Here is a 144,179-nt window from a genome sequence, read left to right as displayed (position 1 = left end):
ACTAGTTTAGAAAAATCGCGTGAAAACTCCTTATATTTTACAGTGTTATTTATTGCTGCTCAGTAACCAATTAATACAGCACAAAACAATATTAAAAACAAACAATACTCCATTTCTCTCTTTGTGCTAAGTAAATTTTTTGACATTTAAACATACATAATTATTACACTGTAAACAAATGACAGAACAATTTTTTAAAAAAGCGGGTTTGAAATAAAATTTTTTACTTTGTAGCACTGTTGCTCCCAACTTCATAACTTTTAGGAGCACCATAAAAAATGTAGGAGCACCCACCAAAAATCAATGAGCACCACTACAAATTGTATATTAAAGGATTTATTGTATTTGAAAACCACATCAATCAGAACTAACAAAAATAACAGAAACAACTAACTAACTTTGTGATGACTTACTGATATTTGTGCAATAATTCCAAAATGAATCTCTAATATTTATAAAATATTATGATGATGATAATAATACTAACAATGAATAGCATTATCATGCTGCCTTTAATGTGAGTTATCTGCTATAAACAGTCCTACAGTTACATTATGACAAATGAAACTATGGTTTGCATCAAACAAAAATGAAGCATTGCAGTAAGAAATATACATTTTGCACTTTTGTTTTTATACGTTTTTTTGTTCATATACCACCTCTTTAAAAGTTTTGGTTTCGATTTGTGTCATTTAAAATGCTCAGTCTCGTTATGCTCTGATTTATATTTTTCTGTGTTTGTGCATGGAAAAAAGCAGGCGAGACAGCAGACACAATAAATGAGCAACGCAGAGCAGCATTCTCGCGATGAATACCAGTGCAATACCGTTCTTTGTCATGAGCCGAAGTTTCAATTTAAACTTAGTGAAGTCGAGCTTCTTTGGCAAAGATCAGAATTGTATTATACATGTTATTTTCCCATTTGTTTTGTTTTTGGGTAAACTATCCTTTTACACAAACTGTGCTGATTCACCGGTTAGTGGGTTCAGGGCTGCAGGAATAATGCAAGAGAGGACACTGAATGGCAGGTTGTTCCTTTGTGAGTGAGCTCTGGTTTTCCTGACTGGGCACATTGTGCTCGGTCCTAACGGAGACCAGGCTCGATGCAACACCCTGGGGAGCAATGACCAGAAAGCCAGAAGTACACAAGCCTCTAAGACCTCCTACAATGACCCGTGTGTATTGTGCTACTTGTTAAGATAGAGGAGTGGCTATTTTCACAGACTAATGGTGAGACGACTGACTTCATAGCCTTGTTCACTGATATCCGCATGGATTCGTATGAAATAGACACACAGGATGCTCCCTCACACTGACGCTCTGTTCTCGTGGTGCTATAATGGATGCCTTGTCTGCCTTTCCCTCCTCTCTGCCTCGGGATGCAACAGCCAAATGAGGAGTGAAACACAAGATGATGTTTTAGACTCTCTTGGGGCAAAACGAAGATGAAAACGATAAAAGGAGTAGGGTGTGAGACGGATAAACTGAGGCAGAGAGAGTTCACTTCTGCAATGCAATCATACCAAATAACGGAAGTGAACCGCCAACTGTACAACAAACTATCATTTTCATAACGTTCATTGGTGTGTGTGTGTGTGTGTGTGTGTGTGTGTGTGTGTCTATGTATCACGTACTGTACCTTGCTGACAAGCAGGACTGAGCCAGGGCAATTACAGCGATAATTTCTGCTAGTCTCCTTCAAAAACAGCTTCTGCAGACATTGCGTTATGTTCTGAATGTTTATCTTTCTGTATGTCCAAAACCAAAAGATTTAGTAAATGCGTGTAGATGTGTGGAGATCTTTCCATTTTAGAGCTTTGCATTCATGTCCAACACCTAGCAGTACATAGCCAACCACTAAACAGCAGCTCGATGGCGCAAGCGTACCGGGGTTCGAACTTGGGTATGGTCCAGGCAAATAAACCAAGTGTGAAAGCACCCTAAGGTAGAGTGAGACAGGTGGGCCAATGCATTGAAAGACTCTGAGCCTAATGCTAGACTTGCACTGTGCAATTTTTAATAATACTTTACGATCATAACTTGCCAGAATGTACGAACATGATCATACTCATGTCACATTCATGTCACACTGTAAGATTTTAATCAGTTTTTAATAGCTATGTTTCCATCCAAATATGCAAATTAATTGTATGTGCAAAACTGGATTATCGCATAAAAGATGTGCTAATAAAGCAGCATTTCTATCCAACGAGTCAAAGCAAACAAAATCTTCACTTCCTGATCAACTGCCGCTAAATATCAACAGTAAAAATGGAATTTACTGTGGTAGGAGAAGCTGCATGAATCTTTTCTTCATTTAATAAATGACTTGCTCCTCAAAAGGCAATCCTGACATGCAGTGAACGCCCAGTGGCATTTGAAGCGAAGCACAGAAAAATGCAAAAATGCATACCTCCACAGCTACATTACAGCTTCCCATTCAAAACATTCAGTTATTGTTGTTGTTGTTTTTAATAGTGCATTATAATTGCACAAAAACATATTAAAAGGTAAGTGAATTGTAACAGCGCAAACTTTTCTGTAACCATAATAGTGCTGGGCGTTATTTGTTTAACCCTGTGAGGTTAAACAAATATAGTAAATTGTAAATACTAGCGCTTGTCTCCCTCGCTATAGTAAGCTACAGCGACATAGCGAATATGAGATAAAAGACCTTAGTACATAAGTTATGATTTATTACTGAACCGTGTCTGCATTGCGGTACACAGAAGAAACAATTAATTTTGACACCCCTATTCAAGGCTATTGTCAACTGTCTTATTTCTATAATTTTTAATCCTGCATGCTAGTATGAATCTTAGATTCTTCCTTAGTTGACTGAAAACTTTCATATGGTTGTTTTAAAAAATTATTAAGACACTTAAGAATGTAACAACAATTTCTCCTTGTGCTCATCGCCATTGACACCAGCTAGATTGGACGCTGCTTTACACTATAACCTGCCACTTCCTCTTTTTAAACTCAGGGGCCAATTGAATTGAACTGAATTTAAAAAAAAATGTCATACATAGATGGCGGACTGAGGCAGAGAGACAGAAAAACTAAAGCAGAGATGAGCAGACTAAGACAGAGAAAGACAAGAGAGACTAAAACAGTTAGAAAGACAGGAAGACTGAGGCAGAGAGAAAGAGACAGGCAGAATGAAGCAGAGACAGCTTATTAATCGCGATTAATCGCATTTAAAAGACTGAAACTTGTAATTTTAGCTATTCGAGTGTAAAATTACTGTAAATGCAAGACAAATACTATTTAAATTCAAAATATAATTAATTATTAGAATTTTTGTTTACTTGTGACACAGATTTCTTCATGTGAACAACATACCCACAATAAACCATCAAGATCCTGGCTTGACAGACATATTTATTACAGAAATAAAAACACAGGCATGTTAATGCCATTTGAATTTCAAAACAAACAATGCCAATAAAGAAAACATTGATCTCCATGTTGGATTCTATGTGGACTGCAAAAAAAAGCCAAAATACAAGTATTGCAGATATGGAAAATTATAATAATAATAATAAAGTATTGAAAATCTGTGCATGCCCTTGGATAGGTTTACCAACTCCCATTCTATAAAACACAGGTGTCAAACTCAGTTCCAAAAGGGCCGCAGCTCTGCACAGTTTAGTTCCAACCCTAATTAAACACACCTGATCAAACTAATTGAGTCCTTCAGGCTTGTTTGAAACCTACAGGTAAGTGTGTTGGAGCAGGGTTGGAACTAAACTGTGCAGGGCTTCGGCCCTCCAGGAATTGAGTTTGACACCCCTGCTATAAAAGCACAAAAGCCATATATAGAAAATATCGAGAGTTGAAAAATAAAAAATAAAAAATTATTTATTATTAAAATAAAATTATAATCCACACTGGAAATGTCTCATGTGCTTTATCATTTGTAAAATAAAGACTTGCAGGTTAAGGAAACAGAATTATAGGAGGAAGTTGCCGCGGCCGTGGTGCAGATTAAAAGTTTTAAAAAGTATATGTATATGGACAGATCGGTAACTAGATAGAATAGACAGGAATATATTGATCTGTGCCCCGCTGCACAGCGCAGACGCAAAAGCCTGCTCTCCAAGGCGTGACTCTCGGCTTTTTTGACGAATACACACCTACCTTACACAAAGCCCAACATGGAAGATTGTGATTGGGTCAGCCCAATGTCAATAAAGAAAAGAACCAATGGGCTGCAGATTATGTCACACAGCCGCTCTGTCTGGAAAAGAAACATCTTACTTTCAGAGCGTGACAGCTCACAGCACTGTCAATCATTGAGGCAGAAAAACATGACAGTCTGCTGAGTGTTTTATGGGCCGATCAGATCATAAGAAGATGATCAGCCCGGCCCAAAAAGTATGTCGAAACAGCGGGAAACTGCCCGGCGTCTGCCCTGGCCAAAACAGGGGGGAAAAATAATTTAAAAAACTGCGTTAATTGCGTTCATTTTTTTACCCGTTAATTATTTCAAATTAATCGCATGCATTAACGCGTTAATTTTGACAGCACTACTAACGACACAAACTCATGCTTACACAGCTCTTAAGTTTGCGGAGTCAACCAAACGAGTTGTATTTTCCGCATGGATAACAACAATGCCTATTGCAACAAGTTGTTTTCTTGTATAAGCAGAAATGTAAGCAGTCTGACTGAGTGAAAGTATCTTTCAAAAGTGCAATGCAATGCAAAGTTTTGACTGCCTAGCTACTAAAAGGTAACTTTACATCATCCACATTGTTATGTCAAAAGTCAATCACCTAAATTTGTATAATATTAATAGTGAAATAAACACACACATTCGGTTACAATGAAAACAGTATTTTTTTTTTTTCTGCAGTAGCCTAAATAAATCTTAAACATTAAAAATGCTTTTACATCAGCTTTATTTGTAAATACTTGTTTCTACATTGCAAGACACCCCAAAACTGTATTAAAAACACAGTTAACTCCAAAAATGGGATTAACTAATTTATGTGAATGCGTTAATGAAAAATCATAAACACTATCTTAGAGGTGTGAACCTATACTGGTCTCACAGTTCGGTCACGATTATCATGCCTTCAATTCGGTTCAATTCGATATCTCGGTGCATCACGGTGCATTGACGATGCTTTCTATATACAGTGTTATATTTTACAGGGGAGGCTAGAACAAGCTGTCTGTATAAACACACAGACACACAGCACCACACTGTCTCTCATTCAAACACATACACAAACATAGACAGCACCAAACAAACAAACAAACACACACACACACACACACACACACACACACACACACACACTCACACTCACACTCACACTCACACTCACACTCACACACACTCACACACACTCACAAACTTAAGCCCTTGCAACAGGGAGAGCTCGCGCTGAGCGGAGCAGAAAAACGGAAAAAAAACGAAAAACGAAAAAAAGAAGCACTTTTCCAAAGGACCTTTACTGAGAGCTTCTCTCAGCGCGAGCTCTCCCAGCTAAACACATATTGCGAGGGCTTAAACGGAGCAGTGCTCGTAATGTCGAGCAAAAAAAAGAAAGACAGCTGTGAAACATAACCAGCTTTGTCTTTCTGTAGGAAACACGCTTTAGATCTTTTTAGGGTAGGAGGTTTTTGAGTTAATGTCGTCTATAACTGAATTTGTGGCAGGAATATCGAAAACAAAACCAACTGAACCGCTCTCATTTCTGGCGCCCCCCTGGATATACAGCACCCTTAGCATTTGCCTATGGTGCCTATGCCACGGCCCGGCCCTGAGTTGACTGAGTGTTGTAAACACTCGCGCTCACCTCCCTCGCAACAGAGCGCATAGGAGATAAATGACGTCAGTACATAATAACCAGTTATGATTATTACTGAACCGATACCGAATTGTCCGTGTCTGCATCACGGTGCACGGAAGAAACAATTCATTTTGACACCCCAACATTACCTCATTTAACTGAATTTTGCAACTTAATAAAGCAAGAAAGATCCCGACTTCTGTCAGAAAAGGCAAACATGTTGATTTTTCTCCAGAAGAATGTTAAAAACAGTAATTTTCCTTCAAACAATTGTACATTCTTTTACAGGAAAAAATATATTTAATTGTTTTACAATTATTGGTTTTGTTTTATTTTACATTAAAAACGTAATGATCAAATAAAGTCTTGCTAATTCTGTTCAATTCGTTTTTTTTTTTCATTTAAAAAAAACAAAAGCACTACAAAAAGTACCGATAAGAGAACCAATAAAGTACCGAACCGATAAGCGGTATCGATAAAAGTAGTAATACTGTTAAAACCTTAATGAGACCCATCACTATGTAGGACAGAAGCAGGAGACAGGGTTTTTTTTTTTCTCAGAAGTCGTCTTCATTTCCCAGAAAGCTTTTGGATGCCTGTAACCATAGCAACCACACACCTGGCCATTCAAAAGCATGGCAGCAGTTTGAATTTTCAACCCAACAGGAAACATCTTATCAAGTCTGAGTGACGAAAAAGGGAATTATTTCACAGCAATGTGGCACAAAGTCCTAAAACAAATCAATTCCTTTGTAATCAATGAAGCTGTCTACAGTACCAGCCTAGTAGCTTATAGATTTCCGCTTGGTGTCGCATTGCATTCAATTGGAATTTTTTTTCCTTGCTCAATGTTACTTCCTGTTCTGTCTTTAAATGTGCTGCACTGGGAACAAAAATTAAAAAAGTGAATTAAAATACAAAAAAAAAACATGGAACTTCACTCCGTCAGTGATCTTTCTGTAAGACCATTGTCTATGTGCTGCTGAACACCAACTCACTTCCCATACGAAGTGTGAAAAAAACAGAAGATGATACTGTAAATTAGGTGTGAGAAAAGAAGGAAGATTTAACTAATTGCCAAGTCTGCGATATGCATGCACAGTCATTCTATAACAGTCGCACCATTAGCTCTATTGACATAGCAAAATAGGGACAAAGCAAAATAGGTAGAGGCAGCACAAGAAAGAAAGAGGTTATAAGCACAAGGAACAGCTGATACATATTTACTGTGCAGAATGGCTGGGTGATTTAATCAGGTAGTTTGGGTGTAATACCAAGATTACATTTTTTGAATAACTATTTTAAAATATTTGTTTAACTTTTTATAACACTAACAGACATACAGTTCCAATGATAACAAAAATATCTATGTTCATATTGCCTGAACTAACATTTTGTTAGTCCTAAAGAGCAATTCACAATTGTTCACAACAGGCAGGCAGTGGAATGTATGGGGGAAAACACTAGAATGGTGGAATTTCTTTTACTTTAGCCTGTCTGACATTGTGCTTATGGCATCTCCCGTTATGACAGACATGCCCAAACAGCTCTATATTTTGAGAATGGGGCAAGAAGAACCAGATCATTTGCATTTAAAGGCACATGCACAAACTTAAGTCATTTTTACTTTGACCTAAAAATTGTAATTTTGTAACAGAAAATAATAATGAATATGTTTAGGGATGCACCGAATATTCGGCAACCGAAATTAATAAAAATGTTAAATTATAGTAATTAATAAGTAAAAAGGCCGAATAAATTTTGCAGAACAATGACGTTTTTAATGACGCGATCAAATAGTAACCCGCGTAGAGTGAGAGCGCGCGCTTTATGCAGCACTAAAGCGTCTTTTAAACAAAGAGGCTGAAACTGAAACGCGGAGTGAAAACAGCTAAAAGTACGCTCTTAGAAGCTGTCAGCGCACGATTAAGTCAGGCGGCCTCAGAACCCCTGTACTGCATCGCAACTGTGATTAATCCACGATATAAAGATCATTACTTGGATATGGGAAAAAAGCTGCGCACACGAGAAATGATCCAGGCCGAGTTGGACTTGGGAAAGCCGCTAGGTGTTGGAGACGGACAGGAGATGACCAGCGCAGGAGATGAAAACAGCACCGAGAGTAAACGGGCTCGTACTACAGATGAGCTGCACAACGACAGCGAGAGACTGTTTAGTGCTGCATCTCATGTCATCGATGAGAAGAGGAACCGACTTTCATGCGAGACAGCAGAGAAGCTACTTTTTATAAAGAAGAACCTGCCACTTTTTCTGAAGAAGTAGGCCAAGTAGGCTTATGTCTAGGACAGTTATTCATTTGTTGTCATCCACATTTTTTGCACTATTCAATGCACGTTTGTTGTTGTAGACATACAGTTACATTCTTTCAGCAGCTATTCAAGAAGGGGGCTTCAAAGATGGCCAAATAAATTTTTTTTATTTTATTTTACTAATTTATTTATTTTAAGTTATATTGTGCTTTGTTTGTATATTACCTGCTGGAATGTTGTATTTTTGTTATTAAATTGTATTTTTGTTATTTGATTTATTTCTCTGAAAAGCAACAGAAAATAGTAAAAAGCTAGTTTTTACTATTTAATAATTGTAATGGTGAAAAAATTGGCAAACTAAAAGGAAAAAAAAATGCATAACACAGAGTTCGGTATTCGGCCTTCGGCTTTCAGCCAAGCAATTTATTATTATTTGGCTTCGGCCAAGAATTTCATTTCGGTGCATCCATAGATATGTTCAATATTTTGACTTCAAACTTCCGGTCTGAGGATATCGAAGATTTAAATTGCATCTTGTAAAAAAGGGCATAATAGGTTGTTTTAACATTACGTCACTGATGACGTGCAATATTGAGATGGAGGGCAGGAAGTGATTCTTCTACATAGGAATCGCTATCAGAACATCAAAATATTTGTTTTATATTGTTTGTAATTGTTTAAATCAGCCAAAATACGAACTGAGCTTTTATAAACTTCCAAAAGCATTTTGCAGCCTAACCTTCCGGATGCCGCACGCCATACAAGTTTACAGCCATATAGTGTTAGGTGTACTTAAAGGAGAAAAAATAAGGTGTACTTAAGAAAAAAATAAGGTAAAAAAGGTCAGAGTCACAGGCATTGCTGACAAGAAACGTCACTAGACCTTAGTCTTGAGCTATAGCTTTTTGCTATCCGACACAAAACAGAGCAATGAGCACTGCAAACTGCGCAGACGACTTGTGTCATCAAAAGCAAGCAACACAAGCCTCTTCCATCATTTAAAACGACACCACTTTTATGAAGATGCTAAGAAATTACAGACCTAAACAAGTGTTGGTAAACCAGCGCAGCTACCCAGCAGTCTCATGTCATCATTTTCGAAAGCCGTGCCTTACAAGAAAAAAAACCCAAAAAGACAGATGAAAGATATGACAGACAACACAATCTCAAACACATCTCAATGAACACTTGAAGCTTGATCTACAGGCTGCATTATTTAAGGATATTTGTTACGACATTAATAGGATCTTTTGTTGTCAAGCTTGTTTTCTTTTTAATATTAAGATATTTGTTTTGAAATCTGTAATATCACAATTGTCCCCCACCGACAGAAAAACAACCAGCCTTTATATATTTAAAGGACATAATCACTAAGGAGAAATCAGATGCTCGAGACATAATCTTTAAAATAATGACATTAAAAATGCAGCAAATAAGACAGACATTTACAACAGCAGTGGCAAATTATTTAGATCCTTATCCTTATTACACAATCCATTAAACTATTTTCACGGTTTCATTTTAATTTATTAACTAAGTCTGAGCCTAAGTCTAAATAAGTCTTTATTAACGGTCTGAGCAGCATGAGCTGAATAGTCTTTTCGCAGCACTGATAGATTTCTTAGGTTACTTCGGAAGAATAAACTCGGATGAGAGCTCATGAGCTCGCTAAGTAAATGGAGAGGCTCCCTGCATGTTTTCGTTTTGATACGCGATTTGTCCCCATTTGTGCATGTCTGTCAGACAAATTTGGTTAAAACTTCCGCGGATATAACGGAGATCTGCACATAACTGACTTTATGCATACCGCAATATGCGATGACAACAGGGTGACTGCATAAGGTAAACTGCACACACTTGATTATGTAATGCGTGAACGCGTCTCACAGCGCAAAGCATAACTACACCTTTACATGTCCATGCTTAATCAGTCATCGATAAGGTCTATTGATTAAAGTGTTATTGACAATTAATAGATCATCAAGTAATCGTTAGCATCCCTAAATAAAATACATTAAAGTATATTTCACCCAAAATTTACCATAATCACCAATAAAAGGTGAGTTCATCCAAAACTGAAAATTCTGTGACTATTAAGTCACCTTTTACTTGTTCCAAACCAGATTTATTATTTTTTTTCTGATGTTGAACAATAATATCCAATAACTTGTAATGTCTTTGGTGGTTGAAAACTTGAACAGTAAATGCTAAATTAAGATTGTTCTTTTGTTTATTATTTTATTATTTATATTGTCAGACAGCTAAAACATTTAACAAAATCTGTTAAATCAGCTGCACAAAGCGATTGGCATAATAAAAATCTTATAAAATTGATTTTGCCATATTGCCCAGCTCTAGTCTGTCCTATAATGTAATGATGTATTTGCAGCCGCGAAATTACGCATGGGCTGATGCAGTGTTTGTTTACTACTGAGAAGACGTGCACGTGCACGCCAATGAGGTCTACTTTAGTGAACAGTACGTGCATAGGCTGTGAATAACAGGTCATAAAGTATAAGTATAAATATATACTTATATATATATAATATATAAGTATAAACAATGTTCAATATGTTGCACAGAGCGATTTTTTGAGAGCCAAGTGGGCAGTATGATTTGTATGCATGTTTTTGTATGTTAAGGGGATTAACAAGCAAGTTAAATATATTTCAAATAAGATGAAAATTAAAGAGCTAAGGACTAAAATGCAACATAAATTCATCCTATTTGGCGTTTTAGATTCTTTTGAACACATGTAGCATCATCAACGCTTCTGTGTTCGTTCTTGCTGTCAATCGCATAGGAAATGACCTACAAAAACTTTATGATGAACCGCTGTGAGGGCGCAGATTTGCCCTCGGATTTTGATACAAACCTGATCATTGAGCTCAGATGACTTTATGACAAACATAGAGCAGAATATAAAGACAGAACGTGTGGCCAGTATGCTGGATTCAGTGACCGGTGCACCTAGGCTCTACCCTGTTGATCTGTGAAGGCTCAAGATCTATGTGTGTGTGAAGGCTGTCAGATCTATGTGTGGGTGAAAGCTCTCGCGCGCTCGTTATAATCAATATGAATATTCCGATCAAACTGAATACAATCTTACATCAATAACACATGGGAAGCAACGCGTTGATAATAACAAATAATTATATTAGATTAAAAACCTGCCGTAAAGTTTTTGTTTAGCGCGTCACGTGTGCAGGTCAGTTTGGTGTGTGTGTGTGTGAGTGTGTGTGTGTGTGAAGCGAAGAGGGAGAGACAGAAAAGAGGAGCGATTTTTTTCGGGTCCTCGTTTATTCATCGGCTGCAACTAAAAGAATTAACCCCGAAACTAATATTATTCGGCCCTCGAGTAATAAGTTAATCTCCCTGCTATCTCTAACACAACAAAGCGACACAGCAGGAAAGGCTTTCATATGTAATATTTTTTCCTGAGGCGATTTGAAGCAAAATACACAATGGCACTCAATCAAACATATTTACAATGATAAGGATAATGGTTACTTACTGAGTTATTAACACACAGCAATACCACGTGAAGAAAGGACAGACTTTGAAGAAATAATCAGTGTGAGGAGAGATCCATGAACAAGTCTGAACATGTTCCGCCCATGCGTGCGCGGCAACAATTACGTAATTTATCGGCTTAAAGATATCGGCCTAATTTAGACATTGGATCGATAACGATAATCTTAAAAATAGCATTTATCGGCCGATAACGATATGGCCTCCGATATATCGTGCATCCCTAACACAAAGTGTTATGCATGAAAATAAATTGGTCAGTATAACTATAACGATGAATATAATGCAAGAGTTAATCTGATAATGACAAACGTTTCATTTTACCAGTGAAAAAAATGGTTTAATAATGTTGTCAATGACAACTGACAAGCATAGATTTAAACATAAGTCAATTTTAAAATTATTAAAAATTGTATTCTGATGCCATCACTTTACTGTACATTAACAGGACAAACTTAAAGTCTAATCAAGTCCACCATTCCAAGTACATACAAAATGTAGCATTTTAACCAACAGTAGACCTACACATACAACTGATATTGTTATTTTACCATATATGTGAGAAATAACAATAATAATAGTCTACTCATATTAACCTTTATTTTACATCTACAGAATTGTGAGAAAATTATGATCTTGATTAAGCAAAAAAAAAAAAAAAAACTGATTCTCATTTTAGCCCTAATGAAGACGTAGAAGATCTCAATGAAGATGTTTATTCAGCATAGCTTAAACTGAAACCTTTTATACAATTTTCATATACTGAATTAAGATGTAAATGAAGTTGCTCCTCGGCTGTTTCCACAGCTGTGCTCTGTGTGTTATGCAGTTTTGACACCCCAATGTATGAGATGGTTCTCTATGCACCACACCCATCCTTATTCTACAACTGGTACCATTTGCTAAAGACGTGATCATCTCAAATAGTGCAGATACAACAAACTGTTGACATACAGTTGAAATCAGAATTATTAGCCCCCCTTTGAATGTTTTTCTTTTTTAAATATTTCCCAAATGATGTTTAACAGGGCAAGGAAATTTTCATATTATGTCTGGTAAATATTTTTTTCTCCAGAAGAAGAATTTTTTATTTTTTATTTTGGCTAGAATGAAAGCAGTTTTACATTTTTTTTAAAAACATTTTAAGGTCAATATTATTAGCCCCTTTAAGCTAACTTGCCTAATTACCCTAACCTGCCTAGTTAACCTAATTAACCTAGTTAAGTCTTTAAATGTCACTTTAAGGTGACTTGAAAGTGTCTTGAAAAATATCTAGTTAAATATTATTTACTGCCATCATGGCAAAGATAAAATAAATCAGTTACTAAAAATTTGTTTTTAAAACTATTATGTTAATAAATGTGTTTAAAAACAAACTTCTCTCTATTGAACAGAAATTGGGAGAAAAAATAAACAGGGAGGTTAAAAATTCTGACTTCATATTTTCTATTATAATTCAGCTTTTTGGGGAAATCAGCATCAACACACCATTTAGAGTGGAAGTTGAGTCGAGGCAGACTAATTTCTGACAAAGCTAAAAGAGCTTCTGCCAGACCCGGAGATTGGCTGAATGGATTCAAAAATGGTTAAACTCAACAGTTTGATACAAGGGGACTTGTAAAATGAGCCTATGTTTAAAAAAAAAAAAAAAAAAAAAAACGTGGCGTGTTCCTGTAATGAACAATAGCATAAAGCACTTGCTTGCATAACAAAGCTGCAGTGAACAATCACTGAATAAACAAAATAAGCATTTGTAATGTGTAGCTGAAATGTTGAAACGAGGCATGTGCCCTATGTCGCTGATCTAGAATCAGGGTGCGGTTGCACATGAGCCAGCTGTCTCACATACCCAAGAGATGAGAAGCATCTGTCATTGTACCGTTAAACACATGGTCAGCCACTGGGCTTCTTTTCCCCCCGTTCTCCACTCACACACATCCCTCAAGTCATGCTATCTCTCTTAATATGAGAATGGCTTCTATATAATGTTGAATACACACTCAGTGAAGCAGCATTAGTGCAAGACTATTCTTTTATCCAGATAAAGACACAGACCCTTGAGCATTTCTCCAGTGATGCCTTGACAACATAACATCCACTGAGGGGCATGTTTATTGTCGAGAACACAAGTGCACTGGGACATAGAGTGTATTTATAAGGCTGACAGCTTACTAATAGGCTTTTCTGACCAATGCAAGATTAGCAATATGTTTATATTATAGCCTTTTGAAATTAATGATTGCTATATATTTTTGAAAATACATTTCCTGCATTTTTAATCAATAAAAGCATTTTGTAATTATAAATTACATTTTATTATTGTAAATTCAGTATTGAAATCAGTTATAGAAGCCACCATATATTCTCTTAGGGTTCATTAACTGATTTTAAACAGAAATACTTTGTTTTGATCAGTTTTATGCAGCTTTCAAACATGTGGTCAGAATATAAGGCAGCACAAAAGTTTTTAACATTTATAATAATCAGAAATGCTTCTTGAGCATCAAAATCAACATATTAGAATGATTTTTGATCATGTGACCTAAAAGCAATGATAACAAAAATCCAGACTTTGTAATGTAAGCAATACAAAATATTGTTTTTGGTGATGAATTGGACTTTTCTTTTACAACAATTTACCTGGGAAATATTGCAGCCAACTTAATGGCAAAAGACAAGTATTTATTAAAAATACTTCTAGCAACCAGTAAGAAAAATGTAACTCGAAAATGGCAACAACTCAAACCCCCTACAAAATCTGAATGGATGGATATTTTATTGAATGTTCAATATGGAGAGGATGACTTTCTCTTTAATACTACAAATGAACAAATACATGCAATATTGGGAGTAATGGATTGTGCTTATGCTTTTACACAGTTTAAATTATTATTGTTTTTTTTAATTAATTAGTATTTGCACTTTTTTCTTAACATTTTTCTTCCTTTAAAAAAAGAAATAAAAATAAAAGTCAAATTTTAAAAAATCAGATTTATTACAATGTAAAGTTATTTTTAATTTAAACCAAACTTCAAAATCTTCAAATCAAATAAATACTGCTTGGATGAAAATTTTGCTAAATATTTTTACAAAAAACTAAAAAAAAAATAATAATAATAATAATAATAATAACAACTATTATTATTATTATTATCATTATTATTATATTCCTACTTAAAACTGTATTTTAAATAAATTATGAATAATTTTAATATATATTTTTTTAAGTTTATGTTGTGTTGCTCACTTTATAATGAATGTCTTGAAAACAAGTTAATTTCGACAGCAATTAAAAGCTTACTGTATGTCACATCACTTGTCAGGAAAAAAAAGTTACCACCCAGGTTTAAACCATAAGGTGTGGCTGGAGGCTCTTTGTACCAACCAGACAAACAGACGGTTCCTCCAAAGACAACAAGACTGCTGTTATGCAATCTGAAATCAAGTTAGCAACATTAATCTGCACTAATGAGAGCTGAACTCAGTAAACATGTCCGCTTCGGGGTGAAAGAATGATGTTCTGCTACAGTTAGTCTAGTTAGCATTGTTTATCATCTTAACTGTAACATTTTAAAAATCACACAAACGATATATAGTTAAGAATAAGTTTTAGACCATTTCCTTTCTATTCAATATGTACTGAAAAACACTTAAACACTTAACAATAAATCCAAAATTGGGCTGCACGATAAATTTAACAACTGTGATTAAGCTAAATCTGGATGCATATCTTCTCAGGGAAAGAACAGTTCTGTGATCAGTAGTAAATCTCCATCTGAAGGCCAGTCAACTTAAAAAAAAAAAAAAGCTTTGCAGCAAGTTGCCTTAGAGTTGAGTCAACTTTTTTACAGTGTAATTTTGTGACTGTTAGGGCCATTACACACCAAGCCGATGGTCGGCCGTTAGGCTTTTTTGGTCAGTGTTGGTTCATTTAGTTCAGGGTAGGGTTGTCACGATACTGGAATTCGGTACGAGTCAATTGTGAAGTTTTAAAAACGTCAAATACCCACTAACATTTGAGAGCATCTGAGTACATTTATAAACAGTGCTGATTTGCCGTTGTGTTCACATGCTCAACAGAAATGACTGTGATTGGCCATGAAGGTCATTAGTTCACCAAACTCACCTTTGTTTACTGAGTGCAACCACAGATACAGGGACACTATAGCATTTCAAAGTCACTTCAATCAGCTGGTTTGTCTATAAGCTGATATACGAGCGACTCGCTGATGAATCGTGGTTTTAAAACACTACACCACAATGGCAAATAAGGGCTACTTAGGAACGTGCTCAGTATTGCTCAAATGTTAGCAGGAAATAAACGTTTTTATAACTTCAGTATCGATTGGTTATGAAATCCAGTATCGTGACAACCCTACCCTAAACTAAAAGGACCAACACTAACAAACAAAGCCTAACGGCCGACCATCGACTTGGTGTGTCCTAGTACTAACGGTCACACAACTACACTGTAAAAAAGTTGACACAACTCAAAACTGTAAGGCAACTTGTTGACTCAAGTTTTAGCCCAAGTACTGCCTTTGACTCGATATAAATTAAGTAAACTGTCTATGATGATATATGGTTTACCTTATTTCTTATCTTTTTTCTGATAAAGTATATAATAATGCAATGCATTTGTCACTCCTTAGAATTTAGGTCCCTTTAAGGCAAGTGATTTCAAAGTCTGTGTGAACTAAAAGTTGACCTATTTTGGCATTTTAATGAGCTGAAAAATAATACTTAATAGATTTATACTTGAGTGTATGTCAGTGTGCTAAGTGTCTATGCACAGTCCTGTACCATGCGCTGAACACTAACACACACCTCTCCAAAAATTAACTACATGTCGCAACAACACAAGATGAGATCTGTGATTGGTCGACTGAATAACAACACAGTTCCAGAGCATTTCAGCATTTTTGTTTTAGGCATTTCACTAAAAGGACCTGTTTTCAACATCGATCAGCTCCAACTCATGACATGACCTGCTCAGCTTGTTTCCACTATTTACAGTGACCTAAAATCACAACAGTCAAAAAAACAACAGAAACTCAACAAAGGGGAACACAGAAACCCCACCTCAAACTAGTGTTTCGTTGGTGAGCAATGCAGACAGACCACAGAAGTATAAAAGCTCACAATGAAATCAGCTTTGACACAGAAGAATAAATAGCAGTGGTGTAGATATGCTCTTGACATTGGTGGGGACATACATCCCTATAGCGCATGCATAGAACAGCACAGATTCTCTTTCATGCTTTTAAAAACATTTATAAACTTTTCAACACTTAATAACTCAAATAACAATTAATGAAACGCGTCGCATGCAGCAAAAGTCAATATACATGATTTGACTGCAATCTGGCTTTGGGGAAGTATGAATGTAGAGAAATTTAAAGGGGCATGTGATGCAATTTAACCGTTTTATCCTGATTTTTTTTTTTTTTTAAACCATGAAAGACAAAATCAAAACTGAATTTTGATTTTAATTGCACAACCTTGGTTAATAATATTGTTATGGTGGACTCTAAACGAACTTAACTTTAAAATCTCGACTCTTTGAAAAGTTGCTACTTATGTCCACGTCTTGTACAGTGAAGGAGGACTGGAAAAATTCCGTTTTGGCACTCCTCACGTTCAAATGTAATTACAGCTGTCATTAACAGCATAAATAGGCCCAGCCAATCATTGTCCTTATGTGTTTTGTCGTTTACTGTTTCAAAATATCTCTCAACATAAAATATATTGTGTTCAAAGGAGAAAAAAGTTTTAGTTTTTTTACCCAGATATTTAAAAAGAACATATTTTAGAGCAGTAATCACAATACCGTAAACTGTGACATTTTATCTAAGGTTATCATACCGTCAGAATCTTATACCGGCCCATGCCTAGTGGGGACACATCCCCTCCATCCATGCCAAATCTATACTCTTGATATATAGTGTGGTTAAGATGCTCTGCCCAAGCTGTCAATCTGACGTCATTAGAATTTGAATGCCACTCCAGAGCAGAAGGAAATTTTCAAAATCGATTTAAAATTAGGTTTTAAATCATTTTTTTCAGTGGATTGATTTGAACACGTTACATTCGAACTTCAGTAACAGCACTGTGATCAAATAAAAATTAATTTAGTCTATTTTGATTTCAAGCACACTTTAAAATCTAAAACAAATACTCCACCACTGGCTACTACAGTCAAGCACATGCCAGCGCAAACACATTCAGGTAAATTCAAAACAATATAAATAACTTACAAAACCAAATAATGCAGTTATGTTTGCATGTAATGCAAATTATGCATTTCTACAATGAGACGAACAAACCATCTAATTACATCTAACAAAAGGCTTAAAAAGCAAGGCACAGACAACGTCCTTGATTTTTCTACATTTCGTCGACAAAAACAGAATATGTCACATAAACAGGTTTATGTTTGCTGTGCAGACAACATATCTTTGCAGGTTTTGAGTCATGCAGTGAAGCAGATTTCAGCACACGGCCTTTAACGGGCTAATACACTGTAGCATGCTAGCATCAAATCCAAATCTGCATATATTGTGTGTTACATTCCCCTTAAAATGACATAAATATTAAATAACGCAAATGACGAGTAGAATAAATAAAAGCACGGCCGTATGCATCGCTGCCACTCATCCTACCTGTTTCTACAGAAGCTTTTTATTCCAGATAGGCTTGACATAACAGCGCTGAACATTAGCCAGCAACAGTGCTGCTGTAAACACAAACCAAACCCCGCTCGAACCGCGCATGCGCAGCCGCACTCTTCGGAAATGTTCGGAATGCAATCGAATGCTAGCCTACTGCTTTATGCGCAGTATGTACTGTATTGTGCAAACACATTTTTAAGATAGTATACCACTCAAGAACAATGGTATTCAAACAATGGTGGTGTGTGTTGTTGTCAGACTAAATCATTATGGTGCAAGTTTACCTAAGTAGCGTCTGCTTATTGTTTAGAAAATAAGCATTCATTAATAAAATAATAATAAAAAAAGATTATAATATAATTAAGTAGTAAGTGGAAAAAAAAGAAATAAGAAGTTATTTTAAAAAAAGCAGAGGAGTTGTGAAAGTTGCATTGTGGGGTACAGGTTGTTTTCAGCACATCTGCATCGTTATACTTTATATACTCTATAAATACAGCAGAAATAAAGACATAGAAATGCTTTTTTGAACATAGCTCAAAATTCAGCAACAGATGCATAACTACAGGGGTATTTTGGGAGAACTTCCATTTTTAACCATAGAGGTTTTAATACACCGAATAAAGGGAAAAACACATCTGATTGAAAAGCTTGTGAAATAATATTGTTTATTATTTAGAATATAATTATATTTATAATTTTATTAGTGAATACAATATTACCCACTGGTGACCAACTCACACCTGCAGCTTCTCTGTGATGGACGTCCTGCGTCCTCCAGCCTCCAGTGCATAGACTGCAGCACTGCACAAGGAGTTTAGCCAGAGGAGAAATGGTCTTGCCCAGCTGTTTCTCACAAGTTTTTTTTTTACTTCACTTTTGTCAATTAATAAAGGTTTTTCCTCGCCCTGTCACCACTGGCTTGCTTGGTTTGTAATTAACAAACTTCAATTGGTGCAAAATGCAGCTGCCAGAGTTCTTACCAGGTCTAGAAAATATGATCATATCGCCCCAATTTTATCCTCCTTACAATGGCTGTCTGTTAAGTTTTTTATTGAATTTAAAATATAGCTTCTTACATATAAAGCTTTAAATAATCTAGTTCCTGTTTATCTAACCAACCTTCTGTCTCGCTACAATCCAACTTGCTCTTTAAGATCTCAAAACTCAGGGCTTCTGGTAGCACCAAGATTAGCAAAGTCGATTAACGGAGGTAGTGCCTTCTCATTTATGGCTCCTACACTCTGGAATAGCCTTCCTGATAACTTCCAAGGCTCAGACACACTAGATTAAAGACCTATCTGTTTAGTAAAGCATACACTCAATGCATCACTTAGCGGGTTTCTACACAGCTTTCTGCATCTTGTTTATATAAACTATAAACAGCAGCTACGCTAATTATTCTCTTTAGTCTCTATTTTCACCTGGGGATACTTTTCCTGAGGCCCTCAGACTATGCTGAGTTACTGATTTGATCCAAGACCAGCGACGAGATGATCCCAAGGTTTCCATATCCTGGACCAGGCCGTATCCTGAGCAGCTGCTGTGGTCATAGAGGAGAGGAGAGCATGAGACTTATTCCTGTGACGCTCCAGGGACAGACGAGTCTTCGCTGAGGCCCAGCTTTCGGCCTCCGGTGCTGAGACTGCAGTTCTGCACCAGACGTTTGGCCAGCGGAGAAATTGAAATGATAGTGCCCAACTGAGTCTGGTTTCTCTCAAGGTTTTTTTTCTTCACTTTCGCCAATTGGTGAAGTTTTTTTCCTCTCCGCTGTCGCCTCTAGCCTTGATGGTTTGGGATCGGTAGATCTACACACCAATGGATTTGCTCTTCAGTGTTTAGGCCCCCAGTAGTGATTATTAAACCACACTGAACTGAGCTGAACTGAACCTAAACACTAAATATTGAACTACACTGTTCCAAGTTACTATGACCTTTTAAGTAAAGCGGCTTTGACACAATCTACATTGTAAAAGTGCTATACAAATAAAGGTGAATTGAATTAAATTGAACTTGTGGAGCTGCGCATCAATGGATTTGCTCTTCAGTGTTTGGACTTTTAGCAGTGAAAACTAGAACCTAAAGTTCGTTGACGAACTTTGATGTTGGCTTGAGAAAGCCAACGTGACTGCGCCGGGGACTCAAAGGCAGTTGGCAGGAAGCACAGCGGTTGATAAGTGGTTGCTAGGCGGTTGCTAAGGTGTTGCTAAGGCATTCCTAGGTAGTTGCTAGCGTGTTCTGAGTGGTTTCTAGGCTGTTGCTAGATGTTGCTACATTTAGTTAATTTGTCTTTTATTTAATCAGTCTTATAATTTTTGCAGTTAATATAGAGTACAGTCAATTTACAGTAATTTGCAGCGTTATATATATAGTTATAGTTATATAGTTATATATACAGTTTACAGGAAGAAAATCGCATTAAATACAATATTAGGCCGTCTTCATCACGTGGTTAATTCTGACCAATGACGTTGTTCCACCCCACTGGCCACTAACACAATGTTATAATCGTAATATTTAATTGTCATCACCTGGGTGATTGTTTTTTTTTTTGGTACAGCATAGGCCAAAAGCTTGGCTTTCATTGTCATTATCACAAGTGAGGAGAAGGCTTTTTTGCGGCACAGAATATTGTTTTGAAAGAAATATCTGAAGTAAACTTATGTTTTTGCCAACATAAAAGGGGGATTAAGAAATAATCCTTATAACCCTAACCATAAATGTGTGTATGTGTTATATATGTATATATGTATATATGTATGTATATATATACATACATATATACAGTTGAAGTCAGAATTATTAACCCCCTTTTGATTTTTTTTTCCTTTTTTAAATATTTCCCAAATTATGTTTAACAGAGCAAGGAAATTTTCACAGTATGTCTGATAATATTTTTTCTTCTTGAGAAAGTCTTACTTGTTTTATTTCGGCTAGAATAAAAGCAGTTATTAATTAAATAATAAGTTAATAATTAATAATTATTTAAAAACCATTTTTGGGACACAATTATTATCCCCTTTAAGTAATTTTTTTTTTTTTGATAATCTACAGAACAAACCATCATTATACAATAACTTGCCTGATTACCCTAACCTGCCTAGTTCACCTTATTAACCTAGTTAAGCCTTTAAATGTCACTTTAAGCTGTATAGAAGTGTCTTGAAAAATATCAAGTCAAACATTATTTAATGTCATCATGGCAAAGATAAAATAAATCAGTAATTAGAAATAGGTTTTTAAAACTATTATGCTTAGAAATGTGCTTAAACAATCTTCCCTCCATTAAACAGAAATTGGGAAAAAAATAAACAGGGGAGCTAATAATTCAGGGGGGCTAATAATTCTGACATCAACTGTATATATATATATATATATATATATATATATATATATATATATATATATATATATATATACATACATATATATATATATACATATATATATATATATATATATATATATATATATATATATATATATATATATATATATACATATATATATATACATATATATATATATATATATATATATATATATATATATATATATATATATATATATATATATATACACTTTATTTTCACTGTTTGTAAATAATTGTTCTTAACATTTTTGCTTTAAAACATTATAATACTGTTTGGATTTATTTTTGCACAATAAATAAAATGTGATTTAAAAAGTGCAAACATTGTCTTTGTTAGAATTTACACGTGATTACAACGGTATAAAGACGTTCAGGTCCGACCGGACCGAATGGAAAGAAATTGTAGGTTTTGAAGATGGATTATTAGTTTTGTGGCAAGGACATAGCTGTTTTTAGAGGGTTAAAATACAGATTAAAAATAAAGTTAGAATGATTTTATATTAAATGTGTTTATTGTATAATATACGTGAATGTTCGCATGGCTTTCATTTTCATTATCACAAGTAGAGGAGAAGGCTTTTTCACGGCACAGAATATTCTGTTTTGAAAGAAATATCCGAAGTAAAGTTATGTTTCTGCCAACATCAGAGGCATGTATTTAAAACTCACAGGGTAGCAGACAGAAATGCATGCGGGTCGATTCCGACGCGGATGATTCTGCATCCAGATCAGTTTTATTACGCTTTATGGAGTTCACCGCGAGCATAATAAGAATGACTGATGACCAGAATTAAGTTCAATCTTACCTCGATTTTGATCACAGATCTCTCTGCCTCTTAAAGGAACACTAAATAGAGTTGTATCACTTGGATTTGTGTATTTTCGCTGAGAAATTTTAATGTAAACAGCTTCAAATGTTGTAACAAGCACGTCTGAAATGAGCCGAACTTTCTGTAGAGCAAAAACAGTCAGCCCGGATATCTCCGCCTCTTAAAGGGAAAGTGCCTCTTTAAGGTGCAAAGGTAAAAAAAATAGTCTTCTGGCGCCATCTCGTGGACACTCTGACAAGCTTTAGGTTTGAAATTAACAAATTTAATAAAAAAAAAATATTTATAGGAAAACTGTTATTTATAATTACACCAAATAAATATGATAATTATCTTCAATTTAAAGCACATATTTTGGCCAAATTTGAGGATTGTATACTTTTTTATATGCCCCAAATACTCGATTGTAATATTTACAATTTTTTAATTCAAAAAATTTTTAATTCAAAAACTACAAATCTTATCGGCATGAGGACATACAGCAACCATCTCATGGGCAGTAGACAGCTTTTGACCAAATTTGGGGCTTGTAGCATCTAAGCCCTGGGAGGAGAAGCGATTGCTTTTTTTTGGTCAGAAGCCGGAATAATAATAATAATAAGAACTAGAACCTAAAGTTCGTTGACGAACTTTGATGTTGGCTTGAGAAAGCCAACGTGACTGCGCCGGGGACTCAAAGGCAGTTGGCAGGAAGCACAGCGGTTGAGAAGTGGTTGCTAGGCGGTTGCTAAGATGTTGCTAAGGCATTCCTAGGTAGTTGCTAGGGTGTTCTGAGTGGTTTCTAGGCTGTTGCTAGGGTCCACTGGACTGTTAATCGGAAGGCCTCATTTACATTTTTGATCAAATCGAGAGAGAGAGAGAGAGAGAGAGAGAGAACTGATTTGTTCAGGTTGTTTAATGCAGATCACTATAGTATAGTTAGTATTTATAGTATATATTATAATCTGAACAAAATTACATTATAATAAATATCATATAAAGAAAAATATTAAATTAAAATACTAATGAAACAATAGCACATGCATTTAGTTAATTTGTCTTTTATTTAATCAGTCTTATCAGTTTTGCAGTTAATATAGAGTACAGTCAATTTACAGTAATTTGCAGCGTTATATATATAGTTATAGTTATATAGTTATATATACAGTTTACAGGAAGAAAATTGCATTAAATACAATATTAGGCCATCTTCATCACGTGGTTAATTCTGACCAATGACGTTGTTTCACCCCACTGGCCACTAACACAATGTTATAATCGTAATATTTAATTGTCATCACCTGGGTGATTTTATTTTTTTTGGTACAGCATAGGCCAAAAGCTTGGCTTTCATTGTCATTATCACAAGTGAGGAGAAGGCTTTTTTGCGGTACAGAATATTCTGTTTTGAAAGAAATATCTGAAGTAAACTTATGTTTTTGCCAACATAAAAGGGGGATAAAAAATAATCCTTATAACCCTAACCATAAATGTGTGTGTGTGTATGTATATATATATATATATATATATATATATATATATATATATATATATATATATATATATATATATATATATATATATATATATTTATATATATATATATACACTGTTGAAGTCAGAATTATTAACCCCCAGTTGATTTTTTTTCCCTTTTTTAAATATTGCCCAAATGGTGTTTAACAGAGCAAGGAAATTTTCACAGTATGTCTGATAATATTTTTCTTCTTGAGAAAGTCTTATTTGTTTTATTTCGGCTAGAATAAAAGCAGTTATTAATTATTTAAAAACCATTTTTGGGACACAATTATTATCCCCTTTAAGATATTTTTTTTTTGATAATCTACAGAACAAACCATCGTTATAAAATAACTTGCCTAATTACCCTAACCTGCCTAGTTACCCTTATTAACCTAGTTAAGGCTTTAAATGTGACTTTAAGCTGTATAGAAGTGTCTTGAAAAATATCAAGTCAAACATTATTTAATGTCATCATGGCAAAGATAAAATAAATCAGTAATTAGAAATAGGTTTTTAAAACTATTATGCTTAGAAATGTGCTGAAACAATCTTCCCTCCATTAAACAGAAATTGGGGAAAAAATAAACAGGGGAGCTAATAATTCTGACATCAACTGTATGAATATATATATATATATATATATATATATATATATATATATATATATATATATATATATATATACAGGGCTCGAAATTAACTTTTTTACTTGGTAGCACCGGTGCTCCCAACTTCAAATATTCAGGGGCACCAAAATAAATTTAGGAGCACCAGAAAAAATTTAGGAGCACCCACCAAAAATGAATGAGCACCGCTGCAAATTGCTTTTCAAGGGATTTATTGTATTTTAAAACAACATCAATAGGACTGACAAAAACCAGAAACAACTATCTAACTAATGCTGCGAAGACATTGATATTTGTGTGCAATAATTCTAAAATGAATGTCTAATAATTAGGCCATAGAATATTAGTGATGATGAAAATCACAATAATAGTAACAATGAATTCCATTTCACATTATGATACTGCCTTGAATGTGCATGAATGTAGGTTATCTGCTATAAAAAGTCTGTTACTTTATATAAAATAATTGTATAGTTTGCATCAAACAAAAATGAAGCATTGCAGTAAGAAATATGGATTTTGTACTGCTGTTTTTATATGCATGTAAATTTAATAAATAATATTTCTGCTACAAAACAAACAAAAGATTATAATAAATAATTCAATTCAATGATGAAAGCTGCAAAGCAGTCATCAGTAAATAAATAAAACAATAATATACACCTCAAAAAAGAATAGACAAAAGAAAGAAAGTAAAGTCTCACTTCTATCACTCTTTAAAAGTTTTGGTTTCAGTTTGTGTCAATTTAAAGGTTCAGTCTGAGATGATCTTCATTTTTCTGTGTTTGTGGAAAAGCTGGCGAGTCAGCCGACCCAATTTATGAGCAGGCAGAGCAGGATTATTGCACTAACCATCGGCGCAATACTGGTCTTTGTTATGAGCCGCAGTTTCAGTGATCTCAGCTGGTGGATCATTATTCACCACGTGACGTGTCACGATCTCTCTCATCTACACCTCAATTTTAGGTGGGGTTTGCAAACCTGTGTGCTTTAAGTTTTTACTCTTCAGCCGTTTGCATTTCCCGTGGTCATAAAAGCTCCTTCCCTGTCATCTGACAGCGGAATACCTTGAGTGATTGACAGCTAATATGAACCAATATAGCGGCAGGGAAGAGCGATTCAGCACGTTTTTACAAAAAATCAAAACAGGTCGCACTACAACCATTATCAGCAGTTGCACTAATGCGCCCAAATATGTTATGAGGTCGCATAGATTAATTTTCAGGCGCATATGCGACCAAAATGGTCGCAATTTCAGCTTCAAATGTTGTAACAAGCACGTCTGAAATGAGCCCGAATTTCTGTAGATTCAAAACAGTCAGTCTGGATATCCCCGCCTCTTAAAGGGCCAGTACTAAATTACAAAGGGCTCAAAAATAGTCTTCTGGCGCCATCTCGTGGACACTCTGACACGCTTTGAGTCTGAATTTTACAAATTTATTATAAAAAAAATATTTATAGGAAAACTGTTATTTATAATTACACCAAATAAATATGATAATTATCTGTAATTTCAAACACATCTTTTGGCCAAATTTGAGGATTGTATACTTTTTTATATGCCCCAAATACTCGATACAATTTTTTAATAAAAAAATTTTTAATTCAAAAACTACAAATCTTATCGGCATGAGGACATACAGCAACCATCTCATGAGCAAAAGACAGCTTCTGACCAAATTTGGGGCTTGTAGCATCTAAGCCCTGGGAGGAGAAGCGATTGCTTTTTTTTGGTCAGAAGCCGGAATAATAATAATAATAAGAATAAGTTTAAGTAGCATTACAGTATGTTGGCTTTCTCAAGCCAACATAATAATAAGAACTAGAACCTAAAGTTCGTAGACAAACTTTGATGTTGGCTTGAGAAAGCCAACGTGACTGCGCCGGGGACTCAAAGGCAGTTGGCAGGAAGCACAGCGGTTGAGAAGTGGTTGCTAGGCGGTTGCTAAGATGTTGCTAAGGCATTCCTAGGTAGTTGCTAGGGTGTTCTGAGTGGTTTCTAGGCTGTTGCTAGGGTCCACTGGACTGTTATTCGGAAGGCCTCATTTACATTTTTGATCAAATCGAGAGAGAGAGAGAGAGAGAGAGAGAGAGAGAGAGAGAGAGAGAGAGAGAGAGAGAGAGAGAGAGAGGACTGATTTGTTCAGGTTGTTTAATGCAGATCACTATAGTATAGTTAGTATTTATAGTATATATTATAATCTGAACAAAATTACATTATAATAAATATCATATGAAGAAAAATATTACATTAAAATACTAATGAAACAATAGCACATGCATTTAGTTAATTTGTCTTTTATTTAATCAGTCTTATAATTTTTGCAGTTAATATAGAGCACAGTCAATTTACAGTAATTTGCAGCATTATATATATAGTTATAGTTATATAGTTATATACAGTTTACAGGAAGAAAATCGCATTAAATACAATATTATAGGACGTCTTCATCACGTGGTTAATTCAGACCAATGACGTTGTTCCACCCCACTGGCCACTAACACAATGTTATAATCGTAATATTTAGTTGTCATCACCTGGGTGATTTTTTTTTTTTTTTTTGGTACAGCATAGGCCAAAAGCTTGGCTTTCATTGTCATTATCACAAGTGAGGAGAAGGCTTTTTTGCGGTACAGAATATTCTGTTTTGAAAGAAATATCTGAAGTAAACTTATGTTTTTGCCAACATAAAAGGGGGATTAAGAAATAATCCTTATAACCCTAACCATAAATGTGTGTATGTGTTATATATGTATATATGTATATATGTATGTATATATATATATACATACATATATACAGTTGAAGTCAGAATTATTAACCCCCTTTTGATTTTTTTTCTCCCTTTTTTAAATATTTCCTAAATTTTGTTTAACTGTGCAAGGAAATTTTCACTGTATGTCTGATAATATTTTTTCTTCTTGAGAAAGTCTTATTTGTTTTATTTCGGCTAGAATAAAAGCAGTTATTAATTATTTAAAAACTATTTTTGGGACACAATTATTTGCCCCTTTAAGCAATTTTTTTTGATAGTCTACAGAACAAACCATCGTTATACAATAACTTGCCTAATTACCCTAACCTGCCTAGTTCACCTTATTAACCTAGTTAAGCCTTTAAATGTCACTTTAAGCTGTATAGAAGTGTCTTGAAAAATATCAAGTCAAATATTATTTACTGTCATCATGGCAAAGATAAAATAAAGAAGTTATTAGAAATGAGTTATTAAAACTATTATGCTTAGAAATGTGCTGAAACAATCTTCCCTCCATTAAACAGAAATTGGGGAAAAAATAAACAGGGGAGCTAATAATTCTGACTTCAACTGTATGTATATATATGTATATACACACACTTTATTTTCACTGTTTGTAAATAATTGTTCTTAACATTTTTGCTTTAAAACATTATAATACTGTTTGGATTTTCCCCCCATAATAATAAATATTGAACATTGCAGTGTAAATTGCAATCCAGATGTTACAGAGAGAAATTGATGCAGCAACAGCAGAGCATATTAAGGGGATATAAAAAATCTTCATACATTGTATATTTGTATATATATATATATATATATATATATATATATATATATATATATATATATATATATATATATATATATTCACTATTTTAAAATACATTTTCTTTGCTGTGTGTTTTTATTGGTTATGATGCTGTTTGGATGTTTTATTTTTGCACAATAAATAAAATGTGATTTAAAAAGTGCAAACATTGTCTTTGTTAGAATTTACACGTGATTACAACGGTATAAAGACGTTCAGGTCCGACCGCACCGAATGGAAAGAAATTGTAGGTTTTGAAGATGGATTATTAGTTTTGTGGCAAGGACATAGCTGTTTTAGAGGGTTAAATACAGATGAAAAATAAAGTTAGAATGATTTTATATTCAATATGTTTATTGTATAATATACGTGAATGTTCGCATGGCTTTCATTTTCATTATCACAAGTAGAGGAGTCAGCACGGATATCCCCGCCTCTTAAAGGGAAAGTGCCTCTTAAAGGGCCATTACTAAATTACAAAGGGCTCAAAAATAGTCTTCTGGCGCCATCTCGTGGACACTCTGACACGCTTTGAGTCTGAATTTTACAAATTTAATATAAAAAAAATATTTATAGGAAAACTGTTATTTATAATTACACCAAATAAATATGATAATTATCTGCAATTTAAAACACATCTTTTGGCCAAATTTGAGGATTGTATACTTTTTTTATATGCCCCAAATACTCGATACAATTTTTTAATAAAAATTTTTTTAATTCAAAAACTACAAATCTTATCGGCATGAGGACATACAGCAACCATCTCCTGAGCAAAAGACAGCTTTTGACCAAATTTGGGGCTTGTAGCATCTAAGCCCTGGGAGGAGAAGCGATTGCTTTTTTTTGGTCAGAAGCCGGAATAATAATAATAAGAATAAGTTTAAGTAGCATTACAGTATGTTGGCTTTCTCAAGCCAACATAATTAAACCACACTGAACTGAACTGAACTTTAACTCAAAACTGGACTGACACAATTTTAGTTTTAATGTTAAGCTGCTTTGACACAATCTACATTGTAAAAACACTAAATGAAGATGAATTCTTTGCAAACAATTTATTTGGACTGAATTCAAACAAACTAAATAAGTTGAACATTACTTAATTTAATTAGTTTGTTTAAATTCAGTCCATATAAATTGTTGCAACAGTTTTGCAGAAATAATTTTCTTCAGTGTGTATAGGGTACTTTTAAATGTCTAGATGTTCTATTAAGTGTTTTTTTTTTGTTCTAAATGTAAAATAACATTATTAACTGCAACCTTGTTTGATTAAATTATAAAAAAAAGTGCAAAAACGTGATTATTTCTGAAACAATTTCTCACAAAATGTTTTTTGAATTGGGTGAGCTAAAATTGTCCGTAGTGTATGTGTGTGAATGAGTGTGTAAGGGTGTTTCCCAGTAATGGGTTGTAGCTAGAAGGGCATCCACTGCGTAAAACATATGCTGGATAAGTTGGCAATTCATTCCGCTGTGGTGAACCCAGATTAACAAAGGTACAAAGCCGAGAAAAAAATTAATGAATTAATTAATTTAAAAGTAAATTTTCACCTTGTTTCCTTTCAACCCCTCCCAGGTTGTGATTATCTGCCAAATGTTGTTTACACAATACTGTAAACTTTTTAATTTTCATAATCAACCAGATTTAACTGAAATTCAGATGTCTTTTATCATTACTGTACATACAAAATACATAATTTATATTAAAAAAAATTGGTTAAAGGATTAGTTCACACAAAAAATAAAGCGATGTCATCAATACCCTCATTTCAATTCCGAGACATTTATTCATTTTCAAAATACAAAATCAAAGATATTTTAGATAAAATCTGGGAGCTCTCTCATCCTCTATACACAGCAATGATCCCGACTATAGTTCAAAGCAAAATCCCATAGACATCCTCAAAACACCTTCAGTGGTTCAATTGGAATATAATTTGAGCATTATCAACTATTCTACAGATTCTTCACCTCAGTGTCAGTATATTGCGCACATTTCATGAGAATGCTATAATCTTAATGCATGTCCCTTCTCAGTCATGTATACCTTGAATGCAGGTGTGCTTCATTTCAGCAGTGGAAGTCATGTACGGCCATTCAGGGTATACATCAGTACACAGTGCTCTTGAACATGCGCACTATATACTGACACAGAGAAGAAAAGGTTGAATAAGTTATTAATGTTGTTGAGTGTACCCTAAAGTATTCATTCATTCATTCATTTTCTTTTCGGATTAATCCCTTTATTAATCTGAGGGTCGCCACAGCAGAATGAACCACCAGCTTAACCAACTTATGTTTTACGATGCCCTTCTAGCTGCAACCCATCCCTGGGAAACATCCATAAGCACACTTATTCACACACTACACGCCTTCCCAATTTACCTATAACACATGTCTTTGGACTAGTGGGCGAAACCGGAGCACCTGGAGGAAACCCACACCGACACAGGGAGAACATGCAAACTCCACAGAAAAATGCCAACTGACCCAGCCGAGGCTCAAACCAGCGACCTTCTTGCTGTCCACTGTGCCATTGTGACAAGTATCTTACAGCTTGATTATATTCCGATTGATCTACTGAAAGCATATGGTCTGTTTAAAAGGCACCTATTATGCAGAAATCACATTTTAAGGTCTTCAAAGTAAGTAAAATGCAGCAAAGTAGTCCACAGCCACGTTATACCACAGTGCACCAGCAGATGTCATGCTTATTCACAAAAAAATTGCATCCTCAGGATAAAAAGAGTCTGAACACTCAAGTGATGATGTAACTGTGTTTATTATCTTGGCATGCAACTACATGTCATGACCTTTAGATTCATCTCACAAGCTTGCCCTACATGTCAGAGCAAAGCTTAGCCAAGATACAAGAGCAATAACATACAAACAAACCCAAACGGTAAGAATTGACTGTGCGTTGGCTACATTTCTATATATTCTTCCTTGCATTGCCACAAGCAAAAGGGATATCTTTGCCCGGTGGTGTTTAAAAAGAAACAAAATGCAAAATAAATAATTTCTACTATTATTTCATCAAAAGATATTAGTTCCTGACTTTAAGAATCGTTCTCTCTGTGGTCATAAATAGCCTCATATCTCTGATTATATATCATAAAAATGTGCAGTATGTCCATCAAATGATGGCTCTGGTTGTATAAAATGACGGATGCCCATCTTCTATTCATTTACAATTGAATCGAACAATAGATTTGCAAATAAAATGTCTAATACAGACGTAAAAATATCCAACACATCAGTTCGTTTTTTGCAGTTGCGCACAGGACAGAAACAAGCATCATCACAACCAAACACGTCCTGTCCAATTATAACAGCCAAGCAAATTTTTAAAATTCAAATGCAAACAAAACTGACATTTCCAAGGGAAAAAGAAAGAATTATGGATATAAAATCCTGATAGAAATCCATAAGAGCAGACAGTAAGTGCTATAGGAAGTGAGTAAAATGCGAGATACAGTGCAGGACACTCACAGCGCTGGGTGTTGTGTGACACAACTACACAATCATACTTCCTTTGCCAAAGAATATCTTTGCCAAAGGCAGCATGCATGATACAGGGCTGAGCTGGGCAGATAAACGAGTCAAACATGTACTAATAAGGCTTTGCTGCGTCAAAATGAGCAAAAAAGGAAACAAATGACATTTATTTTGAAGGCAATTTGACAGCTAGTGAGAAAATGTAGATAAACTCTCATTGTTACCAACCCAGCTCCAACAGTTGTAACCTCTTATATCAGCTGAGGCCAAACTAATAATAAAAAAAGTGAACCACAAATAAGGAAGAAATTCTCTACATGTAAAAACATATCAAGAAGGTGTTGCGATTTCACACGCTAGGACAGAAAAAAAATGAACACATTTGCTCGAAAGCATTTCATAAAAAATGTCTTTGCTGGAAGGTGCTGCTGTAACATCCCCTGTCGAAAAACACTCGCAGGAGGCAAAATAAGATTTAGCAAGATGGCGCTTAAACAAAGACCAGGAAGATTTCACTTCACATTACTCATTTAAGTGGAAAAACAATTATACCACCATAAAAAAAAACATGATTAACAGTCTTAAGTGACAAAGCATTCATATTTAGAACTTCATATCATAAAGACTTCCATACACAAATACAAACACACACTAGTGTTGGTGGTTTATGAGGACTCAATGTATTTTATACTGTAAAAACGGCTTATTATATGGCCTCATCCTACAACTAAACCCAACCCTCAAATGTTGAATGTGAAAAACACATTTGATTATAAACAGTTTTTAATTTAAGGACACAAGGCATGTTCTTGAAAAACCAACACTGTACTACCAAGGTCAGACTCCTGTCCTCGTAAATCACCAAAACCAGTACACACTTAACTGCTCTGAAAATACAATTAACAAAAGGACAAATCAGCCACTGATGAAAAATAAACAAAACAAAAATATTCCTGCCATTACTTTAAACACTGAACCATCTAAATGTTATTTGAAATAGGACCGTTTATTCTGTTACACTGAGTTTGCACAAAACTACATTAAAACACCAGACATCTGTGTGTTATTGTGATGTTTTCCTCTCTATTTAATTATAGCATGTTAATCAAGCAGGAAATAATCCTGGTAAACCTGTAATGGATTCTATAGGGTTGATAAAACTAAAATCTGATATAAAATATTTCAGTTACAACTTCATGGAAGTTAGCAATGTTTTTTAATAAAATAAGGGAAAACAGGAATTTTGGGAGGGAAAAATAAACAAAACTTAGGCAATCTTGAAAAAAAAAAACTTAGGCAAGCAATCCCAATTCTCCCCATTAGTCCTTCCCCTTACCCCTACTGTACCTCTCGTTTTGCGCATTCATATAAAAGGGTAGGGGTGTCCCAATTCTCTTTAGTTTGAAGTTTAGGGCTAAGAGGAAGAGCTAGATACCCCTTAAAACAGAGATTTTTCAGGACCACACTCGAAACCAAGGGGTACGAAAATCTCCCAGAATACATGGCTGTACACCATTTCTTAGGGTAAATTTTGAAGACCTTTCCTTCACATTTCAAGAGCCAAGGGGAAGGGGTAGGGGTACAAAAATAGAATTGGGATGGGGCCTTAGTTTAATTCCTGAAAAGAAAGCTACAGAAATAAACAGAAGCAATGAAAACTGAGGTCACCTTTTGACCACTGTAAACAACAAATGGGAACTGTCACTATGATCAGTGTTTCATAAACACTAAACAATACCACATCCTCAAACAAGACCAAAGTGAAATTCTGTTGTGATGCTTGTTGATTGTAGCTGTAACAAAACAGTTCACCAAAAAATGAAAATTAAAACTGACCAAAATTCGGTGTTGTAGAACTTAAGAATGAAGTTAGTGCAAGAACATGATCACTTTCATACTTTGTTGTCTTTTGTCTTGACTTGAATTTTACTTATTTATTTATTTAATTTTATTTATTTGTCTGGACTAGCCCCTCTTCTGGTGTCGGTCTTGACTCAAGACTTTTTCTTAATCTCACTAAGTCTCGACTAAGAATAACTCATCTCTTTTGGACTCAATTCTCGTCTTTTTTCTGTTCTTGGTCTTGACTCAAGAAGCATCCCTGTTTTAGAGATAGTCCTAACTTGAGATTGATCTCTCTTCTGATCTTTGTCTGGACTCTTTTTTATGCATTCTAGCCTTTATCTTGACTCTGACTCTGCTTCTACTTCTGAATTCTGTGTTGACTAGTCCCTATTCTGATCTTGGTCTTGACTGAGGGGGGATTCCATTGTGAAGGGTTCATCTAGGGATGGGTGATTTAGCCTAAAATCAAAATCTCGATTAATTGAACATTTTTACTTGGTTACGATTAACGAACAATTATTTTATTTATCAATTAAATTTTTTTTTGTCCTCATAGTTTACTAACAAGTTTTATATGCCGTCTACAGGCATCTCTGGCGCAGCTTCCAATCATCATCAATGTAGTGCAAAGCAAGGCTCAAGAATGAATCCATCGTCCTACTTGACCAGAGATCAGATGTGGTTGCAAAGTGGCCGCAAAAGTAGAAATCAGCCACAACCTTTAACAAAGAGGGCCACGTAGGGAAAGTAATTGAAAAAAATCGTCCTTGAAAAATTTGATTGATTATAGGTTCTGAAAGTCGATTTTGATTACTTTTCGATTAATTGCCCAGCCCAAGGTTCATCCCTATGGAGGGTCCCTCTGAAGGGATTAGGCCAGTTTTGACCATTTCGGTTTGAAATGAAACTTCAATATGGCTGCCTTGATTTTATTACATTTATTGCCCTTTGAAGGGCAATAGATCTCGTCAGGAATGCACCTTAAGACTCATCCAGTCTTTGTTATGACTCAAGACTAGTCAAAACTTCTTGTCTAAAGTTCATTGCACACAAAACAGTCCAAAATAGTCAGAAATGGTTTGATTTTTAGTTTTTCATATCCGTAGAGAGCATTTTGAGAAGTGTTTTGACAAGAACCACTAAATTGAAATGACAAAATCCAAAATGCCATCACTTACAGCACTTTTGAGTGCAAAATATAAAGACAGAATGTGGCAGATGGTTGAAAACCATTGCTTTATCCTAATGTGTATGCTGGTTGTCTTGACTCAAGACAAGTCCCTCTTCTGATCTTGGTCTTGACTGAGAGGGGCTTCCATTGTGAAAGGTTCATCATATGGAGGGTCCCTCTGAAAAGATTATTCCAGGTTTGATCATTTTCAGTTTGAAATGAAACTTCATAATGGCGGCCTTGTTTTTTTTCACTATGAAGTGCCCTTTGGAGGGCAATATAAATCATCTGGGATGCACCTTAAGACTCATCCGGTCTTTGTTATGACTCAAGACTAGTCAAAATGTCTTGTCTAAAGTTTATTGCACTATTCAATAATAAACTGCATTATTCAACCTTATGTTATGTAAATCGTATTTTGCCTCAGAAACTTTAATTTATCGAACTTTTTATAACGAGTTTGATTTTTTTTTTCCGTATCCATTTAAGGTATTTTGAGAAGTGTTTTACAAGAACCACTACATTGGAAAGACAAAATCCAAAATGCCATCACTCACAGCACTTTTGAGTGCAAAATATAAAGACAGAATGTGGCAGATGGTTTAAAACCACTGCTTTAGCCTGATGCATATGCTGGTTATCTTGACTCAAAACAAGTCTCTCTTCTGGTCACATTCTTGACTCAAAAATTGTGTCTCAGAACGTCTTAGTCTCGACTGGTCTCTGTCCCAACTCAACACTTGTTTCTCTTTTGAGTCTTAACTTAAAAGGACGATTCACTCAAAAATGAATATTCTTTCCCTTTACTCAAGTCAAAGGCTGGCTTATTTTCCCCAAGAATTTTGAGTAGATCTTTCTTTGTGCACAACAGAAGAATGGACCTCAAACAGGTTTGGAACACGTGGAGTATGAGTAAATAAGTAATGACAACAAAATTTTGATGCAATAAGTTTTGATGAGTGTTTGATAAAAAACATCTGAATTTGAACAGATGAACACAACAGATTTCACAGCTACAATGAAAGACTTTTAGGGACTTGACTTAAATTCCTAACAAAGAACTTCATAACGTTTGGAAATGGCACATTGGGCCACTTCACAGGATCATAAGTTTGGAATGACTAAAGTAAAGAATTTTCATTTTTTAACGAACTGTTTCACTTTAGTTTGTGAAGAAAACACGTTTTGACTGACTGCCTGTAAAATGTCTCTTAGAGATATTAGACATCTACCACAATCCATACACACATACACACACAAACACATTTAAACAACGGTCAATGAATGACTGTTTCAAACAATGATCCCCAACAAACAATTCATGCACATAACATTTCAGTGGCTAACACTGCGGTAATATTAACAATAATGCAAGAACTACAGATTCCAAGCACCATGGTTATTCGTGATATATATTGGAAGATTCCGCTATATAGTCATAATACCGTAGATTATAGTTTCCTCAGTGTGCTAAAAGCTAGTGAAAACCGTTACTTTTGTACAGAATTAGGGAACATGGGAAATTGTTTTCCTGGCTTGGACCAAGTTCTGATTGGCTGACATCAAGAGTTACCTGAGGTGGAGTTGTGACTCAACATGAACATTCATCCACAAGCAGTGATTAAGAAAAACAAACCAACTCCGAACAGATGATGAGTGATTACAATTACAGGGAATAGCTAGCTCTTATGAAGAGAACACATAAATACAGAAGGCTTTTTTGGCTGCGACTCGCTGCCTTGATTGACTCCTATAAGGACAACTCTACCTTCTACCTAAGGAGGATGGTGGATTCTTGGCATGACCCCATGGCATTAGAACACAAGGAGGGATGTTCCGTCCACCCCAATTCAGGTACCATTTAGCAGCATTTCAGGTCCTGGACTGGGGCGCCGGGAATCTCCAAGCCTGGGTGAACACGTTCTTATCGGTATCTTCCTCATACTTAGACCTCCAGGTGAGAGGGTGTTTCTGTAACGTCACAAAGTCATCATGAGTGAAATATATGTATATATATATATATATATATATATATATATATATATATATATATATATATATATATAACCTATACACAGTGAGGTCAATTAATATTTTATCACCCTGTGTTTTTTTAAGAACTCCTACTTAGAAATCATGGAGGAGTCTAGATTTTTCAGTTTAGGTGCATTTCCACTGTCCAGAATCCAGAAATCACATAGTATGATTTAACAATTTTTTTGTAAATTACTATGTCAAATAAGTATTTGATCACTTGAGTCAAAAATGGTTAATATTTGGTACAGAAGCCTTTGTTACAATTACAGAGGTCAAATGGTTCCTGTAGTTCTTCACCTAGTTTGCACACATTGCTGGAGGGATTTTGGCCCACTCCTCCATAAAGATATTCTCTAGATCTGTCAGGTTTCTGGGCTGTCGCTGAGCAAGAGTTTTGGCTCCCTCCCAAGATTTTGTACATTTAAACAATGGTCAATGAATGACTGTTTCAAACAATGATCCCCAACAAACAATTCATGCACATAACATTTCAGTGGCTAACACTGCGGTAATATTAACAATAATGCAAGAACTACAGATTCCAAGCACCATGGTTATTCGTGATATATATTGGAAGATTCCGCTATATAGTCATAATACCGTAGATTATAGTTTCCTCAGTGTGCTAAAAGCTAGTGAAAACCGTTACTTTTGTACAGAATTAGGGAACATGGGAAATTGTTTTCCTGGCTTGGACCGAGTTCTGATTGGCTGACATCAAGAGTTACCTGAGGTGGAGTTGTGACTCAACAAACATTAGGTCTATGGGATTTAACCTTGATATGCTTCTTACGGAGCTACTCTTTGGTTTTCCCGACTGTGTGCTTTGGGTCATTGTCCTTCTGACTGAGGGAAGGAGGTTTTTGCCCAATATCTCACAATACATGGCCCCGTTCATCCTCTCCTTAATACAGTGCAGTCGTCCTGTCCCCTGTGCAGAACAAAACCCCCAGAGCATGATACTTCCAGCCCCATGCTTCATTGTAGGTATGATATTATAGGGATGATACTCATCATTCTTCTTCCTCCAAACACGGCGATTGAAGACCAAAAAGTTCTACTTCGGTCTCATCTGACCACAGGTCTCTGGGAGACTTCAGATGGGCCTTGACATGGGCTGACTTAATCAGGGAAACCTTCCATGCGATGCATGACTTCAAACTATGACGTCTTAGTGTAGTACTGATGATAGCCATGGGAAAAAGTGGTCCCAGCTCTCTTCACGGCATTGACCACCTCTGGTGTAGTTTTGGGCTGCTTCTTGACCCTTCTTAGCATCATTGATAACCCACAAGGAGAGATCTTCCGTGAGGCCCCAGTCCAAAGGACATTGACAGTCATCATTAGCCTCTTCAACTTTGGCAATTGCTCCAACAGTTGTTCTTTTTTTCACCAAGCTTCTTGGCAATTGCCCCTTCGCCCTTTCCAGCTTTGTGAAGGTCTACAATTTTGTCTTGTGTCTTTTGACAGCTCTTTAGTTTTTCCCATGTTGCTACTTACACTTTTGACTGATTGTGGGGCGCACAGGTGTTTTTATGACAGCTAACAACCTCAAACAGGTGCTACTAAATTAGAATCATGAGCAGAGTGTAGCTGGACTATTTAAAATCAAAATAACATATCTTTGAGGGTCAGAAATCTGGCTGAAAATCAAGTGATCTAATAATTATTTGACACTGTAATTTACAAATAATTTGTTAAAAAGTCATACAATGTGATTTCCAGATTTTTATTTTTAGGTTTTGTCTCTCACAGTGTAAATGCACCTATGGTGAAAATTCTAGACCCCTCCATGGTTTCTAAGCAAGAGATCTTGAAAAATCATAGGGTGATCAAATACTTATTGACCTCACTGTATATACACACATATACAAACATACATACACACCCACACCCACCCACACTCACCTACACTCACCCACCCCCACCCACCCACACACTTGGTATTATTTATGAAAGTGAAATGATAATATGCTTCTATCTGGTGTTACAAACTCTAGACACTGCCTGATTCTGTTCAAAATCCAGAATAGATTGCAGTATTCTAAAACAAATCAATCCCCAATGTCAAATACAAAAAACAGCCGAGAGGACCTTGCTTCATAGTTATGCGTTGCCCTATTCTTCAAGACTTTTGGTGTAAGATTCAATGTTACCTCTGAAATCACTGAACAGACAAAAATAGATAAACTAAAATTAAATAACACATTGAAATTTAATTTTAGGATAACCCAGCCTGCATTAAGCATGAAAAAAAAACTATATCTTTAAGAGTGAAAAAACAGCTCAATATTTTATTTCTAGCTGTCACACTGATATGGGTGACAGTCAAATGAAAAATGTATTTTGACATTAGGCTATGCTAATGCTTACATTTACTTATTACTACATCAACCATAACAGATTCCCAGGATACTAACTACAAACCCATCTGATTTCATCGCTTGTAAAATGACAAGCAGTCAGCGCTAAAAACAGGCATTTGAAAACCGAACCAATTTAATCTGTAATGTCAAACAAAGCTCTGCTCACCTGAATGCCATTTTCTTCATAAGGTTAGCATCCATTCTGTCAGGCAGGTCGTTTTCTAACTGTGAACTGGATGCTGGATCACTAAAGACTGTGGAGAGGTGGCTATTTTGGGAGCGGCTTTGCATTTCCATTGTGTCCTATAGATTATTAAAAGAACTAAATGAGTAATGTTTCATGTCAAACTTGGAAAAAGACTCGACTAAACATAAGCTAGCGTATCACAATTGTGAGCATGAATTTCTAGAATGTTCAACGAGTACTAACATGTTAACATGGTTCATGTTTCTAGCATGTATTGGCATGCTAGTAGCATATATTAGCTTGTTGGTAGCATGCATTCAACATGAAAAAAGATGTTTGCATTTTGTGAACATGAATTATCATATTTTTCATGCATCTAACATGTTACTAAAATGCATTAGTATGTAGCATAAAGCATGTTGTTAGCATGTTTCTTGCTTCCTTCTATCCTTCTATAATGAATGAACAAGTTTCTAGTATCAATTAACATGTTGCTAACATGAATTAACATATTGCTAGCATTAGATAGTATATTGCAAGCATGTTTCTTATTAAAAATACATTAGCATCTAGCATAAATTATCACATCGTTAGCACGTTTCATGGATTAACAGGCATCTTACTGGTAGGATTTAGCATGTTACCTACTATAATAACTTGGCAAGTTTCTAGTGGCAATTATGTTGCTAACGTGAATAAACATTAGTAGCATGGGATAATATGTTGCTAGCATGTTGATATTGAAAATACATTAGCATCTAGCATAAATTATCATGTTGTTAGCATGTTTCTTCCATGAAGTGGCATCTTACTAGCAGGATTTAGCATGTTACCTTCTATAATGAATTAGCAAGTTTCAAGCGGCAATTAACATGTTGCTAATATGAATTAACATATTACTAGCATGTTTGTTATTGAAAATACGTTAGCATATAGCATAAATCATCATGTTGTTAGAATGTTTCTTGCATAAACTGGCATCTTACTAGAAGGATTTAACCTGTTACCTTCTATACTGAATTAGCAAGTATCTAGCGGCAATTAGCATGTTGCTAACATGAGTTAACATATCAATAGCATGGGGTAGTATGTTGCTAGCATGTTTCTTATTGAAAATACATTAGCATCTAGCATAAATTATCATGTTGTTAGCATGTTTCTTGCATCAACTGGCTTCTTACTAGAAGGATTTAGCATGTTACCTTCTAAAATGAATTTGCAAGTTTCTAGCGGCAATTAACATGTTGCTAATATGAATTAACATAATACTAGCATGTTTCTTATTGAAAATACATTAGCATCTAACATAAATTATCATGTTGTTGGCATGTTTCTTTTATGAACTGGCATCTTGCTAGTAGGATTTAGCATGTTACCTTCCATATTGAAGTAGCAAGTTTCTAGTGGGAATTAACATGTTGCTATTGCTAACATGAATTAACATATTGCTAGCACAGAATGTTATGTGGCTAGCATGTTTCTTATTGAATTATTGATTAATTATTCAAATGTTTATATAAAAAATGAGAATATTGCTAGCATAGGCTGTTTCTTTCATTAATTAACATGTTGCCAGCAAGAATGGTAATGCGTTTTCTAGCATCAATTAAAATGTTCATAGCAATGCATCTAACAAGGATTAGCATTCTGCTAGCATGTTAAAGGGTCTCTAACACAAATGTCACTAACATGAATTAGTATGTTGCTCTTCATTATCTTTGGTGTTCTCAGACTAGAAACTCAATTTTGAGATCAGGTGAGAGATGTTCTCGCACTCAGAATCTGCCCTATGAGTAATCATCATTGACACCAAAAAATAATGTAGCCTACAGCGTTGAAAGAAAACCTTGACAAAAATAATTAAGAGTTTCCCACTCGTAAATATGACTGGTGACATTCATGTTTTCAGCATTCAAATATGATCTCTCCAACAGCATGGGTTTCTAGCATGGGTATATGTTTATTAAGGATTAGGATTAAGGATTAACATGTTTTAGCATGTTGTTAGCAGAATTTAACATGTTATCTTTTTTTCTTGATCAGTTACTAATCTTTGCTAGTTACATTTATATATGAATGTCTGAATTGGGTGGTTAGAAGTTTTTAACAAGACAAAAAAAAAAAAAAAAAAACAGTGTAAAAGTCACCTCCGAGTTGCAGTCGTGTGTCTCTGTGTCCTCGATGTCCAAAGCAGACAGCTCCAGCTCAATGTCCCTGTCAGGTTCACTCTCGGTCTCATCCTTCCCCATCAGATCCAAGCCCTGCTTTGTCCCGCTGCTGAAGGAAGTTCGTCTTGCATGCAGTCCAGAAACTGCCTGATGATCGCTGAAACACAGACACACTGAGCTCTGAAACAAACCCAACCCTAAGAGCAAAAACAAGTCACCTGTGTTGATTGGTGTTCTCAGACTAGAAACTCAATTTTGAGATCAGGTGAGAGATGTTCCCCCACTCAGAATCTGCCCTATGAGTAATCATCATTGACACCAACATTATATAGAAGAGAAACTGTATTAGCTCTGTTTTTTTTTAAATCAAAAGTGCTCAAAATATAACAGTTATACGATAGGATAATGATTCTCTGTAGGCACCAATTCATTATTTTCAGATACCTAAACATTTTTTTTAAAGGTTGATTTTAGGTTATTTATTCTTCTTGCAGCATTTGTTTCTCTCATTTATGTTGCAGTTTTCTGTGTATTAATTTATCCATTTGCCATATTAATTTATTGCTTTACTACCTCTTTGTTTTCTTGCTGTAGTTTCTTGCTGCCCACACCTAAATGGATAGTTAACCCAAAAGCTCATTTGAGTTTCTTTCTTCCGTTGAACAAATGTTTTTTTTTTTTTTTTTTTTTTAAATGGCAGATTTTTTCAGAAAAAATATATTTTTATGTAATAAAATTAATCTAAACTACCCAATCAACCAATTACAATTACAATGATTTCTGGAAGATCACATGAGACTAGAATTACAAATGCTGAATATGTAGAGTTTCCATCATAGGAATAAATAATAAAATTTAAAACGTCTAAAAATAGAACATTTTTCCAGAGATGGGTTGCAGCTGGAAGGGCATCGGCTGCGTAAAAAAACCTGCTGGATAAGTTGGTGGTTCATTCTGCTCTGGCGACCCAGGATTAATAAAGGGACTTAAAAGAAAAGGGACCGAAAAGAAAATGAATGAATGAAAATAGAAAATGTAAAATCATAAAATATTTCAAAATATTACTTTTTTGATTATTTTTTAAATGCAACCGTGGTGAAGGTAAAAATACAAAAAGCAGATTTTAAGTTAAAATATGTTTATATATACAGTTGAAGTCAGAACTTTTCACTCCATTATTATTTTTTCCCCCAATTTCTGTTTGATAGAGACATTTTCTCAACATATTTCTAAACATAATAGTTTTAATAACTCATTTCTAATAACTGATTTATTTTAGCTTTACCATGATGGCAGTAAATAATATAAGATTCGATATTTTTCCAGACACTTCTATACACTAAAGTGACATTTAAAGGCTTAACTAGGTTAATTAGGGTAATTATGAAGGTTATTGTATACCGATAGTTTGTTCTGTAGACTATCGAAAACATATATCGCTTAAATGTGCTAATAATTTTATCCTTAAAATGGTGTTCAAAAAAGTTTAAACTGCTTTTATTTTAGCCAAAATTAAACAAATGAAACTTTTTACAAAAGAAAAAAATATTATTAGACATACTGTGAAAATTGCCTTGCTCTGTTAAACATAATTTGTAAAATATTTAAAAGAGAAAGAAATTTTTAAAGGGGGCTAATAATTCTGAGTTCAACTGCATATATACAATACAACATTCATAATAAAAAAAAAAAAAATTATTATATACACACACATATTATATTATTATATACACACACACACACACACAATATAACATTTATTTATTGCCACAGGATAAACAGCAGAGATCATTCCCATAAATACGTTTCAGTCTATAAAAACAATCAATGGTGTTTTTTTTAGACACTGATCTCAAGAAAACAATAAATCAAATGTCACACGAGTGCAAAATAAGTCGGTTTTAAGATGAAAAACAAATAAAGGAGCACAGAATGAATTTAAGCAGAATATATTTCCATCTGTGAGAGACTTGTACATGAATCATGGGAGTTATGGGGACTGAAATGTAAGCCCTCACTGCTGTGTGTAAGAGCTTTGCAAACACAAACATGAAGAGCCATGTTCCGGCTACGGATCTATTTTTAGACCGTTACAGAAGACAGTGAGACGACTATGCCAGCATGGTGGTGAAGACGGGGAAACATTGAAGATGTCTTATGTAACTTTCCTGACAATCCAATAAAATGTATGTCTGGATCATATAAATAATGTAATATAAGTAATTTATACATGTATACGTTTTCAAGGTGTTCAGTCAGGTAGCTTTTTTTACTGGCTTCAGTTTCTATTATATTTTTATCTCAGCATACCAACTTATGAAAATACATATTTCAGTCTACAGTTTTGCAAGATTTAAAATGCATTGCTCTGGGTGAGTTTCATTGTGCGTTTCAGATTACAAATCCACTAGAGGGAGCTGCGTACTTTTGTAAATCTGAAATGTGGTACTTAGCATGTTTTGTTTTACGTTTCTTGTACATGTTCACAAGAAGGCAGGGCTTGTCGTACAAATAACCTACCAAACCACCGACCTAGACCCTTTCCTAAACCCAACCGATAGGGTTTTCAAAAGCAAACGTAACATATAAGCCCTTTTTGTAACATTTTATTTTTTTTAAGATTGCTTTGTTATGAAATGGCTATGGCTAGACAGGAAGCAAAGCCGGAAAGGGAGGGGATAGGATAGGAAAGCATCTTTATGACTTGAACTTGGGACATCCAAATCGCAGTCGCACGATACATCAGAGTGACTATTGCCATTGATGCATATTTAACCTTTATTTTACAGCACTTTTGTCAATCTTTTGTCTGGTTGTGCCCAACTGAGCCTGGTTTCTCTCAAGTTTCTTTTTTTTTCCCTTCACTTTCTGGATTGCTTGGCTTGGAACTTGTGGAGCTGCACATCAATGGATTTGCACTTCAGTGTTTGGACTTTAAGCAGTGAAAATTAAACCACACTGAACTGAACTAAACTGAACTTCAACTCTGAAAACTAGACTGACACAGTTTAAGTTTACTAGAACCTCTATGTTAAGCTGCTTTTACATAATCCACATTGTAAAAGCGCTATAGAAATAAACATGAATTGAATGTCTTGTTGAACCTTGTTGATTTACCAGACTTGAATCCATTCGTTCTGCATTACAAGTACAACACTGTACTAAGTAGCTACTGAGCAAACTGACCACGCCAGAAAAGTTGTACATATGGTAATGGATAGGTGAGCATGAATATGAATATGATTACAAATCATAGACATGAAATCATAAGCATGATTATACACAAAGATGTTTTGTTGTATTTATTTGGGGTTGTGCAAAAAACTATAAGAAAATAATTATTTTTTTGTGGATGATATATTCCTGTAAATATCAGCAGCGTGAAAAGGAACAAAAATTGTTAGTATTGCAATCATTTTACATAGAAACCGCAGTCAAACGTATGGTCGGGTGGGTCCTGCCAATAGTGTGATAGTGATGTTATTGAATTTAGACGTACCCATTTGACATTTACTTTAAATTCATTTTAAGAGAATTTATAGAAAATGGCATTTGTGAAAGCAGCTTTATTGCACTGAAAATAAATGATGTCTTACCGTAGAGGTGCTATATCACAAAATTTTATCATGGGTAATATTTCAAGTCGCGTAAGTGTGTTATTTAAGTGAATCAGTGCAAATGTGATCTTACACATATATTGATCCCAAAATATTCCATGATTAAAAACGGACTTTCCAGATAAAATGGCCTGAACTGGTACCTTTCTAAAAAGCTGGAGTGAGTGGAGGAATCAGAACTGCGTGGGCCCCATCTAAGGTCACTGTGACCAATATGACAGCCATAGTCTGAAAACAGAGGAGAACATGAATCATTCTAAAAGCTGAAGAAAAACATTCAAAAATCACAACATGCAATATAAATTTAAACCTCTGAAGTTGATGGAGGTGGTACCGGTGCACCCCTGTGATGCTGTGGCCTGGACCGGGTCAGTGGTGTGAAAACCGGTGCGAGAAGCGCGTGAAATGGCTCCCCATTTGGAGATGATGGGCCCTTCTCCAAAAGGAATAATGGGATCTTCTTCTTTCAGTCGTCTGTATGGTTCCAACACATGCAACCACCGTTTGCCACCACTCTCCTCTTCCTGAGGACAGATAATTAAACATAAATTAGAAAGCATATCACATTTCTACATACAACGAATTTACCATGTTTTGTGAGATGTTCAGAAATGTGTTGATTGTTGCATATGAGTTCTTTAAAGATATTAAATGACTAGGATGATACAGGTTGGTCTTAAGCCCTACAAACAATACAAAAAGAAAAGTACATCATACAAACAATCAACACTCTGAAAAAGGTCATACAAATTTAAACATCCAAACAGAGGCTACATATTTGGCTAAAATAAATGTACTTAAAACATCCCAATTGAACAACTCAAAGGACTTGGTTGAGTGTCCATTCAAACAACCACAACTCAACAAAGCAAAAGAACAAACAGGAAGAAAGTCAGGTGTATTTATAGACCCCCATCAATGAACTATGGGTAATGTAGTGCACTATTTATGGGAGTGTAGTATACTAGAAATTGTGAGTTCATTTATTTATAGTGCTTTTTTTTATCTGGGGTCGCCACAGCGAAATGAACAGCCAACTTATCCAGCATATGTTTTACATAGCAAATGCCCTTCTAGCTGCAACCCTGTACTGGGGAACATCCATACACACTTATTTACACAAATACACTACAACCAATTTAGTTAATTCAATTCACAATAGCGCATGTCTTTAGGCTGGAAGGCATGTCCCAGAGGAAACCCACGCCAACACTGGGAGAACATGCAAACTTCACACAGAAATGCCAACTGACCCAATCGGGACTTGAACCAGCGACCTTCCTACTGTGTGGCGACAGTGCTAACCACTGTGCCACCGTGTTGCCCCCAAAATTGAGGTTTTTAAAGTAAAAATAAAAATACAGAATCTAATTGACAACAGCTTAGCATTAAGTGATCTTAAAGGGCTAGTTCACGCAATAATGAAAATATTCTCACTATTTACTCAACCTCAAATGTTACAATATCATGTTTCTTTTTGTTGGAAACCAGTAACCATTGACTTACAGTTGTAAAAATAATTACTTAGAACCAGTGTTCATACTGTGGCCTTTGTGGGAGCCCACTTTAAAAATTTTTTTAAAAAGGCGGGGGGGGTGGTTGGGAGAGGGGGTTGGGGGACGGGGTGGTGGATGGGGGGTATGGGTTCGCTTTGATCTTGAGAGTCCATTGCCACAGCGTAGGCAGTATAAGACATATATATATAAGATAAGGATCCCTGTCCTTAAACAGTAATATATATATAAACAAAAATATATATATACATTGCAAAGTAATTTAGGTTACTTTCTCGCCAAAAAAATGCTTGATTTATTCATCAAGAACTTTCTTTGACCCATAAAAATATCTTTTGAGGGATTTATTTTTACATGCACAAACAACAGCAACCCAAACAATAGAACATCTTTGTCTAATTTTACCTGCAGTGCTTCTGTAAGCGGAATACATATATTTATAAATATAAAATCAACAAACACAAATATTTTAACAACAAAAATAAATAAATAACCTCATCATGTATCATATCATTTTTTATTCGCTCTATAAGCTCAAGATGATGGCATTAAGGACAGCATATGCTATTTTACATAGGCCTATAGAACGTCATGGGATCTCACTTTTCATAAAACATGATTGCGAATTCGAAAATGAAAGAAAGACCATGAAAAGGTGCTCTGTTTGTCAAGTTTACCTTTCAGCTTAATTGTCCAACATGTTTACAGCAATGTCACAGTGTTTAAAAAAAGCCTACTGTATGAAGCAAATAAAACGAAACACAACGTCACATCATTTGTTTCAGAAAATTAATAAGCAGTGTCTTAACGTCCATATGAAAGGATCTGGCAGTCAGTCTTTGACATGAGTGGACTTTGCTGCTCAGCGCCCCCACATCTTGCTGCTCATAACAAGAATAGTTTGCAGTTATCGGGCTCTATTTTGACGGTCCATGCGCAGAGCGCAAAACGCAGGGCGCAAACGCTTTCAGGGCCTGTCAGAACGCATTTTTGCTAATTTAAGGACGGGAAAATCAGCTTTGCGCCGTGGTGCATGGTCTAAAAGGGTTGAGTTTATTTTCTTATCGAGTTATAGGTGTGTTTTTAGAAAAAAACAATTAGAGTCTCATCTCCCATTTCCTTTAAGCGCCAGCTGCGTCGCGCCATAAGCGCATTTTGACATAAAGTAAGTTCACTTTTGCTTTTGCTCTCGTGGATAGGGAAACCTTTACGCACAGAGATCAATTAGCCTATAAATAATTAATTTCGTTTGTTAAGCACAGAGATTTGTTTCAAAACTATTTCTAAATTCAGTTCTAATTTCTAGCAAACGAATAAATGAACAATAATAACCAAGTGTGGTCAAAATACTGAGTTATTTCCAAATACACCTGCCATCCCCGATATGGTCTAAAATTTGACAGGTGGACAAATCTAAGCTTGTTTTTAATAAAACAAATATAAATATGGATATAATAAATAATACTAATAATAATAACATTATACAAAAGCAAATTGAATGAACTGAAAAAGCCTCCGCAGATGAAGAAAGTAAGGCAGTGGTTTTTAAATCTTCATGTAGGCTAGAAATTAATATGTTTTGTAATATTTTAATAATTTATATTTATATCCTGTATATGTCCTTATATATATATATATATATATATATATATATATATATATATATATATATATATATATATATATATTTCTTTGACCCATTAAAATATCTTTAAAATATATGTAGTGTGTAGGCCAGGTGCACTTTGCCTCAGACAGTAGACCGACTTTGTTCTGGTCTAAAGATTAGACTATTTACAGTTTCTCAAAATAGCAACGCGCCAAAACACGCCTGCTTTTTTAGACCAGAACGCCTATGGGCGCACATTTGAGCGCAAATGCATTTGCTATTTAAACAGCGTGGCGCAATGCCTCAAAATGACCCTTGCGCCGAGCTAAAAGTACCAAAAGACTATTGCGCCGCGCCTTGCGCCACATTGCACCGGGTGTATAATAGGGCCCATCGTGTTTTAGGTGAGGTGTAAATCGCATTCATGCATAAATAATATTTTGCACTTTTACACATAATAATCCATGATCACATTACACAATACTGAAACTGCACATCAAAGTAACACATTGTCAATATATTTTGAGACCACAAAATTTTACAAATCATGTTTAAAAGTAGCCCATGCCCTAATTAGGGGAGCCAAGCTCCACATATCTCCCTGTAGTTCCCACCCTGTTTAGAACATCTATGGCTACCAATTTCCAACATTCTTCAAAATATGTTACTTTGGTTTCAACAGAAGAGAGAAATTCAAACATGTTTAGAACAAGCAGAGGGAGAGAAAATTATGACAGAATTATCATTTTTAGGTTTTTCGATCCATTTAGACCAGCTACACTTTTAGAATATATTGATTCAGTTTAAAGCAAACAATAGGAGTGTGTTGCTGAGCCAGTCTGAGAATATTTGTGAATGTGAAGTGACTCCATCTGTCACTGTTCAGTGATTCAGTTGACGCCACTTACTACATGGTACACGTTAATGTTGATTTAGTTCAATGGACACAATAGAAATATATGTACTATATAGGCCAGATAATAACTGAATCAGTGTGGATTCAATCTAAAGTGACCCCATTTTTACATTGAAGACATTAACTTTGAGAAAATTAGTCAAACTGAATCTAAAATATAGCCTGGACTTGAGCTAACAATAACAATCTGTTAAGAAATAAGCAGATTTAAAAGTGTGTCAGTGTAAATGTGATCTGAAAGACATGAATGAGTGTCCTTTCACACAACCACACCTCAACAAAGCAAAAGAACAAACAGGAAGGAAGTGAGGTATATCGGGCTTTAGATTGGGTCACAGTGTGGAAACAGCCTTAGTTAAGGTCACTGATGACCTTCTTATGATTGCTGACTCGGGGGCTTGTAGTATTCTTGTGCTCTTGGATCCAACTGCAGCATTTGACACAATCTTTCACAGCTTACTATTGGACAAACTTCGAAACTGGGTTGGCCTAGCTGGGACAGCATTAAGTTGGTTCATATCCTACCTCACTGAACGCTTACAGTTAATTGATTTGGGAGGTCATAGATCGCAGACTGTCCCTCTGTGTAACGGTGTCCCCCAGGGTTCAGTACTCGGGCCACTTTTGTTTAGCATTTATATATGTATATATATTTTTTATATATTATATATATGGAAAAATTGTACAAAAATATGGCATTAATTATCATTGCTATGCTGATGACACACAGATTTATATTAGTACATCTCCTAATCTATCTGCCTCACTGTCAACACTTAACACCTGCTTGGTGGAGATTAAGGCCTGGATGCAACAAAACTCTCAAATTAAATAGCTCCAAGCTGAGATCCTACTTATTGGCAAACCCTCTAATGTTAATAGATGTGGTAATCTCAAGTTAACAGTTGATGATTCTCTTTTAACTTCTTCGATGCATGTGCGAAATCTTGGTGTTCTTTTTGATGCTCAGCTTAGCCTGAAAAAAATTAGTTTTTGTTAACTGTTTAAGTTAACATTGGCCCCAACCGTCCTTTTCTCTCAACACAAGATGCTGAAAGGCTTGTCCATGCTTTTATTACATCTCGTTTAGATTGTTGTAACTCTTTATTTAGGGGTCTGCCAGCTAATTCACTGTAATATATCTTACAATATATTCAAAACTCAGCCGCACATGTGTTAACCCACACATCATCTCTCTCTCACATTACCCCTGTACTTCAACAGTTACACTGGTTACCTGTTAAGTCACGATTTTAAAACCTTGATTTTAACTTATAAAGCTGTTCATGATTCTGCTACTGATTATATATGTGATCTGATATCTACTGTACCTCCTCTTCCTCTCGCAACCTACGTTCTGCTTCGGGGCTCATCTTGCTTCAGCCTCGCTGCAAACTTAGCACCATGGGAGGTAGGGCATTCTCTTATTGTGCACCTAAATTGTGGAATGCTCTCCCCACAAACATCAGGAATGTTCGAGGTTACTAAAGTAACCCTTTGTTCCCCGAGGAGGGGAACGGAAGCACTATAAGTGGATTTGATGTTCTAAATCCACGTATGGGAGGATTCGGTTCAGAAGCCGCTCGTCTGAAAGAGTATTGAACGGGCCAATTAAGAATGAATTGGCAGCGCAAGCCTGCGCAGGTGTGCTGCATAGCCAATTAACTGAGCATATAAGCACACCTGGCGCCAGCAGACGCTATCCTTTTTAAGCTGAAGAGACTTTTAACAGCTAAGGGACAGTCATTATGGCGACGGAGTATAGTGCTTCCGTTCCCCTCCTCGGGGAACGAAGGGTTACTTTAGTAACCTCGAACGTTCCCCTTCGGGGGAACTCCAGCACTATAAGTGGATTTGATGTTCTAAATCCACGTATGGGAGCCCATTGAAAGCGCCATAATGACTGCACCTTACCAACACCCATCATGAGAGGGCAGTCAGGCAAGCGTGACGCACCCATATCATGAGAGGCGCGGTCCTCCAATGTGCCCTTGGCCCTAACTTATCCCACTTCAAAAGAAGCTTTACGGAATAGGTATGTTTTTTTTGGGAGTTGCTAGCGTCTAGATAATTCTAGGAAATACGACAGTACGTTGGGAAGCGTGCCATCCCAGTAGGGAGGACGCTGCGGAGACCATCCGCACCCAATAGGGAAACAAATGGAATTACATATGGACTAACCCTGAAAGGGGGAGTGCGCATAAGAAGGTGGTTAGCGGATAGGGAAAGTACGGGTCCACCCAGGGGGGGGAACTTAACCGTGGTGGAAAAGCATATGGGGATCACCAGCGGGGATCGGCCATAGCAGGCACCTATACCCAAAACGCGGGCTAACCAGCGGGCAGACCTACAACGTAGTAGGCCAGCAAGTGACTCCTCCGCTGAGTCAGTGCTGGGGGCCTCAGAGGAATCTGCAGGGCTCACCGAATGGGGAACTTTACTGACAGACAGGAGGGTGCACATCTCTCCGTGTTAGGGAAAAAAGGCACCGCAAGCGTGCTACAACACCTACCGAGTTGTTTCCTCAATCACCAAGGTCCCTAACACCCTTGAGGAAACCGGCTCCACTCGCAGATTATAAAACCTTGCAAATGTGTTGGGTGTCACCCAGCCCGCAGCTCTACAAATGTCTGTTAAAGAAGCGCCGCGCGCACACGCCCAAGAGGATGCAACGCTCTGAGTGGAGTGCGCACGCACTCCCGGGGGGCGCGGCTGACCTCTGCTCAAATAAGCACATGAATGGCTTCCACAATCCAGTGGGATAAACGTTGTTTAGACACGCCACTTCCCTGCTGCCGTCCGCCATAACAGACAAAGACCTGCTCAGAAGATCTAAAGTTCTGAGTATGGTCCACATAATGCGCAGAGCGCGAACTGGACAAAGTAAGGACAGGGCTGGGTCTGCCTCCTCCGGGGGCAGCGCTTGCAGGGTTACTACCTGATCTCTAAAGGGAGTGGTAGGAACTTTGGGCACATAACCCGGGCGGGGTCTCAGGAACGTGAGAGTAATCCGGCACGAATTCCAGGCACAAATCACTGACCGAAAATGCCTCCAGGTCCCCGACCCTCTTAATGGAGGCCAACGTGACCAGCAGAACTGTCTTCAGGGACAGAAATCATAAAGATACTGTATCGAATGTTCTCTTGAAGGAAAGAGCACAACACTGATCTGGCAAGATCGGGGGTCTTTTCTGCGAGAGACACACCATTCAGTGAATAGACTCCACTTCAGGGCGTAGGCGCACCTCGTGGAGGGGACTCTAGCCTGAGTGATGGTATCAACCACCGCGGGCGGCAGGTTACCTAAGTCTTCCTCGCGTCTATGGACCACATGTGGAGGTTCCAGAGATCGGGGCGAGGGTGCCAGACGGTGCCTTGTCCCTGAGAAAGTAGGTCCTCTCTCAAAGGGATCTGCCATGGGAGGGCCGTCGCGAGGAGGGAGAGCTCTGATATCCAGGTCCGGTTGGGCCAGAGGGGCGCAACTAGCAGAACCTGCTCCTCGTCCTCCCTAACCTTGCACAGTAACTGCGCGATCAGGCCCACTGGGGGAAACGCATACTTGCGTATGCTCCGAGGCCAGCTGTGGGCCAGTGCATCCGTGCCGAGAGAGCCCTCGGTCAGGAAATAAAACAACTGGCAATGAGCGTACTCGGGGGAGCAACAGATCGATCTGGGTCTCCCCGAACCGCGCCCATATCAGCTAGACAGACTCGGGGTGGAGTCTCCATTCTCCAGAGTGAATCTGCTGCCGTGAGAGCACATCGGCTGCACGGTCGAGCATACCTGGGAAGTGAATGGCGCGCAGCGACTACAGCCGCGGGTGACTCCAGAGGAGCAGACGGCGGGCGAGCTGAGACATGCGGCGAGAGCGCATACCCCCCAAAACGGTTGATATACGCTGCTGCCGCCGCCGTACTGTCCATCCTGACCAGCACGTGTTGCTGCTCCAGCACCAGAGAAAAACGGTGGAGAGCAAGGAACACTGCCAACAGCTCTAGGCGATTGATATGCCAACGCAGCTGGGCACCTACCCACAGGCCCGCAGCTGCATGCCCGTGACACACGGCTCCCCAGCCTGCGCTGGAAGCATCTGTTGAGACAACAACATGACTGGACGCCTGTCCCAGAGGCACACCGGCCTGCAGGAACGAAGGGGTCGTTCCAGGGGCTGAGGGTGCGGCGACACAGTGCAGTAACAGAGACTCGGTGTGTGCGCGCATGCCATGCGCATCTTGGAACTCAATCTTGAAGCCAGTGCTGAAGTGGTCTCATTTGGAGCAATCCGAGCGGCGTGACAGTCGCAGCGGAAGCCATATGCCCCAGGAGCCTCTGAAAATATTTCAGTGGGACCACTAATTTGCTGTCGAGCTCCCTCAAACAGTTCAGCAGCAGGCGAGCGCGCTCTCCGGAGAGGCGCGCTACCATGGTGACCGAGTCCAGCTCCATTCCGTGAAAAGAGATCCTCTGCACCGGGGCGAGTTTGCTCTTTTCCCAGTTGACCTGCAACCCCAATCGGCGAACATGCCGGAGCACCTCGTCTCTGTGCGCAGTCAATTACTCCCGAGAGTGGGCTAAAACCAGCCAGTCGTTGAGATAATTGAGTACGCAGATGCCTGTGAGCCGCAGGGGCGCTAGGGCACCCTCCGCAAGTTTGGTGAAGACCCGCGAAGACAGAGAGAGCCCGAAGGGGAGGACCTTGTACTGCCATGCTCGACCTTCGAACGCAAAACGCAGAAACTGACGGTGGCGTGGAAGAATGGAGACATGAAAATACGCGTCCTTCAGGTCTATGGCTGCAAACCAATCCTGAGGACGAACGCATCGGAGGATGCGCCTCTGCGTAAGCATTCAGAACGACAGCTTGTGAAGGCAGCGATTCAAAACGCGCAGATCTAGGATTGGCCGTGACCCACCGCTCTTTTTGGGTACGATGAAATAAGGGCTGTAAAACCCGCTCTTCATCTCGGCTGGAGGTACCGGCTCGATTGCACCCTTCGCCAAGAGGGCAGCAATCTCCTCTCGCAAGACAGGGGCGGACAGGGGCTATTGACCCTGGTGAAATACCCGCCCGTGAACTTGGGAGGCCGTTTCGAGAACTGAAGTTCGTAGCCGAGTCTGATCGTGCGTATGAGCCACCACGAGGGGCTGGCCCGCGCTAACCAGGCAGGCAGAGCCCTCGCTAATGACGTCATCGCACTAATCGCTGACGTACCCGCGGAGGGGCAGCGCGGAGCGGGTGTGCTGATATGGGGAGCGCGAGGGTCCCACAGAAGAGCTGGAGGAGAGCGATTCGCTCTGGCTCCGCACCCTAACTCCGGAAAAGGAGCTTGGGGGCTGGGAGAAGGGAGACCGTCCCCCCAGCACCCGTGAGCCGCTGGCGGAGCATGTAGACTCTGTGAGCTGAGAGGCGGCGCGTCCCAGACTGGCAGGGCTTGCAGTGCTCGTGAGCCACTGGCGGAGCGCACCGAACCTGCGAGCTAGAGAGCACAGTGTCTCAGACTGGCAGATTTCGGGCTGTCACATCCGGGGAAGTGAAAAAGTGCCCTTTCATTTCATGGCAGTAAAAGGTGCCGTTGGAAATGGCGCCCCGCCCTCCAGCGGGGAAGAGCAAGTTCCCTCTTCTCCAGATGACCTGTCCCAGGGATGCTTCGCGGTCCGTTGCCGGACTTAGCGGCGTTCTGGGCAGGGGGAGCTGCCTGCTTCCGAGGTGCTCGACGCACTCGCTTCGCCAGAGGCGTGTGCGGGGGCGGTGCGGCTCTCGTACGCTGGCGCCTTCGGCGAGGAGCAGGTATGGATGGCACGGCGGGCGGAGCGGGCTACGATAAGACATCACCCATCAGACTGCTCTCTCACTGCCTCGAATTCCTGGGTCAATTCGCAGACAGTGTCGCCGACCAGCTTGGGATATGGGCGAGTCAAGAAAGCGGACTTTGTCGACTTCGCGCATACCAGCCAAGTTCTAGTCAGGGGTGGCGCTCCTGGATCACTAGTGTGGACATCGTCCTCCCCAAAGCACACGCAGCGGACTCAGTAGTCCGAAGAGCTTAGTCGGCTGCGGTGCGAAGCTCATAAGCCTGGGTTGGACCCACCCTCATGCAGCTCGGCCAGCGCCTGTGCTTGGTAGCGCTGGTAGGTGGCTATCGCATGCAAGGCGGAAGCAGCCTGGTCCGTAGCTTTGCAAGCTCTGACTCCGGGGAGCAGAAACTTACAGGCTTTGGATGGGAGACGAGGCGCACCCCACCAAGAAGAGGCGCCGCGCGGACTAACCGCCATAGCGCACTCAACCTGAGGTATTGCCCCTGGCCGCTCCACCACCAAGAGTGGTGAGGGTGGAGGGACACGCAGCACGAGCAGAAAAAAGTGCTCTTTAAGACCGCGTGAGCCTACTGTGCGTCACCGGGAAGAAGGGAACGCCCCTCTAGTCAGTCCGGCCGCGGAGCTGGGGGATAAACCATCTCCAACCCACGGCCGAAGCAGCCCGGGAAAGCACGGCTAACACGTCCGTCTCAGTATCCGTTTTGACAGCGCTCACCTGCCCGAAGGGGGCGAGCGGGTCCGACTCATCGTCGCACAATGAAAGCCCACCCTCCGATGCCGCGGGGGACATCTGATCTCCGGTGTCAGCGAGCGTGAGAGCTACCATCTGATTAGATGGATCACTCCCAGTACCCGAAGCTTGGATGGAGCGCTTGGAGGAGCGAGAGGTCCGCGAGCCCTTAGGCGGCGGATTATCTCTCGCTGGAACCCTCAGATCTGCCCGAGTGCCCGCTGCAGAGCAGGAGGCGACTAGGGTGGCTCGCTCTCTTACAAAAGCTAGCCGCGATCTCAACCGCGCGACGGTCATGGCATCGCAGTGACGACATGAACCTCCCCTGAGCACCACATTAACATGCTGGACCCCCAAACATGTAATGCAGTGAACGTGCCCATCATCCGGAGCCAGGAAACCCCCGCAACCAGAAACGCACAGTCGGAGCGCCGTCCTGAAAAGGATGTGCTGCACTACTGTGTTGCTCTTTTAGCTGCAACAATACGCACCGCTCTGGAGGACTGGACCCAAAAGGACGCCAGGCAAGGGAGAAACCCAGCTCGACCATATGCCGCTGCGTGGACTCGCTCTGGACCGGGAGACACTCGTTCGCTCGAAGTGGCTGTAGATCAGCAGGAGGAACCCTCATGAACTCGATCAGAAAAGTCTCTGAAGCGAAAAGGATAGCGTCTGCTGGCGCCAGGTGTGCTTATATGCTCAGTTAATTGGCTATGCAGCACACCTGCGCAGGCTTGCGCTGCCAATTCATTCTTAATTGGCCCGTTCAATACTCTTTCAGACGAGCGGCTTCTGAACCGAATCCTCCCATACGTGGATTTAGAACATCAAATCCACTTATAGTGCTGGAGTTCCCCCCGAAGGGAAACGCCAGTTCCCTGGACTGTTTTAAAAAACTTCTTAAAACTCATCTTTTTATTATTGCTTATAACTTATAACTTTTATTCTATATTTTTAATTATTATTATCATTCTTACTTTTTTGTTTATTTTATGCTTTTCTGTTTTGATGCTCTTGTTAGCGCTTTGAGTCTGAGAAAAGCGCAATATAAATAAAATGTATTATTATTATTATTATTATAAGTGTGTCAGTGTAAATGCGATCTGAAGTGGCTTCACTTGCGCCTGTGCCATATTATTTTGAAAGCCCTTTGAATCAAACACATTTGAATGAGCTAAATGAAGGCAAAAGTGAATCTGTGCAACTGTGTATGGAAGCGATCACTTACTAGATGTTTGGAACAGGAGTGGGTTGGCAAATGATGGGGCTCTGACTCAAATGGGCTGATGGTGCTGCACGACCAGGGCGAGTAGTGGGCAAGACTCTCTTCTCCACCATGACACTTGCAAGTCATACGCCCACCACCTACACCCTCGGGATGCTAAAGGAGGAGAAAGAGAGCGATGACAACATTCTATCTCACACCCACCAATGTGCAACAGGCTGCCAGATTCAAAAAATGGGGGTGGAAAGAAACAATGCAAAGTGACTCAGCCTCCGTGGTGCCAAATCTTTCTGCGAGAGGTTCACATGTTTCAAAGCGCTCGTTCGCACAATTTTCAGGACAGACCGGCTTGCTTGCTTTGGATTTATCAGTTGCCGAGCAACAGACCCACTTAAAATAGCTTAACACACCTCAGAAGAGAGATTGCAGCTTTACTTGCCAAAGTTATTCATCCAAGAAACTACAAATATGATTTAACACTATTTTATTTGCACAGTGCATGTATGAGGCAGGCGTCACGGTGGCGCAGTGGGTAGCACGACCGCCTCACAGCAAGAAGGTCACTGGTTCTAGTCTTGGCTGGGTCGGTTGGCATTTCTGTGTGGAGTTTGCATGTGCTTCTCGTGTTGCATTGGTTTCCTGCAGGTGCTCTGGTTTCCCCCTCAAGTCAAAAGACAGGTGAATTGGGTAAGCTAAATTGTCCGTAGTGTATGTGTGTGAATGAGAGTGTATGGGTGTTTCCCAGTAATGGGTTGCAGCCAGAAAGGCATTAACTGCGTAAAATATATGCTGGACAAGTTGGCTGTTCTTTCCACTTTGGCGATCCCTGATTAATAAAGGGACTAAGCCAAACAGAAAATGAATGAATGAATGATGTATGAGGCGCAGTTTTCATACCTCTGGACACATGTCCACAGCGAAGACTGGGGATGACTGGGATGCCCGGTTCACATTGCTGTGGTGATGTACCCAGTGTTCCTGTTTGTGTTGATAGAGTTCATCAACACGAGTGTATGCGTCCTGTAAAATAGACAGAAAATCAATTTCTTCATTCTCTTCTACCTAATTTGAATCTAAAAATGAAGTGTGCCATTTATGAGCAAGCAAAAACAAATTTCAAACATTCCCCTGCCTTTCATAATTGCTTGGTTAAGTAAAGCTCACATAGAAAAAATGTAAATATAATTATAATTCACACATCGTAATGCAAATCAGAAATGTTGTTTTGGCAACTAACTAAACTAAACTAAACTAAACTAAACTAAACTAAAATAAAATTAAATTAAATTAAGCTATGTAGAAACCTTAACTTTTTTACGACTAGCAAAGCTTGACATTAACGTTTTTGACCACCAGTCACTGTGGCTAGTAGTTTTCCAATATCACTAGCCACTCACCGTTTTCACTAGCCACACTTTTGTTGTTGGGAAAGTAACATATAAATGGACACCTTTGACTTTGGTATGCTAAAAATTACTAATGTACCATTTTTTCTCTAGCCACAATAAACTAATTCTTTCCTTGTCACAAATTTTAAATAATGTGGCAAAACAAGCTAAATATAGCTGTTTACATACACTTTTTATTCAATAAAATGTTCTTTAAAAAAACAATTGACATTAAAAAAATATTCTCATTCATTTAAAACTATACATAGTAGTTTGTACAAGCTAAATATCCCAGATCATCAGGTAACTATAGATAAATGGAGAGTTAATCTCCTATTAAAGCAATGTTATTGTAAATTATGGTAATTAAACCATATTAACAAAAATAACTGCAAGCAAAAGAAAGCAGGTGAAAAACATTCTAAGTGAAAGGATGATCATGTGCACACGGTTAACATTAGTCCAATTAATAATCTGTTTAAAGAATGGTGAAAGCGAAAGTGTCAACAACGACTGCATACAAGAAATCTGGAGATCTCTTGAAAGCAGCAGGACAGTGGGTGCACAAGCCCTGATTTTTTTCAATCAATTTCAAAGAGAAACGATAGCACCATTTCCAGGCACGGTTGTTTTTGCGCAAGGAATTGGGAGCTTTCAAGCACTTCCTTTCACATCCCTTTCACATCCCTCACATCAGCTGTGCCTCACTCACAACGCCAGTGAGGATTGCCTGCGTCTCACCGTGCTGATATTCGGTATTCACTTGGTTTCTTTTGCTCGCGAGAACACTAATCAGTCAAGCCGCTTCTCTATTCTAGGAGCACATTTGCAAACATATTGGCAAACGGTCTTAAACTTAAAGACGATGCAGCTCTGGCAACCTAAAAATGAATTTTAACCAGCCAAAGTGGCTAGTGAGGGTGTCTGTCTAACTCACAGCTGAAACCTACCCGCATTTGGTGGTTTGGTGGGTGCTAATGTTAAGGCCTAAGGCCTGACTATTACTAATACATGCTATGATAATTAATAATAAATATACATAATACAACAATTACACAATTTAAATAATCTCCAATTTCAACCAGTACTCACATATTTAAGACAATTATAAATATGGGCAGATATAAAGCTCTAGATGAAATTAATAAACCACTTGTATTTAAAAATACAATTTTATACCAATACATTTATTTTTGTTTATGGTAGTAAAGGCCTGAAATCATGAAATATTTTATTCTGACCTATTTTCTTATTCTGCAAATAACTGTTTTATTTTGGTTTTCCCTATTATAGGTTTTTGAAAATGAGCTTCCATGCAGTGTGTAACACAGTACTAAGTAAACGAAAACATCCAGCTGAGGTTTAAATCTGAAAGTGCACCGTGTTTAAAACTATTATTTCTTTAACGAAATAGTCGACTTAAAGTCAAATAAATGAATTGTGTTGGGTTCTGATCTTTTGCTTGAACACCAAATATGTAGTTCCACATCCGGTAAAATGTGAACATGCTTTTAACTTCAGACACTAGCGGAGCACGGGGGATCAAAATATTGATCATTATGTGAATAGTCGACGATCACAGACAGATGGCTGTGGGAAAATAACAGGTTAAAGTTCATTTTCACAACAATACCATAGTATAGCCAATCTATTGCTGTGTTTGATGCTGTCATTTTTCTGATGATTGATACAATAACATAGGCTGCAACGCAGAATTCGCCGGCTGTTTGCTATTAAAGGAAGGAGCAGCAGAGACTATTATGTATAGGACATTGTTAGACTTTGACAGGGACTTTGTCAGTAACTCTTACAGTTAATATGGACCCGTTCCTTCTTCCTCCAGATCATAAAATATATGTGTTTAAAATTGTTAAAATGTTTAATTGTGTTTTATAAGTTGTAATAGCCCCGCACGGCTTGTAATCACTTATCTACTATGGATCAGTGCTTGTATTGTATCTCCCAGGTTAAATTTGTGTGGGCTAATTCACATATTGTGTCTAAAATCACAATAAAATGTGACGCGTTTTTCGTCCATTATTGATTTAAATGCGTTTTTGAACTCGCGATCCTCTGCCGTTTGTCTTTGCTATGGCCACCATCAGCTGTTCCTCACACGCGGTGCGGGTAATTTTCAAAACAGTTTAACTTTTGAAATTGTAATATGCTAGTGTTTAACTGCATTGCTTTATTGCATTCCTGCATTGGGCTCTCACATACTCTGTGCTACTTCATAGCCGTGGTGGGAACAAATGAATCGCTGAATGAATCATATGGTAGTCGTTAGGATAAATAGGTAAAAATAAATGCATATAAGTTTTTTGACCTTGCATGCATAACAGACTGTTGTTGGAGACCTCCAAAACCAAAATATAACCTTTTATAACGCAAATTATATTTAACATTTTGAAGGCAAAATATTGATTAAGATGGAAAAGAATTTCTGGCTCATTCAACAGACATGAATAGGATAACAAAACCTGCCCTGTGCATAGTGGCTCTCTGCTCCGCCGTGCTGCAGTACGGACTGTCTAGAGAGTTGTATCGCTCCCGGAGAGGTGGCTGATAAACAGTGGATCGAAAAACCTCTAGAGGGAGAGAGTTACTCCTTCCTCCATCCCTGGGATACAGTGGTGGCCTCCACACGCGCCGGCTGTCGTAAACAGGGGTGTACATGCCATGAGAGGAGTAGGCAGAGGGCGGCCCAAAATGACTTGGGCCTAGTCTGTCTAAAGCAGGAACAGAGGGGTGCTGATCAGGATACACAGGACCCACTGAAGGGGGTAACATGGACTCGGGCACATTGCTGGAACGATGGAAGCGAGGACTGCATGACCTCGGAGGAACTGTGGGAGGAAAAGAAGAAGTGAATCAACTGTGGGCAGTCAAAGTGCACTAGATGGTAATGTTTGTTGGGACTGTAATTTGTAGGCTGTGATTTTAAGAAAGTTTTTTTTTCTTTTTGAAAGAAAGAAAGAAAGAAACAAACAAACAAACAAACAAAAGAACGAAACAAACAAAATAAACAAACAAACAAAAGAAAAAAAGAATGAAAGAAACAAACAAACAATGAAAAAAAATAAAAGAAAGAAAAAGAAAACAAAGTAAGAAAGAAAGAAATGACGAAACAAAAAAGAAACAAACAAACAAAAGAAAGAAGGAAATAAAAGAAAGAAAAAAACAAACAAACAGAAAAATCTAAAAAATAAAGAAACAAACAAATAAAAGAAAGAACAAAACAAACGAAAGAAACAGAACAAAACAAAAAAACAAACAAGTAAAAAAGAAAGAAAGAAAGAAAGAAAGAAAGAAAGAAAGAAAGAAAGAAAGAAAGAAAGAAAGAAAGTTTTGGCATATTTACAGCATGTTTTAACACCACTACAAATAATAAATGTTGCTAGCTTAATTTTAACATGCTAACATGTTAAGACTCTAATAAAATGAGTTATTTAAATGTTGCTAACATTTATTAAAACACTGCAACAAAATAGAATTTTGCTAGCATGAATTGCCACAGCTTTCACATTTTCATCATGTGTTGACACATTGCGCATGTTTAATATGCTGCTAGCACATTGTTGCATTCTGCTAGCAAAGTTAGCTTGTTGCTTCGCTGTTTTTGCATAATCAATACTTACTATGATTTAGCATGTAACAAAATTAACATAAATTCAATGTTGCTTGCATGTTTTTAATATCTAGTTACCATGCCTCCAGCATGTCTTACCACATAGCTGACCACATTAATATAGAGTTAAGTTGTAATTAGCTAAGTAACATTAGCAAGTTAACATGTCCTAGCACTTGGCTACCATGTGGCTAGCATGGATTAGCATGTTGCTAGCATTCTTTCTAGGATGTTTTAACATGACAATAGCACTAACATTTTTAATACTTAGGTGTTGCTATATATTTTTAACAGTTTTTATTAATTTGATGGTTTGCATATTGCTACCTTGTTTAACATACTGCTAACATGATTTAATGGTTTAGTTGCTAGGATTGGCTATGAAGATGCTTTTAGAAATGTAGTCTTGTAAGCTGAAAGAAAGAAAAAGTAGAAGCCCCAGTAGTAGATCATAAAGTTTAGGGGAGTAATCACCCCTCTGGGAGAGGTTTGTGACATACTGGTGGACTGAGGGTAGGGTGTCAGCTCATATGGTCTCTGGTCCTGAGAGCAGTACTCAGGGTGAGCCCTCATCTGGACATGCCCGTGTCTGTCTGTAGACATCACTGAAGATATGGAAGGAGACTGGCTGTGACTGCCAAGATTCCTGAAAAAAATAAAATAAAATACTGTTTATGTTCATAAAATCTCTATAAATATCAAATGATTGTGATACATGATGATACTCATCATGCACATTTTTATAAATAGTTATTTACAGTATTGGTAGGCTATTTACATTTTATTTATGTTTTACAGTCTGCCCATGCATGATCATGTTTTCCATAAATTGTTTTAATGATATCCATTTATTATTGGCTTAATTTGACATGTTAATTTTAAAAATACATTTAACTGACTATAAGAAACTTTGCAAGTACATGTCAACTTACACTAAGCCTAACCCCAACCTAACAGTCTTCTTGTTATCCAATGAGAATTAGTTGGCATGTAAATGCAATGTAATTTAAATTCAACAAATGGACCTTCAAAATAGTGTGACCTAACATTTTTACATTTAGGAATTTGTTCCAATCAATGAATATGACAATCTTCAGTTAACTCCACTAATAAGTGCACTTACTGTTCTAGGCTGGTCACATGCAATCCGTTAACACCACTGAGCAGCATTTTGTCCTCCTGCTGGTCTCCTCCTCTAGGGATGAGCTGAGTTGGAGACACGTCCTCAGAGGCATCTTTCTCATGGTTCTTTATCCCTCCGGGGCCTACCTCTGACCCTGCCTTGGTGCAAGATTTGGCCATCACTGCTGGAACTGACAGAAACGGCCTCACCGCCCCACTAGCTTTCCTATTTCTCATTCTGTGCCTGAAAGAGATAGAAAGATGAACGTAAGAGAGGAAACGGGGTGACGGGAGGGAGATTTAGCCACAACCATGCCAGATTTCTGTTGTGTTGGTACTGTAGGATTGTGTGGGTGAGCTTGAATAAGAATTAGGGAGACGTGGGAAAGAGAGCAGGTTCATGTGTGCCAGTGTTTTTTGTGCTACAGCACGAGACAGGTTGGATGTGCTCATTCAAGTGTATGTGTGTGTGTGTGGCAGGGCTGCACAATTTTGGAAAAACTGACATTGCAAAAATGAGCTTTTCTGCAACACATATTCAATATGAATAACATTTTATCAGATGAGTTCTTTAGCTCTGTTTGGAAATAAATTATCATTTTAGATTCTTAGCAATGATTCTGTAGGTGAGTGCATCTTCATAATATATAATAGACTAGCGCGGATAAATAGAGCAAATATACAAATGCAGTGAACACTCATTTATGGTTTTCTGGGGAGTCAAACAGAAAAACTGACTAATCACTTGTACAGTAAAACACACTGTATAGTCTTCATCATATTACAATGACTGTTGTTTGGTGCTACCATCCCTATCAGGCACAAAATCAACCGTTAGGACCTTCACCATTAAAATTCCATCCTTGTGGAATGACTTGACAAACCCTAACTCATTCTCTGACCATTTTATAAAAACAACTTAAGACTGATCTTAGCAAACAATTTTGTGTTTAAAAGACATCTGATAAATATCTAAATGCCCAAAACAGATAGACAGATTAGACCATACTGTCACGTTCGTGGTGGGGAAAAGGAGCGAAGACTCAAGTGCAAAGAAATAATGGGTATTTATTGATAAAAAAAATAAAAAGCAAAACAGCAAAACAAACTACCCCGAGGGGGAAAATATTAATAAAACAAATAAACAAACAAATAAACAAATTAGACCAGGCAGGCTGGCAAACAGGAGAACAAGAGAACAAGGCAAGACAGGAAACAATGACATCTCATGACGAACTCGCACAGGATTGAAAACATGAGGGGATAATAAAGCAAAAAGTAAATTGACACACAGGTGAACATGACAAACTAATAATGAGTTAACAAGGAGGGTGGGACTAGACAATAGACGGGAGATCGCATGACACAGAGAGACAACACAAGCCATGCGCTCACATAAAACAGGACAAGAACATGCAGCCAATGAGAGAACTCATTAACCGCATGTTCAAGACAACAAACACAACACTGAAGCACACGACAAAAGCACGTGACCACAATGTAAACACAGAGCCATGTGCTTTGACAACAGACGCAAGACATGAGCACACGATGAATGAAAACACTCACCATGCGCTCACACACGCAGCATGCATGCTTCATCCCAGCGCCGACCAAAACTGAAACCAACTAGGCTGAGATGCTGGGAATGAAGCACCACGCTGCAGACAGACGAAAACACAAACACGAGTACAAGAGTGCGTTCGTCTGAGGGATGCGGCCGCGCGCACACTCTGCGTACACCCACGACGGCGTGCGCGCACACAGAGACAGAAACAGGACCAGACATGGCTAGTGTCCGAGCTCTACCACCAAAACAAGAATTTACTAGACCAGAGTGGCAGAACCCTGACACATACCTGACAAAACTCCCGTTTTTCCCGGGAGTCTCCCGCATTTTTCAGCACCATCTCCAGCTGCCACCCTACCATTTTGTTATTTCACCATTTTGGTACAGTCTGTGAAACCCTAGGGTTGCCAATATTAGTATAGGATCAGAAACACTCTTCATATTACAGTTACTAACACCACAGTGTTATACAGACACCTCACCCCCGAACTTAACCCCCCGATCTCCTAGATTTTCAGGGACAAATGTTGTCAGGTATGGATTAGACAGACTTTGTATTTGTAGTCATTCATTTCTGTTTATTTGATGACTAGTCGAGATTTGGCTTATTCTTAGACGTCTATTAGATTTTCAATGACAGCCCAAATTTAGCCTTGTTTCAGCCAAGACGACTATCTTTAGATGTCTATTAGACATCTTTTAGACATCTATTAAAAATCTTTTAAAAACAAAAAATGCTTACTTTTTTTCATCAATACTTAATCATTTCTTTATCCAACATCAGCAACATCATCAGAAACTTTCTTACAAACCAACATCCAACATCAGAAACTTTCTTACAAACAATCCATTCATTCATTTTCTTTACGTCTTAGTCCCTTTATTAATCTGGGGTCGCCACAGCTGAATGAACCACCAACTTATGTTTTACGCAGCGGATGGCCTTCCATCTGCAACCCACATACACTACGGACAATTTTGCTTACTCAATTCACCTATAGCACATGTATTTGGACTTGGAAACCGGAGCACCTGGAGGAAACCCATGCAAACATGGGGAGAACATGCAAACTCTACACAGCAATGCCAACTGACCCAGCCGAGGCTGGAACCAGCAACCTCCTTGTTGTGAGGTGATTGTGCTACCCACTGTACAACTATGATGCATAAACAATCCATATTTCTGGAAAAAAAACGTACTATAATTGCAATACTAATGTGCTTCATGTAGGCGAGTGGACTTGACAAACCACCTGTAGTACACACTCTTTTCCTCTCTGTATGCATCAGACACTTTCTAATCAAAAGTACAAAGTTCTTGGAAAGCATTGCACAATTCTGAATGTGCTCCACACATGTAGTGGGTTTGACAAACCACCTATAGGACACACACTCTCCATATGATCAGAGAAATAATAAGCTAACTTAAACTTGTCATATAGTTTACAAAGAATATTTTTTTATGGTCGTAAACAATATAATAAACGGTTCTTTTACACTAGCTTATAAGTCACATTGGATAAAAGCGCCTGCTATATGAATATATAAAAAAATAATAATAATAATAACTAGAACCTAAAGTTTATTGATAAACTTTGATGTTGGCTTGAGAAAGCCAACGTGACTGCACTAGGACTAGGAATGGCAGTTGGCAGGAAGCACGGTGGTGGTTGCTAAGTGGTTGCTAGGCAGTTGCTAAAACAATTATGGCACTGTTAAGTGGTTGCTAAGCAGTTGCTAAATGGCAATGCTCGTGTACATGTTTGATCAAATGCTAATACTTAGTAGGCATTTCTAGCATATGTTATTGCATTTAGATAATCATTCATAGCATGTAGCTAATCGTTATTAGCACTTGGCTTCCATTATCATTGTTACCATGCATAGTACACAGGAAGTCCCATTTGCTAGCATGAGTCAAACAAGCCAATGCCCAGGTTTCTATGATGTTCTGATGTAGAGATATTGCTATTTTTAAATGGTTGACAGGTTAGTGATGATACATCAACGCTTCTTGGCAATATGAGTGATCTTAATCAACCCCGATGTTTCTATGACAGTCTTTATGAGTGTCAAAAACTGGACTTGAACATTATGTATTTCTGGTGTTGGGTTGCGGCTGGAAGGGCATTCGCTGTGTAAAACAAATGCTGGATAAGTTGGTAGTTCATTGTGTTGCGGCGACCCCTGATTAATAAAGGGACTAAGGGAATGAACATTATGTAAAAATGGCTTGCAGTATTTTTTTTGAAAATACATTGCTTAATAAGTGTGAAAGTGATACATGAAAAAATGGCTTGCCATATCAGTAAAAAATATGGAGTTTAAGTCAAAAATGGCTTGCCATATTATAAGAAAAATAATGCTTAAAAATTATTTATTGGAAAACTATAAGTCTGATAAACCTTAAAGATATAGCAACAAAATCTAACACATCTAAATACAGCTTTTGGCCAAATTTGGGGCTTGTATCATTTTTTTATATGCCCGGATTATAAAAATTTAATATTTAACATTTTTTATTAAAAAAACAATAAGTCTTATAGGCATGAGGAGATATAGCAACAATCTTGAATGTAGAAGGCACATTTTGACCACATTTGGGCCCTGTGGCATGAACGGCCTAGGAGGAGATACGTTTGTTTTCAAGGACAAAGTAGCATAACAGTATGTTGGCTTTCATAAGCCAGAGTAGCATAACAGTATGTTGGCTTTCTCAAGCCAACATAATTAAAGCTACAAATGTTATATTTAAAAACATGACAGTAGGTATTTTTCCATCCAAAATGCAAATTAACTTTATGTGCAAAACTGGATTATCGCATAACAGACGTGCGAATAAAGCAGCACTTCCATCAAACGAGTCAAAGCAAACAAAATCGTCAATTCCTGATTAACTGGCACCAAATATCAACAGTACAAAAGGTAATTTGCTGCAGTAGGAGTAGCTGTGTGAATCTTTTCTTCATTTAATAAATGACTTGTGCCTCAGGAGGCAATCCTGACATGCAGTGAACACTCGTTGGCGTTTGAAGACGTGAGATGCGAAGCACAGACGCTCTTGATTCTGGAGGTAATTAATAATATAATAACACTAATACTGAAACGTTTAAGGCATTTTAGAATGACCAAAACAACATTTCAGATGTTTTACAATGTGCTCAGCCTGCTGGTTTATTTATTTTTATCATCACATGATCTCTTATAACAAAACTCACATGACTTTTTTAATGCGGATAAACGAATTTGTTCAGTAAAAGTGTTTCCATCAAAGTTTATGCACATCTTTTCTTATTGAATAAAAAGTTTATTCTACTCAGTTATGTGCATGTTTTTTATTCGCATTTTCCAAATTTGATGTGCATCTTGACGTTACCATCAACCAGTTTTATATGCACAAATCCACAATGCGCATAAAAATAAGTGGATGAAAATGTAGCTATTGAAAAACTTTCACTATTTTATGGTTTACCTTTGCAGCGTCCCCACAAACCACATGTGTTTTGAACTGCAGTCAACTATTAATTCAACTCAACACTGCACAACCAATGTGACTACTGCAGATGTGCTAATGCTAAAATGACATATTTTGCAACCCTAGTGTGTGTGTCTGTGTGTATGTGTTTGTGTGTGTTCTCACTTCTCCAACTCCTCTTGCGTGTGGGCAAATGTACAGCTGGCTCCTCTCGGGCAGCCGCCTTGCTGCCGTAAGTCCCTGCACATACTTGTTTTGTACTTGCTGTTGGGTTGAGCCTGAACAAGAAAGCAGACAACTGCATATTTCAGACAACGGCTTCATGATCAGGATCATGAATAAATATTATTATATTATTATAATAATATAATATTATAGTATTGTTCTTGCATAGCTAGAAAAAAACGTAATGTATATGATTTATTTAAAGTAATAATGTTAATAAAGTTGGTAATTACTCATGTCATTCCAATCCACTAAGACCTTTGCTCATCTTCTGAATACAAATTAAGCTATTTTAGATTAAATCTGAGGGCCCTATCATACACCCGGCGCAGTGGGGCGCAAGGCGTGACGCAGTAGTCTTTTGGTAGTTTCAGCTTGGCGCAAGAGTCGTTTTGAGGCGTTGTGCTACGCTGTTTAAATAGCAAATGCATTAGCGCTCATTTGTGCGCCCATAGGCGTTCTGGTCTAAAAAGAAAGGCGTTCTGAGGCGGACCGCTGGCGCGTTGGTATTTTGAGAAACTAATAGATTTTTCATTAGACCAAAACAAACCCGGTCTAAACTCCGGCGCAGAGTTGTGCCTCGCTTACGCACTGCTTAATACGCACAAGAAAGCAATAGGCAAATATCTTTACATGAAAAAATGTAAATATTAAGGATATATATAGGATATAATAAGAATAGATATAGAATATAAATATAAAGGATTAAAATATTACAAAACATATTATTTTCTAGCCTACATAAATATGAAAAACCACTGCTTTTATGTCTTCTTCATCTCGGGAGGCTTTTTCAGTTCATTCATAACAATTTGCTTTTGTATAATGTTATTATTATTAGCAGTATTATTTATTATATCCATATTTATATTTGTTTTATTAAAAACAAGCTTAGATTTGCCCACCTGTCAGGTTTTAGACCATATGGGGCACAGCATGTGTTTTAGGATATAACTCAGGTTTTTGAGCACATTTTGCTATTATTATTAATTTATTTGTTTGCTGGAAATTAGAACTGAATTTAGAAATAGTTTTGAAACAAATCTTTGCGCTTAACAAACAAAAGTATTTATTTATAGACTAATTGATGTCTGTGCGTAAAGGTTTCCCTATCCAAGACCGAAAGTGAAAGTGATCCATTATCTCTCATTCTCAGGCAGTAGATGCTCTGTTTAACAGTCTTCTGTTAAAAAAAACTGTTAACTGTTAACTGTTTGCTTGTGAAATGCTCATTTTTTCCACTTAGACTTACTTTGCGTCCTGTAAATAGCGAATGCGCTTTTGGCGTGACGCAGCTGACTCTTAAAGGGAATGGGAGATGAGACTCTAATTGGTTTATTCTTAAAACACACCTGAAACCTATTAAGAAAATAAACTCAACCCTTTTAGACCATGCGCCGAAGCGCAAGGCAGATTTCCCATCCTTAAATTAGCAAAAACGCGTCCTGACACGCCCTGAAAGTGTTTGCGCCCTGCGCTTTGCGCATGGACCGTCAAAATAGAGCCCTGAGAGTTCACTCATCCTCCATAGACAGCGTTAGTCAAGAGATTTTCAAAATCCAGAAAAGAAGAAAGTTGACTTTAGTGGTTCTGTAATCTGAAACTCCAAGAACACATTTGTGCACCGAAAAATTGTAAATATGTTTTTGTTCTGTTTTTGTGCTTTTGTCTTCTCTTCATTGTCGGATCATCAAGGTGCACATTTACTTGGGGCAGTACAATGCATTGCCATTAAAGTCAACAGCGCAACATGTAAGCATTGTATTGTGCATAGTAAACAAGTACCCTTATCTGACATGGGGAAACAAAGCCAAATAAAGTCATTTTTGCAGTTGTTTGGCATACAAAATTGTTCTTGAAGCGTCATATGACTACCGTTAAACCACTGAAGTCAAATGATTTGACAATCTTTTGACTCTATTTTTGGACTTTGAGAGACCCCTTGGATCTAAAATTTCTTAATTTGTTTCAAGGACTCTCAGGTAAAGGTCTCAGGGGTTTGGAATGACATGAGCGTGAGCAATTAATTATATAATTTTCATTTTATATAATTTTATTTATTACAAAAAATCATCCAGATTGATACAAACAGGTTAACAGATGATGTACAGAATGAATGTAGCTAATAAATGAATGTGAATATACTGGTTGTGATCATTTTGGCCTGCTACCAATTGAGGGTATTCTATTAATGTATTTACTTAAGTGAATTAATAATAAACAATAATTGTACACAGTTGTTTATAGTAAACGTTAATTTTAACATTTAAACAGCACTCCTGTTAAATTGTTATTATTTTAGATTTTTTTCCATAAAAAAAAAAATACAAATAGGACTTGCTCTAGAAGAAAAAATAATGATTGGAATTACTTTGAAAATGTTCCTGCTCCATTAAATATCCATTGAGAAATACATTAAAAAAGAAAACAAATATTTCAATAATAATTTAATAATGAACAATTTTGCCCTCAATCTGTATATTGCATATATTTAAAATATATATTTTAATATTCAAATGAAAAAACATAAAAGTAGAAATATTAAAAATGTTTTTAAAACATATTAATAAAATATTTCTTTAATAAATATTAATGAAATATTATGCTATTTGTGTAATATATATATTCAAGTAAACTATTTACAGTTGAAGTCAGAATTATTAGCCCCCCTTTGAATTTTTTTGTCTTTTTTAAATATTTACCAAATTATGTTTAACAGAGCAAGAAAATTTTCACGGTATGTTTGATAATATTTTTTATTCTAGAGAAAGTCTTTGTTTTATTTTGGCTAAAAGGAAAGCAGTTTTTAATTATTTAGAAAAACATTTTAAGGTCAAAACTATTAGCACCTTTAAGCAATATTTTTTTCGATAGTCTACAGAACAAACCATCGTTATACAATAACTTGCCTAATTACCCTAACCTGCCTAGTTAACCTAATTAACCTAGTTTAGCCTTTAAATGTCACTTTAAGCTGTATAGAAGTGTCTTGAAAACTATCTAGTCAAATATTATTTACTGTCATCATGGCAAAGATAAAATGAATCAGTTAGTAGAAATTAGTTATTAAAAGTATTATGTTAAGAAATGTGCTGAGAAAATCTTCTCTTTGTTAAACAGAAATTAGGGGAAAAATAAACAGAGGGGCATATAATTCAGGGAGGCTAATAATTCTGACTTCAACTGTGCTTCATACGTTTTAGGTCTAATATTGATGAATCTGAATAACTCACTGAATAACTACATCATAGGATGAATATGTTTTTAAAATTCAAAAATGCTGTATATTTTAACAGACCATCCAATTAGCAATACTGCAAAATTACCAATAAATAATAGTGTGAAATCAAGGGTAAAGTAAACAGCTAGATCTGTCACATACTACATTAAACAATGTCAACCTTCTTGAAAACCCCTAATACATTTACATCACAGTAAAACATTTTGCATTTCTGACATCTATAATTAAAGTAATATGGAATGAATGTATTCAGCAGATCCTGAAGCAATACCTGAGGGCTTTCAGTGCTCTTTTTGCTAAAATTTTGGATGAACTCCACCAGCCCATGGACAACAACCTTCACGGCTAGTAACACACTCTCCAGCTCTGGCCAAGATGGAGCAGCTGCATCTACACACACACACACACACACAAATAGCGGTTATTTCCAATGATATTATCTCATGGTGTTTGTGGAGGTGTAAGAGCTCACCAGGGTTGTGGTCGATGCCGGCCAGCAGCTCGAGAGGAGCTCTGAGGCTGTTCAGGTTGGCTGGGTCTCCTGTTCTCTGCAGGATTATGGTGAGCTCCTGCACGCTCTTCGCAAAGGATTCTGGGGACTGAAGCTGTAGTGGAAAAGGACAAAAGCAGTCATAAAGATGAGAGCCAAAACATTTTCTAAAAAAAGTCTAAAACTATTTACTTTCTTTCACAGAGATAAAAATTATAATGCGATCAAGAAAATACTACAAAAAAAGTGATTTCCAAATTAAATAATTTACACTTTAAAATGCTGGGTTTCTCTCAGTTTTGTTATGTTGTCCCAACACAAATCGATTAAGTTAACTTCATCGTTTTTACAAATTTAAGTGGATTGAACATAAAAGAATTACGTTGTCCTCAAAAACTCTTAAAAATTGTGTTGTTTCAACTCAATTTAAGTAATTTAAACAAGCAGCAAATATAATTTTAGAGTTTAGTACAAGCAAGAACAAAACTTAAAAAGGTAATTGTAGACACTTTGAACTTATTCCAAGTATATTTTACTTGTGGTTTATGTTTACAATGACTTCGCTTACATGGACATCAGTAGTTAAATTATTTGCATTAATCTGAATAAGACAATAATATGATTAAGGTGTTTACATGAGTTGCTTTTCAAATGTTCCTTTCATGATCCCTCTTTACATGTTATAGCACATAATTCGATTAACATCATTGCGTCACCAGGCTATCCACATTTCCTCCCAAGTTTCATGTAATTTCAGGTGTTTCATTTTTGATTTGTTGAACCTAATTGCAATTTGACACTTTCACTTTCATTCAGGAACATTTCATGCAAGCTCCCCGTGACAAACGAGATATTGGATGCGAGAATAAACTGCTGGACGTGTGTTGTTCAAATGGAGTTTGACACCACACGCCGTATGGGAAAAAAAGCGCTGCAATTAATGTTTGTGGTCCTTCATTAACTCGACAGGTGCAGAGAATAGTGTCAAACAGCCGAGTGTGTATGGAATATCCTGTCGCAAAATGCAGCGAAAATCCTACATGGCGGTAATAGTTTGATTGCTGTGTTTACATGTCTGTACTGCACTTCAATAATGCGACTAAAATCTGCATACTCTACGTCTTAATTCGATTTCTCTTTAGTTCGATTATGACTTTAGTCGGATTAAATTAATCAAAAATCGCTGTTTACATGGTAGACTCTTAATCAGAGTATTATCTTGATCTAATTAAAACTATTATGATTGGTGTCCATGTAAACATACTCAATGATTCTTTAAAAAAAACCTAAATTAATAAAAAGGATGATTGCAATTTTTGATTATGCGATGCCCATCATGCACTGCTTTTTTCACGGCTCATGATGACAACACCAGTTTTCAAAAAGTTTAGGTTTGCTATTTTTATATTACCCCAAAGATACATTGTACACTAAATTTCAGTTTTAAGTACAATAAACGTATGAGCTGAAGTTTATTAACCTTAACTGAGTGCTAACATAGAATTTACCATTTACTTTTTACATTTTAATTCTCTCCTTAACTAAATTGCTGAATGCAGAAATTACATTTGTTATTTTTATCAGATTTTTTGGGTTTCACTTTATTTTGATGGTCCCTTTAACGCATTTTGTAGAATTTATGTTACATTGCATCTAAATGCCAACTAAGTGAAGTTTATTTATAAACTAATTTCGAGAGGATCACGTGATTATGACTGAACACAGCTGGTTCTGCATTAGCTACGTATGATCCACCACTCAGGCCAGTCCTAACCCACTATAAAGAGCCAGGGTTTCTCACTACAGCCATCTTCGATTTGAAGAATCCCCCCTTCCACCCCTACTTCTCCACCTTTCCCTTCATAGGGCGGCATGGTGGCCCAGTGGTTAGCACTGTTGCCTCACAGCAAGAATGTCACCGGTTCTAGTCCTTTAACAGGCCATTTCTGTGCGTAGTTTGCATGTTCTTCCCGTGCTCGTGTGGGTTTTCCCTGAGTTCTCCGGTTTCCCCCCACATTCCAAAAGCATGCACTACATGTGAATTGATCAACCTAAATTTAGCACTACAGTCAAACTCTCATCCTGCAGCATATCTCTTCATAGCATTCATTTTAGTCATCAGCTCTTATCAAGGGGGGAGTTGTCGAGATCTACCTCAAGGCTCCCCCCTTGCCCTGCAAACGGGATGGAGCCCAGGGCTTAAGGACCTTTTGGGCTCAGGGCTTTCTTCCGGGAAAGTATGTCAAACTTGCTTATAATCAATCATCAGCTAAGTGTGAAGTCTTGAATTCTCATTAGATTATATTACATTAGGCTGTTAGGTTAAGGTTAGGGTTAGTGTAAGTTGACATGTACTTGCAAAGTTTCTAATAGTCAGTTAAATGTCTGTTGAAGAAGCAGTATTAACAGATATTAAGCAGACAGTCTACTATAACTCAAACAAGAAGCAATTGGCATGTAGTTGCAACCTTTAGTCAACAAAATGTCCAATAGGGACCATAATTCTTACCAAAAGTCTTACCAATTTGTTTTATCAGTTGTATCATATAATACTATTGATTTCCAATGGTTAAAATGAGGTTGTTCTCATTTTAAATTTTTTACAGGCATTCCTTGTCAGGGTTTCAGGAAGGATGAGGGAGCGAGGACTCAAATGCAACAAAAGATGGTATTTATTAATAAAAATAAAACAAAAAGGACAACAAAAACCACCCCGAGGGGGAAAAACATAACTACAAAACAAACACTCAAATAAACTTGGATGGGCTGGCAGGACAAACAGGACTGGATAGCACAGGACATGGAAATAACGACGACGAACTGGCACAGGACTGAAAACATGATTATAAAGTAAAAAGTAAATTGACACACAGGTGAACATGACAAACTTATAATGAGTTAACAAGGAGGGTGGGACTAGACAATAGACGGGAGAGCGCATGACACAGAGAGACAACACAAGCCATGCGCTCACATAAAACAGGACAAGAACATGCAGGTAATGAGAGAACTCATTAACCGCATGTTCAAGACAACAAACACAACACTGAAGCACACGACAAAAGCACGTGACCACAATGTAAACACATAGCCACGTGCTTTGACAGACGCAAGACATGAGCACACAATTACTGAAAACACTCACCGTGCGCTCACACACGCAGCGTGCATGCTTCATCCCAGCGCCAACCAAAACCGAAACCAACAAGACTGAGATGCTGGGAATGAAACACCACGCTGCAGACAGACAAAAATAAACACGAGTACAAGAGCGCACGCGCGTCGGAGGGACGCAGAGCCCGTGCGGCCGCATCAAGGCACGCGCACACACGGAGACACACATAATGACAGAAACAAGTGCTCTTGAGCCGAGCACAACATGACAGGATTAGACATGACTAGTGTCCTGATTCTGCCACCAAAACAAGAATTTACATGACCAGAATGGCAGAACCCTGACATTTTTTTTTTTTGTTAATGAACATGAATTTATATCTGCTTTCTCAGCTATAAAATGGGAGCAGGATTAACTTTCTGGTTTCTATAACTATTTTTTGTTATAACTTTGTCTGATTTATATATCTTTAAACTTTAAACTTAAATAAAGGAAGCTATTAACCTTTACCAGAGAGTATTGTAATAATAATAATAATAATAATAATTTAGTATGTAAATCTGTTGTTGACATCACATTTCCTCATAGGTCGATGTTTCTGAGGGTTTCAGACAAGTGAAGGAGATACAGGGCAAATGCGCAGGTGAGGCCTAATCACAGCGCGTTGCTGTCAGACACTCAATGTAAATCCAGACAGACACAAAATCATAACGAATGCTGTTTTTTAGTGGTTGTTGCAAAGATAGCCTAGATCACTAACAGGCGGATCAAGCCTGTAGAAGATCCAGAAGCGTCCTATACAAACTAGGCATCGGACGATAACCGTTATCAAGGTATACCTTGGTTTGGAAAGGGCAAGTTTTTAAAGCGGTCAAACTTTTCTGCAATACCGTTCCTAAGGTATTTGTACAATTTTTTTATATACTTTTTTTTTTTTAGAACAACAGCATCTCCAGCAGAAAAGATGTCCAAAGATGCCATTTTAAATTGTAAAAAAACTCTGTTTTTGAAACAAATGAACACAGCAGAAGTCCACAATCCTATAGTCTGTAATTCCAATAGTCTGACATGTTTACTGTTCCAAAATATTTTAAAAGTATTACAAAATAAAATATGTTGTGTTCAAAGGGAAAAAGTTTTAGTTTTTTACCCAGACATTTAGAAAGAATATATTTTAGAACAGTAATCACAATACAGAGAAACCGTGATATTTTTATCCAAGGTATCATACTGTTCGAATCTTATACCGGCCCATGCCTAATACAAACGGGGACATACTGTTACTTCAGTCCCGCTCCTGCTGGGTGTTCTTTTGCACCCGATCATTCCCGTTATTCACCCGCTGTCTGCTTGAACAGTTTTCTTCTCGACTGACTGTTCCTGCTGAATTAAGAGAGAAGAGCCGACCGCTCTCTCTTTGCTTAAGTTTCATTCACTATGATGGTGCTGATATGTGAAACAGAGCTCTCTGGAATCATATTAAAATCATAAAAAATCATAAATAAAAATACATTATTGCCTTGGTAATGCAAGCATAATGTAAACAAAAGTAATCAATACTTCAAAAGTGCTCAATTCTTAAGATGTGTTGACATAATTATTATCTGCATAATTGGTTGAGACTGTTGAGTCCAGATGTACAATAGAAAAAGGGGAAATTTAAGCTTTTTCTCTAACTTCTTAAGCAATTTATTTGAACATATAGTAACATGCACATCTACAGGCATATGTGTGAAGCTGTTACATTGTCAGGTGTTTGTTACCCAATAAGTGTCTATTGTTTTAAAAAAAATTTGTAGCCATTTTTTTCTAAGCATAGCACATACCATACCGTAACAAAACCCTAAAGCCGTGATAAATACCGAACCGTGAGTAGATTGAACCGTTGCATCCCTAATAGTTTGTTTACTTAATAATTATAACATATCGAGTTAACTCTATTTTTTTTAAGCCAACTAATCATTTTTTAGAGTGTACTACATATAAGTTACGATGAGTAGGTGCAACACACATAGAGTACCTTATCTATGATGGACTGCATGTGAGATTTGTGCGTGAGGTCGCCGTACAGCAGAGATGACCACTGCTCAGGTGAAATGCGCAGTCCTGCTTCCATCGCGATGTGAACAATCTGAGCATCGTGTTCTCGCCGCAGGGCTTCATACGTGCGAAACTCTTCTTTGAGCTGCATAAGTGACGAGTCTTCATCACGTTTGGTCACCTGAAAAAAGATGGACAGAAATGCATGTACACGCTTAGCACAAAGCTCTATAGTTTGCATCAAAATCAGCTGATTGGCATTTTATGTAAATGATCTTATTAAGGTGATTGATTTCATAAGGCGGCATGGTAAATCAAGCTAAGAAAGATTCCATAAGATTCCTGGAGCAATGCTTTTTTTTTTTTTTATCTAGTAAATTATAAATTCATTTAATTTAATTGTCTATTCAGAATCATAGGGTAGGATAAGCATCATCTGTAAAATTTTAGCTAGAAAAATTTAATTTTATTACATACCACATAATTTTATTATAACTTGACAAATAAACATCTGTATGAGCAAAAGAACAATTTTGGTGTATCCCTTTAAATGCAAATGATTTACAGAAGAGGGTATAGACTGTACAAGCTATTCTGATAAAAACAACAAGACAAGCAAATTTCACACAGCCAAAATTTCAGGAATGACCAGAAATATGTTGGAAGTCATGGAGACTCTTTTGTTCACTGGTACACTCAAAAATCGGACATTTGTTTTTTTACATTTTTTTTTTTTTTTGCATAAACTAGGGGTGTCCCGATACAACATTTTAACTTCCGATACGATGCCGATATTGCAGCCTTTAGTATGAACCTATACCGATATAAATTCGATATCAGCACAAATCATGAATACTTTACTTTTACTTATTGCGTTGAGTGGAATGTATGAACAGCTACATCAAACTGAAAACAAAAATCAGCAACAGTAAGTATTGGAAAAAACAACTAATTTATTAAATATTGGTTGCATAAATGTGAACCTTTTACATAAGAATATATATAAAAAAATTAAAGAATAAATATTAAGATCCCGAAAATATATTAATTGAATAAACAAAAATATATTTTTAAAGTGCAAAATACTAATTAAAGGTCACTTCAGTATTTTTTTACCATCAGCAAATGGTAGAAACAGCTGAGAGCAGGAACATAAGAAAAAAAAAATTGTTAACTAAACAACTGCTAAAGGTTGAGTGTCCAAAGTTTCAATTTCACACACAGCAAATTTCACACAAATATTTTCATGATCAGATCTATTTAATCTGTATTTGTATCATAAGAAGATTATGGGCTCTATTTTGACGGTCCATGCGCAGGACGCGTATGTAACGTTATGCGTGTGACTGAAACAGCACGATGTTGTGTTTAGCTTGTTTGTTCGTTGCTGTGTGTGTGTGTGTATGGGCACACACGCAAATGAGAGGTGTGTGTGTGTGTGTGTGTGTGTGCGCGAATGAGAGAGAGAGCTTTGTCTGTGTGTGTGTGTACGCTTGGTGCTTGTGTGTGTGTGTTTATACAGACAGCTTGTTATAGGCTGTCTATACTCTGTATAGCTGGGTGGATTTCGTTTTTGTTCTCCCCCCCTGCTCTTTAGTGGGATCAGGCACGGCAGGTAGAAAATGGGGCGGGGTCGGGCAGCGGGACAACAAATGCTGAATATAAGCGGGAGCGGTTGGGTTTGGGCTAAAACCTGGCGGGAGCGGGATTCAAAATTTAGTCCTGCGCAGATCTCTAATTTGATGTCCTTCAGGGGGATCAAGCATTAATTAGGGGTTCAGTGGGACTCAGGTTCACATTACACAAACCAACTGAACTCTGTGGTCAAACGAACCCGAGTGCACACCAAAAGTGCCAGTGTAAAAGCGCTCTAAGATATTGCCATTGCCAGGCACTTTATATCCACACCATATCAAGTTACGACACACTTAACACATCTCATAACTCTTTTCCTGACTCTCTTCCTGATTCATGGCAGAGATTGAGCACTGAGTGTAATGGCCATAAAGTTATCAGCAGTTTTAGCTCAACGGTTTCCGCCCTGACCTTAAAGCAGGAGGCTCGATACAGCAGCTGAACCACATGCCCGATGCTGGTCTTTGACGCCTGAGGAAACCGCGCTTCCAGTTTCTGCACCACAAACAGAACCAGAACCTTCCTTGACAGAGCAGATCCATCCTCCAGAGCCAACAGCACCAGCTTCAGAGCATCCTCCTGCATGGCTGAAATACACACAGATGAAGACATACGGTCAGAGCTGAGATCAATGTGAACTCGTCAGGCTGGAGGAATTGAGTTATGCTCTGGTGTTCTCAGACTCGAAAACTCAAAATGAGATCAGATGGGGAAATCAATGTTTTCCCATTCAGAATCTGCCCTATGAGCAATCATCACTGACAGCCAAGCACAAACACACTTTTGGATTTTGTTTTTTATATACATTTCAGGAATAGTTTGGGTTATTTGTAACTTTTTTTGTAAAGTAGTGATAGACAATATTATCAGTTAGGATGATAAGCCTAATGACTGCTTACAGTTGTATCATTAGCATTAGCCATGAAACTTACTTGTATTTTTGCTAATATTATTTATACTACTCAAGGCTCATTTATTGGGTCAAGAATGAAGTATTTTTTATTTAGATTTGTTAAATGTAAATAATCATATATATGCATATATGTGTGTATATACAGTTGAAGTCAGAATGTTTAACCCCCTGTTTATTTTTTCCCCAATTTATATTTAACGGAGAGAAGATTTGTTCAACACATTTCTAAACATAATAGTTTTATTCCTCATTTCTAATAACTCATTTATTTTATCTTTGCCATGATGACAGTACAGAATATTTTACTAGATATATTTCAAGGCACTTCTATACAGCTTAAAGTGACATTTAAAGGCTTAACTAGGTTAATTAGGTTAAATAAGCAGGTTAGGGTAATTAGACAAGTTATTGTATATCGATGGTTTGTTCTGTAGACTATCGAGAAAAAAATAGCTTAAAGGGGCTAATAAATTTGTCCTTAAATTGGCTTTCAAAATTTTTTGTTCTGTTAAACATCATTTGGGAAATATTTTAAAAAGTAAGAAAAAAATAAAAGTCTAATAATTCTGACTTCAACTGTATATTCATTCATTTTCTTGTCGGCTTAGTCTTTATTAATCTGGGGTCGCCACAGCAGAATGAACCGCTAACTTATCCAGCACTTTTTATGCAGCGGATGCCCTTTAAGCCGCAACCCATCTCTGGGAAACATCCACACACTCATTCACACACACACTCATTCACACTCATCCACTACAAACATTTTAGCCCACCCAATTCACCTGTACTGCATGTCTTTGGACTCGGAGGAAACCGGAAAATGTATATATATACATACAATACATTTTACGTTGATATTTATCCCTTGTCTTTAAATGATGAGTGTTTAGGACTAAAATATTTTAAGTTACTGTTAAGTTCCATTATTGCAGTTTTTACTCCTATGCAAAATATGATGGGACAATCGCAACTGGCCCACCTTTCTAGGTACTCTGCCCTGCACCAACTGTGGCCCAGTGGCATAATTTCCCCCTCCTTTCTTCATTCAGCACTAGTTAGGGATACATTCAAAATGAGGGTTGGTGATTACAGGCGGTCATCAGATGGGCACCCCCCTTTCCTTGGTATTTCACCGATTTAGGCCAATGACACCTTGGAAGGGCTTGACAGCAGATCCAGCATCCTGAATCTACTCCTGCTGGCCACCACCCAACTCTATGATGTGGTTTATCTTTCAATAGTTTGGTTTGTCCGCCGAACCTCTCTAGCCAAATCCAGAGAGATGTTGCTTCTGCCTCTTCAGGGACCTTTTCTATCAGCCGTTTCCTGACCATTCCTTCAATTCCCAGCAGTCCAAGGGCTCACCAGAGTGACTGCCCAGCAAACCCCCTACAACCAACCTCTACTGTTAAATTCCAGGCCCTCCTTCCATTCTCCCGGCTCTCAAGTATGAGACCTTGAAATTTCTTGAGGGTATTGTCACTTGTCTCCTTATATTACTGTATTTATAATATATATTTAAATATAAATACTTATATTAGTCTAATTTGTTATTCATTTAATCTGAACTTTTATTAATCTAATTTACTAATTTATAATAGAATTTTAATTAAATACTCCATTATTATTCATATTAGTCTTTTGTTACTTATTATTAAGTATTAAATTCTCAATCCATTTTTTTCCTTCGTATTTATATTTCTGTATTTATTCAGAAGTAGAGCTACTTTTCCAAAGTTGCAAATAGCCCAAAATATGCTAAAATAACAAACAATAAGTCAAAATTAACATAAAGAAACCCACCAGGCCCAAGGAACTGGCACCCGCGTGCCCTTACTGCAGCCCACAGGTTTGCAGAGAGCTGCTGTGGGTTCTGGTGCTGCAGGATGAGCTCAGTGACGGTTCGTTCACCCAGAGACCTGCAGGCCCGCACCGCCCGCACGCGGCCCTCTTCCTCCACCAGCTGACAGTTCACCAGCGTCACCAGCTTCCTCTGCATGGGCCGACTGAGAGCACTCGAACTCGCCGACATTACACCTGTGCGGGACAGAACAACATACACACACACACAGACACTTATATATATATATATATATATATATATATATATATATATATATATATATATATATATATATATATAGGTATAAAACTAATTAAAAACACCACTAGACAATTCTCAGTTTCTTTGGATTCATAATTTATAGTTACAGTATGTGTTTGTTTTAAAATCTAATTTAAAAAAATTTGTAATTTAGAGCATTTTGGCATGAAATAATAAAAAAGTACCAAGGTTTACAGACATAGTTCTATTCATTTTTAGACAACACTATACACGTGTTTAAGTATTTTAATTTATTGGGCATACCGTTTATTAATAAAATTCAGTACAGAATGAGAAAAAAAAGACCCTGGAAGAAAATGGTATTTGAAAATTGAATCAACTTTTTTAACAGTATATTAAATATGTATGTGAATGTTTGTGTGTATATAAATATACTGTATACAGATGTGCAATAATGTTCAAAAATTCACTGGGTTTCTAAGAATGTGCTCTTGGCTTTATGTTTTATTTGAAATCATTTAACTTCTATTAAGGTTTGCTAACATTGATGTAAAATGTAAACATGTATTGTGATATCTTGTGATATTTAAACAAAAAAGCTGTGAAAGGAATTGTCATCAGCAGTTCAAAAAAGTAGGAATTTACAGAATACATTCTTTTTAATCAAACATAAAACTGTATTGTCATTGTTTGGCATAAAGTAGTCAAAAAAAAGGTGACACTGCTGTTTATAGTTTAAGAAATATATATTTAGTCAAATAATCCTTGTTTTTAAATACATTAGTTATTGCTATTCTATTTCAGAGATGCACTAAATGAAAATAATTTTATCATTGTTTTATATAAATTTCTAAGATATCTATTAAACTTTTATTATATACAGAATTATTAGCCCCCTTGTTTATTTTTCCCCCAATTTCTGTTTAACGGAGAGCAGATTTTTTCAACATTTCTAAACATATTAGTTTTAATAACTCATTTTTAAGAACTGATTTTTTTTTTTATAATGTTCATATGAATATGATAATATTCAACTAGATATCTTTCAAGACACTTCTATACAGCTTAAAGTGACATTACAAGGCTTAACTAGGTTAATTAGGTTAACTAGGCAGGTTAGGGTAATTAGGCAAGTTATTGTATAATGATGATTTGTTCTGTAGACTATCAAAAAAATATATAGCTTAAAGGGGCTAATAATATTGACCTTAAAATGTTTTTAAAATATTAAAAACCATTAGCTGAAATAAAACAAATAAGACTTTCTCCAGAAGAAAAAATATTATCAGACATACTGTGAAAATTTCCTTGCTCTGCTAAACATAATTTGGGAAATATTTAAAAAAGAAAAAAAAATCATATTATCCAGCCATCTTAAAGAGCTAGGTCATTTAATGTGACAGATTACAAAACAGCAGGAAATGAATACAATAAACAGAACATTGCCATTGATTGCTTGTTTAAGTTATTGTTCTTGGGCAGGGCTTATAATACCACTAATATGCCATATCTATTCAACAACTGATCTGATCTCCATGAGCTGATAAACATCCTGAGGGTTAAAGTCCCATAAGTCTTTTTATGATCACAGAGCAGATAATAGTGGAGGTTTGGTGGAGGAATACTGTTATGAGCTCAAAGTCTTCAATGAGCAGTTTAAGAGCTTCAGCGCCCCACCAGTTCACTGTGAGGAGTAACTTTTATTATTACTCCAATAAAACAGTCAATTGAGTACTGAAACAGACTTTTCCACTCACCCAGCTGAGGACATGAGTGGCCTGAAGCTTTACTGCTCATGGAGAACAAGTGTTTTATTGGCCTGCAAAGAGCCATTCTCAAAGTCCACACGGCAGCCAGCGGAACATTATTCACGAAGTAATAAGTACCACTAGCAACTGACATGCAATAATGTATGAAAATGCAGTTCTTAAATCCGATTGGCTGAGGGCTTTGAGATATTCTAGCGATCAGAACTCTAATAACTCATTTCCACTGAGTGGTAAGGTTCGGTACAAATAGTGCAGTATGCATTTATTTCAGTTTCCACTTTCAGAAGTGCCAAAACAGTAAATTGTACAGTAGCACTTTTTGGGGGAGATTTTTTGCATCATAAGCAGTGCTTAAAGGATACATTGCTTTCCCTAGTTAACATTCAAACTAGTTATTTATTAATAAGACATAGCATTTATGAGGTTAATAGTTTTGAATTACCAGATGCAGTGAGTAATACTTACAGAACTTTTGTATAACTGCATTATTAGACTTGTAGCAGTTTGTTATGAATTTATATCAGCACTGTTGGGTCTACCTAAAGAACCAAATCTCCTACCACAGCTATGCTGATGACACTCAGATCTACTTAGCCTTACTGCCCAATGACTACAGCCCCATTGACACGCTCTACCAGTGCATTGATGAAATTAACAATTGGATGTGCCAAAACTTTCTTCAGTTAAACAAAGAGAAAACTGAAGTCATTGCATTTGGGAAAAGAGACGAGGTTCTCAAGGTGAATGCGTACCTTGGCTCTAAAGGTCAAACGACAAAAAATAAGGTCAAGAATCTTGGTGTGACAATAGGAGTCAGATCTGAGTTTCAATAGTCATGTCAAAGCAGTCAGTAAATCAGCATACTATCATCTCAAAAATATTGCAAGAATCAGATGCTTTGTGTCCAGTGAAGACTTAGAGAAACTTGTTCATGCTTTTATCAGCAGCAGGGTGGATTACTGTAACGGCCTCCTCCCAAAAAGACAGTCAGGCAGTTGCAGCTCATCCAGAACGCTGCGGCCAGAATTCTGACCAGAAGCAGGAAATCAGAGCACATCACACCTGTCCTCAGGTCTTTACACTGGCTGCCAGTTACATTCAGAATAGATTTTAAAGTATTATTACTGGTCTATAAATCACTAAATGGCCTAGGACCTCAATACATTACAGATATGCTCACTGAATACAAACCCAACAGATCACTCAGATCTTTAGGATCATATAAACTAGAAATTCCAAGGGTTCAGTCAAAGCAGGGTGAATCTGCCTTCAGCCACTATGCCCCTCGCTGCTGGAATCAGCTTCGAGAAATTATCAGATGTGCACCAACATTAGGCATGTTCAAATCAAGACTGAAAACACATCTGTTTAGCTGTGCCTTTACTGTATGAGCACTGTGCTACGTCCGACAGATTGCACTATTATGTTTTTCATTTTCTTTTTCATTCTTTTATAACCTATTTTAACTCATTTTAATTTGTTTTTATCTGTTTTTAATAATTTTTATTGTCTGCATTTTATGTTCCTAAACTTGTCTTTTTTATTCCTGTTTATGTAAAGCACTTTGAATTGTCACTGTGTATGAAATGTGCTATATAAATAAACTTGCCTTGCCTTGCCTTACCTACAAGCAAAATCACAAAAGTGCTGATATTCAGACACATCAGTGCTATGAGTGTGGTATTGTTATTTATTTTCTTTTGTTTGTATTTTTTGTATATTGCAAATGGCTACCTTTATTTTTATAGCATTTATTTCACATAAGATATGTGCATGATTACTTTTGTTGTTAAAATGGTCATGGAGTTTCAGTTTTTTGTTTTTCTCACCGACGCGGGTTTCTCCAACCATATGCAGATTAAACACAAGCAACCGCTGAACAACAGGAAATGTTGCTCTATTCTAATCGGAGCTCACTGTGCCACAAACCTAAACAAAAATGCAGCACTCAAAGCATCAAATGTTGATCCACCTGCGTTTCTGTCTTCACAAGCTCACCTTTTCCTCCACTGACTGGTTTGAGGTACAGCGCCAGCTCCTCCACACACATCCTGCACACTTCATAATGTCTCGTGTCTTCAGCATTGCCCACACTCACAACCTCTCCCTCAGGAACCTGCAGAAATAAAATGGAAAACAAAAAAACGTTGGAAGATATGAAGCTGATTTTTAATGTGGCATTATGACATCACTGTTCACCATTAGTGACCATTACCTGTTTGAAGAAATATGTAAAATGGTGCCTAACCCTTACAATCATGTGGTTATTTGCAGTCTTACATTTTTTTATTGTATTTTTAAATGGTGCACGCATGCTAATAGTATAGATGTATGTGTTTTTATGTGATATCCTATTATGTCATAAATTTATATTTAACATGTAATGTAATTGATGTAAAAGTATTACATATTACACCACTACTTTTACACTATATATATGACAGTACTAAATATTTTTAAATAATAAAGTATTAAAATAATGTATATTTATACAACAGTTCTGTCTAGTTGGCTGATAGCTGTGTGTTATTCCTATAATATTAGCACTCGTACAGCCTCCTCACCCCTGTGTATTACTCCGCCCACATAGAGTGACAGCAGATCAATAAACTCACTACAGTTTGACAAATATTGCAGCTGTTGGACAACATAATGTACTTCTGAGGCTTTTTAGGCAACAATGTAGTTGTTTAGATTGCAACTATGCAGTTAATTTATAAGGATAATGCCTATTTTAAACTTTTATAATTAAAATATGTATAAAATACAGCATGTCAGCATCCAACAGCCTGTCATTGAGCAGAGCAAAGATGGTTGACATTGTCCATCCAAAAGATGGCGACAGAGGCCGCATTATAATCCATCATCTCTTAGAGGAGAAAAACTCAACGTAAAATTAAAAACTATAGCTGATCAAACCATTATAAAACTGGTAAGTGACATTCTAAGTTGATCGCTTTCTTTTGTATGTTGTAGTGCTGAATGTATATCATAGTAATTGTAGTGTATTGAGTGTGAGATGGGACTAACATATTAGGAGTGTGTGTATTTTGTGTTGGCTACTCTTTGTATAACGCTGAGTTACTTTTTGGTCGGCTATCATTTTTTTCTAATGAGTCTCCTGTTTTCTCTACTGCAGACTAGCTCGATAAACTGAAAGAAAGAAGAAATGCCTGCACATGTACAACAGTACAACAGTGTACAACAGTACCCTGCTGAAAAATCCAGCTTAAACCAGCCTAGGCTGGTTGGCTGGTTTTAGCTGGTCGACCAGCCTGGTTTAAGAGGAGTTTTGGCCATTTACAGGCTGGTTTCCAGCCATTTCCAGCCTGGTCTTAGCTAGTCAGGCTGGAAAATGACCAGCCAAATCCAGCTAAAACCAGCTTGACCAGCCTGGTTTAAGCTGGATATAGCTGGTTTTGGCTGGACTCCTAACTTGGCTAGGCTGGTCAAGCTGGTTTTAGCTGGTTATCTCCCAGCCTGACCAGTTAGGACCAGGGTGGAAATAGCTGGAAACCAGCCTGGAAATGGCTAAAACCCCTCTTAAACCAGGCTGGTCGACCAGCTAAAACCAGCCAACCAGCCTCGGCTGGTTTAAGCACGATTTTTCAGCAGGGTAATCTGGTAGTGACTGCATTGCTTTGGCTTTTTTGGGGTTAATTATTGTGAAATCCTGATTGCAACAGAAAAATACTGTGAAATGTCTCTAGACTGATGGCATTTCATGGTGTTCAGCCTTATAATCTTAAAATGTGAGCAAATCAACTGTTTTGTCATAACTTTAGACATTGCGCTAGAGAATCATTCAGATACTAGATCTAAAGTGACGTTTGTGGAGTAGCAACGGTTTCTGCAGTCCTGATGATCCTCATACACATAATAAAATACACGCAATATCACACTTGTAGCAGTGCAATATGGCTGTTTATCGTCACTAGTGGGACGCAACGCATGCCTTTTACTAGTCCCGATATACAGCCATATCGCACTGCTAATCATGTGATATTGCTCATATATATTTATTTTACTAATTCCATTCAAGAAGTGAAACTTGTCAAATATATACTGGGGTGCTCAACCCTGTTCTGGGAGATCTACATTGCAGCAGATTTCAGTTGCAACCCATAACAAACAACACCTGCCAGGAATTATCAAGTGCTGTTCAGGCCCTATTTAATTGATTCAAGTCTGTTTGATCAAGGTTGGAGCTGAACTTCGCAGGAAGGTAGATAATTATTGAGTAGCCCTTAAGTACACATTTATTCCACCCAGACTGATATATTTCAAGTGTTTATTCATTTTAATTCTGAAGATTTTGATGACAGCTAATGAAAACTCCAAAATCTTAGAAAATTAGAACATTGTGAAAAGATTCAGTATTGAAGACACCTTGTGCCACACTCTTATCAGAAAATTAGCCTAAAACACCTGCAAAGGCCTTTAAAAAGTCTCGGTCTAGTACTGTAGGCTACACAATCATGGGGAAGATGGCTGATTTGACAGCAAAAATGACCACTGACACCTTGCACAAGGAGGAAAAGACACAAAAGGTCATGGCAAAAGAGGCTGGCTGGTCACAGAGCTCTGTGTACAAGCACGTTAATAGAGAGGCAAAGTGAAGCAAAATATGTGGTAGAAAAAAGGTGTAAAAGCAAAAGGGATAACCGCACCCTGGAGAAAATTGTAAAAACAAAAAAACATAAAAAAAAATATGTGGGAAAATCACAATGAGAGGACTGCAGCTGGAGTCAGTGCTTCAAAAAACAACTTCGCACTGACGTATGCAAGACATGGGCTTTAGCTGGCACATTCCTTGTGTCAACAAATCAACTTTTTGAAGTTATTCTAATTATATGAACAGCACCTGTATATATAGATTAGTCGCTTTGGATAAAAGCGTCTGCTAAATGACTAAATGTAAATGTAAATGTATATTTGATGGTATAACCCTGATTTTTAATCAAAACAACATTTGTTATTCTGTCTCCTTTTTTTATTTGGAACTGTTCCTCCTTTTTCATTGTTAGATTACTTTTTATGTAATTACATTGCATGTCTTGTAAAATGTTATGCGTGATTAAGACACCGAATCAATAGAAAATAGCATTTTAAGCTTCACAAGCTAGATAGGCTTTTTGGATGTCCTGACCAAAACAAAGACTCAAAGGCAATAATGTCAATCTCCCAGCATGCCCCACTCACCGGCGCCCCCACCAGCTGCAGGAGGGCACAGTTGACAGGCAGCACATCAATGTCAGTGCTGATAGCCGTCTGGTCAAAAGGACAGGCCTTGCGGTGCAGTTTGTGGAGGCAGGTCTTGCAGACGGTGTGCGAGCAGCCCAGGCTGATGGGCTTGTGGCTGCAGGCATCAAACTCATTATAGCAGATAGGGCAGGATAGAAACTCGGTCCATTGAGCTGCCTGCACCGGCATCCTGTGACCTACAGGTGGAACAATCTCGCTCAGGTAGATCGCATGCTTCCACGCCCTGGTGCCTTAAACACACCTGAGAACACAAGAAGATACTGGGTTACATTGGCTGTGTCTGAAAACAAAGGCAGGTGAATTTTTCTACATCGCTGCCCAATCAGGCAATACATTTTAAAAGTCATTTGTTTATGAATCATACTACATAGGTTAAACTGTTGTTTTTTCATGTAACCCACGACTTGGTCCAAAAATTATGAACATGTTCCTTACTGATAAATCAGACAATAACCTTTAACACAGTGCTTATGCAGGCCATAAGGCATGTTGGGCAGATTTCTGAGTAAGTGTACATGTTTAATGTTCTATGGCAATATTAAGAGAGGTCTTTTCATTAGAAATGTGTTAAGTTGACAACAATGGTAAAAACATTTTCTCTAATTATTTTGGTAATTACTTAAACTTTACAAAAAAATAAAAAAATAAATAGCGTTGTTTTTCATTTAATTATTCATTACTGATTCGATTAAACTAATATAGATTTAATATAAATGCCATTAATATTTCTAAAAACAGAACAGTTAAACATCTGATCTTTGAGTTAAGTGAATAAATGAAAAAATAGCCAAAGACCTACATATAATTATTTGTATTTAAACTTTTATTGGAAAAAATATTGAATATGTAAAAAGAAAAAACTAATTGAGAATAAATATCAAATATTTTTTTTTAGTACTAGTTGATGAAAAAATGTGTAACTACATATTTATTACTGCATACGTTTATTGCAATCTTTATCTACAAAATCACATGCACAATCACTAGACAAAATCATGTAAAAATAAGTGTAAACGTGAAACTCGTGTGATCACATACTGTATGTACATATCTGGCTGGATACGTGGAAACATGATTATGAGTTTAACATGATAAGGTGTACATTTCACATATAATCTTAATATGCGATTGTACATGTGAAACTTTTGTGGGTTTCTGAAAAGGTAGTGCCAGTTATTAACCATACAGAACATCCTAGTACCCAGTAAGGTTAGTGGGATTTCACTAAGTAGGAGATGCTCCTAAAAAAACATGTTGATGCTGAAACAACATTTCAATCAGCCAATCAGCTTTAAGGGATACTTTTAATTCATGTTAAGGTAAGGCTAACAGTTAGGGCTGTGTGCTTCTACATCATTTTTATCAAGCTATAAATCCGCTCAGTTTTTGGGAATAATTTACAGTTATGTTAGGTTTAGGGATTATTATAGATTACATTTAATTTTAGATTTTTTATTTTTATTAGAAATTATATGTCTGATAATATTTTTTCTTCTGGAGGAAGTCTTATTTGTTTTATTTCGGCTAGAATTAAAGCCAAACAAATAAATTGTTATCCCCTTTAATATGTATATGTATATTAAAAACCCCACCAGTGCTGATATACAGCCAAGGCATACTGCTATGAGTGTGATTTTGCATTTATACAACAGTTTGATGGCACAATCTTGTAAAAAAAAGGAACTACTTTCTTCCGCCATTCATTTACATCTGCAGCTAATGTCAGAACAGCAGAAGCTGTAACTAATTAACCGTTACTAACATCAGCTAGTATTTGAATGATTCTCTATAGCGTAATGTGAAGCGGTGCTTCTGGTGTGTGACCCCCTTAAGGTGATGACAAAACAGCAAATTTTGCTCACATTTTAGGATTATAAAGCTGAACGTGACATGAAATGCCATCCGTCCACAGAGATTTCTCACCAGACTGCTGTTGGGTTTGCGATAAGGAGGGACAAGGCTGAATCCAGCTTCTTATTCGCAGCTTCTTATTGACTCTATCCAGTCCACCTTAAAAACAACGAGGCTTTCGTTTTTCAGCTTTTTAATTCGTGCTCAAGAGAACACACTCAGCAAGGGCTTATTATGTGGTTCTGGTGCCATCTTGTGGGTAGACAACGTCAACTGCCGCCGACAAGCTGTCAGAAATTGTAAATATTTTAAAATAGGCACTATTCTTGCAAATAAACTGCATAGTTGCAATATGAACAGCTACATTCTCGACTGAAAAAACCTGAAAGGTATAATTTGTTGTGTAACAGCAGTAATATTTGTCAAACTGTAACGTCTGCTTGTTGCTGGCTGTATGTGGGCGGAGTAATACTTAAAGATATCACGGCTATCAGCCAATCCGATTCGAGATCCAGACAGAACTGTTGTATGTATATATATATATATATATATATATATATATATATATATATATATATATATATATATATATATATATATATATACATACATACAGTTGAAGTCAGAATTATTAGCCCCCCTTTAGTTTTTAGTTTATATATATATATATATATATATATATATATATATATATATATATATATATATATATATATATATATATATATATATATTTATATAAAATAATCTCTCATTTTCCACTTGACATCATTCACGCTCCCATCACTTCTCAGCTCCAGCTCCAAGAATAAACCATTTTGCACTCATTCATGTTCCTCACATCTCCATTCACTCAAACCCTCCCTCTGCTTTTCCTCCAGATCCGCCTGTTTGTTTCTGAACTCTGCTGCTCTTCAGGGACTTCCGGCAGGACAGAAGGTGGAGCTGATAAGAGTGATTTACAAACAGCCACACCACATTAAACATATTTCACAAACCCTAGGCAAAAAGGAAAGTCAGAGAGTGAGAGATATAAAATGGACTTTATCCTCACCAAAGGCTATTGTCGGAAAGTGTTAAATTACAGGGGTAAAAGAAACCATTCATTCCCCTACTATACTACTACACACAGCTTCAGCTGCTGTACTAACACCTGCTGAACGACCCCCCATTGGCTGATGTCTGATCCTCCAGGAAAAGCTCACAGACACTTCATGCCCTGACAGAAGCACCATGCCATGCAAAATTACACAAGGGCCCCGACTGCTGTTGAGAATCAATCATTTGTCAAGACAGGCTCATGCCTGGGGGGCCATGTGGTTTCTTCTTTCTTTTTACTGTAGTACATTTATTTCTTAACACGGTCAAAAGCAAAGAAGAAAAACAGCCAATTTTATTCTAGAATAATGTAAACACAGCTTAGTAAGTAAAATTTAAAAACATTATAAAAGGTGTTGGGTAGAATAACATTGCATTATGTAAATAAATATTAAGCAAAAATAATAAACAAAATAGCCTAAAAGTAAACAAAATAGCCTAAATATTCAAACTAAATTCAATATTATTTTTTAAATGTTCTAAAGAGTTAAATGAGCCATTTTAACTAGGAACACGCTGAAGAAAGATACATCCGAAATAGACAGGCAGCCATAGCGCACATATTAATGTATGAAATTATACCCACCGTGTAAGTAACCGTGCGAGTGAAACATCCACAGAGTAACTCGATTCTGCTCGCGCGAGTCATATTTCCACGCTATATTAATATTTAATGTCGCGGAGTCCAAGCGCGTGACAAAACGTGTTCGTGGGGACAGACGAAAGTTGCGGTGGTGGGTTTCGGGGCGTGATTCAGTGATTCACGGTCACGGGAGCATCTGCTCGAGGAAAATCTGTCTTTTACACGCCCACCCACTCACACCAGTCACGCGAGTGGCTACTCGTGAGTTATAGTTTGGGAGTTGGGTACTTTCATTGTTTTTACTTTCCCTAATAATAAATACAGGATTACTTTAGGATTGTACAGTTACAGTACAAACAGCCCATAGTACAGTATTTACAATTTGTTTAGATGTGTTGTTAATGACGCAGCTGTGACGATACAATGCGCTTTGAAATAATACATGCTAAAAATAGGTCTGCTTGAAGCCAGCACGCATTTGGAACATAATGCAAACCTCAGAAATACGAAAGATCAGTTCACAATGATAAACAGGAAACCACTTAACACTGTTTTGTGTCCATGTGACGCAGGGGGTGCAGAAATGAGAAGAACTTTAAAACAGGAAATTGTTTGTAACATTGTTTACTAATCTAAATCTGGTTCATTTACAGTTTGGCTATGAGTTTAAAATTCAGCACAACTGAAAATACATACTGTTGGACTTCAAATACCTCATTGAAGTGTATATAGCTATCGTAATAAATATTTAGATTTATACTTGCTTCAACCCGCATGTCATCCAACAGGGATAGTTCACCAAACATTTAAATTCTGGTACTAACTTTTATGAGTTTCTTAAGATATTCTGATTAAAAGTAGCCATTGACTTGCATAGTAGATATATTGTAGAATTAATTTTTTTTAGATAAACTATTGCTTTAGGAATATTTGCTATTGGCTCCACTGATGGATAGTCCCTTGTGTTTCATGGAAAGCGCTTGCTTCAGTAAACTGACATACCCAGAACCTGACCCCTAGGAATGCTGAGGGGTAATGGGTGCAAATGTGCGTGAGTGTATCTTTAGGTCAGTGTGACCCCAAAGTTGGAACATCATGTCCTTGTTACCCCAGACACCTCCTCTGCCTTCATACATCTAAACACATGTACAGTTTCACCTCATGCCTGAGAACAAGCTCCATAAAGTTGCAATGGCAAAATATGGTGCGCAAAATATTGGTCATGAACTTCACTCATAAAAACTTTACCAAATAACATCTGGTGAAAAGTTCTTGAAAGAACCCTTTTTATCTTAGTGTGAGCAATGTTTTAAATGCATGGTTCATTCATGAAAATTACAATTCTGTTAATATTTAGACTTCCTGCACTTGTTCCAAACCTGTCTGACTTTCTTTCTTCTGTTGAAAACTAACAAGAATGTCAGATAGCAGCAGCCATCGACTTCAATATTTGTGTTGTTGTTCCTGTCAACGATGGTTTCCAACGATCTACAGAATATCCCTTTTGTTGATTTTTTTTTATTTATTTATTTTTTTTTTTGGTGAATTATCACTTTAAAAATTGAAAGGAAGGTTTCCACAAATATTTAAGATCAGCCAAAGAAAGAATCAATAAAACTATAAATAATTATCTTTAAAAATAAAAAAGAGTCCTTCAAAGCAGCTGTTTTATGCTGCTTGCCATTTTGATTATGCATGCAAATGAACATATACAGTACTGTAAATGTCTTGTCAAGTAACCTAAAACTGCATTAGCTAATTTAAAAAGTAGAGTATGTTTTCATATTTCTAATTATGCATTTTCTAAGAAAGGTTTCGGTATAAAAACCCCTTTAAGGACAACAACAGAAAATGTGTGCTCTTTGTAGTGATAATGAAACTGAAACTTGGCTACTTTTGAGTTTATCATCCTAAAATACTGTGTTTTCTATAATATTTTGTTAAAATGTGTAGAAACGTCAGCATCGTGATCGTGGAAATTATGAAAAAAAATCAATTACCTAATGCTTTGGGTGAATCAAATGAGCGAAACGTGGTACAATCGATTGGACGCGGAAGTCTGATTGAGCGCGAATTATGCTTGATGTTGTTGTGCAACTTTACCGACAGGCCGTCCACCCGTAAACTTATTCAGAACTTTCTCTTCTTACATCAGCAATAACCAGGTATTCTAAACTAACAGGGAAGCTATTGACGACTGATTGTTTTCTTTGAGCAAACATTCAATTAAACACTACAATCAAAAGACTAATAAGGTGTAATAAAATATGCAATGCACATTACTCCAAAGGAAAATTCGCGTAATTACGCAGCTGTGCAATGAACTTAAACCAACGCGACATGCTGTTGCACATGCATTGGGTAACTATTTGTTTTCAGCGAGAAAAAAAGTTTGGAAAATCATTGTATTTATTATAGGGATGATGTTGCGTAATCATTTCGCGCACATCTTGAAAGCAGCGCGCGCCACAGCAGCAGCGATCCTCAATGCTACTTCCCAATAATAAACTGTCAAAGTCGCGCGTCTTGCACTTACCGCAGACGAAACAGCGTCTCATCATAACCGTCCATAGTTTATTTGCACTTCGCCATCAACACCAGTTTCTTCATCGCAGTCTTTTATTCACAGCAATGCCGAACTTGTTTTTTCCCGAATTTTTGCCGTCTTTTTATTCCGACCAGACATCACATTAAATCATGTGTGCAATTTCCAGAGATTTGAGAGCGCATTCCCTGACAGCGCGACATGTTCAGCATGAGCAGGTACACTCCCATGAGCGTCAGCGAATATAGCAAAACTACTATGGCGAAGTGTTCTTACTTAATATTCAGAAGACAGGGGTCTGCCATTGGAGGACAACAGCGCGACGTCAGCGCTGCTAATGCATATTCACGAGCACAGTCCCCTCATTTAGAGTTGGGGAAATACATTTCTTTGCACTTCACTTTGTGACATGTCGTCATGTCTGCCGTGAAATGAATCATGGAATGTTACTACAACTCAAAAAAAATGACATGACTGAAGGCTAAAAAAGATGTGGAAATGTAATAGGCCACATAAAAAAATCTTATAAATAATTTTAATAAATGAATATGCAAACAGAGGCATTACGGTGGCGCAATAACGGTGGCGCAGAATCGCCCCAAAGCAAGAAGGTTGCTGGTTCGAGCCGCGGTTGGGCCAGTTGGCATTTCTGTGTGGAGTTTCCATGTTCTAGATAGATAGATAGATAGATAGATAGATAGATAGATAGATAGATAGATAGATAGATAAATAAATAGATTAAAACATGTTAATAAAATATGCTGGATAAGTTGGCGGTTCATTCTGCTGTGGCAACCCTAGATTTATAAAGGGACTAAGCATAAAAAAGAAAATTAATGAATGAATAATTAACCAAATTGAATTAAATCAAATTAAAATGTAAAAAAATAAATACATTGTTCTACTATAATGAGTATAGAATTTTTAAATTATCCAACTTATTACAAAGCAAATGTTTTCCAAATATGTTTTATCGTCTATTTTTAAACCCATTTATAATAATAATAAAAATGGGTAAGCATATATATATATATATATATATATATATATATATATATATATATATATATATATATATATATATATATATATATATATATATATATATATATATATATATATATATATAATTTTTTTTAAATAGTTTTAAATACATATTTTCAAATGAATTATGCTGCCTCTAGAAAGTCAATGCCTTTTTATTTTTGTATTGTATTTTATTTAGGCCTATTTATATTACATATACAGTATATTTGCTTTTTATTGTGTGTGTGTGTGTGTGTGTGTGTGTGTGTGTGTGTGTGTGTGTGTGTGTGTGTGTGTGTGTGTGCTATATCTTTGTCCCTTTTTTACCCAGCGCTGGGTTACCAAAATAACCCAAATTGGGTTGTTATCAACCCAGCATTTTTTAGAGTGTTTATTAAAATCATAAATATCTTAATTTGACCCAAAGGTTACTGAGGGCAGCACAGTGGTATGGATAGCACATCCGCCTCACAGCAAGAAGGTTGCTGGTCGTGCTGGGTCATTTCTGTGTGGAGTTTGCATGTACTCCCTCTGTTTACATAGGTTTTCTCCGGCTGCTCCGTGTTCCCCACAGTTCAAAGACATGCAGCAGTACAGGTGAATTGAATAGCGTATGTGTGTGGGTGTTTCCCAGTGTTGGGTGGATGGGCATCTGCTGTGTAATATTTGTGCTGGATTAATTGTCGGTTTCTTCCACTGTGGCGACCCCAGAATAATAAAGGGACTAAGCTGAAAAGAAAGTGAATGTAGAAATGTTTACTGAGGGCAGCATGTGCAACAACAATGCCATTTTTACCTCAAAATAAATTTTATCTAAGCATAAAATTTGTATATGTACACATTCTCTACAATCCTAGCTTTACATCATACTCTACAAAGTTACCAAGCAACCTGCTGATTGCCTGATTAATATTCATCATCCAATCCATGACCATAGTAGGATTCGCAATTAGAAAGCTCCGTTCAGCAATGAGATCCAGAGCAAATATCACTCCGCCGCGGACACTCGCATCCTCGTTTCAGCCCCAGATGAGCATCTTTAAATTGAAAACGACTCGGTTACACAATGAAACAGTGCGGAGTGTCAACAGAATATCACAGAGGATATTGTTGTTTATGAATATAGAAGGTACTATTTTCATGTAGGGGGCAAGGAGAAAGATGTAAAGGGGCAAAGCCGGAACAAGCCGCTTTTCGAGGCGTAGGCTGCATGTATTTTAAAGAGACAGAGATGATTCTGCTTTGTGGATCATGTCTATTCTTTCATCTTGTCTTTGGTCTAATAATTTATACAACATGTTGCTTATTGGATTAATCGGTAGATTTATAAAAATGGTCAACAATGGTTTGTATTCATTATACAAAAAAGCACTTCTTATTTTGCTTAATGAAAGAATACGTTTACTAAAAAGGGATCTTTTGTTACTGTAATGCTCACTTCTGATGAAGACACTTTCAATTAAGTAATTTTTAAAAATTTAAATCAAAAAGATGCCTTTTATACTGTAGAACATGGCATAACTATGGCATTTAAGTCTTTTAGATGCTGTAAGCCTTCAAAAGTTGGTCAATTTCATGCAAATTTTCCCATTTTATTGTGTAAATGGCATCTATGTAGTTACTTGAATAAAGAAACTGTTTATATTTTGGGGAAAATTAATATTCTAAATAAGCCACAAAAATGCTTTCATAATAAGCCTATTTAGTTTTTAGTTATACTATTGCGTTCTTATTTGCCTTTATTATTTATGTATACTTATTTGTTTTAATAAAATGTGATTAATTGTAATCATTTTTAGTTTTAATTTTATTTGAGATTAGATAAAAAAATTCTAATCACACTTTTATTTATGTTTATTTTATTTATTTATTGTTTATGAGTTCATTACATTAAAATGTTTTATTCATAATCTTGTTTTATTTTACATATTTTATCATTTTATTTAAAATATTATCATATTATCATTTATTTATGTTATGGTGTGTGGAACTCAATAAATGAGTTTTATGAAGAAAAAAAATCACTTTGCACTTAAGATCACACAGATTACTCACCCTCAGATTACTCATACTGTCGCCCTTTTACCATTCAATCACTCAATCACTTTTCCGTTTTCATTCCAGAAAAAAAAGCACAATGTTATTGATAAGGACTTTGGCGACATCATCTGTTCATAAAAACACATAGCAGGCAAACTGTGCATTTATGTGGTGATTATTCACCCCTTGCTGTTTAACAGATTCATAATTTTTGCTATTTGTACTGATCCAAAGTTTGGAAAAATCCAGAATTATTCATGTTTTATAAATAAATACAATTTATTTGCCACGAATGCATTTATATAAATAAAAGTATTAATGGAATTTTAATATTAATTGTATTATTTGATCGAAGTAATTAGTAATAGGAAAGTGAATTACTAGTTTGTGTTTTATATTTGGGTACATTTAAAAATTGTATGTATTTCTGTGATACAAAATAAATTTTTAGCATACCGCTGTCATGTCACATGATCATTTCATTATTAAATGACTTGCTATTAAATGTTTTAAAAACAGTCAGAAATGTTTATTAAGCAGCAGATTAGTCTATTGTATGCCACAGAATTCTGGAGTAAGCTAACAATTACAAAAAAAAATTAGCTTTTATATGCCAAGAATATATATACAAAACATAAAAAAAATTTTTAGAGTATAAGTGACTCCATTTTGGTAAGATATTTTATTGAATGCCTCACATGTTCTTCTTTCTTTAAATAATTTGGCAACTATTGTAATACTTTATGGATTAAATTTAAACTATTGTTACTGAAAAATATTACTTACAAAATAACAATAACAAATAAATAAATAAATCAATGAATAAATAAACAAATAAACAAACAAACATGAGATGCGTGATTTACAACACTGTGCTGCTTCAGGCTATTGCAGGTTCACAAAATGGAATTTAGTTGTTGTCAAGCTACTTCATTATTTGCTGGAAAAAGTAACTACTGAGGCTACAATGTATCTTAAGTAGCTGAGTTACCAGAAAAGCTACATTGTATTATAAGCTGAAAATGTCAAGCTACTGAAAAATGTAGCAAAACTTGTAGCTGGGCTGCTTGTAGATATACATACCCAGCAACACTGCAAACTGAAATAACATTCATGATTTTATTTTATTTTTATTTATTTATTTAACTTCAATTAAATGCAGTATTCGTGAACAGAAAATACTTTTTTAAAAACATACAATAATAAGGAAAAGAATCATGCCTCTAACTTTTACAAATTCTAATTCTCCAAAGTCTCTCATGGAACAAAATCACTTGAAAAAGCTTTACTTTCTATCAAACCTTTAGAAGGTTTTTGTAAAAAAAATCTGATTCTTTGTTTAAATTTTTATTAATGCATATAATTTTAATTATCAAAAATTTAACTTGATTGCAGTTCATCCTCAACTTTTTTTATTTTTTTTAATTCTGTGTTTTCCCAATACTGGGTTGAGGCTGGAAGGGTAGAATAGCTGGTGGTTCATTCCACTGTAGAGACCACTGACAAAAAAGAGACTGAGACGAAAGAAAATAAATGAATCAATGAATTCCATGCCCTTTTGCAATTTATCCATTCATTGCAACTTTTATGGGCAGCATGTTGGCACAGTGATTATCGCTGTTGCCTTACAGCAAGAAGGTCACTGGTTCGAGCCTCAGATGGGTCAGTTGCCATTTCTGAGTGAAGCTTGCTTGTTCTCCTCGTATTTGCGTGGGTTTGCTCCGGGTGCTCCAGTTTCCCCCACAAGTCCAAAGACATGCGGTACAGGTGAAATGGGAAAGCTAAATTTGACGCCAGTGCATGTGCGAATAGGAACATGGGTGTTTCCCACTGATGGGTTGCAGATGGAAGAGCATCCGCTGCATAAAACATATGCTGGATAAGTTGGTGGACCCCAGATTATTAAAGGAACTAAGCTGAAAAGAAAATATTCGAATGAATACTACTTTTAAAGTATTTTTTTTTTGTATGAATTGGTGCCAGTTACCAGCATGTTCCATCTTCTTTTTAAGATATAAGAAACTCAAGTAAGAAGTGGGTACATGATGAGATAATTTTCATTTTTTGGTGAACTATCCCTTTAAGGGACAAATACAACTGCAGAAAAGTATTATTTAAACGCTAGAAGGCGCTATTTGCCCACGGCGAATTATTTAGGCTTTTCCTAAAAAAAATTCAATACTGGATTCTTTCATGTCATTGCCGATCTCTTAGTACGGTTCACTGGTTCACCTCACGCTGTTAAATAAGCCTCTGAAATCTAGAAAGTGTTTTTTGGGGCTGATTTGATTTGGTCGTTTGATGTAGTCTTAACTTTCCAATGACTGAAAGAATATCTGACAATGGACATCCAGTCCCCTTTTGCAGTTTAACTTTATCTCTAACCTTCATCCTATAACTTTCAGGCACCAAAACATTACTTGTTAAGATTTAATCTAGATAAGCTTTTTATTTACTTGTACTGGGGAGCAATGGCGTATATTTTTACAGTGTGGCAAGCAGTTTAGATCTAAATATTTCTTGATATCCGTAAAAATTAAATTCTTGATATCAGGAATAAAGCTTACTGTAGAAAAAAAAAAAAAAAGATTTCTTAGTTGAAAATTCCAGCATTGCATATCAGGAATAAAAAAAAAATAAATAAATAAATAAATTATATATATATATATATATATATATATATATATATATATATATATATATATATATATATATATATATATATATATATATATATATATATATTAATATGTTGTTACAAGTAATAAAGTCAAATTATCTGAAATTACTCTCCTGGCTGATATCAAAATTACCAAATTTAATATAGTGAAATACATTTACAGATATCAAGAATTAACATTTCAGCTAGTTACAACTGCATTTTTGATATTAAGAATTTGTGCTTTTGGTGAAAATTTATTAATATCAAAAATTATATTTCTAATAATTAGAAAAATAAAAGTTGAATTTCTGCCACTAAAAATCTAATCTTTATATCAACAATTACATTTTTTGACAGCCCATGTGGCATTAGCGAAACTGAATTGTTGATATCAGTAACACAAAACCTCAAATAAGTCAGAACAACTTGTCAAAGTTGAAGCAAACATTCACAAATATTCTTCATTAAAAAGCCTCACACAGAATTTCACCACAGAATCTGTAATTTAATAGGAGAGTAAAAAAATATTTAGCTGGTCTGTCCCTCTCTTGACCATAATCACTTAAAAAACCCATTATTCACTAGGGTACGATTTGCATCACAATGTGTCATTAGCAGAGGCTTTCAAATCTGGACAAGCGATAATTATAGAGCTTCTTAAATGGGTTTGAGGAAGGAATGACACAGGAACGCTAATAACACATGTCTGAACACTGAATCTCACTTTGAGGAACTGGTTCTTACCTACAACCTGACTGAACATGGGACACAACTTTGCATTTGTTGTCTTTTCTAGCTTGAAGGATGTGCAATGGCATAGGTAAATCATTAGAACAAATCTGCCTAATCTCTTGCATCTATCCTGTGGATTTCTAAGAGGTTTTCCCATTTAAACATAATGACAAAGAGCTGTCAAGCATGGGTAGTCTATACTAGTGGTCTTTTGTATGTTTATGGGAGTGACCCTAGATTTCTTGATCTCTTTTAAGCACCTCAGGACAGGTTTTTCAGGTGTAAATGCATCTAAGAATACTGATGAACCAGCAAGTTTTATATACTGTGATAGTGATATTAACAAAACTTTTATATTTCTCTCATTGACCTTAATATCTATTGTTCAAGTAAATTATGAACAGCAGCTACGCTACACTTTAAAAATGCTGGGTCCCACACAATCGATTTGTGTTGGGACAACATTTAGGAAGTTATTTAGGAACATTAAGGAAGTTAGTAACTACATAAAAGTTAGTAACTGTACATAAAACAGTTAGGTTGTCACCCCCCCCCCCCCCATAACCCCCCGCCCCCCTAAAAAATCTACGATTGTATTATTTCAGCTTATTTTAAATCAGTAGTTTAAACAAAAGGCAAACATCCTTTGAGTGTAGTTCTTTTTCTTTTCACTCTATTTCCACTACTAGGATTGAAGAGATGAGGTTTACCCTCTGAGCATTTTGAGCACAACACAAACACTTAAAACACAAATACTGTACACTTAATTGAACATATAATAGACATCACCTTTTTGAAAGGACACTGTATACTGTATAACTGCAGGTTATGTTTATATACTGTCCACCCATATGCAAAACTTTTCTGATTTTGACTGTAATGTGGTAATAATTTATTTTATTAAAGCTGCTTTGGAATGATAATTATTATGAAATATGCTGTAGAAACAAACTTGAATTGCATCTCTACATTTAAATTACAAACATGTCATTAGTCACTAGTTTCTCTGAGGACATCATCTCTGCTGTGATGTTAATCAGCTCTTCTTTAGTCTCTTCCACAGTTCACTGACTGTAGTGTTTGTTTAGTGATTTTCAATAAGGTTTAGGTCAGGGCTCTGGGTTGACATTTTATTATTTCAGTGTTTTTTACTTTCAAGTGATTGCTTTATCCGTGTTGCGATGATATTTGGGCTAACATTTCTGTAAACTCCTAAACTGGGGTTAAACTGTAGGTATTCATGTATCTTGTATTCATGTATCTCATGCATTTTGCAAGTGGCTGGCTGCTCAATTAGGTGGTTGTCAGTGGCAGTATGTGCAGGACTTTGAAAATGTTCTCTAGATTCTTCCAACATAGGCTCATTCTGAAAACGTAGCCCTTTATACATTTCTGGAGATCTTGAATTATGTAGCCAGAAGTATGTATGGCTGCATTATATTTTTTAAATGAACGCTATGGGGCGGGATGACGCCGATCCTTTTCGCGTGTACCATCTGATTGCTTACCTCTGAATGGACAGCTTTCTGACAGTTTTTCCAGTTAGCTCACCATGTACATCTGTGGACTTGAGATGCAGAGAGGAGATGACCATGACGACGGGTTTCAAGTCCGGAGAACTGTTCCAGAGAGCAGGTAAGACAAAAAAAAGCAAAAAAAAAAAGCAAATAAACAAGTAAATAACAGGGAGAGAATGAGGTAAAAGTGGTTAAAATCAGAAGAGGGCTTTTCTTTTTCTGGATTACATTTTAAATTTGTTGGTTGGGTTTAGGGAAGTGGTTGGGTGGGTCAGCTGATCGTTCAGTCATTTAGTCAGTCAAACAGTCAGTCAAACGCGGCCTTTGGTGGATTTATAAGAGATCAACATGCGCGAATGGCACTCGCAAGAGAAATTTGAGATCTCAGAAAGCGTACACAGCAGCCTCTCGTGGATTCGCGAAAACAAAAACTAGGAACAATTTAACTTCTGGGACGTGTTTGATGGTCTCCAGAAATGTATATAGAGGAACATTTTCAGAATGAGCCTGGGTTGGATTCTTCACTAACTTCTGGAAAAAAGTGAAAAAGTGAACCTACCATTTTGAGAGAAAATAAATAATGTGTTTTTCCTGCACATCTGTCTAGACTGTGCCCGTTTACGTCTGTAATCATAGCATAAGCCTTTGTTAATCTAAGCGATGGAGTTAACAACACCAGTACTTTTTAAAGGCTTAAAAGCTCTTTAGCAACAACCACTTGTGGGTTTTCTGTATTATAGTCCTTACTCAGTGTGTTGTTTTGACAGGGCATTATAGACGGATGATGGGTATTTCCCTCATAGTTCAAGATTTTCTGTTAGCTCTATCAGCACTTTTCTATTAACTGTAATAGTCTTGACAAACACTGTTATTGTTTCATTTCAAAGCACCAGGAGAGTTATTGGTTACCGGTCACTCCGGGACATGGACATGCTTGTGTCACGGTGACTGATTTTATTTTAGGGCTATTATGTTTGCTTCACTGGTTAAGATTTAGCTGTGATCTTTTATATGAAGTTTTCAATCACTGTGCTCACTTGCTAGCTAAATGTCTCCCTAAGTCTTGCGTATCATATTAAACAAGAGCCACATATCGGCAGAGATTCATTAAAGTGTAACGTTTTCTGCTACACAGGTTGATTTCAGAATAATTTGTGCTTTTTAGTGACAATATTGTACAGATCAGACTTCAAAGCCGAGTCAATCAGTAACTTAACATGGTGTGTTTTAATACATTTGAAAGGAAATTGTCTTTGAAAGGAAATTCAAAAACAACAAAACCAAGAATGAGAAGCTCTTTATGAGGATTTGTATGATTTGGTGTGGTGTTATACACATTCAAATTAGAAATAAAGCCAAGAATAGGCTCTAATATTCCATAGAATGGACAGTTCACCTCCAAAAAAGGAAAAATTCCTTACCAATTAATCACTCAAATGGTGACAAACTTTAATAAACTTCTCTCTTCTGTTTAACACAAAATAAGATATTCTAAAAGATTTATTGCAGCATGAACTCAAACAGTTTTGGAACAAGTAGAGGCAGAATAAATGACAGAATAAACAGAATAAAACCTTTAGGTGGGTTTAATCAATTCTAACACAATTGGATGATGCTAAATATTGATATAAATTATATTTGAACCACTTCTATTTGACTGGGTTGTTTTCTGTGTATAAACCCATGTGGTCAAATGCATTCAAACTGTTACAAAAGACAGTGTACTCTTAATCAAATGACTAAACACGTAATGGAATATATTGAGAAAGCTCACCAAAAACAAGGTATTTAAATGTCACTGCACTGTACAAGAACAAACAGATTTGTATTCATTATATCACATACTTGTGTGGCAAGTTCAATGGTGCTGATAGTGATGATTATCTTGGTTTTGGTAAAAGGACAGCTCACTTGGAACTTCATCCAAGTTTGTATTTAAAAATTACCAGATACTAGGTATGAAAGGCAGTTAAAAAGCACTTAAAAATGAGTGATATCCAGGCTCATTCTGGAAATGTACCTCTATATACATTTCTGGAGACCGCCAAATATATCCCAGGAGCTACGTTTTTTGCAGTTTTTGTTTTCCCAAATCCACAAAAGGCCACTGTATGCTTTTTGAGATCTCAAATTACTCTCGGGAACACCATTCTTCACTGGACTCAAACCCCATCATCTCCTCTCTGCATCTCAAGTCCACCGATGTACATGGTGAGCTAACTGGACAAACTGGTAACAGTGGGAAAGCTGTTCATATGGAGGTAAGCTGTCAGCTGGTAAGCGCGAAAAGGAACGGCATCATACAGCCCCCCGTAAATTTCATTTAAAAAATCAAATGCAGCCATACGAACTTCTGGCTACCTAATTCACAATCTCCAGAAATGTATTCATTTTTAGAATGAGCCATTGTACAAAAACACACAGATTTGTATTCGATATACCACATACTTTTGTTTCGCTAGCTTACCTGTTCACTCAAAAGCTACACAGCATGGGTTCATTCAGTCAGTACTTATGCATTACATTAAAGACACTTTTCCACAATGCAGTTTGGTGTGGTACAGTATGGTTCTGGCTGAGTAACTCGGCTCACTTAGAGTATGTACGGATTTGCTTGGGTTGGTTTACACTTTCACTACTTTTTGGTACTACCTACTGTTTGATACTACTGTTTAATACTGCCTCTATAGTTGTGCTCTAATGAATTCGCTTCTCGGCTACCAAAGAGAGGAATGTCTGTACCTCTTCTAATAACTACAATGCTGCTGTTACAGCTGTCTTTTTCTTGCAGTCGTAAGAAAAGCTTCTTAGTCATGTGAACCAACCATATTAACCATAAATATGACTATTTAAGTTTATCGAGTTTGGTGTTGCAAATTCAATGGTGCTGATAGTGATGATTGTCTTGGTTTTAGTAAGTCCAAGTTTGTATTAAAAAAGTACCAGATAATAAATATGAACAAAAAAAATTTGAAAGGCACCCAAAATGAGCCGTACCCAGGCTCATTCTGAAAATGTACCTTTATATACATTTATGGACAGTGCCAAATACTCCTCAGGAGCTACGTTTTTTTTTTTTTTTTTTTTTTGCAGTTTTTGTTTTCGCAAATGCAAGAGAGGCAGCTGTGTATGTTTTTTGAAATCTCGAGCTACTCTCGTGAGTGCCATTCTCAACTGCTGTTTTCTCGTAAATTCACCCGAGGCTGCTGTTGGACTGACTGAATGACTGATTGACCGATGGACTCACCAAGCCTCCCCTTTCCTTAAACCCAACCAATAGTGTTTTAAAAAGCACAGATTGACCCTGTCATCATTTACTCACCCTTCACTTGTCAAAAACCTGTTTGAGGTTCTTTCTTCTAACACGAAAGAAACATTTATATATATATATATATATATATATATATATATATATATATATATATATATATATATATATATATATATATATATATATATATATATATATATATATATATATATATTTCCTGCTATGGAAGTTAATGATAGGTTGGTAGGGATATTCTATAATTATTCCTGAAGAATTCAGGAAGTCAATGGTTTTAAAAGTGATGTGGTCATATTTGCATACCCTCAACAGGATCCTGGCAGCACGGTTCTGAATATTCTACAATTTCTGTAGACTTTTTGCCAGGGATCCTAATGAGAAGAACATTAAAATAGTTTAGCAAAATTCCAGCTTTATAATAGTCAATCAATTGTCCAGCAGTGGTGTAAAGTATCAGATTACTGTAATTAAGTAGTTTTTCTCAAGAATTGTAATTTGTTAAGTAGTTTTAAAAATGTGTTCTTTTACTTTCCCCTGAGGACATTTTTAGTCCAGTATCGGTACTTTCTTTCCACTACTTTCCTTACACCTGCAGTCACTACTTTATTTTTTCTTGTCTATGACAATTGGCTGAGTAGAAAAATCAGTCCTGCAATTCCTGTCCAATCATATCGCACATGGAAAGTAATCACTTGCATCACTGAACAACAAGACACGGGCTCTATTAAAATGCAGCAAACTGTTTGAAAGTATTTAAAGTGTACAAGGACAAAATATTTAAACACAATGACCCAGAAACAGTTTAGACAGTCTAAAAATTGTCAAATAGTCTTAAACAATAACTTAATGCACAACAGAATGTTACGTTTACACACACCAGCACAAATTGCAAAAAAAAACACTAGCCTTTCACGGCATTATACTCACCACTCTTGAGTACTTTTAAAAGGGATACTTTTTACTCATACTTTGAGTAATATTTACAACAGATACTTTTTTATGCAAAATTTTTGGGCAAGTAATGGTACTTTTACTTGAGTATGACTTTTCAGTACTCTTTCCACCACCGTTGTCCAGCAATTCAATAGTCCAGGTAAGTCTAGCGATATTCACATGATGGAAAAATGAAATCTTGTACAGATAATTAACTTGAGCCTCAAAGACCAGATGAGAATTCATTAAAACACTAAAAACGTTTGTAACTGGATCTGAGAGTGGAATACTTTGACCAGAGAAAGTACTGCTGTCTGGAACTGGTGTGGGGTGCCTATTAAAATGCCGTCAGTCTTTGAGCTGTTTTAGTGCAGAAATTTGGACACATCCACTTCTGGTTTTTAAAACTCCAAACAGATGGTCAAGGTGGAAGATGACAGGGCAGCTAAAGTACATGAGTTAGTCCTAAAATAAAGTTGGGTGTCATTAGCATAGCAATGGAATGATATTCCATGCCACTTGATAGTTACGAACAAGGCCTAAAATTAACACTTTTCAAGCATCAAATGCAAGTAAATCTGCAAAAATTTATAGCAATGTCAGTCAAACACAATGCAGTGAGAACTACAGTCAGTTTTTAAAGATTAGCTTGTAACCCTATTGACCAATAGGTTTAATTTAGCCCTCTCTACCTGTACTTTAAGCACACCTATGCTTTCATTAGATGATGTATACGCATGGACATCTGATAGAACATGAGCATTAAAGTACAAATTAAAGAAAATATAATTAATTCCATTTCTCATTAGAGTTATCCTTGATTCTCTATTAGTGTGTTGTGTATGCTTTGCCTAAAGGGATGTTAAATCATTTACCTTACAGTCATTCTTTACTATATATATTTTTTATATTCTATACTATATTTTGTATGCTCTGTCAAATTATATGTTAACCAAAACTGGCCTTTGAGGAGATGTGATTTACATAATAATGAGACATTTTGCAGAAGGAGCTACAGTGTCTTGAAGAAGAAATATGCAGCAGAAACAATAAAAATAACGTGGGTTTCTCACTTCTGATATCCTGTGTAACCATTTATGAAAACATATTGGGGCCTATGGGGGTCTCTAAGCATGTGCATTTAATTGGTCCAGTTCTTCTGTGCAAAACAGAGGAACTACAGACGGTGCAGAGAAACTGACGGAGACAACCTGCCTTCCCCTTCTTCTGTGAATATAAACTGGGTCTTTAGCCCTAAGAAAACACTCGCAGAGAGCCTGGTGTGTTCACTCGCATATGTATACACACCCATAGAATAATAGAGCACATATTCCAACAAAATATAAAGTGGTCTATATACGATTTTTTACAAAGCTCATCTGGAAATAGTATAGTAGCATAGTATTGATAATGCATTTCTATCAAATAACATTGTCCCAACCCAAATGGCACCCGCAAGAGAAATTTGAGATCTGAAAAAGTGCACACAGCGGCCTCTGACTGCAAAAAAACTACAAAAACGTAGTTCCTGGGACGTATTTGACCTTCTCCAGAAATGTAAATAGGGATACATTTTCAGAATGAGCCTGTGTTCCATTACTCAGTTGAATGGGCATTATCAGTGCTTATCAACTGATAGATATGGGCCAGTAGGGTCCTTCTGCGCCTTTTGATAGGCTCAGAAGGCTGTTATCATCCATCCACGTGGTTAATCAGCTATACTAATAGAGAAGACTCCAGATTCAGATCTGTTTTTACATAACTGTGACAATTGGGTTTAGGGTTGGGGTAGGGGTAGACGTTAATAAAATACAATCATTGGGAACTTTAATAACTAATATAGAAAATTCTTATAAAATTTCAGCCATAGCCATGTGTGATCAATAGGTGATTAACCATGAGGATGGATGTTAACAGCCTACTGAAGCCTACAGAAAGCCCCTACTGGCCTATATCTATCAGCTGGTAACCACTAATAATGCCCATTCAATTAATTGATAACATTCAAATTGGCTGGAAAAGGAATTTCAATCACCAATTTTCCAATAAGAAAAGCAATAAATGTAATTAATTATAAATATTAAATATTAGTAATTAGCAACCCATGTCTTGTTGAATTGTACAAGCAGAATAAGCCCTGTCTGAGAATGAGGGGTAATGTGAATGTGTGTGAAAACGAAAGACTGACTATTTAGAAATTTGAGGGGAAAAATAAGTTAAAAATTCCATTAATCAGTTTTTTTTTTTGAGTTAAACAAAAATCATTGTAAAAATGATTTGTTAGAGTAAAGACAGAAAGTACCAAACATTTGTTATTTTAAACTGTAATAATATTGTAATACTGTTCCTCAGTGTTACTATTTTATTGTACTTTTAATCAACTAAATTGAGCTATCATGAGCAGGAGATTTTCTATTTTATAAACAGTTATTTTATCATTTGAAAAAGAGTATACATCACTATACTCACTGTAAAACACAAGTCATCTTTATTAAATGAAATGAGTGTAGTTAACTTAAAATTGAAGTGAATTCTACTAATTTGAAAGGAGCTTTGAACCCAGTGTTGAAGGTAATGAGTTAATTAAATACTTTATTACTGCAACTTAAATTGAGTAAGTTGACAGTACTCATATAAATTCATCTTTTAACTCAAATGGTTTTTATATATAGCAATTAGTGTTCTTAATTGGTTTGAGTTCTCTTCATTTATTGGGTTTCGATGTGCTCAAATTGCTTCATTTACTCAAATGGATTAAGTTGACAGTACACATTAGGATTAGTTTTTGAACCTAAATGGTTTGTTGCAATCAGTTTCCTCAAATGGTTTGTTACCTTAACCTTTTGGGTTTTACAGTGCAGAAATACTCTTAAATTGTCATATGGCAAAGAATTTACAAAGGTTTAAATAATAACAATGATTCCGTTCATAGATATTTCCTAAAATCACCATGGCAAGTTGTGTGACCAAAAGCATAGTACATCTCAGGCCTATAATGTGCATGTCACTGATGCTTATGACCCAGTATTTTCTTCTTGCAAATGTATGATTAGGCCTACATAGTGTACTATGTATACATTATACCCAGTCTATGTATATGCTATACCCAAAAATGAAATTTGTCATCATTTACTTATTTACTCATCCTTTACTTGTCCAAAACAATTTGAGTTTCTTTCTTCTCTTAAACACAAAAGGAGATATTTTTAAAAATGCTGGTTGCTGGGACCCATCGACTTCCATTTACATTTTTTTTCCTACTATGGGACTTGATAACTGTAAACAACAAGGATTTTTCAAATGATCTTCTTTTGTGTTCAACAGAAGAAAGAAACTCATAGCAGTTTAAAACCACGTGAGAGAGTATAAATGAGGTAATTTTTTTAAGGAGTGAACTGTCATGTTTGCATTTGCCCTTTCCTCATAAAGATGTCATGAAATCATATTGAAAGCTTGTGCGCTAAACATCACTAAACTAAATCCAGAAAGACTTTAATTTGAGCTAACTCTTAATCATTAATAACACAGACAGCAGGTGCTAGCTTTAGCATACAGATACATCAATCCAAAGAAGTAAACATCAATGTCATATCTGCAAAAATCCCAGTGTTAAATAGGGAACTGACAAGCTGTTTGTAGATGGAGGAGTTTGACAGATGTGTAAAGAGCTTTTTGAGGCATCCTGCATGTCAGTTTGTGTGTTTTAGGTTCAGGGTGTGTCGGGGAAGTCCAACATTCACCTTATTCCTACTAATCCCCTGTACTAGAGTCCCATTTCCATGAAAGAATGGAGGTCCCTTCAAAAGAAACAAGAACGCCTTCTTGTCATAATTGCACTGATCATTTTTGAGCCTGATTAGTTGCCATTGAGATCTTTCAGTATGAGGAATGACAAAATAACTGCAAGCAGCAGAGTGAGATGACATGATCCAGCTATATTTTTCCCACAAATTGTTATTACTGTACTTTTGGCTAATGTTCTCTGGTTGTTTCCAAGAAAAGGGATTTCTGGTGTGTTATTATTGCATGGAAATGGAATAGTATACGGTCAAACAAATATATTGTCAGAAAAGCGACTATAATTTGCACAAATTCATAAGATTTAATCCATATCTAATGTATTGTAATGCAATATGTATTTTATAGCACATTTAGTCAAACCATTCTTCTGCAATCTTATACCAAAAACGGAAATAAGGGCAGTATTAATAGCTATAAATGTGGGAGAGCGTTGATATTATGTGATTGTATTATATTGCTATATAGAACAATTAAGTGTTGATGTTAAATTCACAAATACTTGAAAATGAAAGGATTTAATGACAATAATTCTCTATGGTTACAACTGAATTAATTACAAAATAACTGTATAAAATGATAAAATATGAAATGATAAAACATATGGTATAAATTGTACCCAGCTTAAATGTAAAATTAAAGTTACCAGAGGTAGAAGGAGAGACACGGGGGGAAGGAGAGAGAGACAAGGAGAGCAGGCCCAAAAGTCTGTTGCAGTAGAGTTAGAGAAGATAGACTCCAGAGGAGGAGAGGAGCAGAGCAGGAGAGAAGCAGGCTAGGAAAAGAGAGGGCAGGAAAAGAGACAGAGCTCGAGTTTACTAACTATTTTGTATATTTCTTGACCATGTGACTAAAGCCGTTCAAGACATTCAAACTGACCAATCAACATGTGACCACACCATAAAACCCCCAAAGTCCACACAACAGGCCCTGATCTTATCAGTATCTGCCTTTGTAGTCAGTATGGACCTTCTTGAGTCAAAAAGCATGTTTTGTCATATAAACAAATGCATATGATAGTTTAGCCTCTTACAGTCTCATCTGAAAGTTGGAATACATATGACATGATGATATGATATATGATATGATATGATACGATATGACATGATATGATATGATATGTCATGTTATGATATGAATACATATGAATTTAAAATGGACAAAATGCCAATCTTAAACCCAAGAGGATTGGGGTATGAGCGAATCATACTAAAAGGTACAAATTATATTGTACAAATTCATACGAGATTGAGATTGTGTTGAACAAATCATTGTTTTGATTTAAAGGTTGTTGAGGGTGGTTGCCAAGAGTTGTGTCCTAAATTCCATACTTATGCATTCTGTGCCATTTTAATTATAAATAGTGAAAGTAGTGCATTCACACAAAACATTTTCAAAAGAATACTAAAAGAGTGCACTCTAAATTCTCGGATGATGTACTTATTTGGACGATAAAATAAAAAGTGTGGGATGTTGGACACTTTATGTACTCAACAGTGACAATTTTGTTCATGTAGTGCATAGGTCTCAAACTCAATTCCTGGAGGGCCGCAGCTCTGCAGAGTTTTTGCTCCAACCCTAATCAAATGCGAAGATCCAATCAATTTGATCTAATCAAGTTGTTCAAGCCTACTAACTATTAAACAGGCATGAGTTGGAGCTGGTGGAGCTAAATAGTGCAAAGTTGTGGCCCTTTAGGAATTGAGTTTGAGACTATTGAAGTAGTGGAAGGGAAGGAGCTTGAGGTAGAATTACTTTATTTATTTTAGATTGTTGACGTGTGTTCCAAATAAATACACTCTTTGGAGTGAAATCTATCATGGCTGCCAATATTGAAGTGTCATTCTTACCTGAAGAGCTCAAAACTGGCGATTTTGAACAGCCCTTTGGAATAGAGGATTAAAAAAGATATAACTGGCACTTCAGGCCTCCATGATTCTGCACAGGGTTGTTTATTGCATGGAAATGGAATAGTATACGGTCAAACAAATATATTGTCAGAAAAGCGACTATAATTTGCACAAATTCATAAGATTTAATCCATATCTAATGTATTGTAATGCAATATGTATTTTATAGCACATTTATCGTGTTTGGCCATACAACTAAAGTGCTTCGCAATCATGAAAGGAGGGTCTTTACACTCCACCACCAGTGTGCAGCTGTAACGGGGAGACTGACACGGAGGGATCCATTATGCAGTATTTATTAGTCACACTTTCACTCAAACAATCCACACGCACCAAGGTGCGAACACACAACAACAATAGTAATAAAGGTCTTAAGGCTGGCTGCTGACAGACACAGAGTGATTTACCAGGCATGGGTCAGAGGCAGGCGGCGTGATTCAGAGTCCGTGTATCAGGCTTGGGTCAAGGGCAGAGTGCGAGTATCAGAGTCCGTGTAACAGGCTTGGGTCGTGGGCAGGCAGAAGGCAAAGCAGAGTCAGAAACGGGCTGGAGTAATACACAGGAGATCAGGCAGGATATAACGCTCAGTAATGCTGGCCGGGGGCTGAACAAGACTTCGCAAAGACTGAGTGTTTGAGTGCGGCTTATAAACGGGTACGTGGGTCATTAACGGGATTCAGTTCAGGTGTGCTAGATCAGTGTAAGTGGATGATGTAATGCTTAGAAGTCCCGAGGTGGTGGCCTCTGCTGGCCAGCGAGGGGAGTGACTGGGACCGAGTCGGTGACAGCAGCATCCACTTGAATTATACAACAGCAGCCACAGGACAACAGTGCCACTACGCTCATTACACACCAGCCATTGGTGGATTGGGGAGACAGTGATAGAGCCAATTTGGTGGATGGGAATGATTGGGAGGCCATGATCGTTGAGGGCCGATAGAGGGAATTTGGCCAGGATACGGGGGTTACTCTTTACAAGAAGTGGCATAGGATTTTTAATGACTGAGAGTCAGGACCTCAGTTTAACGTCTCATCTGAAAGTTGGAATAAATATGACATGATGATATGATATATGATATGATACGATATGATATGATATGATATATGTTATGATATAATACATATGAATTTAAAATGGACAAAATGCCAATCCTAAACCCAAGAGGATTGGGGTATGAGCGAATCATACTAAAAGGTACAAATTATATTGTACAAATTCATGCGAGATTAAGTTTGTGTTGAACAAATCATTGTTTTGATTTAAAGGTTGTTGAGGGTGGTTGCCAAGAGTTGTGTCCTAAATTCCATACTTATGCATTCTGTGCCATTTTAAGTATAAATAGTGAAAGTAGTGCATTCACACAAAACATTTTCAAAAGAATACTAAAAGAGTGCACTCTAAATTCTCGGATGATGTACTTATTTTCCCGATAAAATAAAAAGTGTGGGATGTTGGACACTTTATGTACTCAACAGTGACAATTTTGTTCATGTAGTGCATAGGTCTCAAACTCAATTCCTGGAGGGCCGCAGCTCTGCAGAGTTTTTGCTCCAACCCTAATCAAATGCGAAGATCCAATCAATTTGATCTAATCAAGTTGTTCAAGCCTACTAACTATTAAACAGGCATGAGTTGGAGCTGGTGGAGCTAAATTGTGCAAAGTTGTGGCCCTTTAGGAATTGAGTTTGAGACTATTGAGGTAGTGGAAGGGAAGGAGCTTGAGGTAGGATTACTTTATTTATTTTAGATTGTTGACGTGTGTTCCAAATAAATACACTCTTTGGAGTGAAATCTATCATGGCTGCCAATATTGAAGTGTCATTCTTACCTGAAGAGCTCAAAACTGGCGATTTTGAACAGCCCTTTGGAATAGAGGATTAAAAAAGATATAACTGGCACTTCAGGCCTCCATGATTCTGCACAGGGTTGTTTGGTGTCTTACAGTGCTTTCCATTTGGAAGGGCTCAATCTTTGAAACTAATCTAAGTTTGTGGAAAGTAAAAATAAATTAAATATTTAAAATATTCAATATAAAGTCAATTAAACAAAACAAAAAAAAGTTAAAAACTTGTAAAATTTAAAAATAAAAAAATACAAGAAAAAAGTATGTTTAAATTGAGATTTATCATTATTATTATTATTATTATTATTATTATTATTATTATTATTATTATTACAAGTTAAAGAAACAGAATTACTTAAAAATGCATTTATTAATTTCTGCTTACTGTATTAAGGGACTATGAGAGACAGTACAGTACATCAGTAAATTAGATAAAGAAATTACATTTTACAAAATAAATAAATATAAAAGATGATTTTTAAATATTACATTTTATTACACATTCATATTAAAACATTTCTAAAAAAATAAAAACAAACAAAATAAAAGTAAGTATGGATGTCAGTCATTGATCAGACATTTCTAATCCAGCATTCTAAATGAATTCAGGATGACTTTCTCAGGACTTCTTAGTGAACATCCTCTTGTTCTCCACTGACAGATCTGAGCAGGGATCAGTTCAGATTGCTGGAGTCTCCAGACGCCCCAAATGCCAAACGCCTCTTCAATCCTCACCAGTCTATCCTCCACTGCCTTCACTGGCCAACAGATCCAATCACCTCAATGAGGGCATTTAGTAGAAGATGAAGACAACCAGTACGGCGTCAACAATCAAAGATGTTTGACCACAAATCTCATAAAATCAAATCCAGTACAATAAATGTAAAAAGAGTCATTTTATCACATAAATGCCTCCAAGATCATATCTTAAAACGTAATAGTAAAAAAAAAAACAGTACTACAGCAAATGACAAGTATACAGTCAACTTTGATAGCTTTGTTGTCCTGATGTGAACCAAGAACATTATTTACATGTTTTACATTCAAATCTCATAATTTAAAAGTGACTTTGGTTTGCAAAGTGCACCTAAACACACAGGTATTGCTACATTAAAGTATTTTGCTTTACCATTAGCACTTACAATACATTCTTTAAAAAATGTTAAAGTGGAAAAACTCTTCAGATTATTGACATTGTGGTTGATTTAAGAGTTAACTCATTAACTCGTTCAGTTTATTGAAAGGTTCTTTAATGAATCCAAAATGAATCACACATGACTCTGAATCCCCCTTTTTTTGAATCCTTATTTTGAACAGATTCATCTTTATAATTTCTATTGGGTTTTCTATTATGCATTCAGTTAATGTTAACCATTGTTCTTCTTATCCTTCAGGTCACTACCTATCATGGATGTGTGGTTTGGAAGAACAAGGAAGAACAAGTCACAGAAACACACATATCCCAACACTGAGAAAAACACTGATGTGCAGATCGAGACAATCATCAGTATCAAAATTAAAACAAATGAGGGGACAAAACACAACTCTGTTTGGTACCAGTAGAAGACAATGCATTGGACACCAGCCTATTAACGTTTACTATTTTGGATCTAATAGTAAAACCAGTTGAACTAGATTGGACATCCTCAGTTATCTTCACTTTCCAAACGTGTCACCTTCCACTCCTTTTCCACTCGGAAGCCATCTTTGAAATACCTTTCGGGCAGTATGCTTGGGCATTCTATCTGAATTTCGAAACATCAAATTCTCCAAAACTGTTTGCAAAACCTACAATTACATTACATAATTGGAATCATCAATAAAATTAAGCAACCGCTGTGCCATAAAGTTTCATTTCTAAACATTTGAGTCAAACAAGATTAGCATATTTTCAGGTTGCCCGCGCTAATGTGCACATTAATGAGCAAAAGGAATGAAATCACGACACCAACCTCATTTACAGTATTGCCGTTCTACAAATTGTCATCCTCTGGATAATGTTTGTCAGATTGTGCTGGCCTTCTGAAGTAATCCACAACTTGGTCTTGATGGCGAATGTCCTCTAGAAATGACAGCAACACTTTGTTTTCAAGATTAAGGGTATAGTTTGAGTATTTATACTGTATGCAGTATATATACAGTAGCGTTTGTTTCATACAGATTACAAAAACAAAAAAATTATGTTTTCAAGTGCACTTTGTTAATTTAAAAGTACATATTTCATGCTTTATGTTGATATATTTTTATGTTCGTGAAGCAAGTATTTGCTGAGATTCCAGTGCATTTGTTGACCACCAGACTGTCGTAAAAGCACACGTCTGGTACAACCAAGTGTGCCGCAAGCCTGCGTTTGAGCGAAGGTCTCGGCCGTTAGATCGCCCCCTGGGGGCTGGCTGCAGTACAAGTCATAAAGCCCGCCTCCTCCGTGTTAATGAAGAAGACTTGAGCCCAAATAAAAAAAATTATTACACTTGCAATAAAATGTCCCGAAAGATGGTTCTGGTCGATTAAGGCACTGGTTATTGTGCTGAAATAGGTGCAGATCTTCATTTTTGTAAACAGTTTGTTTTTAGCAGTAATTTAATGCTGGGCGTGTCATAGTGATTGACAGTTGTGATTGACAGTTTCTCAAAGTAGCGCGTCTGAGCTTCGGCAGAAGACTGAAATGTTACTATTCGATTTCTGTGTTATTTTACCATGACAAAATGAGTTCAGCAGTAAACTGTAGTTTCTGACATACATGATCGTGGTGGAACACTGTTTATTCGCTAAGATTGAATATATAAAACCCTCATATTTGTTAACGTTATTACATCCATTTGTGTTGATATGACAGCAAACGCATGCTGAGAAGTTCGGGGGGCGTGGTTGATTTTACTTAAAGCGTTTGGTTGGAAGCTCGGCTCCGCTTATTTTCGCGGCTCCTCCTCTGGCTACATCAGACAGTCCTTCTGCGCATGCCAAGGCTCCAATTTCAGCAGTCTTTTGTGACAGTTTGTGCCCGTCAAGCAGACGTTTTGCCCTCAAGGCGTTCAATGGGAAAAAGGGCTGTCGCGTCTTCCATATTTTTTACAGTCATTGGGTACAACCTTTGACCCTAGAGAAACGCTAATCTGGCTCCTATAGGCGGACTATATTGACCGTTACGATTTTCCCCGTTCAAAACTATAATACGAGTCTATATATCTTTTCTAACTAACAGGCCTATGATCATTAAAAGAAATAGTATTTCTTTTTCCACAATAGCACTATATTTTTCCAAAGGATATCTTTTAAAAGTTTTATTTATTTCTAAAAAAAAAAGAAAAAAAGGGGGGGGGGTGTTTCTAAAAGCTGATCCGCACAATCTCTCAACATTCTTTTGCTAATATGATCAGGGCCTGGCCTCTTCATTAACTTTATTTTTTAAATATATACAATAATTTGCAACATAGGCACATTCTGAAAATGTAGCCCTATATACATTTATGGAGATCCCGAATTAAGTAGCCAGAGGAATGTATAGCTCCAAAATTATGCTGCTTTTCTTTTACAGGATTGTTTTGAAAACACTGTTGGTTGGGTTTAGGAAAGTGGGTGGGTGCTGTTCAGTTGGTGCTTTTTAAAACCCTATTGGTTGGGTTTAGGAAAGGAGGAGGGTTAGGGGATCGGTTTGTCAGTCAGTCAGTCGACAGGTGCCTTTCTTGGATTTATGCGAGATGTGCAGACACAAATGGCACTCACGAGAGAAATTTGAAATGCGCAAAAGCCTACACAGCTGTCTGGTGAATTAGCGAAAACAAAAACTGCCAAAAACCTACCTCCTGAGACGTATTTTGTGCTCTCAGGAAATATATATAGGGGTAAGTTTTCAGAATGAGCCTGGGTTGATTATTTTTTATTTGTTTATTTTGGTTATAGCTAACAAACACTAACTTTAGATCACTTGTGTTTAGATTCAGATACTCATCCTCTCATGTTTGTTAGTAGCTGAGTTTGTTAATACACAATTTTGAATATTGTTCGAGAAACAAGTGATAAAAGTGGCAAATTATCAATAAAAACCTGAAACTTGTAAAAATGTAATTAATAATGAATTGATAAAGTTTTAAACTTTTTGAGGTGGCTTGAACTTGTGTGAAAAAGGGTTTATGCAAATAATAGGAGATGGAAACACTTTTGCCAAATATTAAACGTTGTATTACTTTGTATTACTGTTTGTAATCGTTTTTTTTGTGAACTTTGAAAAGATTTGCTACATTTTAGGATGGAAAATTGGCTACTGTAGTGTTGTGGCTATAATACTACCGAGTACAGACTGCACAGCTGAGTATTTAAATCCAGCAGTGTCACTTTTTGTATATAACATTAGAGATGTTCGTCGGGCTGCAAGGTCAAGCAGTTATAAATTACACTCACCGGCCACTTTATTAGGTACACTTTAGTAATACTGGGTTAGACCCCCTTTTGACTTCAGAACTGCCCTAATGCTTCGTGGCATAGATTCAACAAGGTACTGGAAATACTCCTCAGAGATTTTTTTCCATATTGACTTGATTGGATCACACAGTTGCTGCAGATTTGTCGACTCCACAGCCATGATGCAAATCTCTCATTGTGCTCTATTGGATTGAATTCTGGTGACTGTGGAGGCCATTTAAGTACAGAGATGATTCGTGTTTTAGGTTTGTATTGTAGCAGATCTTCTTGACCATGTCTACATGGCTACATAAACTGAGTTGCTGACATTAGATTGGCTGATTAAAATATTGCGTTAAGGAGCAGTTGGACAGGTGTACCTAATAAAGTGAGTGTATATACGATCAAATGGAATGATTATAAGCGCCCAACATGCTTTAGTGCCATCTCAGATTTCTGATTTCACATTATAACGTGGAAACTAATTCTCTGTCATGTAAGTCAGGGAGGAGGACACTGTAACGCGATGCTTGGCTAAGCACAATATGGTGTGGAGCTTTTGCTACCTCAAATATAGATTGCTACCAGCTTCAGAGATGGGTGGGGTAACCAGCAGCTCATTATCATTTAAAGAGACAAGCACTTAATCATGTAGCTGTAAACTGTGTTTATTAAGGTTACCATTGAGAAATTTAACCCAATTCAGTCATAGACTTTAGATTAAGACCGTAAAGAATCATATGAACTTGAAATGAGCACCCCCAGAGTCACAATATTCTCACTATAATTCACACTGTAAAAAATAATATGACAAAAAGCTATCGCTAAAAAAAGCTTTAATGTTACTTTAACTTAATTTAATCGGGTTTCAACTCATCATCATCATCATCATCATTTTCATCTGCTTATCAAAGTACACTTGTCCCACCTCCCGTTTCCCCTGACGGCCCGCACCCACATTACAATCAGGCCTAGGCACGCTTAGGTCATCGATGATGTGCTGTTCAGTAAGCTCTTTCGCTCAATACAGTGGATATTTCTTTAGTTATTTAGTTTAAGTCATTTGAGATGCAGTGACACGCAGTCAAATATATTGCAGAACAGATCAGCCATTTTTGACGCTCATAAACGATCATAAAATCCTCGTGCTGCAGGTATTAAGAGGTTTACTGAAGGTGCAGCTGATGTGCAGTGAGGGGTTTGAGTCTTTAATAATCTATGACAGTTTGTGTTCATTGATCTGTCAGAATGGTTATTAGTCCATATCAAACCGTCCTTTAAAGTTACTTCTCATCTTCAGTTTTGGGCTCAGGCACATTTTGCAATAACGCATGCCTGAGCCCAAGTGAACCGCGCTTTGGACACCTCTTCCAACCAGGCCAGGGCCGGCCAACTGTACCGTGCCTGAGCCAGATTCAGAGCACTCACACTTCTCAAACAATCCTTTGAACGGGCCTGGGCACGGTTCAGATAGCATTGTGTGAGTACACCCATAGTCCCTCCAGCGTGTCCTGGGTCTTCCCCGAGGCCTCTTCCCGGAGAAACATGCCTGGAACACCTCCTGGAGGCATCCGAAACAGATGCCCGAGCCACCTCAACTGACTTCTCTCGATGTGGAGGAGCAGCGACTCTACTCCAAGCTTCTCCCATGTGACAGGGCTTCTCACCCTGTCTATAAGGGTGCACCTTGCCACCCCACGAGAGAAACTCATTTCAGCCACTTATATGCCAGATCTTGTCCTTTCAGGTTTCAACTCATTTTTTTTTTCATTAATTAAAAGTTTAATTTTACATTTTGAGTCAGTTTGACTGATGCAAGTTGAGACAACTATAAAAGATTAATTAATTTAATTTAAAAAATTGAAGCATGACAACATCTGCAGATGTAAAATCATCAGTATTAAAATTTCTGAATAAATCTAAGGTAAAAGTAAAGTAATTGACTTACAATTATAGACTTCACTCCAACCCAAACATAAATAATTTTAAAAAGATTTTTTTTTCCTCCGGGTGCTCCGGTTTCCCCCACAGTCCAACGACATGCAGTACAGGTGAATTGGGTAGGCTAAATTGTCCGTAGTGTGTGTGTGGAGGTTTCCCAGAGATGGGTTGCGGCTGGAAGGGCATCCGCTGCGTAAAAACGAGCTGGATAAGTTGGCGGTTTATTCCGCTGTGGTGACCCCGGATTAATAAAGAGACTAAGGCCGTAGTCACACTAGGTACAGCTGCCTCGAACCGGGCCAAAGCACGCTTGTCCCCCCTCCCATCTCCCCCGACGGTCCGCGCTCACACCACAAACGGGCTTCGGCACGCTTACATCATTGCTGCTGCGCTGTTCAGTGAGAAGCACTCTCTCACTCAGCAGCACAGTGGAGATTTCTCTAGTTATATCGATTCAGTCGTTTGATATGTTGTCAAATATTTCGCCAAACAGTCCTTAGGGATGCGGGGACACGCAGTCAGATATTTCGCCGAACAGATCCGCCACTTTTGGCGCTCATAAACAATCATAAAGCTCTTGCTGTAGGAATGAGGAGGTCTGCTGAAGGCGCGCAGCTGTCGTGCAGTGAGGGGTTTGCGTCTTTAATAAACTACGGCAGTTTGCGTTTACTGAACAGTAAGAATGATTAATAAATCCATATGAAACAGTGCCTTAAAAGTCACGTCTCGCTTTCAGTTTTGGGCTTAAATTTCGGGCGCGTTTTGCACTCACACACAAGAGTACCGCGCCAAAGCCCAAGTGAACCGGGCTCAGGCACACCTCTTCCAACCGGGCCAGGGCCAGCCAAGTGAACCGTGCTTGAGCCCGATTCAGCGCACTCACACTTGTGAAACAATCCGGGAAACGGGCCTGGGCACGGTACGAATGGCATAGTGTGAGTAGACCCAAAGCCGACAAGAAAATGAAATGAAATGATTATTTTCTACATAAATATAAAAACGACTGCTTTCATGCCTTCTTCATCTCGAAAGGCCTTTTCAGTTTATTCATGTGTATGTTATTATTATTAGCAGTAATATTTATTATATGCATATTTATATTTGTTTTATTAAAAACAAACAGATTTGCCCACCTGTCAGGTGTTGGACCATATGGAGCATACATAGCATGTGTATTTGGATATAACCAATAATTTTGATCACACTTCGTTATTATTCTTCATTGATTCATTTGCTTAAACGTAGAACTGAATTAAGAAATAGTTTTGAATCAAATCTTTGCACTTAACAAACAAAATTAATTATGTAGGCTAATGAATGTCTGTGCATACAATGCACCTAGATCGTCAAAATAGAGCCCATAAAGTTGAAATAAGTAGACTTAAGTCATAAGGAGTCACAACAAGTGCAGTTTGCACAGAATAGTTTTTAATATGGGTAAAGATTGAAAACAATAACAGAGAAGCAAACTTTTAGGTAAATAAAGTCATCCTCACGCTACACTACTGAGAAATAAATATTGCATGCAGAAAGAATTTGGTCTGACAAGTGCCTAAATGCAATAACAGGAACACTTGTCACTTGTTTCTTCTTCAGTTTCAGCTCTAAATCTGATGGCTTTCCTAGTAATTTCACCTCTTTTTGTTGCTTGAGAAAGGAAAGACGATCTCTTTGAAAGACTGGGAATGAAACAAAAATCAGGGGCCCGCTGGGGCCAAAAGGTAATGCAGCTTCTAAATGGACAATAGAGGCTTTTATATGGAGAATCACACAGACAGTCTTGTTCTTGTTTTACTTCTTTGTCTCCTCAATCTGTTCGACTTCGCTGGATTCGTCCACGACTTTACCATTGATCATGGTTTGCGTTACCACCTTTACTATCTTGCGGGTACGAACGTCAGGCTCTTCTGCGGACAGAAAGACAGAGAGGGAGAGATGTTAGCGATACGTCACATTCCTCTCCAAGAAACAGACACTGGACTGTATGCTGCTTTATGAGAAGCTGCTCTGTTTGGCACTGTTTAATGTGTCATTAGTTTTCAGTATGGAGCTCAGGTGAGAAGATCCAGGACATTCCAGAGCCACGGGCTGATATCGGAGCTCTGTTTACACAACAGTTCAAGACCACGGCTTAAATTACACTTAAGCGTCAAGCATCAGTGCTGGCCTGAACAGCGGATTCTACAGGATGGAGGACTTTTGTGTCACTTAAATTTAAGATTTCATGAATTTACAGTCACATCTTGACTGTAATTGACAGAAGATGCACACTAAAATTTAAATCAGTGTAACAATAGTTCATATACAGTAGCAAAGTAGTCTGTAAGGAGTGTTTAGAATGTAAATCAGTTAGCAAAGTATTAAAGAAATCTTAATCTTTATACTTGGCCACTATCCTTTCCATTGCTAGCTTTTTATCCATTGGTCAGCTTAACCATTAAGAATTGAATACAAGGCAGTACTGTATGATCACTTATTATTCTATAGTTGTTTTCATAAGGAGAGGTTAGAATAATTAGTTGTTTCATCTTTACATGAATATATATGTTATTCTGAATTATTGTGTAACATAATTTCACCCATCTGTTGACATTTTATTTTAAGACTGCAAAAGTACTCTGATAATCAGTTTTATGTACATTGAAAAACATTGAAAAATACTTTTCACGTATTATAAATATATAATAAATATATATTTCTGTCTTAAATGTGTGTATTTCTTTAGTGTGCATGTTAATATGAGCATGCATTTTCTTTGAATTGTTCTGATATAATGTCATATTAAATGTTGTGTATCTCTAAATCACACAAAATAGCTGTTCATTTCTAAGATACATGATATCTTTCTGTGTACTGTGGTCCGTGGTGATTCAGGCACTTTGAATATCAAAAAACATATACAGGCAAAACAAAACTAACCCTGTGTGGTTCACAAATTCTGCTTTTACATAATTTTTTTTCTAGTGACAATGGAAAGCACTTAAAATACGTTTAGTTGTACAGACAGGAATAAGACATCATATAAAAGGAGGTAAAGGGTTTACTTTTATTAGTGTTTCTGCACAATTTAAAATCCAAAAATCGTTTTTTTGCAAAAGAAATAAACCATGTAAACAATTAATTGGCCACATTGTGTAATACACTAACAATTTGTTTATTCTCCCTTACAATATTCACAATATTTATCATAGTTGGGGTTTTCCCAAACTATACTGTCAGAAATAATTTGTGTTGAATGAAGTATGTTGATAGCCATTGTACATTATATCTAATATGATTTGAACATATTATGAATTTTAGACTATTGTGTTTCTGTGTTTGCGAATATCTGAACAAATATGTTTATAAGGTGTTAGTAATCTGTGACCCTGAACCACAAAGTCTTTTATGTTCATTAATTAATTAATTTATTTATTTATTAATTCATTTATTCATTCATTCATTCATTCATTCATTTTCTTTTTGGCTTAGTCCCATTATTAATCTGGGGTCGCCACAGTGGGATGAACCGCTAACTTATCCAGTATATCTTTTACGCAGCGGATACCCTTCCAGCTTCAACCCATCACTGGGAAAAAAGTTTTGTGTTGCATCATACATGTATGAGTCAGTGTTATATATTATTCTTTGATGGCAAAAGATTTATCATTTTATAAATTTCATTCTGTAAATAAATTATGTACATAAAAACTACATTTATGATTATTAATATGCATTGCTAAACTCTTAATTCTGACAACTTTAAAGGTGATTTTCTCAGTATTTTTTACCCACAGATTCCAGACAAATAGTTATATCTAAGCCAAATGTTTATTGATTAATTTTCCTACGGCTTACTGCCTTATTTATTATCAGGCATCGCCACAGCAGAATGAACTGCCAACTATTTGAGCATATGTTTAATGTAGCGAACGCCCTTCCAGCCACAACCCAGTACTGGGAAACACCCATACACTCATTTGCACCAATACTGTCCTATCCAAACATCAATGCAAATCTTATTTATTCAGCTTTCAGCAGATGTATACATTTCCATTTTCAAAAAATGTATGACTGGTTGTGTGGTCCAAGAAAACATTTCACATCTTATGTACAATATTAACTGTAGGTCATGCACTGTGTGAAATTTATTTTTTGTTATGGGTGGTCAATATCAGTATTTGTAACTGGCAACTGATAATGTCATTAGGGCAACAGCAAAGAATCACAAATGCAAATTGACAGACATCAGCATCAGCATATTAGACAGATATTCTACATCAACATATGGTAAATTTTCTATTGAGCACTTTTTTCTTCAGTCTATGGTAAAGGAAGCCGCAAACCCACTGGAAATGAAAGGTACGGTTCAGTTTATTTACAATTTTTGAGGAATGGCACAAAGGTGTGTGATTTTCTGTGTTCAAAATGTCTCTGTGTTCAGGTCATTGTGTGACTTTAATCTTTATTATTTATATTTTATTACATTGTGGACAGTGTAAAAAATAAACAACAACAAAGATACTTCATCTTCACCTTCTTTACCTGCCTCAGTCAGTTTTCACATTGATGGGCCCATTAGGGGATGATGAAACTCACCATCAAATGTGTGACACTGACCCTCAAGCCTTTCTAACAAAAAGGTGGCACAAAAAAGTTAAATCAACATAACATTTAAAGTCAATGTGTGCACAGGGTCATTTATACATCATTTTTGTAGTAACACCTTTAACCTTCATCATTTAGACAACAAAAACCTTCTCTACCCTTATTTATTTGACTTAAAAATATATGTATATTTTTTACTAGCCACCCTTATTCATTTTTTTCCTCAACAATATGTTTTACAATAACTGCAGTTATGTAAGCAATAATCAATAGTTTCAATACATTAATAGATTTATAAAGAACCACCTGACACACAGCAGGTGTATTTAACATCCAAAATCCAAACGCATGGCAATGTCTTGATTTTTCCGCTTACTATAGTCATTTTCCAAGTGATAGTTGTTACAACTGGTGTTGCTACAGTGCAATATTTGAATGAATTTTCATCAGTTATGACACGTTAGATCTCCCGAATCTGAATAATCATTTACAGGCAGACAGAGAGAGCATGTGTGAGATCGATTGTGTGTATATGTGTGTGCATGTATATGATACTGGCATATCTAATCTGGGTAGCTAAAATATATAGCTCATAGTAACATGTGTTAGCTACCTCTTTGCAACTATTTTTGAGCATATTGCTTAGTTCCCATTGGTTTCTGGCGAAGCACATATCAGTGTAAGAAGTAAAAAGTAGAAAAAGGTAAAAAAAATAAAATAAATAAAATAGGTTCCGGCAACTGTCACTTAGTTATTACACTCAAAAATAACTCATTGGATGAACTCAATTTAATTGATAGGCTTTCCATCCAATGTTTTTTAGCACCAACTAAAAAAAACTGTTTACACAATTAAATGAGTTGGTCCAACACGATTTTTATCAAATAAAAGTTTGACAACATTTGTATTTTTATTTTAATTTAAACTCAAAGGTCTGATAATATCATGTATGTTTATGTGTCTTACATTTCGAAGTCTCTTTTATTTGAAGTTATCCTAAATGAGTTAAATGAGTATATTCATATATTTCATATTTCATGAGTTACATATACAGTTGATTGAGAGAGATATCAGAACTAATTTTAGGACAGTTATTGCTCACTGAGCAAAACAACAAACACCCAAAGCATGGGTGCTTCTGCAAGGTGGAAATGCTGGTAACTACAAATCCCCTAACCAGGTAGTCGGACCAACCCAATTCCTTTATGTTGTCCCAACACAAAACACTTAAGTTAACTTAATAGTTTACAAATTTAAGTGGACTGAACATAAAAACAAATAAACTGGCAACAGAAATGACAAGAATTGTGTTGTTTTAACTCATATTACACAGGTAGTTTGAACAAGCACCAGTAATCCGTGGATCTAGCAGATTGCTTGTAAACATGCACCTTCACCTGGAATACGATTCTGTCACCTTATGAACTACAAATCCCATCATGCAACTCAAACACACCTGTTTCCAGCTGATCAAAGACTGATTACAGAGACTACTGCACATCCATTGCTCACATTCCCTTACACAGTGTCTTGCCTTCACATGTTTTTGGACCCTTGTTAGTTTTATTGTTTATGCCGTTAAGCTGTCTGTCTTGAGCCTTTGCCTGTTATTTTTACCACGTTCTTTAGATTACCCTCATGCTCCAGTTCGTCCCAGTTTCATCATTGCCTGCCTGACAACTCTTGATTTTTAAACTGCACGTGGATCCTCATCTTCGTTGTCCCGACCCGTATGTAACAGTTACTACTTATGTTTAAGGGAAGCGCATTTATATAAGTTTGTTCTAAACTGACTGGAATTATACGTGTGCATTAAACTCTTTTTTATTACACACTTTACAGCCAATCAGAATCAATTATTTCAACAGATTATGGAATAAAGGTTATTTTAGCACAGTTTGTACTTAATACAGTGTGCTCGTCACACTTTAGCCATTATTACATTTACAAGAAACTGAACAAGCACAAAAAACACAGAGGGTTAGTAAATAATGTACAGATTTTTGCAAACCCTTTTGCTTTATAAGACTTTAATAAGACTTTAATAAGGGGTATATCTTCAGAAGGAACAGATGTTAATTGTATTATATGTTTAGACTGTCAAAGTGCCGATAACTTAAGTGGAATTGCATTTTATGAATCACCAAGGACCACAGATTCAGCTAAAAACTTCTTTAATGTTCTACTGAGGATAAAAAAATCACCTACACATTAGATGGAGTAAATTAAATGCAAATTTTACAACTAAAAACTATCCCACTGAGATAATACCATGTTACAGTTTTTACATTCAGCTAATGCAATATGCACTTCTAGTCAAATGTTTGTTAGAAGCAAGTTTAGTTTGTGCATATTTGATCTACTGTTTGCTGAATCCAACAAGTGACACATTGAGAATGGATGAGAACTCACTCTTGGGTGGTGGAGGAATCTCTTTAACCCTGTTAAATAAAAGAAAATAAAAACATGACGTCAGTATCAAAACAGTCATTAAGTTGTGAAAACCCCAGACACCCATATCAGTGTGTGGAGATAGGGATGACGCTACACAGAGTAAATAATTGGGGAGTTGAGCTAAAAGAGTCACTCACGTCTCCTCGCCCTCCAGCAGCCTCCTGTAGGTGGCGATCTCCATCTCCAGGTTCTGCTTGATGCGCAGGAGCTGCTCGTAGTCAGTCTTGTTGCGCTGCATGTCCAGACGCAGCTGAGACAGGCTGTCCTCCAGCTGGGCCAGGGTGGCCTGCAGACGCTCCATCTCCAGGGTGTATTTCTGCCCCGTCTCACTCAGGTTACCTTCCAGAGCTGCCACCTGTGGGAGAGCAGTTTAAGGGGAATTTGTTAGTTGATGATTCCGACATCATGACAATGGACCACTGTTGAAATGCTGGTGTATTTGTAGCATAAGTTTTACACATAAGTCTGTTATTTCAAGGATTTGCAGAGCTTAATATGACGCGAAAAAAAAAAAAAGCTGTGATTGGTTGCTTTATATGTCTGTCAGACTGCTTGTGGGTTACAAAAAATATATTTAAAAAATCCAGTCTGGCTATGCAATGCTTTTTTGAAGGCACGTTAAAGGGATAGTTCACAAAAAATTCAAATGTACTCACTATCAAGTGGTTCCAATACTTTATGGGTTTATTTATTCAGTTAAACACAAAATAAGATATTTTGAAGAAAGCTGAACCCTGTAACCATGGAATTCCATCGTAGAAAATGTAAAAATACTATGGAAGTAAATGATTACAGGTTTCCAGATTTCTTCAAAATATCTTCTTTATTGTTCAACAGAGGAAAGAGAAACGTCAAACATGTTTGGTAAAAGTTAAGTAAATGATGACAGAATGTTCGGTTTTGGTGGTAACTACGCATTTAATGCATTAAACATTGGTGGTAGATACACATTGGATTTGTAATACATTTCTGTATACAATCATTACCTGTCCTCCACTCTATGATCCAAATAGTCAAAGGAAAACAAAAACAAAACAAATCTAAAACTATTATTAAGCATTAGGGGGCATTTCCGATTTTTAATTCAATTAAATAATAGACAATATCACAAAAGATTTATAAAGTTTTATGAATTTTGAACCCTATGCATGTGTCGAAATATTTTTATCAGAGCCAATTTTGGCCCGTTTCCACTGAGAGGTATGGTATGGTAAAAGGTACCTAAAAGTGAATCGTACCGTACTGTACAACTTTTTGAGTATCCTTTGCAAAGAGTACCTAGCACAACAAAAGGGGTACCATTAGATGGAGCTAGATCCGCAACTGAACACTTTTGGTTTACAGAGATACCTCACTTGTTCATCCAACAAGCCAGAATGAAAACAAAGGAAGTGCCATTTTTAAATACACAGCCAAGACATTACACCCTAATAATATAAAAATGAGCCATGGTCGACCTGAGCTCAAACAAACCTTGTCGTTGTCTTGATGAACAGCCATAAATTCAAGAAGAGGAGCAGAATCTGCCTTGTGCCCCATAGTTTTTTACAAGGCTGTCTAAAGCGTGAGAGGTTTATATTTGAAACCGCACGTCTATATTTGAAATAACAAACTTCCTAAGCTGATGATAATAACGTGCGCGTGATTATTGAAGAGCTTCTGACATTCGTTCCTTTCAGAAATAGACAAACATGAGAGTGAATCGCAAAAAAACAAAGGAGAAGCCGGAAAAAACAAAGGAGCAAATGATTCTTTCAGCAGCATAATACATACAAACTGCCATATTTAACTATTGTCGCCTTTTGGACTATTATGAACTCAGAATGACGAAATTACTCTCTAACAGTAACATGTGCTGGTGAAGATTAAGGATACAGACAAGATGTTTGCACTGACTGTAGACTGATGTTGTGTGTTGTTTTTAACCCAAATAAGGACTATGTACAGTCTTTCTGTAATTGGTAGCATATCGGACACTGTAAGGGGCTGTATGTGTTCACATTTATTGCATTTATTTATTTTCTATAATTTCACACGTTACAGTAGGATATTTCACATTGATCTGCAGTTATAATCAAATTACGTTAATAAAAAGGTTAGTGATGAACATTTATACCCAAATATTTATGTTTAAATCATCTGTTTCGAGAGAATGGCTTCTCGTGTGATATATTAAACAAACCGTAATTTGACATTTTCTTGGGAGAGAATGACGTTGACTAAAATTTTCTGTCAAACACCCACCAAAACGGTACCGTTGGTATCAATACTAGGGTACCAAGGGTACCAAAAGGGTACCATTGGTATCCTTTTAGCACTGGAAACGCAAGCCTGATAAAGGTGACCTGTACCGACAGTGGAAACGGGCCATTTGAGAATGTGTAAAGATAAAACAATCAGACTGTTATTTATTTTCGGGGACCCCTTTAAAGGGTTGTTTGGGGATTACCATTTGATTTTAGGTTCAAAGTTAGAACTGGGTTAAGGTTTATTTTAGACTAAATGTTAGGGTTAGGCAGTCAATTGTGATGGTTAAAGTTAAAGTGTGTGTGTGTGCTACTGGTATTGATCACATTATGGATCAATTCTATTCTAATTCTAACCTAACCCTTTAGTCCATCTATTTTACATGTAATCATATTTGAACTGCCAACCACCAGTTGGAGATAAGCTGAACTGCTCAGACAGCAAGGCTTCTTTGAATACTGCCTCATGCATACAAACCCTTAGCGACCTCTAATAAAGCTGAAATTTAAGGTATTATGCAGTTCATTGTATAGTAAAATAGCAAAATGAACATTCTAAACCTACTTATGTTTTGCAGGGAAATTTACACACTATTTACTCACTCACAAGTGTCCAAACAAGAAGAGTTTCTGTTCACACTTTATTTTTCTGATCCGTTTGTTGAATGTAAGTTACATTGCATCTACATGCCAACTAATTCTCATTAGATTATAAGTAGACTGTTAGGTTGGGGTTAGGGTTAGAGTTAGTGTAAGTTGACATGTACTCTCTTAGAAATAAAGGTACAGGAGCTGTCACTGGGGCAGCACCTTTTTAAAAGGTACATATTTGTAACTGAAGGGTCCATAATGGTACCTCAAAAGTACATTTTAGGTACATTTAGGCACTAATGTGTACCTTTAAGGTACCACTTTGGACTCCTTGGGTACAAATATGTATCTTTTGAAAAGGTACTGCCCCAGTGACAGCTCCTGTACCTTTATTTCTGAGAGTGTATGGTTAGTTAAATGTCTGTTTAGCAGCAGTATCAACAGATATTAAACAGTCTACTAATATTCAAATTGACCGTCAAACTAAAGTGCTAGAGAGTTTCTTTATTTTGTTGAACACATAAGAAGATACTTTGAAGAAAGCTAAAAACCTGTAACCACATAATTAATAGTAATAGTAAGAAATTGGACAATGGTTAAATGTTTCCAGCTTTCTTCAAAATATCTTCTTTGGTTCTCAACAGATGAAAACAAAAGCAGGTTTAGAAGAAGTAAATTGTGCACTGTAAAAAATCTTGCTGGCTTATTTTTTTAGGCTGAATCAAAGTCACAAGTAATCTCAATTTACATCATTCAAATGACTAAAAACAACAAGTTACTCTTTGCATAACTTTTAAAATGTCATTGAAACCTGGTTAACTAATTAGGGTAACATAAAAACTTTTGTAGTCATGACTTTTTGTCATATATTTTTTTACAATATGAGTCAATGATGACAGAATCCCTTTGTTCAGAGTCTTTAAAGGTACTCTGCATCTACTTGCACTTTAAAATAGCTGCATATACCATTAAAGTAACGACCCCTACTATGTGAATTTACATCTTGGCTTATTTACACAAGAGTGACCTGTTGATAGTAAATACATCTGAGATGCTGGAACTGATCTTTCACTTGCATGAGATCTGAAGGTCATGAAAAACAAGCAAACCTGATAGAAAAACCTCTCTTTTAGAGATCTAAAACCCTACCACTTTCAGTAAGGTCTCAACTGACCCCTTTTTACTGACATAATCCGACAACAAACTGTGTCTGTGCTTCCTGCCGCTCACATTTGACTGGTGAAGTAAGTGCAGGCATGTGATGGAGCATTTATGGCCTGGGTCGTTCAAATAGCTTTGACATAAAGGGCAGGGTTTTACTTTCCAGTGCTAAGCTGTAATTGTATCTGCATTGGCCGAGGCTTTCAAAGTTCACTCAGAGAACAGAAATGGTCGCTAAAAGGTTCCTCCTGCCTGGTTCTGACCTGTTTATGAAGGCTCTCCAGTTCCACTTCCAGGGTCTGCAGAAAGCGCTGCCTCTCGGTGAGTTCACTCTGAGCTCCTCTCAGGGCTTCATTGCTCTCACGCACCTGCGTCTGCACTGTCTCCAACTAAACACACACACATATACAGTTGATGGGTTACACAAGTGTTCTGTTTATGGAACTGAAGAAAGTAATGCAATGGGTGTTTTACTTATATATAATGATATAATTATTTGTAATAATAATTGATATAAAGATACTGGTTACCTTATAAAGATACCATGGTTCCACTTACCCAAAAATATAATTGTATTCGCATGGTAAAATATGCAAATAATGTTGGGTAAATACTTACTGTAACTATTTAGTAATGTAAATATCATACTTACACTACCTGGTAATACTGGAAATACTAGTAATAATGGTAATACACAACTTGGTTTTACTATTGTTCATGTCCTAGAACAGTAGTAAAAATGTTGTAAAACCATGGTATTTTTAAATCATCTTTTCAAAATATGTTGGTTTTATACAAAAAAAATAATAATGCCTCAAAATAGTATTTATGGTAATATGCAAAAACTTTGATAAATAGTCCATAGAAGTATTATGGACTAAAATTATTAATGACCAGAAATATATTGGTGTTATCATTGTGCCAGAAGCATTTTAGCATCTTGCTTTACCCTATTAATACTATCTTAAAGTTTACAAAAATACCATAATATTAATGTTTTGAAAAACCATATTAAAATGGTTCCATATAGTAGCATGCAAATACCATCTGTACCGGTGTGGTTCAGGAGTCCATGATAATAGTGTGGTCTAATATTTTTAGGAAATGGATGGTATTTGCATATGATACTTCAAAAATACAGTTGTATTTTTAAATATTAGACCACACTATTATCTTGGACTCCTGAACCACACCGGTACAGATCCTCATATTACCATAGTTCCTGGTCAAAATGTTCTTTATGTACCATATAAAGACCATGTTTTGGCTTACAATCATGTTATGGATAGAAAAAATCATGATTAACAAAGAAAACAGTGCAATGTATACAATGTAAAACCCCAACAGTCAACTTTATCAAATGAAATGAGTGTAATTAACTCAAAATTTAATGAAAATTAATTTTACTCATGTGAAAATAGTTTTGAACTCAGTTTTGAAGGTAAGAGCTAATTAAATATCTTATTACTTCAGCTCAAATGGAGTAAGTTCACAGTACTCATATAGATTCTTTCTTTTTTTTTACTCAAATGCTTTTTAGCAATCGGTTTCCTCAACCTTAACATATTGGGTTTTACAATATTCAATTGACTTGAGTTCTCTTCATTTATTGGGTTCCGATGTACTCGAATTGCTTCATTTACTCAAATGGATTAAGTTGACAGTACTCATTAGGATTAGTTTTTGAACTTAAATGGTTTGTTGCAATTGGTTTCCTCAAATGGTTTGTTACCTCAACTTTTTTTGTTTTACGTTGTAATAATAAAAAAAAAACCTTTTAGTACATGAATGCCCACGTTAGCCTGGTTTTCTATTGTACATGTCCAAAAACACATAGCTGTATGAAGGTGTTGTTGTAAGAGAAATGTGATCTGAATCTGGGATAGTCTTAATGGAGGCTGGCAGCCATGGTACTGGTTCTGACCCTGTTCCCCTGAGAGCACAAACCTTTTTACGGTACCAGCTCTCAGCTTCCTCCTTGTTCTTCTGGACAATGCCTTCATACTGAGACCTGAGATCGGAGAGGACAGTCCCCAGCTCTGGCCCACGGGCCGCATCCACCTCCACATTGACATCCTCTTGAGCAATCCGGGCTCTCAGACTGTCCATTTCCTGCAGAGAGTGTGGGAAAAGTAATGGGCGGATGATAAAAGAGAAGTATGTTGTACAACTAAACAAACTGAGCGATAACCTTCTGTGGAATTAACCTAAACTGTTGACTAATGAGATATTAAACATATTTGAGCATGGTAAATGTGTGTGTATTTTGTGTTTGAACACTGGGATGTTTTTTTGTGTGGTCATTCGAGACTGCGGAGTGAATGTTGGCAATTTGATACCACGTGGTGGCACACGGTAGGTGGAAGTTACTTCATTATTAAATTCTTCTCAATGAATATTTAAAGGTGTTGATCTCATGTTGCTCACACAGGGAGTATGCAGTGTGTCTTTCATGCACACAAAAAAAACATTCAGATATTTGAATCATCTGCTATCACAGCGACACTCCTCCTTATCAAATACCAAGAGTATGCGTGTATGCTATATTTCTTAAAAGCTATGTACTTTTTATATGCTTTGTGGATTTGTTTGTTTCGAAGTTATACAATAATTCAAGTATATGCGTTTATTCTGCTTCTTTGCATTCAGACTTTGTTGGCCAAGCATTAACATCTGAGCATACCAATGTAGAGCAAGTTTCTGACCTAAAAATGACAATCAGCATTTGGTTTTGTGCCAGCGGTTTAGCTGTGAGGCACATCTTAGATTGCATTAGACAAAGGAACCACATGGATTGGGTTACAAGCAACTCCAGTCATAGTGCTTGTCTATCAAAGACAACAAAGGTCACTACTTTAGACTTTTCAAAGGTCTGACAAGACAGAGGGACAATCTTGAAAATCCATGGGTCTCAAAGGGTTTTTATTAGCCCTAGAAGATTCTAGGAGTGGTCAAATTTGGCTTGGAGAGCACTAAACTTGCAGAGTTTTGGGCCAATCAAGATAAAAACACAGCTTTCTACTGGCCATTATGCCTATTAGCTTGTTAAAGGGTCTTTTGGAACTGTGGCTCTCCAGGACTTCAACCCCTGGAATATAATTCTACAGAAATCTTGATGGCAAAAAATTACATTGGATAAACGAAGGTTTTAGAGATTGAAACAGGTCTACAGTATGTAATAGAAAAAAGGACTATGTCTACAAATGAAGACTAAGATTTTTCTAAAGAGGATATGTATATTTAGAGGTTAATTAACCAATCACCAATGTAATCTGAGATAACTGCAAAATAACCATGTAACTTGATGTACAAATGTATCCCCTGAAAAGTATTTATGATGGCAGTACTTTTTTTTTAATAAAAGTTCAAGCCTCAGCTGGGTCAGTCGGCATTTCTGTGTGAAGTTTGCATGTTTTCTCGTTTTGGCGTGTTTTTTATAAATCCCCCTTACGTGTACTGGGTTGGGGAATTGTTGGGGAAGGGGTTGTTCTAAAAAAATATAATAAAGGAAGAATATTAAAAAAAAGCAAAAAAAAAAAAAATGCAAATTGATTTGATGTCACAACCTTGACATCTCTTTGACGTCCACACCTCGATAATCTTTTGACCATCAAAATAACGACACAAAAGTATTACAATATAAAACATATTTTATTTATCTTTTTAAGAGTTAAAGTAGGGCACTCATGGTGTATATTATTATTATTATTATTTACTCCATATGGTGCATGTTTGGATGGACTGGTGCTTGTTATTTTATTTGTTTTTGTGTTTTTGTTTATTATTATTACTTTGTTTTTTTAATTAATTTACTTATTTATTTTTTTTAGTATTTTTCCTTATTATTTTTATAAAAAGCATTATAAACTATATAAATATTTTTGTTCTGTTTTGTACACATAAAAAAACTTTTATAAATAATGTTTTATTCACTCGAAAGCTTTAATTGCAAATTCTAAATTTACATTGGATTTTATATCTCTACAATGCATGTAAAATGCTCAAAATACATCAAACTGACATCTAAGATGATTTAAAAAAAAATAAAACACAGGAGAGTCCAATAATTAATTTTTAATGTGTTTTTGACATCAATGTTAGATGTCAATTTGATGTTATTTTGACCAAATTATGATCAAATTGATTTAAGCAATTAGTCTGTTTTTACTTGTTTGTATGTCGTTTTGACATGCTGGGAAGGGTCTCTGTGTGAACAGATCCCTAAAAAACTCTTTATTCATAGTGTCGGAAGAAGCCCTTTCCTTGTGGAAAAGTGTTTTGCATAACTTTTTTTGTGGAGAAATCATGAATGTATGTAGAAATGAGGGTTACACCAACAGTTTAGTAGCAAAAGAAAACAAGTGAACTTTGTACTGGCTCACATCCAACTTTTTTATGTACCCTTAAAGGCTACTATTCAACCAGTTTGTAGACAGTGATTTGGGCTGTGAAGTGCAAGAACTGTCAATGTAGAGATCTTACCTCCTCATGGTTCTTCCTCAAGAAGTAGAGTTCTTCTTTCAGGCTGTCCAGGTCACCACGGAGTGTGGCGATGATCTGGTCATGGTCTGACTTGGCTTTCTTCAGGGCCACGCAGTCTCGTTCCACCGACTGACACATTGCGCTCTCCGTCTCCCATCTGCAAACACACTTTCATTATAGGCCTTCGAAAGTAGCTCACCGGATGACATTTTGGGTGCAAAAGCCACACTCACTTGATTCTGAAATCATCTGCAGCCAACTTGGCATTATCGATCTCAAGCATGATCCGAGCATTCTCCAGAGTTTTCTTCCTTACCTGTAAGGTACAGTATTTTAAAAGTGAAGGTGCATGTGGTGCATTTATCTCTTATCCATTAAAACAACCAATTAATCCGACACATGCTCATTGGAAATACATGCTTCGGCCTACTTTTTTGTGAAACTGCAAAAATGTAATTTAACATATATAGTTTGACTGCAGTTTCTAGTTAAAATTAGTGCTAAGTATGATGTCAACAACTTTTGTTCCTTTTCACTCTATTGATATTTATTTTTGATGAATAAAAGATTTTTCCATGCAGTTTTTTGCACAATATCATATATATATATATATATATATATATATATATATATATATATATATATATATATATATATATATATATATGGCAAAACAACTTAACGGTGTCTATTATTTATATTCGAATACTATTTGCCTCACCTATCTTCATATAGACAACTTTTTGGTCAGTTTGCTCAGTGGCTCACTTTGTACGGAGTTAAACTTGTGATGCAGAGTGCTCGGGTTCAGAGCAATGTAAAATTAAGGTAAAACTAGGTTGCTATAATGCATTTTCTATTATGTTTGCTTTTAAAAACACTGTTGGTTGGGCTCAGGGAAGAGTTAAGGTTGAAGTTAAATGAATGAATTAATAAATAAATGTATATAGACAGTGCCCTCTACCAGATATGACATCTGAAACACGGAATGAAAAGTACCCGGAGCAACGTACTTTATGTTTCACCTAATTGTAGGCTGAGGCACAGGTATTTCCAGAGAGGCTGGTTTAGGTCATGGAGAAAGTCTAATTAATTATTGAAAACATGGCATGGCACACTTACAACCAGGGGTGTCCAGTTCTGCTTTTGGAGATGCAGAGCTTGTCTCCAACCTTAATTAAGCACACCTGAAACACCTAATCAATATCTTTACATTCATTCTAAATTTTTAGCCGTGTGTGTTGGAGCAAGTTAAAACAACACTCTTTGGGACAGTGTCCCTCCAGAAGGAGGACTGGACATCCTCATCATGGTTTGCATGGGACAATCTGAGATTTAGTTGGTTTTCCCAGATTTGGGAATTTGTCAGTTCTTGCTGTATACTTTTTTTTTTTTTTTTTAATTGGCATGTAACAAAATCAATGGGCGTTATGGTGACAAAGTGGGTAGCATGATTGCATCTCAGCAAGAAGGTCACTGATTCAAGTCTTGGCTTGGTCAGTTGGCATTTCTGTGTGGAGTTTGCATGTTCTGCCCATGTTGGCATGGGTTTTTATCCGGGTGCTCCAGTTTCCCCCACAAGACCAAAGACATGTGGTATAGGTTAACTGTGCAAGCTAAATTATTCGTAGTGTATGTTTTTGAATAAGAGTGTATGGGTGTTTCCCAGTGATGGGTTGCAGCTGGAAGGGCATCAACTGCATTAAACATATGCTGGATAAGTTGGTGATTCATTCTGCTGTGGCAGCCCCAGATTAATAAAGGGACAAAGCCAAAAAGTAGTAGTATATAATACAAAATTAGAAAAAATACAGACTGTCTGTTTTCTTTTTTTTTTCCTAAAAATAAAATACAAATAAATAAAATAAAACCAAATAAAACCAAATAAATAAATTAAACTAAAAATAAAATTAAATAAATGTTAAAAAATGAAAATTAAATCAAATAAAGGGCAACGCGGTGGCGCAGTAGGTAGTGCTGTCTTCTCACAGCAAGAAGGTCACTGGTTCAAGCCTCGGCTGGGTTAGTTGGAGTTTCTGTGTGGAGTGCTCCGGTTTCCCCCACAGTCTAAAAACATCCGGTACAAGTGAACTGGGTAGGCTAAATGTCCATAGTGTATGTGTGTATCAATGTTTCCCAGAGATGGGATGCAGCTGGATAAATAAGCTGAATAAGCTGGCGGTTCATGCAGCTGTGGCGACCTCAGATTAGTAAAGGGACTAAGCCGAAAAGAAAATGAATGAATGAATGAATGAAAGTAAAATAAAATAAAATAAAATAAAATAAAATAAAATAAAATAAAATAAAATAAAACACTAAAGTAAGGCACATGATGTGAACACGACAGGAGGGTTAAACTTAATTATAAAGGAATAATGGGTTGAGAATCTTAACCCTTTTACAGGGCTATTTATTCAGTTTTAAGTGCTTTCCTTCTTTGTTAAAATGTAACTGTTTAGTCTGCCAGTAGGTAATCATTTAGCTAGGTAATGAGCAGAGGCATTGCTGAGCAGACCTTCTAACAAACCCTATTTTCATGAAGTCAAAAAAACAGGACATACTTCCTGTTCGAGAGCATGAGCTTGGGCCATCATGGAATCGATATCGTGTCCTTTCGGCACACGGTCCAGCATCAGTTGTTTGAGCCTCAGCTCCAGGTCAGCGTTGGACTTCTCCAGAGAGCGCACCTTATCTAGGTAGTTGGCCAATCGGCTGTTCAGGCTTTGCATGGCCTCTTTTTCATTGGTGCTGTTGCCATGCAGGCCGTTGAGAGACATGCTGCCGAGGCCGTTCAGATCTGACATGCTCATGGAGGAAGAGCGAGACAGAGGCTTGGCTGCAGCGAAAGAGACCGCAGCTTTGGATCGGGCACGTCCACTGTCCCTCAGAGACATGCTGGAGAAAGAAGGCTGCCGGCCCAGAGATAAGCTCCGTACTGAGAGACTGGATGACATGATCTCTGTGGGTGGGAAGAAAGATGTATTTCAGATTGTCACAGAAGCATTCTTTTTGGTAAATGACTATCAAAAGATGTATTGTGCAACACTTAAATTTAAAGATATCCACTTCATATTTCATGTCCAACTGCACACTAAGGTGCCATTCACACAGAACATGTCTTTTTTTTAAAGATTTTTTTTATCAGAGTTTTATGACAGATGTTAATAAACTAAAGTAAAAGAGATAATAACAAATAGAATAAAATACAAAACAGTACAAAATTGATTACAAGAATATAAATGAGCCGCACTATAACCCTCATTTTGTGCAACAAACAGTATATGATGTGTATATAAACAGTATATAAACAATATATGATGTGCATTCATTTTACAAATTAAGCATATAAATAGGTCAGTACTGAAAGTTGAGGTTGGCAGCATGGTGTATTAGGTCAAATAAATGAGAGAGGAAAGGCAAAATATATTAAATTGAATAGGCTGGAGGTGGCACGTTCTCCAAACTTGTGGTTTTATGTAAAAAAAGAGTTGTATACTGGATTTCATCTGAAACAGAACCTCTCTTTGGATATGGAAATGTGATGTTTAAAAAAAAGGGGGGCGGAACCCAACCACATCCTCTTCTTTAGCTCTCGGCGAAGTCTGTTGCACTTTTTCCCTCTCCGTCCCATATCTCTCCTTTCTAACTCCTCTTGTCTTCGTCTTATTCTATCTCTGAGGCTCTCCATGCCCTGCTATCCAAACAAATAAGGAATTATGGATTTGATCAACTGGTCTCAGAATGCAATTGACACCACCTTCTCGACAAGAAGTTTGGGCTCGGGAGGAGGTAGGTGGGTCTGCGACCAGCACCTCCATGGCTGCAGGACCAGATGGCTGCTCGCCCTCATCAGACTATATACACACACCCCCTATTCCCAACCCCTGTGTTTATGTTGTGTCTTGTCTGTGTGCTTTTTGTGCTTGATTGGGCTGTTTTTCCCCCTGTTCTCACTCTAATTCAAGAGCAAGGTGAGAGGGTGTTTTTTTGCCTGCCACTCCTGGTGTATCTTACTTCCTTTTCTAAACGCTACCTCCTGTGACCTGTCTTCCCCTGAAAACTGTGATGTTTGTGTACAGTCAGGGGGAGGGGGAGGGGGGGTTGGTTCAATTTTACAATTCAAAAGTGTATGTGACAAATAAAGGCCAGCACCTGTTAACAGAAACTTGCCCGGCTTAGAGTTCTGATTGGTCCACTGCTTTGAAACTATTACTGATGATGAGTGATGCTGTGTGTAAAAGTTGAAGTTCTTTTAATTTGACATGGTGTCTAAAAAAGTGGTGCTCATTTACGCTGTGCTTCAAAAAACCTAAGGAGCAAGCGTAGCAGTCCTGCATGTCTGTCAAGTGCATTTTTACATTGAAAAACCATGTAAAAGTGGTATGAAAAAACTCTAAATAAGCTTAAAGCTTCCATTGTAGTCACATTTTAAGATAGCTTTAGGAGAAAAACCTACAAGTAGCAACAGTGTGCAGGAGGAAATCATATTCGCTGTAGAAGAACATCACACATCTTCATCTGACCTCACGACATCCAGTTTAAAAACGCTCTTTATACAAACTGACTTGTCAAAAGAAGCTGGTCAAACCAAAAATTTTCCATGCTGAATTTTACAGCTAGAAGTAAACGTCCAAACCTTGTAACAAATGACTTCTCAACTCTGGGCTGCTTAAGAGAGTTGGTTCACACCTTCCTATTCCATTTATCTCCTGCCATAAAGTGATAACCGTCTGACAGCCTGCTACTGTTGAAGAGCTCTGGGCTGAAGGAGTTCTTTATGCCGATCTAAGACCACAGTCTCTACTTTGACAGTAATGTCAGGGGGGGGGGGGTATACAGTTTATTTTTTAAGGAATCACCCACTATATCTGTCATCATTTAATCACTCTGTACTTGCTCCAAAACTATTTGACTCATTCTATTGAACAAAAAAGAAGCTTGAAACCACAAACCCTTGATTCTAAAGTATTTTTCTCTTCTGCTATGGATGTCAATGGTTATCGGTTTTTTTAGTTTTTTCATATTATCTTGTTTTAGGTTCAGCAAAATCAAGAAACCCAGAAAGGTTTGGAACCACATGAAGGAGGCTAAATAGTGATTAAATTTGCATTTTTTCAGTGAACTATCCCTCTTATTTACCTGGATATGTGAAATGTAAAACAAATTAAGCTAAATCATTTTAAAAGATGTTATAATTATGGTATAAACTTGTTATGAATGTATTTTTTTGATTAACCACTCCTGAGGAAACTAGCTTTCCTAGTTTCACACAACTAAAGCAATGAACTTGTAGTTTTAAATGGTTCTACAGTACTGTTAATGTTTATGTTTAACTTCACTCAATGAACTATTAAAAGCATCAAACAATGAACAAAGCTCCACTGGATGACAACGAACACATATGTAAATGGACACTGCATTGTTGTTTCGTGTTGGCACATCAAACATTTAACCTACTCATGTGAGGTCTGTTGTCTTGGAGACTTTACTGCTATGTCAAATACGATATGACTTACTCCAAACAAGGCAATGCAATTATTTTGTGGAGGTGCAACTACTTTAACCCTTTATCTGGTAAAGAACTATATACGGTAACTTAATCAACACTGATTTAAATATGAATAGTTCAGATGGAAAAACCTCTAAGTGTCGTCTGAAATTTCCATCAAACATTTTTCTCAGCCTCCCTTGTTAATGTTGAGTTATTTCACTTTTAAGACCAGGAGAAGGACTTATTCTTTGCCGAAAAAGTGATATTACTGAACTTACACAAAGGATCCTGATAAAAATGCTAATTTTAGGGGAAAATTTCAGACAACATGTAGATGTTTTTGCATGTAAGCTCTTCATATATACTGTCAAGCCAGAAATTATTCATATCCCTGGGGTATGGAAAATGTAGTGACTCGTGTTTGACTTTATTAAGTCATAAAAAAAAGACTTTGGTAATTTTCCATTAAATATATGAATGAGTGTCCTATAAATGGTTAAAATCAGTTGGTTGTCATTTCAAAACACCTGAATAAATTCAAAACTTTTTCTTAAGCAATCCAAATGGTATTGCACCATTCTGTTCACTGCCAGTATATTTGCAACTCCATGTTAAATAACTTTCATTATTACTATTGGTAGAACTCTAAAGTATTTATTTGAGCACTGGTCAACACTCACTTTAGTCTTAGGGTTATTAAAATTTGTTGATATGCACTTACAAAATTACTTATTGGCAGATAAATGTCTGTTGATTCACCTTTAAAATATGTATAAGGCAGGCAATCTAATGACTTGGAGAAAATTAATAGAATATCTGGAATCTTACCTTCAAATGCACTCTGAATTATTTATAATTAGAAATATATTTGATATTAAAACCCAGCAAGAGGCTGATATCCAAGTGGTTGGGCTACTGCGAAAGATAAGAAGTTAAACAAATTCATACTGTACCTGTTGTCAGTGAAGGGAGGGTGTTTTCTGTGCTGTGTGATGTGTGAAGCGCTGATCTGTGGGCAGAAACGAACAGTGCCCTCATATAGAGTTAAGGACCAGGGGTGGGGTTTATCTTACCTGAACACCTATGGGAGGAGCCACATGACACACACTCTCCCTCTCTCTCTCTCTTACACTAAAGTTGTAACTCAAGACACCAGAGATCACGGCATGAAATATTCAACAGGTTTCCTCTGTGACCAGAACAAAGAGATGAAAAAACAAAGCCTGCTCTATGTGCCTGCACGACAAGATCTATGAGCCAGAACAGTGTTTACTATAGTATCTTTATCGTCTACAATACTCTCTGAACTAGATCTGAAGGATAGTCTGTCTTTTCAGTATTTTAGTTATCAGCTGCTGCAAACTGTGCTCTATACTAGACAAAAAAGTTAGGAACCTGGCCTAATTTACAGAGGCTACGTTCACACAGAAACTAAATACTGGTGTCAGTGCTGTTTTAAACGCTTAAAGGGATAGTTCACCCAAAAGGTAGATTTGCTGTTAATTTATTCACCCCCAGGCCATCTAAGATGTATATGACCTTTGTTTTTGCAAACTAAACATACAGGCAAAACAAAATTAATGCCCTGACTTTTGACTATATATACACAAGTCTTAGGAAGTGAAATAATTGGACCGTGCAAGAAACTGAAAATTAATTACAACATTATTATGGTGGCTTAAGAAAGCCAACATACTGTTATGCTACAGAAACCTAATTTTCATCTTACGTCCTCTTCTTCTGAGATTATTTTCTCCTCCTAGACCGATCAAGCTACATAAACCAAACTAAGACCAAACCTCCAAACTAGTCTCGGGTTGCTATATCTTTTTCAACTGATCCAACTTACAGTTTTCTGAAAACTGACCCGGAAAATCCGGAAAAGTCCCTTTGACTTAACATTGGACCAGATTTTATGACCTCATAACTTTGTGCCAGACTGTCAAACAGACTTTTTACTCATCCTTGCTGAAAAATCTAGCTTAAACCAGCCTAGGCTGGTTGGCTGGTTTTAGCTAGTCGACCAGGCTGGTTTAAGAGGGGTTTTGGCCATTTCCAGGCTGGTTTCCAGCCATTTCCAGCCTGGTCTTAGCTGGTCAGGCTGGAAAATGACCAGCTAAATCCAACTAAAACCAGCTTGACCAGCCTGGTTTAAGCTGGACATAGCTGGTTTTGGCTGGGCTTCCAG

The 144,179-nt window shown here is 36.7% G+C and overlaps 3 protein-coding genes across 6 annotated transcripts in view; all 3 read right to left on the bottom strand.

The window, feature by feature from the left end:
- rabgap1 (RAB GTPase activating protein 1) overlaps nt 1-18,354 on the bottom strand; it is a 149,972-nt gene extending 131,618 nt beyond the window's left edge. For both annotated transcript variants that reach the window (XM_073914455.1, XM_073914456.1), the window contains exon 1: nt 18,271-18,354. The gene's annotated coding sequence lies outside the window, so the exon portion shown is untranslated. The remainder of the gene's footprint in view (nt 1-18,270) is intronic.
- A 12,580-nt stretch (nt 18,355-30,934) lies between these two features.
- rc3h2 (ring finger and CCCH-type domains 2) lies at nt 30,935-95,105 on the bottom strand. Of its 3 annotated transcripts, XM_073914458.1 has the most exons (20): nt 92,348-92,524; nt 90,736-90,950; nt 88,750-89,053; nt 85,546-85,663; nt 81,517-81,750; nt 79,212-79,387; nt 77,146-77,346; nt 71,993-72,125; nt 71,792-71,910; nt 68,220-68,332; nt 63,011-63,253; nt 62,388-62,533; nt 60,744-61,105; nt 57,769-57,891; nt 56,875-57,027; nt 45,371-45,584; nt 45,204-45,288; nt 41,423-41,600; nt 39,255-39,391; nt 30,935-36,656 (listed from the first exon to the last, which is right to left on the bottom strand). In XM_073914458.1, exons 3-20 carry the CDS (start codon nt 88,978-88,980, stop codon nt 36,536-36,538), a joined length of 3,087 nt encoding a protein of 1,028 aa, XP_073770559.1. In that variant the 5' UTR covers nt 88,981-89,053; nt 90,736-90,950; nt 92,348-92,524; the 3' UTR covers nt 30,935-36,535. The 3 variants fall into 3 exon arrangements, with proteins under 3 accessions (XP_073770559.1, XP_688313.5, XP_017213498.2); XM_683221.9 differs by lacking the exons at nt 90,736-90,950; nt 92,348-92,524 and adding an exon at nt 94,881-95,105; XM_017358009.4 differs by lacking the exon at nt 90,736-90,950.
- Nucleotides 95,106-122,690: 27,585 nt separating this feature from the next.
- Nucleotides 122,691-142,979, bottom strand: si:ch211-243g18.2. Its single transcript, NM_001044910.1, is given in 9 exon segments — nt 122,691-122,886; nt 127,979-128,007; nt 128,158-128,375; nt 132,282-132,407; nt 133,966-134,130; nt 136,501-136,657; nt 136,734-136,816; nt 139,062-139,459; nt 142,945-142,979. Coding segments are annotated over 8 exon segments (1,287 nt in total). The 5' UTR covers nt 139,455-139,459; nt 142,945-142,979; the 3' UTR covers nt 122,691-122,770.
- Nucleotides 142,980-144,179: the final 1,200 nt, after the last annotated feature.

The sequence above is a fragment of the Danio rerio genome, chromosome 10, assembly GCF_049306965.1.
Source record: "Danio rerio strain Tuebingen ecotype United States chromosome 10, GRCz12tu, whole genome shotgun sequence".
Lineage (NCBI taxonomy): Eukaryota > Metazoa > Chordata > Actinopteri > Cypriniformes > Danionidae > Danio > Danio rerio.
The sequence above is the reverse complement of the archived record's forward strand: the minus strand, read 5'-3'. Positions and strand labels throughout refer to the sequence as shown.

Coding starts and splice junctions, on each gene's coding strand:
- rc3h2 (XM_683221.9), bottom strand. CDS start 88,980: ATGCCGGTGCAGGCAGCTCAATGGACCGAGTTTCTATCCTGCCCTATC. Junction 85,664..88,749: donor TGCAGCTGGTGGGGGCGCCG/GTGAGTGGGGCA, acceptor TTATTTCTGCAG/GTTCCTGAGGGAGAGGTTGT. Junction 68,333..71,791: donor AGAGCACTGAAAGCCCTCAG/GTATTGCTTCAG, acceptor TTTCTTGTTCAG/GCTCAACCCAACAGCAAGTA.